The sequence below is a fragment of the Leptonotus elevatus genome, chromosome 15 (genome assembly GCF_054856555.1).
Source record: "Leptonotus elevatus isolate MCC_2025b chromosome 15, RoL_Lele_1.0, whole genome shotgun sequence".
Classification (NCBI taxonomy): Eukaryota; Metazoa; Chordata; class Actinopteri; order Syngnathiformes; family Syngnathidae; genus Leptonotus; species Leptonotus elevatus.
In genome coordinates, this window is record NC_141253.1 from 2,222,932 (window position 1) to 2,363,785 (window position 140,854).

The 140,854-nt window shown below is 42.2% G+C and overlaps 10 protein-coding genes and 1 long non-coding RNA gene across 19 annotated transcripts; 4 read left to right on the forward strand and 7 right to left on the reverse strand.

Annotated features, from left to right (window-relative positions):
• The first annotated feature begins 12,315 nt into the window (after positions 1-12,315).
• btf3 (basic transcription factor 3) lies at positions 12,316-48,829 on the forward strand. Of its 2 annotated transcripts, none has more exons than XM_086095963.1 (6): positions 12,316-12,382; positions 46,388-46,456; positions 46,599-46,712; positions 46,783-46,984; positions 47,408-47,470; positions 48,388-48,829. In XM_086095963.1, exons 2-6 carry the CDS (start codon positions 46,388-46,390, stop codon positions 48,432-48,434), a joined length of 495 nt encoding a protein of 164 aa, XP_085952089.1. In that variant the 5' UTR covers positions 12,316-12,382; the 3' UTR covers positions 48,435-48,829. The 2 variants fall into 2 exon arrangements, with proteins under 2 accessions (XP_085952089.1, XP_085952088.1); XM_086095962.1 differs by lacking the exon at positions 12,316-12,382 and adding an exon at positions 45,750-45,825.
• foxd1 (forkhead box D1) lies at positions 40,493-42,315 on the reverse strand. The gene has a single exon (XM_086096805.1). It carries the CDS (start codon positions 42,014-42,016, stop codon positions 41,009-41,011), a length of 1,008 nt encoding a protein of 335 aa, XP_085952931.1. The 5' UTR covers positions 42,017-42,315; the 3' UTR covers positions 40,493-41,008.
• Positions 48,830-48,831: 2 nt separating the features above from the next.
• On the reverse strand, positions 48,832-52,251 carry ankra2 (ankyrin repeat, family A (RFXANK-like), 2). Its single transcript, XM_086095960.1, has 8 exons — positions 51,682-52,251; positions 51,278-51,436; positions 51,129-51,194; positions 50,749-50,846; positions 50,537-50,662; positions 50,144-50,210; positions 49,899-49,979; positions 48,832-49,739 (listed from the first exon to the last, which is right to left on the reverse strand). The coding sequence occupies exons 1-8, from the start codon at positions 51,986-51,988 to the stop codon at positions 49,684-49,686; spliced, it is 960 nt and encodes a 319-aa protein (XP_085952086.1). The 5' UTR covers positions 51,989-52,251; the 3' UTR covers positions 48,832-49,683.
• Positions 52,252-52,858: 607 nt separating this feature from the next.
• tor1 (torsin family 1) lies at positions 52,859-57,567 on the forward strand. Of its 2 annotated transcripts, none has more exons than XM_086095958.1 (5): positions 52,859-53,158; positions 53,994-54,259; positions 54,616-54,791; positions 55,094-55,221; positions 56,635-57,567. In XM_086095958.1, the coding sequence occupies exons 1-5, from the start codon at positions 52,960-52,962 to the stop codon at positions 56,877-56,879; spliced, it is 1,014 nt and encodes a 337-aa protein (XP_085952084.1). In that variant the 5' UTR covers positions 52,859-52,959; the 3' UTR covers positions 56,880-57,567. The 2 variants fall into 2 exon arrangements, with proteins under 2 accessions (XP_085952084.1, XP_085952085.1); XM_086095959.1 differs by lacking the exon at positions 52,859-53,158 and adding an exon at positions 53,276-53,601.
• Positions 57,563-60,636, reverse strand: nsa2 (NSA2 ribosome biogenesis homolog (S. cerevisiae)). The gene is made up of 6 exons (XM_086095961.1): positions 60,489-60,636; positions 59,542-59,729; positions 59,236-59,386; positions 58,986-59,165; positions 58,676-58,868; positions 57,563-57,808 (listed from the first exon to the last, which is right to left on the reverse strand). Exons 1-6 carry the CDS (start codon positions 60,489-60,491, stop codon positions 57,741-57,743), a joined length of 783 nt encoding a protein of 260 aa, XP_085952087.1. The 5' UTR covers positions 60,492-60,636; the 3' UTR covers positions 57,563-57,740.
• A 232-nt stretch (positions 60,637-60,868) lies between these two features.
• On the forward strand, positions 60,869-67,448 carry gfm2 (GTP dependent ribosome recycling factor mitochondrial 2). Its single transcript, XM_086096718.1, has 20 exons — positions 60,869-61,076; positions 61,144-61,225; positions 61,344-61,389; positions 61,841-61,938; positions 62,040-62,165; positions 62,546-62,634; positions 62,716-62,804; positions 62,887-62,947; positions 63,282-63,464; positions 63,614-63,694; positions 63,994-64,142; positions 64,271-64,411; positions 64,802-64,901; positions 65,544-65,706; positions 65,782-65,858; positions 66,056-66,194; positions 66,262-66,444; positions 66,515-66,630; positions 66,733-66,915; positions 67,051-67,448. Exons 1-20 carry the CDS (start codon positions 61,068-61,070, stop codon positions 67,177-67,179), a joined length of 2,244 nt encoding a protein of 747 aa, XP_085952844.1. The 5' UTR covers positions 60,869-61,067; the 3' UTR covers positions 67,180-67,448.
• On the reverse strand, positions 67,386-75,034 carry hexb (hexosaminidase B (beta polypeptide)). Of its 3 annotated transcripts, XR_015097254.1 has the most exons (15): positions 74,699-75,034; positions 73,318-73,472; positions 72,935-73,000; positions 72,655-72,701; positions 72,403-72,513; positions 72,212-72,313; positions 71,526-71,658; positions 70,661-70,841; positions 70,494-70,580; positions 70,352-70,424; positions 68,980-69,160; positions 68,236-68,326; positions 67,738-67,842; positions 67,528-67,651; positions 67,386-67,404 (listed from the first exon to the last, which is right to left on the reverse strand). XR_015097254.1 is itself a non-coding variant. In XM_086096719.1 (14 exons), the coding sequence occupies exons 1-14, from the start codon at positions 74,953-74,955 to the stop codon at positions 67,588-67,590; spliced, it is 1,653 nt and encodes a 550-aa protein (XP_085952845.1). In that variant the 5' UTR covers positions 74,956-75,034; the 3' UTR covers positions 67,435-67,587. The 3 variants fall into 3 exon arrangements, 2 of the variants coding, with proteins under 2 accessions (XP_085952845.1, XP_085952846.1); XM_086096719.1 differs by lacking the exon at positions 67,386-67,404 and having other exon boundaries at positions 67,435-67,651; XM_086096720.1 differs by lacking the exons at positions 67,386-67,404; positions 68,980-69,160 and adding an exon at positions 69,748-69,925 and having other exon boundaries at positions 67,435-67,651.
• Positions 75,035-76,113: 1,079 nt separating this feature from the next.
• On the forward strand, positions 76,114-88,735 carry enc1 (ectodermal-neural cortex 1). Of its 2 annotated transcripts, none has more exons than XM_086097193.1 (3): positions 76,114-76,396; positions 80,177-81,985; positions 86,169-88,735. In XM_086097193.1, the coding sequence occupies exon 2, from the start codon at positions 80,183-80,185 to the stop codon at positions 81,956-81,958; it is 1,776 nt and encodes a 591-aa protein (XP_085953319.1). In that variant the 5' UTR covers positions 76,114-76,396; positions 80,177-80,182; the 3' UTR covers positions 81,959-81,985; positions 86,169-88,735. The 2 variants fall into 2 exon arrangements, with proteins under 2 accessions (XP_085953319.1, XP_085953318.1); XM_086097192.1 differs by having other exon boundaries at positions 76,256-76,396; positions 80,177-81,996.
• Positions 88,736-96,346: 7,611 nt separating this feature from the next.
• On the reverse strand, positions 96,347-100,883 carry LOC147161525 (uncharacterized). The gene is made up of 3 exons (XR_015097323.1): positions 100,661-100,883; positions 99,016-99,118; positions 96,347-96,893 (listed from the first exon to the last, which is right to left on the reverse strand). It is a non-coding gene; the product is annotated as an uncharacterized LOC147161525 (long non-coding RNA).
• Positions 100,884-109,718: 8,835 nt separating this feature from the next.
• Positions 109,719-133,728, reverse strand: arhgef28a (Rho guanine nucleotide exchange factor (GEF) 28a). Of its 4 annotated transcripts, none has more exons than XM_086097590.1 (31): positions 133,603-133,728; positions 132,060-132,132; positions 129,436-129,490; positions 127,937-127,989; positions 127,805-127,868; positions 125,335-125,557; positions 124,955-125,096; positions 124,766-124,865; positions 124,298-124,384; positions 123,958-123,994; positions 123,469-123,558; positions 122,888-123,011; positions 122,052-122,187; positions 121,925-121,980; positions 121,795-121,846; positions 121,568-121,661; positions 121,401-121,498; positions 120,258-120,371; positions 119,919-120,169; positions 119,539-119,664; positions 119,213-119,330; positions 118,897-119,145; positions 117,907-117,983; positions 117,640-117,788; positions 117,477-117,568; positions 117,152-117,322; positions 116,668-116,855; positions 116,244-116,291; positions 115,013-115,459; positions 111,177-111,381; positions 109,719-109,972 (listed from the first exon to the last, which is right to left on the reverse strand). In XM_086097590.1, the coding sequence occupies exons 2-31, from the start codon at positions 132,090-132,092 to the stop codon at positions 109,800-109,802; spliced, it is 3,852 nt and encodes a 1,283-aa protein (XP_085953716.1). In that variant the 5' UTR covers positions 132,093-132,132; positions 133,603-133,728; the 3' UTR covers positions 109,719-109,799. The 4 variants fall into 4 exon arrangements, with proteins under 4 accessions (XP_085953716.1, XP_085953715.1, XP_085953717.1 ...); XM_086097589.1 differs by having other exon boundaries at positions 117,640-117,818; XM_086097591.1 differs by lacking the exon at positions 123,469-123,558 and having other exon boundaries at positions 117,640-117,818.
• A 263-nt stretch (positions 133,729-133,991) lies between these two features.
• On the reverse strand, positions 133,992-139,001 carry LOC147161527 (uncharacterized). Its single transcript, XM_086096576.1, has 9 exons — positions 138,860-139,001; positions 137,779-138,168; positions 137,440-137,517; positions 136,746-136,807; positions 136,582-136,668; positions 136,362-136,515; positions 135,920-136,036; positions 135,789-135,840; positions 133,992-134,569 (listed from the first exon to the last, which is right to left on the reverse strand). The coding sequence occupies exons 2-9, from the start codon at positions 138,127-138,129 to the stop codon at positions 134,301-134,303; spliced, it is 1,170 nt and encodes a 389-aa protein (XP_085952702.1). The 5' UTR covers positions 138,130-138,168; positions 138,860-139,001; the 3' UTR covers positions 133,992-134,300.
• Positions 139,002-140,854: the final 1,853 nt, after the last annotated feature.

Here is a 140,854-nt window from a genome sequence, read left to right on the forward strand (position 1 = left end):
ACACACCACCCCAATGGAGAAAAATGTCGTGTTTGTTGAACATATGTAACAGATGGGTGGTCCCTTGATAATGCCAGACGTCTTCGGGATGTCTCCAAGTTGGCTTACTGCTGCACTTCATTTCAAATGATGGATTTGAACGCCTTGATTAAAAAAGAAAGAAAAGAAAATCAATATTATGTATATAACAAAAATAATTTCAATTAATTGTCTTGTCAAAAGCTCTTTTGAGGACAAATTACAAATCAGAAGAGCAGAAATGTATGATTAGCTTTGGGCTTAGCATTAGCATTCTTCTTCTCTTGATTTGTTTTGACAGTCGCCAACAGTTCCAAGGTGCGACTAACGACACGTTTGTCTTTCTTTCCACCAAAACATATTTTTGAGGCCAACATTTGAACAATTTCATTGTGCTTCATTAATTAGCCTACATAGCCTGAATGAGTTTTTAAATGAAATGATTTTTTTTTGCGTTCTGGCCCCCGTTTTTTTTCCCGCTGCACCACCAAAAGATGAGCCCGCTCCAATTTAAGCAAAGTTGCAGGTGTCAGGGGTGATAGGTCGTAGGTCCCGCTAGTGTGGGTGGCTCTGATGGAGCCCTGTTAGCGCTTAATGAGGCCTCCGCAGACACACTCGCGGAATCTTGTCACAGGGCTGGGGGGTGGCGTAGGTGGGGGGGGGGGGGGGCTAATCGGCCAATATTCCCCTTTGACAAGAGAGATTACATGGCGGCACAATGGAGATTTAGCTCGTAATGTCGCCGCTAAAGAGCCGGCGCACAAAAAGATGGCGCATCGGTCCGTCACTGAGGCCAATTAAGGTTGGCGGTGGGTGCGCGGGGGCTGGGACAACGTTGGGCTTGGGGTGGGGTGACGTGACACCAGTGAGGTGGGGATGAGAATTGGGGGGGGGGGGGGGGGGGTCACTGCTATAGTGCGCATTTTTTGTTTGTTGTTATTCCAGTATATTGCACAGGCAAGATCCAATTTGGTGTCCATAGTAACCCCCCCCCCCCCCCACCCACCCCACCCCTCACTCCCACAACCACCCCAAATTTGATGTCCTGCTACATTGCAGATTCGATTTATTTCGGTACTTATTACTCAATGTTGTTCCGTTTTTTTCTTTATTTTAGGTTTATTTCCACTGTCGACCACTAGATGGCGGCACTTTGCTTTGTTTGATACTGTGTTGACTAAAGAAGAAGAGTTAAAACAGGAAGTCTTACAGCAAGATTTTAGATTGTCACGCTTCAATCCTGCTTTTTACATCTACAAAAAGCGACGGGGGTAGGTTTATTCTATAATAAACAACTTTGTCATGATTATTGTTGTATCTTGTGAGATGATAAGATGTTTATATCCCTATTTTATAGTCTTGTATGTCAAGCGGTGACCGACGGACTGACGGGTTTCCTCACATTTGAAGTCGCTGTACAATTATGCAAAAGCTAACTAGTAGCCTCACATGCTAACTCACCGCTTGTTTACATAAACACCGACTGGTTGCTTAGATGTTAACTAAATTCTTGTTGACATAAATGCTGACTGACTGGTCGCCACTAACTGGTCACCTTCCATAAGCTGCCCGGTTGCCTCCCATGTTAACTAGCAGCTTGTTTCTACAAATGCTGACTGGTCACCTCACATGCTAACCCGCTGCTTGCTTGCACAAACACAGATTGGTCGCCTGACATGCTAACGTGCAGCAGGTGAGGTTTAGCATTTACATCTGTTGAAACATTTAGCGCAAACTGGAACTCAATGTGCTTCGTTTGTCGCTGTCGTGTAGCGCCCGCGATGCGTTCGGGCGCTTCCGTGCGGCCGACGTGAGAAGAAAGTCTTGCGAGGTTTGCCGTCTGGACGGGAACCGTGCCAAACCTCAGCGTGCATGTGCTACAAATGTGCATGACACGGACCACCGGGAGTCCCGCCACGCTATATGTATTTTTATTTTATTATACGTGTGTGTGTGTGTGTGTGTGTGTGTGTGTGTGTGTGTGTGTGTGTGTGTGTGTGTGTGTGTGTGTGTGTGTGTGTGTGTGTGTGTGTGTGCGTGCGGTGCGCGCACACACGTAGCGGCGCGCTAACCTTTGGAGTGTCGAGTCGTGCCTGTAAAAGTCATTGATGTGACTACAAACCGCTAATATGCTACATTATGAGCTTTCCATGTGCACCACCGTGGAGACTCGGGTCGTCTTTTATTTCTTGCCGTTGTTAGCATCTGGACAAGTGAATCCATTGGTCTGAAGTCCCGATGCTTCACGATGAAGTCATTTTCATTTGGTTTGTTTACTGTATCGCAGTTGGATGCTATCATTTTGAACAATTTGGATATATAATGGAGATTGGATACATCTAGAGAGAAAGGCTCTAGTCCCAAGAGAAGGTCCTCGTCCTGAGAGGTGGTCTCCAGTCCTGAGAAAAGGTTGTAGTCCAGAGGAAGGGTCCCAGTCCTGACAGAGGCTACTACTAAACCCAACGTTCTAATTTAGAGGGAAGGCTTTCGTCCTGAAGGAAGTCTCTTGTGCCAAGAAAAGTTTTTGCATCCAGAAAGAAGTTTTCTAGTTCCGAAAGAAGGTCCCGAGAGGTTTTAAGCAACAGAGAAGGTTCTGGTCCGGACGTTTGTACATGTTTTCTATTTAATCGGTGTCTATAATAACCTAAATGGAGATGTGACGTGCGCTAATAATGGTAGTAACTGGCGACATGGTCGTTTTCCGACTTCACGCTTGCATGTCAGGACATTGCAGCATGTGTGCGCGTGCGTGTGCGCGTGCACGCGTGCGTGCGCGGCACTCACCCGAGACCACCCGCGCAGCCTCCATATCGATGATGCTCATAAAAAGTTACAATGAGGCTAATTGTCGTCCTGTACTTCAGATCTGATTGCCAGCGTATGAAAGTCAATAAAATGTGGTATTTGTGGCCTACAGGGGTGGTGGGTTTGGGGGGCTACGGGTAAATCCACTTTAGCATGAACGATTCACCAGCCCCCCCCCCCCCCACGCTCTATTGACGTGATGTGTAAAAGTTCCTGTGGTGCGGCGTTCAGTGAGAGTCTCTCCAAGCCAGAACACGTGCCGCCGAGCGCCGACTGAGTAGTCCAATGTTCACTTTACTCAGTCATCGACTGCTAACAGGCTAATCGGCGCGTCCATTAGCATCCTCCGTCGGCTTGTCGAAGAGCTACAGTAACAATCGGAGGATTAATCATCCCAGCGTGTGCGCCTCGGATGCCTTGATGAAGCCCCTCGATTTGTCCTCGAATATCGTCCTGTGGTCCTTTACGACGCCCGTCTCGGTCCCCATCCTTGATCCGTCCGCTCGTACCCGATGCAACCCTGATTCTCCTGCAATGCCCCCGATAACGCCCTCAATGATTCGCCCTCAAACGCCAACATGATTAACTTGCGATGCCGCCTCGGTTATACCCCCCCCCACCCCCCGATGTCCGCCGATTTGCCCTCAATTCCACCCGTGATGTCCCCTTGTTGCCGCACTTCAAAATGGCGGCTTCCAGCCAGACTTGGTTTGTAACAGTTGCTTTTGATAAAAGTGTCACAACAACAACTATTGTGCTAAATAGACAAGTCTCGAGCTGTCAAAATGAATGGATTAATGGATTATCAAATTAATCCACAACCATTTTATAAACGAGTACGAAATAATCACCAATCACTGGTTAATCAACAAAATAATCCAAATCAAAATACAGTAAAGTATTTAGCGGAAAAAATGCTTTTGTAATACACTTCAATGCAAAATTAAATAATAATATTATAATAATATTTCATCATCCAACACCACCCCGATTCCCGTATGATGTCGCCCTGGTGACCCCCTCGTACCCCCCCCTCCCTCCACCATTTCCCTCCTGTTAGCACACCCGGCATCCTTCTGCTGTAAAAACGCCACACAATGCGAGCTGAGCGACGCAATCAGATGTGTTTGGGCACAAGCCGCAGTGCGAGGGGACCATGTGGGGGCGGACCACCCATGAGCGTCAACCCCCCCCCCCCCCCCACCCCCGACCGCTCTCCTCCCTCCACTCACCAAAAGCAGCCACCACCCATGTTCCCGGGGCTGCAGCTGGAAGTGGCGGCGTGGCGGAGCAAGGGAACAATATGCGAATGGTGGCCATGTTTTTTTTTTTTACGTTTCTGCTCTTTGGGGGCGGAGTCAAACAGGATGTTGTGAGATTTGTCAGCTAACGTGCGCTAGTGGTGTGCATAATTGAAACCAGCCAATGCTAGAGTCTGACGAGGTTTTAATACAAAACACTGTCGGGATGCTGAAAGCGATGTGCGAGGAAGTGTTTATTCTAAGAAGTACGAAACACTGCATCTACTCACCTACGGGGGGGTTGATTCATTTATTCATAAGAGGGGTGCGCCAACTATGTTATGAGGTTGAAGAGGGTGCAAGACATCAAAAACTTTGGGAAAGCCTTATTTGGACTTATTTTAAGGATGTGCGCATGGGATGGGGGGGTGCGCTAACTTTGTCGGGATGTTAAATGTGGTGCGCAGATTAAAGGCTGTGGTTTGACTTTGGGAAGAGGGGGGTGCTCCTACATTATGTCAATGTTGATGGGCATGTGTGAGAAAGGGGGGGGGGGGCGCACCAAATCAATTAAATCTATCGATGGTGCCAATAGCTGGAACGTTGAAGGGGGTGCGCTGATTTGAAAAGTTTCAGAAAGGCTTTATTTTGATGTTATTTTTAAGTGCGCATGAATGGAATCTTTGTTTCTACTTATATCTGGCAGGATGTCAAAGCGGGTAGGAGGTATGTTTTGACTTTTTTTTTCCAAGGGTGTGTACGAGAGCAAGGGGGTGCGCCAGCTCTATTAGGACATTTAATGATTTGTTTTGAAGTTTTTGACTTTGCATAGTGTAACGTTTTTGGGGAAATGTTGTTACAATTTTTTTTTAAGGGTGTGTGCTGTTGGTGAGGGGGTGCACCAACTTAAAAAAAACCAACACACGCTTGCATATGGACTTGCTAAGCATAAAAAGAAGCGCTGGCAAAGCGGCGTGCTGTTGTCTCTTAAAGCAGCGGCGCTGATCATGTGCCACGTTTAACCTCGCTCACCTCGCGGCTCAGCAAAGCAAACAAACGCTAAAAGCGTGCAAAATGTCTGCAATGAAAGCCAGGCTGAGTAAACCAAGCAGAGTTTACAAGATGGCGGCGCGGCCCGGGCGGCTAGCGTTAATGCGAAACAGCTGAGCGCACCCTTGGACCCTTGAGAAAGAAAAAAAAAATAGTTTGAAAAGCGTAGCGGGCCGAGGAAAAGGCGATTTAATCGACTTACAAATGCGGCGCGCACGTCAGTAAGCTCACTTTTAAGTGTTCATCAAAAGCGAGCCAGAGTTTATTTTATATTGCCGTAAACCATTAACGATGCGCTTAAATTTAGGGAAATAAAAACACTGTACTTAGATAATAAATAAATATATATATATATATTTAAAAAAAACAGTTGTTAAAGATTAAATGTAAATTAAATTTAATTGTTACCTGTATCGCACTTTTGGAGTCACCGCAAATTAAATTTTAAATCAACATCCGAAAACAGATTTTTTTTTTAAAGATAGCAAACGATTGTTTTTAAGTCAATTTTTTTAAAGTTGAGATTTCCAAGATTCTTTATTTAAGTTTTTCCAAATGTTAAAAAAAAAGTTCAATGAAAAATTTTCAATTTTTTAAAATTAAAGGTTGCACAGTATTTTTTGATATGACACTTTATTTTAAATAGTTTTGTTCAAATGTTAAAGGAAAAAAAAGACACGATTGATTTAGGGCTTTAATTTGTTCAGTGAACATGCTTGTAACTAAAAATACTCTGACGTCAAATCATCTTTGCCTATTAGGTTTAATTAATCCATTCCCAAAAAGCCCCACATAAAAACATAATGTAACGTAATATTTGTAAATATTTCTAATAGGAAAATTAGCATGTAAAGAATTGGGCAGTTATTTATTTATTCTTAAAGTTGTTTTTTTTAAATCAAAATGTTAGCGATTTGAAAAAAATTATGATTACTACAACGCTATGTTGATTTGAATTTGCTAAATCGTTCACTTTCCTCCATTTGTGATCTTCACTGTCGGCTCACTAAACACTTGACAGAGTCTTTAACGTAATCCGGGATCATCCCATTCTGAGTTATTGCACTCCGTCCAGGGAATAACCCTCCCCCTCCCTGACACCCCCCCCCACCCCACCCCCCGAAAAACAACACAAGACTTCTTTTTAACTTCTTCTTCTCCCAGATAAAAGCTGAACAAACACAGCCGCTTATTCGCAACAGTCCCGCAAGTTGTGAAAAAAAAAAAGGCTACAAAAAAAATCGCTTTCAACTCCCCCCCCAAAATTGGGGGTGGGCTTGTTCACTTTTATTGAAATAATAAGACACGGCAACCAAAAACTGCTCCTCTCTGCAGGCGCTTGCTGAGCTTGACTAGTTGTACTCGAGGAGGACATTTTCCCAAACTTTTTACACCGCGCACCACCTCAACACCCCCGACGGAGTTACTGCATCCAAAGGTCCCTTGTTTTCAAAAGCTTTTCTTAGACTTTTTCTAGCTGTGCACCCACTTCGACATCCTGACACAAATAGCGCACCACCCTTTCCACCCCACACATCCCAAAAAAACTTTTAAAAAGCCTTTCTTAAAAAATTTTAAACCAGGCACCCCCTTGCACATCCTGGTCGTGATCGGCCTTGGATTCATAAATAAGTGAAATCAAAGCCAGTCCCAAAAAGTTGCAAGCCGCACACCGATAGCGAAACCCCTAACACACCCTAAAAAAGTCTAAACAACGCCTATGCCAAAGTCGCCGCACCCATGCACAAATTATTTTGAAAAAAAAGACTATACCCAAAGTTTTTAAATCCAAGCACCTAAAAAAAAAAAGCCAGATCAAAGCTTCTTCCAAAAGTTGTGCACCACCTTCAACATCGTTACACAGATGGAGCACCCCCCTTCTCGCTCTACATGCCCTAAAAAGGTTAAATGAAGCATTTTCTAATTTTTTTTAGACATTTATCCTCTCCAACATTCTGACACAGATGGCGCACCCCCTCCTCCTCACACCACACCCTAAAAAAAGTCAAACAAAGCTTTCCCAAGCTTTAAAAAAATTAAATAAAATTGCCATGTAGCATCTGTAACATTCTGACAGAGCTGGCGCACCCCTTTTTCCCCACACACTTAATTAAGCTGTGCACCCCTTTCAACATCCCGACCAGTTAATGCAACCGCTCAGACCCATAGAAAATATTTTATGTATTAATTTTTTGCTGTGCACCCCCTTCAACATCCCGGCAGAGGTGGCGCACCCCCAATCTCATCCTGGGGGACATTAAATGCTCCTGATTGATTGCCTAAATACAAATTTTCCGCGTTATTATGTCGTTAGGCGCGCGCCCGCTGGCCTCCATGTAATCATTTCCTGGGGATATTTAAAACAAACACATTAAGCCCCGAGGAATCCACCAGGTGTCTGCGACCATAACGCCGGGCCCGTTTGATTGGCACGAGGCGCGGGGACGGCGCTCTGGCTTTCCAGTAACCGCCGGCGTTGCCCGGCTGCCGTTTAAATGACGGGATAATGGGGCGCAGGCGGCGGCGGCGGGGCCGTGTTTATCCAACGGGCCGCTTCACGCGCTTTCTTCCCGTGGGCTTCTGGCGAGCGGCGCGGTGGTCCCGCGATCCGGCTGACCCGCGCCATGTGTTTTCACTTTGGCCCTCTGATGTCAGCTGGCCCACCGGCGGGGAGACCAATACAAATTGAACGGTAAGCATTCGCAGGCGGCTCGGAACGCACCGCGCACCCCCCCCCCCCCAAAAAAGACGAGTAAAGGAAGGAAGGATGTGCCCTGCGTGCATCCTGTAATGTAATGTGAGAATCAAAATTGTTTTGTGAATCTGACCCATGCAAAATTTGAATGATTAATGTGGCATCTCAACAAAATACCGAGCGCCCCCAATTATCACCATATTGACCAACATAAATTCAGTGGCAAAGTCGGTCTAAGGTGTTCATGAAAATGATATTATTGCAAGTCACTGTAACATAATGCACAGCTTGAACAATAATACTGCAACTAAATATAGGAAAATTGTCCTCAAAAGATGAAAACAACGCAACCGTACTTGCGAAGTGATTCTTTCAAGTACCACTAGAGGGAGCTCCGAGAACCTCCAGTGTGCTACTAGTTTGCTACTCTTCAACAATCACTGCACTAGTTAACTCAACTCATTCCAACGAACGTATGTCAGAACCAGAGCAGCATTTCAATAAAATGAACTAAATTGTGAAATGAACTAACAACTGAATTTAACAATATTGAATGCCGGGCAAAATCTAAATCTAAAATGAAAAAAATCTTAATCTGCATTTTTTTTATTTATGTCTTGTTATAATTAAATAAGGGCATGATCTTTAATTGGTTTAATTGGATGAAATGAATAGTTTGTCCCACTTCATTTTTACGTATGCCTGCCAGGATTATAATATTTTTGGATTTGTGTAAAGACGTACAACAATACCGAAGTAAATACTTTTAAAATTAACCCCGAATGCTTATGTATGAAATTAATTGACAAAAAAAGGACATTGTCGCTATACTGTAATTCAGTTTAGTAGTTTAATTGTAGTTTTAGTTCGTTTTATAAATGTAAGTTTTCATTAAAAAAAAAAAAATCATTTTATTTTGTTAAGAAAAAAGTTTTGTTTTTTTCAGTTTTCGTTGACGTTTTTTTTAATGAGTTTTTGCTAACTATAATAACCTTAATGCCTACACAAAATAAGATGTTCAAGTTGCAACAATTTGTCACTTAAGTTTTTTTCCCATGCTGCAACAATAAGGCGCTCTAAAGCACTCCACCCTTATTCTTCTGCTTCTCCGTGACACGCGCACACTCATGGTCAACAACGAGGCACGCTGATGCGACCATGCCTGTGCGAAGTCCCTCTCCGCACACTGGCTGTTCAAGTCTGGCTTTTTTTCCCCTCCTTCTTCTTGCATTCTCTCCCGTGTCGTGCGCATACACGGCCAACAACGAGGCACTCTTAAGGGGCCATGCCAGCAGATTATCCAAAGGACAGATGCATTTTCTGTGTACAGGCATAGCTAGCTAGCTAACTGCGGCCGACTCCGGCTGCTGCCCAAGAACGTCACTGAACCTACATCTCCATAATTCATAATAAATCTCTGAATTCACTCTTTCACATGTTTTTCCGGGCGTGTGCAAGGGCGAGAGGGTGCGCCAACTGCCGGAATGTTGAAAAGGGGGGTCAGTTCCAGAGGTCACTAAAAGGCAACCGGTGTACAGAAAGTCAGCGGGTACTGTAGCGTACCGCGATTTGGGAGTGACTTAGTAGAGTCAACGTTGTGCCGCCGGGGGTGCGCGGGGAGGCGGCTTGGTGGGATCCACCCTGCCACCTCTCTGCAGTGTTTGCTTTGATGGGCCTTGGCGGAGATCGCGCAGGTCTGGCGCTTATTTGTCCTGCAGCTGGGAAAACACACGCAGCCCGACTGCATTAGAGCTCATTTTGAAACATTTAGGGACGACGGGCTCACTGTTTATGCAGCCCCTCGCACACGCATACACGCGCGCACGTGTGCTTAATATCGTTTGCTAGTACGAGATATTTGGACAGTTTCGCTGTAGCGCTGTACTTTATTTACTTATACACAGAGGTAGCTAGCGAGCGAGCTAGCAGGTAAACGAGCTCCATGGGAGCTAGCTAGGGAGCTCGCTAGCGAGCACCTGGGGCTAAAGCCTGTGGCGGGGTTTCTACTTTCTGGGCCTAGATTTGCCACCTCCGCTATAGCTAATCTATAAATAAAAAAATAAACTATGATCAGAGGTGGCAAATCAAGGTCCAGAAAGTAAAAACCCTGTGATAGTTTGATTTTAGCCCCAGGTGCTAGCTAGCTAGCTCACAAGCTCCGTCCCATGATGCTCGTTTACCTGCTAGGGAGCTAGCTAGTGTTAGAGTAGACAATATTTGTATTCTACTCTTTGCGTGTTCAATTAACTGAATGGTGAGATTCTGGTGAAGAAGTCCCTTTGCAAAGGTATCATTATAACAGAAGCTTCTGATCACACAAAATGAAGACACTCAAGCCGTGTTCCGTTCAGATTGTGTGTCCCTCCTTCTCCTGCACATCATTATTTATTGAAAAGTGGGTGAATACGAAAAGTCTCCTCTCCCCTCCCATTCACAAAAAGGCAGAAGTTCCCAGGAATACAAATCAGATTAGACTTAAAAAATAATAAATCAGCCTGTCCTTGGACTCTCTTCGACCGACTGAGACTGGTACAAACTCTACTCCCTCTTTCCCAGGCAAGAGAGACAGATAAGAATACAATAGACAATACTATTCATTGAGCTACACAGCTATAACTAAATCCAAAACGGCTAAAATATAAATTGAAACTGAAAAACAATGTTAATAATTCAACACTAGCTAGCATCAATGGCTAAAGCTAAACTGTGGCAAGGTTTTTACTTTCTGAACCTGGATTTGCCACCTCTGCTTATAAAGTACTCAACCAAGTTACTTGAAATGTTTATTTTTTGTAGTTCATGGCAATTCTTACTTCATTTTAGCATCGACATGAAAGGGGACACTAATGTGCTGTTCATGTCTTTCCGCCAGCTCCTGCCCGCGTGACAAACTTGGCCGCAAGCTATTTTCACATTTTTTATTTCTTTTTTTTTTAGTGGTCAACAAAAGCCTTTGTTGATCGTTTCCCTATGGCCATCTTTTTTTCTCCTCGGGACCACCATCTACGTGACAGCACCTTCTAACTGTGACTTACGGCCCCGTCAGCGCCGCGCTAACCAAGCGTCATCCGGCATGATCCCGCGCTCGGCGAAAACCATAATTGGCCACTGCCAAGAAAGGCGCATCCATCACCATCGGCGTGTCGAGCGCCTTCAAAAACAACCTCAAAAAGGGCTTAAAACACGAGAGGACATGTAATTTATTTCCTTCTGCAAAAGCCGCAAAGGGGCCTATCGATATCCGCTGTGATTTGTAGCATTGTATGACGCCATCCATTTTGTTTCCTTATTTTTAGCCGCATCTTCAAACGTTACCGCACGTACATGATGTCACCCCCCCCCCCCCCATTTGTTTATTGTGAAGCCACGTTCACTTCCCGACATGTTGAAATCATCCAGGTTTGTCCGACCAGTGCTAACATGTGTTTTTGGGGCTAGCTGTTAGCATTTGTGAGTCCATAGTCTTCAGTTTGATGCACTTTGACCTTGTCAGTTGAGATTTTGAAAGAACAAAACCACAAAAGATCAAAACAACAACAACAACGAAAAATAAAATGATCTTACACTAAATTATCCTCTTCAACTCCGCTTGGCCACAGTTTGTGTTGCTGAATGCAGCATAGCAGCCTTTGTTCCACCTGCATCCAAAAACGTTTTACAGCCATCCATAAATCAGCTTGGCGTATATTTTTATACATGAAATATAAATAAAGCGTGGGAAAGGTGCAGCACTGTTGGTGGCGGCCCTCTTGCCAAATTAGCTCCCATTAATATCTGCCGGCTTTGCACGCGCTGAGTGCGGCGGCGGCGGGGGGGAGAAACCACAACTTAAGACCACTTTCGGAGGGTGTAATTTCTCTAAATGGTTCTTGAACGCAGCGTAATGTTTAAATGCTTGTATAAACCAGGTTTGGCCTGCCTGGGGGGGGGGGGGGGGGGGGCGATATTTGACAAGAAGGAGCACAGAGTAAAGATGTAGGCTGCGACGTTAACTTCTCAATCTGGCCATTAGCTAGTTAGCACAGCTACATAAGTTTGTCATTTGTGATCAAGAGGCAGCATTTTGTGTAGCTGAGCTTAGGTTAAAACATTTATTGACTATTTTAAAACACTCGTAGCTCAGTTTATCTGAGTAGTTTAGCTTAGCTAAAAAAAACACTGGCTGTGTAGCCTAGCTTAGTTTGAAATGCTCATAGCATGGCTTAGTTTAAGAAAACACGTAGCAGTTTAAAACATTTGTAACATAGTTTAACTGAAAACATTGTCTTGCCAAGCCGAGTTCAGTTTAAAACACTCATAGTTTAGTTTATAACCGTCATAGCTTATCTTATTTTAAAATGCTCGCAGACTAGCGTAGCTCAAAACACCCGTAGCTAAAATTTGATTAAAACCCTTAAAATAGAGTTGAGCTAATTACTTTTTATTTATTTTAATTTATTTAATTATTTATCTATTTTTATGGTCATTGTTTTTCTTTTTCAGGTTCTTACTAAACAGACCTCAGACCCTAAGAGGCCTCGCACCCAAATTGCTGGACAGACGAGATAGCTTGCCAAGTATCCGACACCGAGAGGTAAGTGAGCAAAATAACGTGGCCAACAACCACGTTAGGCTAATATTTGCTTTGCTTGACTGCCAGACAATAAGTTGAAGTCATCTTTTTTTGGTATCTCCATTATTTTTATACGGTACATTTGACCAAATGGCTTTATACATAGAGGCTATAGGGATGTTGCTACATGCTAATTACTAGACACAACATGACAACTTTAATTGAGGTTTCTGACATTTCTGAATGCTCAGTTTTGCTAGCGGGTAATTTTTCTCCACGTCCCTTACTTAAAAAAAAACTTTTTTTTTTTTTTTAAGATTAGCTGTACTAATGCATATTTTCAACTTTAAACATATCAACATTATATTATTTACATAAAATTATTCCTTTTTGGCTAAAATGTGTGACTCAAAACTTGAAATCTTAAAGTTTTATTGGATGACATCATTTATCAATTTTCGGACAAGCGCTGTAATATACTTAGTTTTCCGAAAGCGGCGTTAATGGTTTACTGCGCTCCAACAGAGCAAATAACAAAAACAAGACAAAAAAAGTGCTTTTGAAGGAAAAACGATCATTTATTTACCGAATGAAGCGTTCCAAAGCAGTTCTTGGCTTTTCTTTTTTTTTTTCATGGCATTTGTCATTCACAGAATTCATTTTTTTCCCGATTGCGACATACACTTTGTCATTGTCATTCGTCACACGGCCAGGTTTGTAAATGACTGTAATGATCGTCAGATCTCTGTAGATGGCGATGTTGCACCAGTTTGGATTTGATATCAACGCAGCTTTTGAGTTGGAAACAAAGATTAGACGCTAAATCTCGGCTTGTCACATCCAGTTGCCAACGCGTTGGAAGTCGGACACTTTTTTTTTTGGCACCCGACACTCCAGCAGTGTACGCATCTGAAAACGCTCGTAGCGTAGTGCAGCGGCGCACCTCTTCATCCCAAATTCTCGCTTGGAATGCGTCTGGCTATTGTAATGCGAAACACACTGTGGAGGGAAAAGAGAGGGAAAAAAAAAAAAAAAAAAAAAAAAGCGAGCAAGCCCACTCGGAGCGAGCCCACCGCTTCCCCTCGGCGGCCGGCGTGAGACAATTAAGAGCACATTAGATCTTTTCAAGTGCTTGTAATTTCATAAGATGAGGGAGGGGAACGGAACGGGGGGGGCGGGGGGGTCTCGGGGCTTTTTGGAGAACAAGATGGGGAAAAAGCCGCAGTTCCTCAAGAGCCACTTGGGAAAGACGGAAAGCAGATATTAACCCTGAGAGGGACGCGCTCCTCTCTCCAAAGACCGCCGCCGCCGCCACCACTCTGAGACCACACACACACACACCTGCAATATGCCAAACACACTCCCCGTTTATTTACTCTTAAAGCTATAAGTTACACGCATGATTAAAACCCTGCCTCCACAATGAGAAGAAAGCGGCTTTTTTGGGCCCCCCCCGGTGATGTATCGTCCCAATTAGATGTCGAAATATGACTAATCCTCCCAGCATGCATCACTCCTCGGGTTTATTATTCCAGCGCGAGGTGCGGCTCTGTTTCACGGGGGCCCCCAATCACGCCGTCGTTAGCGTGTTGTCGCACCTGCGTCATCGGCGGCGTTTCACGTCGTCGTTTGATTCTGATGTCGGATTATACTGCGGTGGCGTGAGAATTTTCTGAAGAATTTTATCATTTGTCCATTTTTAAAAGATGCGTTCCTATACAAATCTGATGGCATTATAAACGATATAGAATTTGGTTATTAAATTCTCAACTTTGTAATTGCCCAATAAAAAAATTAAAAAGAAGCTGCCCAATAATAAGTGATGTAATCATTTGAATCAAATGTCAATTGGATGTGATCAACTTATATTAGCAAGAGAATTGCAGTTTATAAAGAACAACGAAAAATGTAATTGTTTGATTCCAATTCATGAACACAAACTCATTCCGATACAAAAACAGTCTACACATCCGTTTGTTCAAATAAGTCAAAATTTGAACTACAATACAATAAAACGTCAAACAAGCACAATCAAATGAGATCAGATGAAGATTCTGGACTTCCTTTCGCGCGAGCGTTTCACTTTGATCCGACACATTTGAGGCCTAATCACGCCGTCGTTAGCTCGTTGCCCCCCCCCCCCCCCCGAGAATCCGCCTGGCCTGGCGATGTCCATACATCATGGGCGGCGACGGGGGCGGCGGGACCCCCGCGGGGAATCGTGGGTGTCAAGAGGTTGCACTCGCTCGGCTTTGAGGTCCTGCGAGTGGCACGACAGTGAGTGATGGCCGCCATGTTAGCCGCGCCGTCCCGCCTTTAATCACGGCTAAGTGTGCAGAAGAAAAATGGTGGCCGTTTTTTTTCCCCTCCCCCTTACACACTTTCTTCTTTTAAAAAAAAGACACATTTTGCTCAGAAACCGTAGCACTGAAGGCATCTTCTTAGCTAGCTTCGACGGTTAGATAATCAATTAAAGGGAAAGCCAACCCCCCCCCGAAAATTCTTGACAATAACGTGTTCTATGCAGCCCCACGAGTCTAAATACGGTATTTTGGTTAATATCGCGTTAGTAATGCATATCAGAAGGCGGCCATTTTGCCACTTGCTGTCGACCGAAGATGACATCACAGTTGCTCAGGTCTCAAGTAACAACCAATCACAGCTCAGCTTCAGAAAACAGGAGAGCAACTGTGACGTCGTCTTCAGTCGACAGCAAGTGGCAAAATGGTTGCCACTTATTTATTATTTAAGAATTTAATCAATTTGCTTTAAGAACGTCCCCGTTAGCTTCATGCTAACACTTGCGCCAACCGGTGTTACAGCCCTTAGTGGCAAAAAGGGAGCAGCACAATGAACTGAAGCATGAAATTATGATGCACAAACTCTTTAATTCGTGTTATTACTGCATGTTTATTTAGTTAAAAGAACAAATTTCCATATTAAAAACACAAAAATCAATAAAAAAAAGTATTTCTTAGTCATCACTATCATATTCTCAGAAAGCTTTTCCCGTCACTTCATTTAAAGGCTCCCTTGCGTGAGTGGCGGCCCTGTCACCTTGACCTCTGTGGGCAAAAAAAAAAAAAAAGTGGGTCGCCATGGCAACAGCTGAGCCGAGACTCCTGACTGACGGCCCGGGAGCCCCCCCACCCCCCCCCCCCCCCCCCGCCCCCCAATCTCCTCTGTGTGTGTCTCTCTCTCGCTCACACCACCGCCACGGTAACCCTTGCGTGCAAGAGGCAGCACCGAGAGCGCCGCATTTCGGCCCCGCTACCTTCCGCATGAGTAGGCTTGGGAGGGGAGGGGCTGGCTGGGTGGCGGAGGAAAGGCGCGGGGGGGGGGGGGGTGAGGTGGCAGGACGGAAGGCTCCGGAAACACACACAGCAAGGTCAACTAGTGCCGTAAAATTGAAATTATAATGAGTGGGAAATAACATTTCTAAATAATTTAGCATTTTGGGAAAATGGGAATAATAAGTGAAAATAAATTTTGGGAATTGCACTTTTTTTTGAGTGTAATAATAACTATGCATGGAGTGCAATTTGTCATGAATGTTATGTTGCATAAAGTTTTAAATGCCCTATATGAGTAAAAAATATATATATTAGGGAATAGGGGTGTTAGAAAAAAATGGATTCAGCAATATATCGCGATATTACAGCGCGCAATTCTCGAATCGATTCGATATGCGGCCGAATCGATTTTTAAACATCAATTTTTTATGGGAATATTCAACAAAATGTCTTCCTTAGGGTTAGGATTCACACATTAAGCATGGAAGAATGTTATATGAATGGAACATTAAGCCTTAATATTTTATTTCAGCATTTAGCAAAACTGTTTGCTAAATGCAGTGGCTCAGTTAAAAGCCTGAATTTTCAGATAAATAAATACATTTTCTTACAAATCTTACATGCACAAGTTTACTGATTAGTATTTTACAAATTTGAGTTTTTAAAAAAAATCGCAATAATCAATTTATAGATTCGTATCGGGATTAATCGTGATAGGAATCGAATCGCCGGGTATTAGGAAATTCACACCCCTATTAGGGAATATATATTTGTTTTTTTTCTGAATTTTGTACTTGCTCACAGGGGTGGGGGGAGAGTGCAATTTTGAAAGAATTTTGCAAATGCACAATGAAAAAGACAATCATAACAACTAGGAAATAGAATTTCTCATGAACGCTGCAATGGCAAAATAAAAAAAATAAAAAATAAAGATAACAATGACCAGGAAATGCAGTTTATGCAGACAAAACAAACAAGCAACATATGCTTCCCCTCTCCTTACATACACAAAGGTACACAACAATACCAACACGCGTACACACTCAAACGCGTGCGTGCAGTGTACAAACACAACCTGCCAATTTGATGACATCGTCATCATCACATAACTGCAGAATGTAATTCACAATTGCATTTTGTTACCATAAATTACATTCGAACAAGTGCAGAAGTATTTGAAAACTGCACACTCGACAACACACGCTTCCTCTCTGCTCGTACCGAGCAGCAAACACACACACACACACACACACACACACATACACACTCAATCACTACAGAATGCAAAAAAATATTGAGAAATATTTTCGTTTTAGTAATTCAGCAGCGTTTTTCTTTCTGTGCATGTAGTTTGCAGGCGTGCATCCAATCAAAACTGACTGATATATTATTTAGTGTGTACACAAACAATCTCTGGGGTATTGCGCACGCACACACACACACACACACACACACACACACGCACACACAGTCACATAGCAGACGGGATGAGAGAAACGTCTGGCAAATTCTCCTCTCTTGAGATTTCCTCATAAAAATAACTAAAGAATGCAATGACAGAAGAATTTTTTTTTTTACAATTGCAACGATAATAAAATCTACCCTGTAATAAAATAAAAATATACACTGCCGTCCAAAAGTTTGGAGTCACTTAGAGATGTCCTTAGAAAATCACTTCTTTTTTTTTTTTTTTCAATGAATACAAATCCATCAGAAATACCGTCGAGACATTAATGTAGCATAAAATAGGACTTTCCAAAATCAGAGTAAAACTCTTTTCAAATCATCACAAAAACAAAAGAAAAGTTGTTTTGTTTTTCTGAAGTGTTTTCTGGCTCGGTTTACACAAAAGCGTGTTATCGGCAGCACGAAGAAGAACGCCACAATTACTCGGCCGCACATTTCTTAAGTTAGGAAATGGGCTTGAAAATTGGGCCCGGCCTGCACAGTGTTGTTCGGTCCCTGGTGTGTGCGTGTGTGTGCGTGCGTGCGTGCGTGTGCGTGCGTGCTGTCAGATGTCAGAGCATAACGTAAACCCATTTAAAGCAGCGTTCCTCTTTTAACCCTGTTAAATAACAATAACAAAGGGAAGGGGGTGAAAGAGAAAGTTTTGTTTTGAAAATGGCCTTGAAGCACTTTACAGACGGAGAATGAGCAGACGAAGAAGGTATCGCGCCGGCAATTACTTAAATGGGCTTTACGCTTGGGTTTTAGGGTTCGAGCTATCTTTGAGGACCTTTAAAGTGAAGTTCGCAATAACGTAAAGTAGGATGTTGTTTTGACAGTCACAAATGTTGCCATGTAAATCTGAGCATTTTCTTTATCCATAAAGAGTTTCGGTAAAGTTCTTTGAGTCCAAGTTTATCGTAAATAAAAAAAAAAGTCTAACGTAAGATTTGTTTTGCTTCCTAACACGAATGAAAACCGGATTTAATGCTAACTGCTACAAACCGCAATCATTTTATGTTGTACGTGTTTTTGTAATTGCATGTCAACATTTAGAACAGGAAGCTCAGTCATTTTTATATTTATTGTGAAAGCCAACGTCAGAAACATTATGATTTGTTCCCGTGACAGTAAACGCAGACGCAATACCGAGAAACACGAACACGACGACATCGTTTTTTTTATGTTCAAATGGATGAAAAGCCAAAAAGTGAGTTTTCTTTGTGGAGTCTTTCGAGCCAAAGTTCATCGTAAAAGGTCCGATTTGTTTTGTCATTCGTGTGCTTGTTTTTGCGGTGACACTTTTTCATTCCTGCTAATCACAAATAAAGAAAGAAACGCTTACAATTTTAAAAAAAAATTATCAAATTGATACTTTATTCCTTCAATAAAACTATTATTATGCAATTATTTTAGGTCCTCTTCCCATGTATTTTTCAACAAACGCTATCATTCTCATATCATATTATATGGAAATCAGGGGTGTCAAACTCAGATGAGCTCAGGGGCCGCATAAAGGAAAATATATTACCAAGTGGGCCGGATTGTTAAAACAATGGTATATAACTTAAAAACAATGGCCATCAATTTGACGCAAATTTTCACCATTTGTGGGCCTGCCCTAAATGACGGGGCTCAACTGTAATTATATTGTTGAAGAAAATCGCACGAATGCAAATGGAACGCGGCCTGTATGAGTTCCGTGTTAAATCGACCTGTTTTGCACATATATTGTTCCCAGAATGCATTGTGTGGCACAGGATATGAGGACGTTAATCCTCGTCATATGTGTTTATGTTACCAGTAATTGAATTTGTGTCGTATTTATGTCGGTCTATGATTTAACATTAAATATATATTTTTTAAACAAACCTTAACTTTAAGTTGTGTGTAAAATAATGACATCCAGAGCAATTCCGTGTACAAGTTGCATTTTTGAAATTACGGATTTATATGTTTTGATTGTGGCTGGCTGATTAATTGGTCTGGCATTACTTTTTTTCTTTTTTTTTTTACTTTACAAAATGGTCTTGCGGGCCGGATTAAACCCCTTTGTGGGCCTGATCCGGCCCGCGGGCCGTATGTTTGACACCCCAATGCAAATGTTCTCATAGGTTAATCTTATTAGTTATTTTTTCAGGCCAATAAGAAATAAAATAAAATAAAATGAATAATAATAATAAATAAAAACTTGTTTAATACCACAAGTGACCCCAAGAAGTGCATAAAAAAAAAGAGAGATACGTGTACAAAAACACACAACCCTAATGAGACGTCATCAAAAGAGTAACTCGAGAATGCGATTCCTGACCACTCATAAGTCATCGTCTAATGCATTTCTCCAAAGGCAACACCGGCGCAGCGTTTGTCAGTACACCCCGCGACGTGTTTGACGTTTGCGCATAAACAAGCGAGCCGACGCGTCTCTGCTTATTGTAGCGCGGCCTCCACTTGTTTACCATTCCCGGCCCGGCGGGATCACTTTCCGTTCAGAGAACAAATGCTAAGACGGGGGTGTGTGTGTGTGGGGGGGGGGGGGGGGGTGATGTCATAGAACGCAACACGCCGACGGCCCCTTCCACCCCTGAAAGTTATTTATTGACAAATCATCCCCAAAAAAAAAAAAAAAGAGGATTTCAACAATCTGCTTCTCTTTGAAAGTGTATGCGGTGCGCCGCCATGTATAGCGTGCCATCAATCCGTCCGCTGTGAACGACATGAAAGTACGTCATGGCGATGATATAGAACCGCCTTTGAGGCCTCTTTTGTGTGCGGGTACAAAGTCTGTAATTATGACATTATAAATAATGTTCTCGTGAAGATGATGCTGCTTTTCACCAAATAAAGCACAGGCCCACGTGGCTGTGGCTAAGCGCCGAGAACACAGGTGGAGATGTCGGGCAAAGCGGGCGCCTCGTCATTTTGGTGCCGGGTCTGCCGCGTTTGGGACCGCATTGCGCCCATATCAACTACGAATCCAACACCCTGTTTTGATATGGAACGAGTGGAGCCGCTTCAATTGGCAGGAAGTCGGCTGCATTCCAGAGCAAAACGCCGTATTCTATCTGCGCTCGTCAAGCAAAACACCAAAAGAAAGAAAACTCCACCACAGTTAGACTGCGCTTTGTGAAAATACTTAATAATAAAATAATAATGATCATAATTGTTTTCAATGAATTGACTTCTATAATGATTCCGAGGGACCGCCCCACTCCGTTGTCATACTTACGGAGGAAATATACGTTGACGTCCACCACAATCGTCGGCGGCGCCACAAGTTAGACCTGCCTTTTGCAAGTCTAAAATTGACCCATGACCGTGACATGAAAGTGGAATGGCGCCGAGAAAGGTAAGAACAGGGCGGGAATCATGGATGATGTCAGGACACACGCGGACAGCAAATAAGTAGCAGTCAAAACATCTGGCTAATGCCTAAATTCCTTTTTTTTCTCTCTCCCATTTTTTTTTAAAATATTTTTTCTCCGAGCATAAAAGAAGCGTTTGAAGTGGCAGCGGATGAAATGATCATGTGACGCTGTGGAATAATGAAGGCGCTGAATGAATGAGCGCTCCTCTGCTTTTGTCCCTCCTTTTAACTGCTAACTTTAAGACTGACGCACGCACGCGCACGCGCACGCACGCTCTTGTCGGTCACACACTCTTAAAGGCATTGTTCCTTTTTTGGGTGCTCGGAGCGTATTCATGAGTCTTATTATCCGCCAAAGTTTTTTAGCTTGTCCTTTTGATGTGTCGTTGTGTTTCTCAAGCCTTTTAGGTGGTTTTCCTCCTTTTTTTTTTTTTTTTTTTTTTTTCTCCCCGGCAACATTACATGAACACCCGCCGCCGCCGCACACTCATATACACACACAAAAGCCTTCTCCATCTCAAACAGCCACTTCGCCTCCACGAGCCCGGGTTCCACTGCTAATGATGTGAAAGAGAAGGAATGAAAAGGTAAAAAATAAAAAAATAAAAAATGTGAAAAAATGCTATCATCTTTGATGATGGATATTAAAAGCATTTTCAGAAAGCAAACATTTTTAAATAAGCGGGTATGTATCACACTCCGCTTTCAACTATTTGGTACAGTAGATTTGCAAAACTGCTGGAGTCGATCCACTGTTGCGATTTCTACCACAACTCATTTAGGCGGCAGATTAGTTAGGCTGAAACGAAACCGGCCTCCCTGCCTGGTTGCTGGTTCATTTTTCCCCAGCAACAAACCGATATATTGTCGTTTTGTTTATTTGTGTCATGTGCGCAGAACTTTAATACCATTTCCATGGCAGCCCATTTAGGCAGCAGACAATTTGGCAGAAATTAACATCGCTCTCTGCTGAGGTTTGCTCAAGTCTGGTTTGTCCATTTTCCTTTTATATTCATCTGAAAGAAAAGTTCTGTGGCAACCCGTTTAGGCAACAGGTGAGTTGAGCCTGAAAGAACTATGCCCTCTGCTGGTTGCTGGGTTGATTTTACACCTGTCTGTGCTGTAGATTTATTGTTCATGTTTTTGTATAAATCAATACATCAGTCTGTTGCAATTTACCCGGCAACCCATTTAGGGAGAAGATCAGATGGGCCTAAATGAAGTGTGCCCTCTGCTGCTTGCTGGTTGATTTTTCCACCAGTTTGTTTTTTTTGGACGCTTTAGTGTATTTTGGTTAAAAATGATCAGCGGAAGAAAAAAAAAGTGTTACAATTTGTATGATAACCCGTTAAGGCAGCAGACTCGTCGAGCTGAGCTAAATTGTGCCCTCTGTTGGTTGATGGTTAATTTTCCACCTGTCTGTGTAACCGATATATTGTAGTTTGTTCATTTTCATAGTAATTGTTTCACGCAAATGTTCTCTTTATGTAGCAGCCTGTTTAGGCAGAAGAGTAGATGGGCTTGAGTTATTTGCTGCTGGTTTTGTGGTTTTTTTGTTGTAAATTTTTGTGCACATCATTCCGCACAAAACTTGATTTAAACTGCAACCCGTTTAGGCATCAGACGAGTGTGACCTAAATAAAGTGCACCCTTTTTTGGTGGCGTGCTTTTGAGGTGCGTCGAAGTGCTTTATTTACAAACAAAGTTTGCTCGATTTTGCATTAGCGAGCACAAAAGTTAATTTCTGATTTTTATGGCAACACATTTAGGCAGAAGACTAGATGGGCCAAAATGAAGTGTGCCTTTTGCTGGTTTCTGCTTAAATTTCACATTTTCAGTCCGATTTTCTTGGTCACGTTCATATAAATCAATCATCACAAAACCTTTGTTGGCATTTATGCGGCAACCCGTTTAGGCAGCACTTTGGATTGACCGAAACCAACTTCAAATGTCATTTCTATTTCCCAGCGGCGTGACCAACCAGAGCCTTTGTTGTGGCGCTCAATGTCTCCGCTTCAAGACTCCTCGGAGGTCCGCGCATTCGAGTCCCACTTGGGCTTCCTCTTTATTGGCGGCGAAACGCTTTACGCCGCCGCCGCAATGAGCTCTCGTGACCAAAAAGAAGGACACTCGTGCTGAAGGGTCCACAAAGTCTCCTGAAGTGGCCGCCTCACCGCCGGTTTAATTAACGCGGCCGAGGTGTTGCGCCGGCAGCTGGCGCTTAGCGGGTGGGCGCCTTTGCCCGGCGCGGCGACCAGCCGCCACTTCTTGAACTCGGGCGGCCATTTGCAAATCAATGAGCGCAGGTGGAGGTTAAATAGGATGCCAAGATGGCTGACATCGTGTTTGGCAGCTTGTTTAGGGAGGTTAAAGCATCGCCGGCACAACAACGACTGGCCCGGAAATGGAACGGTCGTTCGGAAATCTCCCGCCAGTTGTGGTCATTTTGAAAAGAAATGTTTAGTCGTCAGTTGTGCTAGTTTTTGTATTGTATTGCTATTGTCTATGTCCTTAGTACTATTAGCATTAATGCTAATAGTAGTAGCAGTAATGTCAGTAGTACAAGTAGTAGTAGTAGAGTATTAGTAGTATCGTCACTAAGAGGCATGACAAAATGAGTGCGTTAATTTTGAGGTCATTTAAAGTTCCTTAAACGCCACCATTTATTTTAACGCACGATTAATGACTTTTACTTGGAAAGGCCGTAGTGGTTGGAATTCCAGTCGCAACGCAGCAGACACGTCCACGCTAAAATTTAGCAGTAATAAATGTAATAATACTGCATATATTTGTGGAGACTGGGGTCAAGTTGTATTTTACAATTTTAAAAAGGTGCAGAAGTGACTTCGTGTTACAGATTAGATAGCATTTAAACTGAAAAGAAAAATGCACTGAGCTGCTACCAACATCTCGCAAATGCAATTATGCCATCTCGTGGCAGAAAAATGACCTCGACGCAAATCAATATCACACAGTACATCTTTTTATTTTTAACAGAATTTTTTTGAATTATTATGAAATTACTGTATCAATGACTAAAAGATATCGCCATATTTCTATTATTTCAACATATTTTCCCCACCTTTATGTTAACAAAAGAGTATGGTACATTTTATTGTACATTTAGAACAGATATAACATTTGCCATGAATCGTGAGTTAACTACTGAAGTCATGCGATTAATTACGATTACAAATTTTCACCTGACACCCCGAATAGTCAGTAATACTATTAGTAGTTGTATTGTCAGTAGAAGCAGTAATACTAGTAGTACTAGTAGTATTAGTCTTTTAATGAGTGAGTATTGCCAACAGTAGTAGTATAATCAGTACTAGTTATAGTACTAGTAATATTGATGTTAGCAATAGCAGTAGCGGTATTAACTCTAATACAAGTAGTAGTAGTATTGCCCTAGTAATACTAGTTAGTCAGTAGTCAGTAGTACTCCTCATAGACACACCAATAAATATGTTAGAGTATTGCACACGTGATCGTCAATATTTGCAACTTTTACGGGCCTCCTCCTCTTCGTCCTCCCGGCGGTCCCCTCGGGGGAGTCCTGGCCCACTTTCCCGGGCCTCCCCACGGACCCTTGGCTGGGTGAACCTGACCAGTCAATTAGCCCAAGCGACCCAATGTAAACATCGCGTGCGTCCCAGCCGCCCCTGACATACATCGACACACACGCACACACACGCGCACACACGCACACACACGCATATGCTGTGTTAATTACATGAAATGCACGGAGCACTTTGTATGAATTAATACTCACACGCACGCACGCGCGCACGCACGCGCAGAGTGTACCAATTAAGTAAAAGCATCCTGTGTTTGTGTTGGCTTTCGCACGCCGCACTCACGAGACGTCGTTAATTCATTTCATTTCCATGCATACGATGTGACAAAAAAATGACACGTGAAATATTTGTTTGATCACATTATCATAATCCCCCTTGGAAGTGCAGTTGCATTCGTCTTTTAATAAGACTACTAGAAAGAATACTGAAAGATACTCTCACGTTGTATATTGAAACACGCGTTTCAGTAGCGTACATGAGAACTTCCTGTGAGAGTAAAAAAAGTGCATGTTTGCCTCTTTGCACCCAAGAACTAATTGCACACACAAGTGAAATTCTCTCATTTATTGTGAAGTCCTCTCATATATTGCGCACAGCGAAAAGTCTTCTCACACCTGCAAACGTATAACTGAAATCCTCTCATGCACTGAAATGCTCTCGTGAAACGCTCTTACACCTTACAGTTAAATGCTCTCACACATTACGCTGAACTGGTCTCATACATTGTTGAAATGCGTTCATATATATATATATATACTAGTTATAGTCATGTGTATGAGAGAATTGTTTGTTGAACACATTTGTAAATGTATTTTTATTTTTAAGTGTAGCATTTATTTTGGGTGGGGGGGGGGCACTTGCAAACAAAGCATTTGATTTTACAGCAGGAGAGAAATCCCCTTTAAAAAAAAAAACAAGCAGCTGCAGACCATCAATATTTAATATTTAGGGAGTGGCACAAGTGCTCACACACACACACACATACAAAATTGGGATTTAAAGCCACTTCATTAGGTACACCTGAAAATTCTCTCGACTGACATCCAATACAAAAGATGTGCATGCAAATTAGACGGGCAGGTCGATGCATTGTTGCTATTCTTTGTGCAATTTATACATATATATATAAAATACAATATAACATATTTATTTGATATATACATTTGATAAATATGTTTATTAGAGGGATTAGTGAAAAGGGTTTTTAGCAAAGCAAACAAGTGGCTGCATGTCAGAGAGCACTGTTGTGGTTTACTGTAGTGCGTGTGTGTGCGTGTGCGTGCGTGTGTGTGCGTGCGTGCGTCTGCGTGTGTGTGTGTGTATATATATAATCAGGCCACTTTGCAGAGTTTGGACTGGACGAGCTCCAGTCAGCAGGTTTTACCTCAAAGCTCCACACTACTTCACCTTTGAGACACGCACACGCACACGCACGCACACACGAAATATAAATGAATGTATACTCAAATTGTAGTTTGGGAATTTAAACCCCAAGGTTGTTTTTATCAGGAGAAACGTTATATAATTTATTTATATTTATAATCAATTTATTTAAAAACCAAAACAAATGTGTTTATAGAAAAAAAATATATGAAACTCATCAGACCATTGATTTGATTTTAAATCCATGTATATGAAAAAAAGTACAGTAGAGGGAAAAAAATTCAGACACTCACGTCTGCCCAATTATTTACAAAATAACATCTTTGATGTGTCCCAAATGTGCACAATGACCTCCCCCAAGGAGCAAAGCTGAGTTTTCAGGCCCTTTGCCTCAATGACCCTCGAACCCTGGACCAGCCTAGCCTCCTTAGGCCGCTTAATCCCGCTAACATGGATTTAAACAAACAGTGTAATCCATAACGCCTCTTTTTTTTTGGTTTCTGTTTTGGGGGCGGATTCCCACACTTGCACGACATCAGACAAGTGACGCGTCGACCAACTATTAGCATGTTAGCATCTCAGCAACACATTAGCACTTGGCCATTGAGGTTTCCAAATGAACGTTAGCTTACGGGTCCAAGCCGGTTATTAGCATGTTAGCTGTTAGTATTGTTGGAACTTCCATTTTGTTTGTTAGCATGCTAGCTTTTAGCATGCCTGTTACCGCTGTTGAAACATCAATTTTGTTGGAGCAAGAGTATGTCTATGTGGCATGCACTCTGTTAGCATCGTTGGACCATCTGTTTTTGGGGGGTAATATATTTATTTTTCTTTTAGCTGTTACCATCCTAGCTGTTAGCATGCTAGCTTTTAGCTTACCAGCTATTATCATTGTGGGGCCACATTTAGAATGTCTATTTTAGGCGGCCTCATGTAGAATAATTGACATGTAGAGTGTCTACGGCAGTTGTTAGGTTTCTAGCTGTTAGCATTATTGGAACTTCCATTTTGTTGGTTTACAATGTCCATTTCTGGGGGCCACATGTAAAATGTCCATGTGTACTGTTACCCTTCTAGCTGTTAGCATGCAAGCTGGAATTTAGAATGTCCATTTTGGGGGGGGGGGGGGGGGGCTACATGTAGAATTACTGACATACAAATTGTCTATACGGATTGTTAGCCTTCTAGCTGTCCACATTTGAGATGTTAGCTTTCAGCCTGTTAACATGCTAGCTGTTACAGATACCATTTCCTTCATTTTTATTGGAACTCCATGTAGATGGCGCTCCAAGATTTTAGCATCTAACCGTTAGCATTGTTACCGCCATGCAGCATGCTAGCCATTAGCTTTGTTTGAACTTTTGTTTTGGGGACGGCACATGTCGCGTTTCCACGTTAGCCTGCTGGCTGCCATGTTAGCAAAGAGGCATCAGGCCCATTCGTAGCCATGCAGGGAACGCAGGTGTGTGTTTTGGGAGGACTCAACATCCAACCCCCCACCCCCCCTCCCCCCTCCCTCCCTCCCGGCCTGCATCCAGCACCTCTGCGCTCCCTTGAAGCGGTTCATCAATATTTTGGTTGACCTTTGACTTGACCCGGCCGGTGGGACAATGGGATTTGGGGTACACTAAATGGGCCGGCTTAGCAGCGGAGGGCCGACTAATGAGAGGATGTCGTCTTGAGTTTGGAGTCGAGTCCAGAGGGCAGCCGAGCGGAAAAAGAATCCGACGTTCCGTTAAGCCGCCTCACGCAAACTTTCAAAGCCGCCCGGGACACTTTGGAATCGGCCTGCACCCTCCCCGGCACCCCCAAACAGCCCGTATATCGTTCGCCTCCAAACCTCCTCTTTACACCCAAAATGGCGTTCCGCTCGTACTCGCGTTTCTGCGTCGTTGTGCTGTGCGTCACAGGCAAAACAAACACTTTTGCGGTTTACCTCCGTGTGTGTGTGTGTGCGTGTGGTTGTGTGTGTGTGTGCGAGACAAAGGCAGCTTTTGTGTGTTTCACGTACTTTCCCCTCGCCGCCGTCGTCGTGGCTTTTTCAGGCCCTCAGCTGGAGTAACACAAAAAAAATCAACTGCAGAGGCGAGTGGTTTCTTTTTCTTACTTTAATTTTCTTATGCTACATTTTGCGCTACATGCTCATTTTTATGACTTGTGCGTATGTCACTGTGAAGCTAATAATGGACTTTTACTCACCACTGTTGCTTTTCTAAAAGTATTTTATACTACTTTGATCCAATTGAATATACTAGTAATTTTTTTTACTATTGACACTAAATTTATTTTCACTGGATTTTTTTTTGGAGGAGGGCAAAATTGTACATTTCCATAGATTGTGATAGTTTAACTGTTCATGTATAAATTAGAAGTGTAGTGGTTGTCAAATTCAGAACATATTCATTAATTTTTATTTTTATTTTTATTATTATTATTATTATTATTATTATTATTATTATTATTATTATTATTATATTCTCTTACATATTTTAGTGTGTATGTCAGTGTGAGCGATTAACTTCACCACTGCTGCTTTTTAAAATAAATTAATAGATCTCAGAAATAAATGTAATCCATCATATTTGGCAAAATCATATTACAAATATTACTGTATATATTATGTATTACATGCTTGTGTGTGTGTACGTGAAAGGCAACTAATCAACAAATAATAAGTTGTATTTTATTTATTTTGAATATGTTTGTAAAATAAAATGTGCATTTTCACATTTTCAGTTACCATTCTTAAAATAAAAGTAATGCTTATCGAATATATTTTTGTAAGTTAAGAACTGCTTCATAATATCAACTAAATATTTTAATAAAATTTATTTCATGCAGTGTGAGACCTTCACTCCCCTACTGCCGCTTTTTACAACTCTGTCATACTTGTAGTGATATTACAGGGCACATAGAAAATTAATTTAAAAAATAAAATAAAATAAACAGATGGATAAAAAATAAACCTGTATTTTGCAATGTGTAGTTACATTTTTTGTTTAGTAATAATACAAGTATTGTTTTTGTTTTTCTTATTATGTATTCATAATTTAATTTAAACCAAATGGAACAGATATTACAAAAATGTGATTGCATATTTTGTGCTATACCAATGCGGGGCAAATGATCGACTGTAGATTCACGACTGCTGCTTAAAAACTATTTATACTTGTACTGAGTAGATTATTTTGTAATCATATATTTTCACAAACGTAAGTTACCTGTGTGTGCTTCCTGTTCATCCTTCAAATAAAAATGCTAATTGTCCTGAAAAAAAAAGAACACAAATATTCATTGAGATGTGCAGCTTAAGTGTTTGAATATTCTTTAAATCTTATCCTAATTTAGTAGTACAGTTATGTTTGAAACAAAACTGTAAATGTACAAAAGCTGAACGTCGCTTAAAGACACAAAAAGGCTATGAATGAATCACCAAAATTCACACTCTCATTTTTGTGGGAGTAGAAAAAAAGGGGGGGGGGGGGGAAATAAAATGGCCGATGCTAACGGAAGTAATTAATATGGCCTACCTGCAGCACATTTCTTGTTTAAAAACTCAAAGTAATGCCAAACAGGAATATTACAGTGTAATACAAATAATAATTATAATCCTAATTATTCACATTCTCTCGTTATTAATTGTTGCCATGGCGACGACGTGGCCGTTTCCATGTAGACAGTGCGTCGTGATTTATTAGCTGGGGGTGCTAATGTTTACGTAGCGTAACGCTTCGGACTCCGTCACTGCTGTCATAATAGGAACATGTGAGCTCTTGCTCTTATTTATCTTCATGCCAGCAATATTATGATAACACACACACACACACACACACGCACACACGCACACTCCATCCCCATTGGCTGACTCTTTCGAGGAACCGCCTCCCTGAGTGACAGACTTCATCGCTTTCGCTCCAATAATCTCGCACAAATGCTGCTGCATGTGGCCGGAGCATCCCTGTGTGCCTTACGCATGCACGCACGCACGCACGGCGCGGTGGCGCAAGTGGATCGGACGGGGTTAGATGCCCCCCGTCGTGCATAGACCGACATCCGCCCCTCGGAAATTCTTGCGTGATCTCAACAACAGTATGCGTTAAGCAATGTCTTCCGAAGCCTGAAAACAAAAGCCAAATGTAAAAAAATGTTCAATGTGTTTACGGAAGCTGAAAATGTTACATGAAAACGTACAAAAATGGTAAGTTCACAAGCATTGGTGTTCATTTTGTTGTTTTCTGTGGGGGTTTTTTTTTTCAACAATTGGATGATTTTTGGAGCCTGAAAATGCAAAAATTCACAAGTGGTTCTCAAAATAGAAATGCTTTTGTTTGTCTAAACAAACCGAAAAAGTATGACATGAAAACGTACAAATAAATAAGGTTGATTTAGGTGACTAACAGAGTGGAATTAACTTTGTCGTTTTCACAACAACTTTGGAACAATATTTGGAGCCGGAAAATCAAAAGTTATAAAGTGGCTAAAGTGGATTTTTTTTCTCTCTCGCTACGTTTCCACAAACTGACATTTTCAACATGAAAAACGTAGTTTTGGTGTCTGAAAATTGGTTTACATTTTTCTATACCTTTACATAAGTTGAAAAAGTTCTAAAAATAAATAAAATAAAAAGAAGAAGTGGTGTTGACTTCATCCTTTGGTGGGAATTTGAATGTGACTTGTACTTGGCTGCTAATTAGCTTACTAGCTTCCTTAGCTCCCTTAGCTTTTTGGAGCTAAGCTTGCTAGCGCCAAGGATAACAACGAGACCTTGTGTTGGTAGCATAACCTTTGCGCTGTAGTTAATGAACAGAAAAGCTAGCTAGCTACGTGACACTCTGGGTGGTCTCGTACGCTGCGATGGGGCAGTCATATTTAGTTAGTTAGTTTTAGTTAGTGCCACGGCTTAGTTTGTTTTGTCGCATCCTTCTTTGACCTTCTCACCGTGATGTCACACGTTCAGGTTGCAAAAAGCTTGACCTTTCTCCCCTCTGTGGTGTGTCAGTCCAAAAAGAAGATGGCACTTCAAAAGGAAACAAAACACCAGACAAAAAATCTGTAACATTTCAATGAGACATCACATGGTTGGATATATTGTCTTGAGTTGCGAGCAAAAATTGTAATTCCGTTTATTACTCCGAGTCAAGTTCACTGTAAAATAAACATAAAACAAAAGAAAAATACATGTTATGTGTTTAAGCGAAACTCATTAACTTTTTCTTTCGAGAGTACGTTAGCTTAATGCTAACACACAATGCAAAATACCATAGACGGGCTAACAAAATTAGCATTAGCATTGCGACAATTATAACCCTTTAAACAGCTATTTTGTGGCATACCCTGCAGGTTTACAATTGAATTGCTTATGATTGGACAAGGTACATAAATGGTCCAAAGTAGCAAAAGGACCATATTTGTAGCTTTTTGTTTACATGTAAGGTTACAAACAAGTGCCAGGCCTCCAATATGTGAACGCCTTACCAAAGAGCCCACTGATGTGCTCAATAAACTTGAAATAAATAAACAGTAGTTATTCATCTAAGCCAGGTATGGACAACTTCATGCGCTGTATCCGCTTTCAACGAAGTGTCAACGGTTCTTGTCGTTGGTCTGTTGTTTTGCGTCCTTTTGTATTTTTCGCTCACTCTTCGGTTCCCAGGATGCATTGCGGCATGCAATGCTGAACTTTTCCCATCATAAGGTCATCATTATTATTGTTGAAGTGTTCATTCAAGCGTGCATTCTCGTAATCTTATCTGCACAGCTATTTACGACATCCGCTCGAATTATCCTCCTCACCCTCAGATTTACCCTTTTTTTTGTTTGTTATGGAAATAGAGAAAATAAAGTCAAACTTTTTTGTGGTACATCCGGCGGCGCAACCGCAAACACAACATGCGTCTGTGTGCTTGTGGCCAGTCGAGGAGATTCCGGCTGATTCGGATGATTCTGTGCTGCGGGGCGCCTTGCCAGAAGCGGCGGTCCGTTACAAGCGGATCGCTTTCAGCAGACTGACACCCAGACTTCAACCCACACACCTCACAGAGCTGAGCCCCCCCCCCCACCCCCTTGCATCACCCCCCCCCCCCCACCCCCACCCTCCCTCTCTCACTGCCACCGTCTCCGTGCCAACATGGCGAGAGCGAGAGGCCGCCTCTTGTTGTGGCCTCGCACCTCCGGCCTTTGGATTGACGGGATTTAATCCTCCTAATTGACTATGTTTAAAAGTTTAAAATTCAACATAAACATATTTTTTTTATGGGTTTGCAATTCAACTTTTAATTACACTGTCATTCACACACTACCGTTCAAAGTTTTGAGGGTCTTTAAGAAATGTACTGTCTGGGCATTTTCACGTTGGGGTGTAGTCACTTTTGTTGCCAGTGGTTGAGAGATGAATGGATGTGTGTTGGGTTATTTTGAGGGGACAGTCTGTACTCTAAACTGACAAATTGACATTGTAGCAAAGTGTCATTTCTTCTGCCAAACTGTTTCGCAACCACAAAATTAACACTTGAGTTTTTTTTATTTGACAGACAGAGATTTTTTTTCACGACTGTTAACGAAATCACAACCTTTTTGAGAGATTTCCGTGCGTGCTTATAAAGTGGGCCGTAAACTTCCTCCTCTGAAAGTTACTCTTACACGACTTTTTTTATGTAAGAGTGATCATAACATGAAATGGTCCAATTACACATTTCCAAAAATCGAAATATCCATTTTTATGTATTAAATGAGGACATTTATAAATGACCCAAAACTTTTGAACGGTAAACTGTATACATTTTTCAAAATGCAATTCTGAATCAAAATGTAATTCTTTTATGATGCTAAAAGCAAAAGAAAAAATTGCTGACGTGCCAAATAAGTTATTGTAAAGCTGTTCCAATACTTTTAAAGGAGAAACAAAAAGTTTATTTTTTTATGAGGAAAAAGTGTCAAATGAGAATTCAGGACTCGTGAATTACCACTTTTCAATTTTACTCATTTATAGTTCTGGACCCAAATATTCACATAAAAGAAATATATTTTTAAAAAAAAAACGTTAGTATATTTAATCCATTTGGAATCCGGCTGTGGAAAACCAATTTTGTATACTTACTTCACGTAACACTTGGAGACGTAACCAATATGTTAACCAGAGAGCGGCCTCTGGGTGCGAAATCCTTTTTTTTTCCGGTAGGGGAGGGGGGCGCTAAGCATCCTCACCTCTCTTATTAGCCGGCGGGCCTTCCTTAACCTTGGCGGCTGTTGAATGGAGGCCACGCTCGCCCACCCCTTTGCCAACTGCCTTCCCTTCCGCCTGGAATGGAATTAGAGTAAAATTACAGCATGAGGTCATGGCTCGCTGGCGACGAAGTCAACAAAACCTTTGAAGCTGCAGGTTCGGCGTCGGGATAACATATTGGCTTCAGTGAGACGGAACAGCGGGGAAGGAGGGGGCTCAAATTTTGGGGGAGAAGCCGGAACATTGGTCTAGGAATTAAAAACCGGTTATATATATATATATATATATATATATATATTAGAGGCACCCTCGTCGTGATGTCGACATGATGATGTCACAATCAAGTAGCAGCCGGCGAAGGTGGAAAAAAAGAGAGGAAATGAGTTTTTCCGATGAACGGTCGGACCACACGGGATCGTTTCGGAAGTCTTCAAACTCCCCTCAGGGATTGAAATGGAGAAGCCGCACACGACGGCCAAAACGCAGTCAGGCTGCTGTTGTCCCAGCAAAAAAAAAAAAGCCCAGCCGTGTTTTTTTCCCATCCTAATTTTCAAACAATCCTCCTTTCCAACCATCAGGAATGATTGTTAAAGCTTTTTTTTTTTATTATTATTATTATTATTGTTTTAGGCTCCCAATAATTTACAATTATCATTTATATTTCTTTTTTGAACCACAATTTTCCGGAAAATATATTTTTTTTGTTGGATGGAAGTGTTCTCTTCCAATTACACATTTTTAGTCAAGCCTCCTCAGATGTGAAGTTTTTGTTTTGTTTTTAGCTCCAGAAAGCACTTTATTAGTTGTAAAAGAAGATGACTTTGTTTCACAATGACACAACGAAAAGACAATGCATTTAAGGCATTATTAATTAATTAATAATAAATTGACAGAATTTTCAAAAAGCATTTTTTAAGCGTCATCTTTATGTGTAGAATGTTAAGGAAAACCTTGAATTTGATCCATTTTAGATTCTGGCTGTAACATCACAAAATGTGGGGACGACGAATGCGCCGTCTGAACGCACAACATTCTTTGAAAATTCAGCCCCGAGAGCCAGTTACAACTCGTCACCTGAAATTTGGGAGACGTGTCTGTGATGAGTAAACCCACAAAAACGTCTCAAGAAGCCATGCCCGAAAAGACACCACAAGTTGACCATGTTGGCCAAACACCTTCTCAATATTTTGTCCAATCGCTCCCAAATTTGGACCTGATGGATCCTAAATCGCAAAACATTTAATAAGTTGAAGAACTAATGGCACGTTGTTATTTTTGCGTGAAAACAGATGGAAGCTGCAGCAGTGAAACGGCACTTTTGAAGAGCGTGCGTGTGCACGTGCGTGCGCGCGTGCGTGCGTGCGGCGTGGGGGTGTAAAAGCCACTTTTGCAGCTGGTGGTTGTACGAGAGGGCAAATGGAAGCCGAAGTGGCGCTCGCTAAGCGCTGCCGGTGAAACTCGTCGCCATTGGTAAACAAGCAAAGGCGGCCCTCTTGAAAAGAGACAAGCGGTCACATCCAAATTGGAAAAAAGATTGATTTGATTTGATGTTTTTTTTTTTTTTGCTGTACAAGAATGAAGCGTAATTGCACATCCACTACAGTAGGTGGCAGTGGCGCTGCCATTGTCACAGAGCCGTATTTAGAGAGAATTTGGACAATTTCAGCAGGGTAACAAAATGGATGCCATCTCGAGTTGGCCAAACTCTCTCTATATACGGCTCTGCGTTGTCAGAGTGCGCAAGGAGCATGAATTTGCGAAATACTTTCTTCTTAGTTCTTTGTTTTCAAGTCATATTTTTGAGCACTTAACTAGTACGAGGAAAAAAAAGAGAATAGTTTATATGGCAGAACAATTGTGTTATTTTTCTGTTTCTAACAATATTTTATTTAATTTTTTTAAGTTTTATATAAAAAAAATAAAAATTCAAATAAAAGACTAAACAATAATAAAAGATGCAATTTTAAATTAAGATAAAAAATTCAAAATTATTTAAATAAAAAATACACATTCCATTTTCAAAAGTTAAACAGTGACAGACATAAGGTGAACATTTTTATTGAATGAAAAAATAAAATAGAAATGAAAATACAATTTCTAAGTGAAATAAAATGCAAGAATAAAGTAGAAATAAATGTATATAAAGTAAAATATATGAAATAAATGAAAATTATGTTTTAAAAGTACAAAAATGTAAATTAAATAGCTCATTTAACTTAACGTTTATGGCAATAAAGTTTTTACTCATAAAATCTGGGCATATCCTGTTGTGAGATGGCTAATTAATAATCCAAATAGACAAAAATAACCCTCAAAAAAACATAAAAGATCATGAAAGTCTATTCATCAGTTTGGTGATGTAAAAACGAAGTATCAGTATTGGTATCGCTTTGGGCAAAACAGCATTTGTATTTTTATTCCGTATCCGTGTACACCTGAAGGGAATTCATCTTTTTATTTTCAGTGCAAAAGAAAGACATCCCGCCACTAACTGGAAAATTTGTATCCGATTACTCCGCCGGTGCAGCGCAGTGGGCGGCGGGTGGGCTCGGCGGCGATGTCGTACTTTGATAGGAGGCCCGAGCGCATGTTGTGACGGGCAACAGGAAGTGCTCCTGCCTGGGGAGGAAGTATCAAATAAAGCTCCACCGAGACTCAACAGCACAATCCAGCTAACACAGTGCAGTAGCTTAAATAAGACCTCAACCAGTCATATGGACTGCTTCGTTGGTGCAATTGTTTTGTCTACAAATGTCAAGATAAAAAGTTGTCATTGAAATTGAAATTTTAATTTAAAAAATAAAATAAAAAACGCAACAAATTAGCTAAAATGGATTTCAGCTAACCTGCCCTCATGAGGAAAAATGCTCTTTGGATGGCTGGACGGTGAAAAGGAACTCCAGTGGTTGTGTGTGTGGAAGTCGGGGGGGGGGGGGGGGGGCTCTCAGGAGGGTCTCTGCCTTGCGTCAGCATTGCTGGTGTGTATTACCCGCCGCGTGGCAGCATGACGAAGGGTCCGTTGATGTGTTTATGAGCTGGAGGCGTTGTTGCGTGTAAGTGGGCAAGGCTGGCCTGCAGCTGACAATGCTAAATGCTAATAAACACTCTGACTTTTGGCGCCACGTGCTGCCAACTCGCACTGCAAAAAGAATACAATAATCAACTTGAACAAAAATAAAATATTGCAAATCAAAGAATGTTTCTTTTTCATTGAGAAAAGTTAAAAATCACATATGAACTATGAATGAGCTAACTAACTAGCTAATAGCTAGCTAGCTAACATGTGCTATTGAGTTATCTCACTCTTTATCTATCTGTCTGTAGGTAGCTCCTCATCTAGCATGCTAACCAGTTATCGTAATTACATAAGCAATGATGCAAGTGATTTATTTATTTATTTATTTATTTACTGTTAGTTAGTCAATGACTTGGTTTACTAAAGAAGAAGATGAGGGTAACTCGCGCCACATCGCGAAATGTGAGCTAACAAGCTGCGTGCGGTTTATTTAGCACCCTTCAGCTCTGTTGCTATGCGTCCTCCATTTTGGCCGTCTCACCCCGGCGTGAACTCGCAGATCCACCGGCCGCAGAATTATGTTGCTGCATTTTTCCACTTTTTTTTTTTCCCCTTCTATTTTTTTTTTCTAGCCTCCGCCGCGCAGCACGTGTTTGCTTTGGCGTGCTCGTCACGCAAAAACACGCCTGAACTGTAGCTTATCCATCACGCTGGTGCACAAACGCCACGATAAAATAACAGGCATTTGTTAGCGCCACCTTCATTACAAACTCCCACTCGGCCTACAACAATAAACGCAAGATGTACGCCGGCCGCTGGGAAAGTCCCCGCCGACTACTGCACGGCTCCTTTGCCTCCACTTACGCTCAACAATTCACATTCAGTACTGCTTATATCCCGTTTTATGACTGAGATTTACTTCAAATATCCTCATATCCCCTCTCACTGTGTTGACTTTTACAAGTCAAAAACATGGCACGGCCAAAATGGACAAAAAATAACTAGCTAGCCAGCTAGCGCAACATGAGAGATGACCTTTTATTTGCAGTCAGATTAGCTATATCTGGCAAGTTAGCTCGGTAGTTAGCTAAATAGCATCAGGTGAGCAGCTTTGATCAAATTTTACTTGGTAAGTAGGTAGTTGGCTTGATAATTACAACAATAATGGGTCCGGGTGGCGGAGTGGTTACCTTCGCTTGCCTTCCGTGCAGGTTGGCGCGAGTTTGCTTCCCGCTTGGGAGACCATATGAATGTGTGCGTGCACTCCAAAAAAAAGTTAGGACAACACAAAGTGAGCGTGGGCTAATTATTCCTTGTGCCATTGGGCTAGCTTCCTAACTAACACATTACCTAACTAAATTGACAACTAATTAACTAACCCGCTGACTAATGACATTCAAAGATTAGCACTATTGATTGAGCTAATTAGCTTGCTAGCTAACAAACTAACTTAATGGTTGGATAACTAAATTTAAAAAAATAGCATTTTATATGAGATAGCTAGCTAGCCAGGTGGCCGGTTAACTAACTAACTAACCACTTGTGCTGAAAACAATCACTTTGCTTTAAATCAAGCTTCTCATGGAACACATGAAAGGGAAGGCATGACACATGGAAGGAAGGACAATATATTAGGAATGTTATAAATAAATAAATAAATATATATATATATATATATATATATATATATATATAGCTAATATTTGTAATTTATTATAGTTAATTATAATTAAAACAAAACAAAAACAAAATAAGTTTTCCAAATGCTGAATGAGCAAACCTTGGCTTGTCTTCAGCTCTTTTAAGTGTTGCATGTTGTCAGCTCTCTTCGTGACCTTTGAACCCAGCAGGTTCAAATGCTCACCAATCCTCAATTGTGCTCATGTCCATGTAATCCATCAGAAAAAATAAAAATAAAATACAATTTTATGACATTTTCTTACAGGCTTAAATCTATTTTTTTGTTCACTTGGTTTTAAAACCGCAAATAAATGATCATGAGTAGGGTTTTGATTATTCCTTATGTTGTTATTGTTGTGGTTGGTCGAAAAGGTTTTAGGGAAAGGCCTGCATTAGACAGGTGCAGGTGTACCTAATGTTGTGGCCTGCCTGTGGCGTGTCCATAATGTGGGTCATTGCACTTTCATGCACTAAAACTCTCATGATTTGTGTGTCTGTCAGGAAGAAAGGCACGCACACGCGACTTCATGGAGCAACACTTGGTGAATGTGTGTGTGTGTGGAGTGGGGGTGGAGGGCCGTTATGAATGAGGTTTTAAAGCCTTCGTAATACCGTATTTCCTCAAAAGTGACCGTGACACAAATAGAAGCTGAAACGGAAGTATACTAAACTTGGACACAAAATCAAAGTAATCCTATTTTAATACCCACAACATAACAGGAGGATTTTAAAAATAAGGGTATCAATTATTGAGACACACCAGGTAGGTAAAGCTGCAAGATGAACATTAGATGAAAGCGCAAAAAAAAAGAAGAAAAAAAGATGGCCATTTCTTTTTGGCCAGCTGTCTAGGAAAAAGATTCCCAAGATTCAATGAGCCAAGGCACATATTTGACATCGTAAAACCTTCATGGCAAACACAAATTCAGTCACAGAACTGTTAGCATAATTAACAAAATTGTCCAAGTCATTTTTTTAAATTGCTGTAACAACCACAATAAAAAAAATACCAAAGTGCTTGTTAAAAGCACATTTTTTCATATTTTCTGAAAGCGTTCAAGTAAGACGTTGGCATGTGTTTTTACGATAAACTGAAATACTGATTCGCCTCAATTATCAATCATTTGCTGTTCAATTTCAGGCCTTTGAGATGTTTTTTTTTTGTTTTTTCATCCTGTCATAATAGACACGCCCACCAGTGAAATTGGTGACTGGGCCTAATTGTACGAACTGCCAATGAAACTAGTGCTGGGTGCTGGAGCTTCTTTATTTATTTATTTTTTTTGCGTGAATAACCTATATGACCGGTTCAATCCAAAATGGCCGACGTCCTGTTTGATTCCCATATTTAAAATATCTGTTCTTCTTCTTTTTTTCCTTTTTTTTTACAGCTCAATTTTTGACATGTTGAGATGCTAAATGGCCCTAAAAGGAGTGGTTTATTATTATGATTATTATTTTGATGAATGGATCATCATTTTGTGGGGCTTCTTTATTTCCCCAAAACGTAACCATTTTTTTTGCAAGTGCGAGTATCCTGGTGAAAATCTATTTAAGGAGTTCCCACGACAACCCCCACAAAGACACTCAGTCAAGCCCCCGGGAAGGTTGCCAAAAACAGCCCGAACACGAAGTTTTTGGAGTGAACAAGTCGATCGTAACAGGACGCATACAAAAAAAAAGTCTCAGGCCCCCGGATGTCCGGAATGGAACAGGAAGTCGACCATTTTGGTTTGAAGCAGCCATTTTAGGCAATTTGGACACATTTTGTATAAGAGAATTTGTCGGAGTCGGAAGTCTTTCGTCCGGAAACTTTCTCGCCTATGCCAACAAAATATGATCATTTAAAAGAGTTTTAGCTTGAATGATTAATAGCACTTTAACTACTTTTTACACTTCACACGCATAGTTTTTGGCCATAAATGAGTAATCATTTGCAAATGGAGTGCACCAGGTAGCAAAGTGATTTTCAAACTTTTTACACAAGTTCCATCATCATGACTGATATCAAATACAGTAGCAAGTAGACCTTATAGATCATCAAAAATTAAGCTCTACCCCCCCCCCTCCAAAAAAAGTACACCAAATGCTTTGCTTTAATAATTTGTGGCCACGATTTATGTTGGCTTATAACTTTCAAACAAAAATGCTAATTGATGTTCTATTTTGTGGCTATATTATTTCATAACGCACATCTGTACATTGTGGCCGCAGTTTAGCATTTTGTGTATATGACACGTCACATCTGGATACCCGATGTGTTTTGGTTGTATTTGTCGCTTCCTGTTCTGTTTATTTGTCAACACGCTGGCCTCCTCAATTCTCCCGCTTGCTCTCTCTACCTTCCCTCGCTCTCTCCGCCCCGCGTTGCGTGTTGCATCATCACGCAATGTCTGTCCTCTCGTGGCCCAGTGAACTCGCTGCGAGCGATGCACCGATTTAGCTGCTATACACTACGACACGCACGCGCCGTGCACGCCAGTCACGGAAGCGGCCGTACGCAGGCAACAAACTGGAGTGATTGCTCAAATGTAGAAATTGCGTTGCAGCGTGCGGGGGACTACATTTGGAAGGATGTTTTTTTTTTTTTTTTTTTAAATGGATCGCCAAAATGGTGCAGATGTTCAGAAAATGAGGGCACGGCGGGAAATATCGCGTGAGGGTGCAGGCTGCACCTTGTTGTCATGAGCGTGACGAGGGTCACGCGCCGCCTGCACTTGTGCGCATGCCCCGGAAAGGCTGGCATTAATGTACAAAAATATAGGTGGAAATATGAAATGAGCGAGCCTCGCAATGGATAGCAATTATTTGAAGATTGATGAAATTGTAAATATTGTGCATAAGTGTCAGGCCGCTATTGGATTTGTTTGTGTGAGCGTCACATGTGCAGGTGAGCAAATGACTGTATATATTAATAATGAAATTAGAAAATATTTTAAAAAGTAAATAAGTTATTGGTTCAAGTGGCAAACGTGTAAAATATTAATTGTAGCATTGACTTATACTGAAAAATACAAATCTTTTTGGTCATCTAAAAAAACAAACTCAAATTTGTGGCTATTAGAGATGAAAAAAAGTATTTCCTCTCACGTCTTATTTTCTTCAAAACAGAATTTATTCTCCTTGTAAAAACAAGTTGTGTAAAAATATCACACTTCATTTACATTTCGTCGTAGCCAAAAAATGTACATTATTTCTTTATTACTCAAATAAACACACACTGCATGTTATAAATGTATGACTTTTTTTTAAACTCTTTGTGTTTTTATTACAAAGTTTAAAATCAAAAAACCTGTTCAAATTGGCAGAACTATTAATATTAATAATAAAAAAAGAAACGTGTTTGACACATTAATACATTATTATTATTATACTTTTTTTTTTTTAAACAACAACATGTGATCATTTATAGCAATTCGTCCTGAGATTGTGGCTGGAGGAGACAAAAGTCCAAACATCCTGATTTTCAAGCTACCAAAAAAAAAAAGAAAAAAAAAGAAATATGAGCATTAAATATCTTCTCAAAACGCGTGAACGCGCACGCCAAATTCTCCACGCGCGCGCGCTGCAATAAACATACAAAAATAATCCTCCTACCTTTCACTGAGGGGCCGTTTTATTTTGTTCGTTTGTCTTTTGTTCGTTAGTTTGAGTCTGCTTTAACAGCCGCCGGCCGTGAAGTTCTCCAGCGGGTGCAAGACGGCCGAGTTCGGCCCCAGCCCCAGCGAGGCACCGGCCATCACCGGCACCACCGCCGGGGAAGTCCTGGAGGGGCTCGGCGAGCCGCCGCCGCCGCCGCCGCCGATGATGCTCTCAATGGAGAAGGGCGAGCGGTGCGCCGGCGAGGCCGACTTGTGCGAGCCCTGCAGTGACCCGGCGCCGAGCTGCGGGTAGAAGCGGCCCCGGGGTCGCTCCGCGGAGGGCAGCAGCGAGGCGGCGGGCTGCAGCGCGGTGCCGCCGTGCCGAGCCGACTGCTGCTGCTGTTGCTGCTGCTGCTGCTGCTGGAAGGCCAAGAGAGCCGAGTGCGTGTGGTACGACTGCAGCTGGAGCCCGTAGCCCCCGCACCCGTAGCCGGGCGCGTAGCCGTAGGCGGCGGCCGGCAGGAAGCCGCCGTGCTCCCGCAGCAAGTCCTGCGTCTGCTGCCGCTTGAAGCGCTTCCTCCGCCGCAGGAAGCTTCCGTTGTCGAACATGTCCGCCGACTCCGGGTCCAGCGTCCAGTAGTTGCCCTTGCCCGGGTTGCCGGGCTCCCGCGGGATCTTGACGAAGCAGTCGTTGAGCGACAAGTTGTGGCGGATGGAGTTCTGCCAGGCGGGGAACTTCTCGCGGTAGTACGGGAAGCGGTTGCTGATGAAGTCGCAGATCTCGCTGAGGGTCAGCCGCTTCTTGGGGCTCTGGAGGATGGCCATGGTGATTAAGGCAATGTACGAGTAAGGCGGCTTGACCAGGGGGTTCTTTCCGGCGGACGACGCCGGCTTGTAGGCGTCCCGCCCGGGCTCCGAGCCGGCGGCGGCGGCGGCGGCGGCGGCGTCGGACGGATGCGGATGAGGCTGCGGCTGCGTCGGAGGAGAGCCGCGTCCGTGCTCGGCCTCCTCCCCCTCGCCCACCACGTCGATGTCGGTCTCTTCCGAGAGGACGGAGGCGTCCGACATCTCGGAGCTCAGAGTCATGGCTCGCCTCTCACGCCCGGCCGCGTCCGCCGGGGCCAGATGAGGAAGCGCCGCCGTGCCCCCCTCCCTCGATGAAGCTCATGCGAGGGGGAGGAGGAGGAGGAGGAGGAGGAGGAGGAGGAGGAGGAGGAGGAGGGGGTGGGGGAGGAGGAGGAGGTGAGGAGGAGGTCGCAAGAGGGAGACGACTGCCACTTTTTTCCTGCCGCTATGTCCATACGCTTCCAGGCGGGTCGGCGTCCTGTTCCGTGCCGTGCCGGGTCGGCCCCGTGCAGTGAAGCCGCTAGAACGCCACGCGAGGGCCTCGGAGTGAATCCGGGAGGGGGCGGACCGTCCGCCACTAGTTATACCGGCTGGCCGTTCACGTGACTTGTACACGTCACACAGGCCGAGCAAAAGCGAGAGGGAAGTCTTAACTTATTTTAAATTCACTTTCTATTCATTAACGGGAACATTTAGTGTTTGTTTAGGAAAACAGTTTTTGAATTTTTTTTTATTTAATACTGCTTGAGCACCCCCCCCCCCCCAAAAAAATAAAATAATAATAATAATGCCAGAGAGGGGGATCATTATTTGAGCAAAAACTTTTCATATGAAACTTTACGATATCCCTGTCAATAAAATGTAAATATCTTTCTTAAAATAATAAAAGATGAATGAAAACATATGAGAAAAACAACCAAAAAGGTATTAATTAATTAATTTTTATTGAAGTGGTACAATTAGTGGTTAATTGTGGAGATTAATTATTATGATTATTATGATTATTATGATTATTATGATTATTGTAAGTAGTAGTAGTAGTAAAATACAGATCACAAAAAATGAACGAAAAAAATTAAATACCAAAAAGAAGAAATTTTAAAACATAAACAAGATAAATTCATTTAAAAAAACATAAGGAAATACATAAGTGAATTTAATGAAAACAACTAATATATAAGAAGTACAAAGAAAATAAAACATGCACAATACATTTAAAAAAAAAGAAACAAAAAGCTATATTTATAACCTATAAAAAGGGGAATTACTTGGAAAACTTAAAAAAAACTAAACATGAACATTCTCAGCTCAACTTTATTGACAAAAAACAACAACCATGAGCTGAAACTATGTTGAACATAAAATATTAGTAAAGTAGAAATAATGGCATAGCTAAAATAATAACAATGAACATCATATTCTTTTCAAGTAAACTATATTTCTTTCAAATAAAAAACAACAGCCTCGCAGCGCCCCATCTGTCTCTTGACAGCCCGCGCAATACAACAAAAATCATTTACATCAACATGCAACAAGAATGCTTTGGGAAAAAAAGTGCAATCAAAACATTTGTTTGATTTCCTCAATGAATAAGAACGAGTTAGCGCTGGCGGAACGTTGCGTGATTCGCTAGTTATCTCCATTATCCGCCAGCCATTTGCAATGGGAAAGAGTCAGCTGTTAACTCGCATCAGTCACGGGTCACGCAGAGCATGCGAGACCCCCCCCCCCCCCCCACACACACACACACGCACACACCACAGCTCCACGCACACATCATCGGCATGCAATAAAACAACAACATTTCTATGAATGACATTTAAATGTCAGCAGTAATAACACGCTCGTTGCTTTCACTAAATAAAGACGTGCAAGACCCCCCCCCCCCCCCACACACACACACACACACTCAAGCCTCCAGCTTGTAAAAGACGATTGACAGTGAAATGCATATAGGCCTAATATAACAATTGTCAAGATAAATACTTTTTTTAATCAATTAATATTTTTATTTTTTAAATCTATTTAAACCTTAATATGTTTAACGCTTTATTTGGAGAACAGACCAAATGATGTGCAGTAAAAAGTGAACTTGAAGACGATTTCTTCGAGCGACTCGTGCAGATGTTATCTTGAGTTCGGCGCCATCTAGAGGTGACTTTTAAACTTTTGCAACTAAGCCTCCAAAATGTCTCTGTAAAGTGTTTCTCTTGAATTTAAACACACTAAACTTAACTCTGAATGTAAATGTTAACGTACATACGTTCATGCCAGACCGTATATTTAAGCATAAAGGACTAAATATTATGTATTTGTGTTACTATTAAACAGTATCATTTAAGGCGGGCTTGACGCATTTTTATAACGTCTCGTTTAATATGGATGCGTTTTATAAATATATAATTTTGACCACAAGTACTGTAGTTGTACTGCAACATGGTGGTAAATAGATTCAAGTTGTATAGGTTTTTTTTGGGGGGGGGGTAATTCATTCATGAGTGGAGAAAATTGTAAAGCAAAAATGAAGAAACTTTTTCTGACATTTTTGAGCCGAAAATGTACGTTTTGATTTATTATTATTATTATTATTATTATTATTATTATTATTATTATTAGTTCGGGGGGAAAGTTGTACCCTAAAAAGTTAACGTTGTAGATAAGATTTTTTTTTTAAGCGTCTCTGGAAGAAGACATTTATTTTATTTTCCACATATGTAAAGAAAATAACCCGCTCGACACGTGTTGCTTTTATGACTGTGGCTTCAATTAAAAATACGGCTGTTCATGCCACTTTTCTCGTGTTTTTAATTTATACGTTTTGAAACGTGGCTATAGCTGCATTACTGTTAAACTATTTAAAAAATATATAGTAAAGTATATACAGCACACATTTACAATGTCAAAGTAGAATAAACTTTAACTTTAACAAAAATAATCCATCCACCATGTAGACAAGTAATACAAGCTGTATGTTTTTTTTCCAATTATGTTTTTGTGCGTCGAAAGCAGTAAAGGGGGGGGGGGCTGCAATTAACCCCCCCCCCCCACACACACACACACACACAGGAAAATTCATGCCAAAAAAGAAAATGCTGCATCGTACTAGCACACTGTTAGTTAATAAATAATAATATTTAGACATTCGAAAAGTGTTAATGTTATGATATGAGCACATACTGTATGCTACAGGTGGTCCTCGGTTTGTGTTCCCGACATACGACGTTTCCAGGTTACGCACGGTGCGTAATTATGAAATCGTTCTTTTCTTGGTGAAAAGTGACCGAGTCACTGTTTTTTTGTGCTTCAGCCAAAGCCCTAATATAAAAGTATTGCTTTGGAGCTATCTTGTGGCATCTATAAGCAATTATGAGAGTAGCTCAATATTAAACTCACGAATATTATATTATATTATATTATATTATATTATATTATATTATATTATATTATATTATATTATATTATATTATACAAAATAATATTAATGAAGGCAAATTCTTAGTTCTTAAATAAATGAATAAATGAGCCATTGAAAAGTTTGCTTCTGTGTGGGCAGGGTTAGTGAGGCGCGATGTGCGGTCATGTGACTGCCTCGCGTTGATTGGTCAAATAGAGTATTACTTTGCCAGTGGTGGATGTTGGAGCAGTGTAATGTGACACAAGTCTCTGACAAACCAAAATAAATAAATACATAGCGCAGCAAGTAGAATGTAGCTTATATAACGGAGTCAAAGTCGAGTTTGTTCTCAACAAAAAACACTCAAGTGAAAGTAAAAAGTGAAAAGTAGGTGCCATTAAAACTACTCAGATAAGTACATGTAAATGTAGCCTTCTTTGTAAAATGGTGTTTTACGCGCGTTACATCTAATTAGTAACCTTTTTCGCGTATATCATGAGCTGTGCACAAACCTGACAAACTAAACGTAGGGCAAAATTTAGCGCAGTTCAACTGACACACACGCGCATAACAACTTCCTTTTTCCTGACGTCACTTCCGCTTTCCTCTTTGGCGTCCATCTTGCTCCCCGCATGTGTTTGCTGTTAGCTTACAGGTGAGCGTGAAGCTTTTCAGTTACTTCAGTCGCCGCTCCGAGAGCGAACACGGCGTCCCCCAATTTGTCCGGATTTGCGGGATGCCCTCTGAGACGGGGGAGGGCGGACAGAGCAAGTTTGTAGGCGCCTGTTGCGCGTCGCTCGGCATGGGCGGCTGAAAGCTAACATGCGAGCTAACGTTAGCCGACGAGTTGCTGTTCAAAACACACAGCCGCACCTTTAAAAAATAAATGGATAAAGTGGACGATGGAGTTAACATCAATTCAACCATTAAGAAAGACAATTGTAAACTGTCTTGGTTTCTGCAAGTGGGTCTCTTTAGTTTCCAAGCTAGCTTTAAAACGCTAAGGCGAAACTAAAGGATGCATTGTCGTGTCAATAAAGTTGTCATATGTCAATGTCGCGTAAGGATATGTCGATAAAGTTGTATAAGTTTGACTGGCCTGACTTGCTAGCTCCTTGTAACGCTTCAGTCAGTGTTCCTAATTATTTGTTGAGTCCCGTTTGAGGTGTATACCCTCTTGCTGCCAACTTCATTTCTTGTTTGTTTTTACCTCACAGATGAAAGAAACAATAATGAATCAAGAGAAATTAGCTAAGCTGCAGGCGCAAGTCCGCATCGGAGGAAAGGTACGTCTCACACAAATAAATGCCGAAGAAAAAAAATCCACAATTGTTTGCATGCTAGGAAACAGTAGTGAAAACAAACAGGGGTGTGTAGACTTTTTCTATACAGCACATGTGCGTAAAGCGAATTTGTGCATTGTTTTAGGGCAGCGCTCGGCGAAAGAAGAAGGTGGTGCACAGGACGGCCACGGCGGACGACAAGAAGCTGCAGTTCTCCCTGAAGAAGCTCGGCGTCAACAACATCTCCGGCATCGAGGAGGTCCGAGCCTAAAGCCGGCGCGGTAACCCCCAAAAGCCCCACTGACCATCTTTTTGGTTTTTTTTGGCAGGTGAACATGTTCACCAACCAGGGCACAGTGATCCACTTTAACAACCCCAAGGTGCAGGCGTCGCTGGCAGCCAACACCTTCACCGTCACGGGCCACGCCGAGACCAAGCAGCTCACCGAGATGCTGCCCGGCATCCTCAACCAGCTCGGGGCCGACAGCCTCACCAGCCTCAGGAGGCTCGCCGAGGCCCTGCCCAAGCAAGGTCCTGTCGCCGCCCGCTGCTACCACCATTCCAAGTTTACAGGAAATATTTTATTTTCAAACGTGGACTGTACATTTTAGATTTTATTTTTTTTAAACCCTATTCAGATATTTGGCTAAATAAAATTCTGATAACCAATTGAAGCAAAAAAAAAGAAGAAGATGAAAATACATTTTCTTTGTTTCCTTCATACAAAGATATGAATTACAGTCAAAACAGACTGTTTTACAATATAGTACTTTCTAAGGCTGCAACTAGCAATTCTTTTAAATATAATCAATTAAGCATTCGATTCTTTAGTCGAATCAGATTTTTAAAACGTGTTAATTTTTTCCCTTTTATCGAAACCCCCCCCCCCCCCCCCCAGGACATTAAAAATGTCATTTTGTTTAATATCAAAACTGTTCCTTTCCTTTCCTGCAGCCACAGATGGCAAAGCGCCTATCGCCACCATTGAAGAAGAAGATGACGACGACGAAGTGCCAGGTCAGTTTTTTTTCTCTTTGAGTGGCGGAGAAGCACAAGAAACCAAAAATGTGGCCACAGCTGTATTTCAGCACAAAAGTGTCACTCAAGGAGATGGGGGGGGGGGGGGGGACTCATTGTTAGGCTAGGCTTTCAAAGAGAGAAACATTTATTATTATAAAATGTATTTTAATAATTTATTTAATATCTTTTTTTTTTTTTTTGACAACAAGTTAGCCTAACAGCATAATTGCCTACAATAAAAAATACAAACACACTTGCTTGAACAAATTCAGTTTTTCTGGAATTTGGGCATATGAGGCTGACTATTTTTTTATCATCAAGAAAAAAGTGCAATTAAGGAAAGCGCTTTTATTTTACAAGGACTTCTTGAGGGTGTGTGTGAGGGGAAAAAATGGAAGCTGTCAGATTGAAGCAAAAGTAAAAATATTTAGCTTCTCAAGAAAACTTTTCTGGGACAGTTCAAATTGTTTTTATTTATTTTTTAGGAAATTGCATTTTTATTTAGAAAAGGTAGTGTTTTTGAGATTGTTTTGCAAGATATTTGAGTTTTTGGTAAAAACATTTAGATTTTTTTTTTTTAATTTGAGAAAAGGGAGATGTTTGTCATGATTTTTAATAAGCAAAAGAGTATTTTGTGAGGAGAAAAATCTCTATTTGCAAAAAGAGATGCACGTTTTTGAGTATTTCATTTTCTTGAACAATTCATTTTGAAGAAAAAAATAATTTGAAGCAAAAATGTCCATGTTTTTGCATAATGTATGTTTTGAGAACAATTGTACGACGAGCAAGTCAAAATGTTTGTGTTGTCAGTCAAAAGCAGCTTGCCCATATTTGCTATTATTGTCCCAGCAATCCTGCCTGCATGGCAACGCGTTTTGTCAACTTTGCCATTATTCATTTCGGTTTGCTTTCAGATCTGGTGGAAAACTTTGACGAGGCGTCCAAGAACGAAGCAAACTAGAGGACCAAGTAGGGATGGAGTGTGGGGACCTCACGACTGGACTGTGGGGGAGGGCGTCCAAATCTGTGCGCTTTTCTTAGCTAACGTTTATTGCCCCCTTCCCCAAAGTTTAGTCCCGCCCAATGATTGTGTGTAAAATATTTTTGCTCCACGTTACTGAATCTTGTTTACGTGGCCTCGTTACAAAAAAAAATGTCTGCAGTAAAAAAAAAAAAAAAAAAAAGTGTAGCTACTGTCAATCAACATGCGCAACTTTATTTTTATTTTTTTTAAGCGACTCGTTCGAGCTTACGGTGAAGTTGAACTGTTTTAGCTTTCAGTCGGCTTGTTTCAATGATGTACTTTCAAGTGGAAAATGAGCTTGAGGAGAATAAAAAAAAAAAGGTGAGTGGAAATGTTTGTTTATGCGTTTTTTTTAATGAAAACGTCACAAAAGCAATCGTTTACTTGTAAACACATTCAAATGAACACAAATCCAAAAACTAGTGCAATAAATACAGGACTTGATGCCTCGAACATGCTCGGTTACGTTAAAAAATGTAATTGAATTTTTATTTTAATTACACATTGACACTTTGTAAACAGTATAGTTTAACATTTGGTTACCATATAACTAAAACTTAAATAATTTGACCATGTAAAGCGTATATATGAGAGTGTGTTTTTAGATATTTTATCAGGGAAACGCTTGACAAAAAAGTTTCTTTTTTTGTTAAATGTTATTTTCAAGGAAAGGTGAGGTTTGTGGGACTTCATGCTTCTGCTCAAACATGCGAGGTTGCGGTTTCACAAAAAAAAGTTTGTATTTAACTTTTACTTACAAAAAATGTAATTTGTATTTTAATGACATTTTCACTGAACTATTTAAAGTATGAATTAAACATTTAGAATTTCTATTTCAATTGTGTTATCTACAATATTGAAAAAGTTATACGCTAGGTCTAATTTTTTTTTTTATATATATATAATTGTAATCCCATTACATAAATAAATCTTACAATTTAAATGTATATTTAAATTAGTACAATTTAAATAATTACACAATTAAAGTAAAAATTCAATCACCTTTTTTTTTTTTTTTTTTTTACATTACAATAGTAATGAAATGTAAAACTACTGACGACGACACAAACGCGTGAAATAAATAAAAAATGTGACGACACGTCTGGAGCCCAAACGCGCTCAAAGCAGCACAAAGTCAACCACGTCCAGTACAGGATGCTCGCTGATGTCATGGACGTCGATGACATCACTCTCGGATGCCCATCAGCAACCTCAGCAGGTGCGCCTCCATCACCTGTTGAACTGCACGCACACACAATTAGCATTAGCCGCCACAAGAACCCTTGTGCCGATACTTCTTTCCCATCTGCTGTGGATGTTCACGTTCCTTTCTCGTCTGGGCAGGTTTTGCTTTTTCTTTGGCTTTTTTTGCCAAGCTCAATGTGCAACTTGCGTACGTACCGTTGCGATGTCCCATGGCAACGGCCATGTCCATGGCGTTGAAACCCGAGTCGGACTCCACGGTGGGATCGGCGCCGCTTTCTGCAAATGGAAATTTTTGTTCATTTCAAATTTAAACAACGGAATTGTAAGTAAGGCTTTATTTTGAATGGTCATTTGTGATTTTGGCGGTATTTCTTAATTTTCACTCCTCCTTACTAATGTTGTTCTCAACGGGAATCTGTGGCGGTTGTGTGTTTGTTTACCTAGCAGCAGCTCCACGCAGCGTATGTGATTGCCGTGGACGGCGTAGAGCAGCGGGGCTCCTCCGTTCTGAAAGCAGTGTGAGCAAATCGTTACTGTATTTTGTTTTGCATCTTTAGTTCATTGGGTTTGATTTTGTCATTTTATCTTGTTTTGTTTTTGTACTTACCAGTTTTTTTTTTAATGTATCTTGATTTTACTAAAAAACATTGTTTTTATGTAATTTAAATTTAATTACGGTTAGTGTTGTTACTAAATTTGTCACCCATCTCTATATAATTTAAAGTACGATAACGATTATAATTTTAAATTCTATTGTATTTTACAAAATACTGCTTTTTAAAAATATATTTTTTTTATATATCTCAGTGTCATTTAAAGTGCGTGGGACCGACCCAGTCGTACTCGTTGACGTCGACGCCGCAGTCGATGAGCATCTTGACGATGTCCGTGTATCCTTTGCTGCACGCCAGCGACAAAGCGCTCTCTCGTCCTTTGGCCAACAAATTCGGATCGACACCCTGCACATGCATCATTATTATTATTATTAAAAAAAGCACCCTATCTGATCATGTGCATTTGAATTTTTTTCTTTCTTGAATTTTACATTCTGGAGCAGAAACTCCACCACGGCAATCTGCCCGTGCGCCGCCGCCCACATGAGAGGCGTGAAGCCTTCCTCGTCTTGCGCGTTGATCACCGTCTCTTTAAGAAACAAACACAACAATGACATCATTTATGAATACAAGAACATGGCAGAAGGGTTGGGGAAAATAATAAACAAAACACGCAGAAACTTGACTTACGAGTGAAATCGTCATTTTTAGGTTTTCAAAATCCAAGCCATCAATTTCGCCTTTAGTTGCAAAGACTTCCAGAAGCCTGCTAGCTTAGTGCTAACACACAATGCAAATAGCCGTAGCTGGGCTAATGAAACTAGCATCAATGCTTTGTATTTTTGTTGTCATTTCCAGACCGCACATGTACCTTGCTCAATCCTGCTGGCCAGGAAGACCATCTCGCCTTGAGCCGCCAGCTGATGGATGGATAAAGCTGCCGAGACAAATACCAGAATATAATATCACATACACTTGATTGCCAAAGGAGCGGCGGAGGCGTGGCGGCAGCGGGCATACAGTGCACGAGGAGCGGCGTGGAGGAGACCTCGTTGCCGCGGTGTTTGTTGGTGAGGGTGGTGGATTGCTTGATGGGGGAGAAGTGCTTGGTGGTGGACGGCGTGTACACGTGGCGCACCTGGATGCCCGCCGACGGCGACGTCTGGATGTTGCACTCAGCTGAAAAACACAACGTGCAAACATTCACACATCACTGTGGTAATTATTCTCTGCGCACAGCTATATACTCTATTCGTAATTTCATGTCATGAGTGAAAATCCACGTTAATATATATAAAAAAAATTAAAAATAATGTTTTCATAGCATTTTAAAAAGGACTTATACACACTTTAAACCAATAAAAACAATAAACTACATTTTATCATTATCATCATCATTGTTGTTGTCATAGTGACGAGCAAACCTTTGAAGAGCACGGAAGCGACCTCCAGGTCGGAGTTGACCTGGTCTTGGATGTTCTTGCTCTCCTCCTCGTTGAGCGATTTGACGAACCGAGAGCAGACGTTCATGTCGAAGCGGTTGGGCAGAATGAACTTGATGCCCATGGCCACGTTGGGGTTGCCCGCCTCGTCCGCGCCGCTCACCGGCAGCCCCTGCTCCGTCTTGATGGCGCCCAGGTGGGGCAAGACGCCGCCGCCGCCCAGGCCCTCCATGTCGTCGGACATGGAACCGGGGGTCCCCGCGGACGCCGAACTCGAAGCGATGTCCATTTGTCGGTCACCGACTCCAGATTGCAACGTTGTCAACACAACAGAAGCTCGGTCATATCGTCGCTAAACAAACAAATAGTCGCTATGGTTGACGACCAATGTGTAAAATATTACCATAAAAATAGGAAATAAATATATATATATTTATATATATATTAAAAACACTTTCAAACAGCAAACACGTCTTATTAGTTTCAACACGAAAGACTGCAACAAAAGGCTACATTGACGGCGCCATCTTGTTTCTTTCTTTGGCTTCTTCATTTCCTGACAACACTTGCGCGTTCTTGAGCGCCCTCTTGAGAACAACAGGATGCACTACAGGAACAATTCGATTTATTATTGGCGAAACGTGGTTAAAACCACATTAATCTTGCGCCTTTCTCAGGTGTATTTTGATTTGGAGAAGCAATATTTTGTCTGGTTATTTGTGGTTGCATTTTTTTTACTTCTGGGTATATATTTTAAATGGTTTTGTGTACACACTTGTGTATATCACATCGAACAGTTTGTTGTATATAGCTATATTTATCTGTATTTGCTTTTATTCTTTTTATTTATTTTTGCATTGTTATGCTCTGCGGTGTGTCTGCTAGGTCAGCATTGTAAATGAAAATCTGTTAATTGCCTTACCTGGTCGAATAAATGATATGTAAAACATTGTCAACACAGTTAAGTTGTATTGTATTTAACTTCTAAATGTAATGTGTTTACATGTACAACTGCTTGTTCTCTAACATTTATCTGGGAACATTCTGTGGCTCAAATATTAAATATATTTTTAGAAGCAAAACTTGGTTCTTTTAGGCCTACAATGTTGAGGAGACACTTTAAAAAAGTTCGGTTCTGCATGTGACGTCACGCCAGCTACTTCCGGCAAACAGGGGCAAGACCTCCGGTGCGCAGAAAAGATTCTGCAGCCTATTAACCGCGATTGGATGTGGACTTGGAAAAAGTAGAAGTCGTCCGCGATGAGGCGCCAAGTCGTGCTGTTGGTGCCGCTGCTACTGCTGCTGTGCTCGGCTAGCTCGGCGGCCATCGAGCCCATCAGCACCAGCATCGCGGTTGGCATGGCGGCCGCTTTGACGGGCTTTTTAGCCAGCTACCAGAACATCTTCTACCACTTCCACGAGTGCTGCCGTCCCGAGTGGATCGCCTTCAACAGAACGGGTGACAGCAACACACCTTTCCAGCTGGTTTTAATCTATAAAAGTGTGTTTATGTCTTTGGATTTGACACGCGAATTATTGTCCTCAACATTTTCCAAAACACGGAGGAGCCCGTGGAGTTGGAGTCGCGACTTGATGACGTGTACGGAAGTGTCACGTTGGTTTGAGACAGAAAGCTAGCGAGCCTCCCTGCTTTTCTGTTTCGTTTTGGGCGCTATGTTTGTTTGTCGCGCACATCAAGTGTTGAAATTCGGCGTTCGACGATGAAAGCCACGCGCGTATGTTTATGGTTGCACATTTTGTCCATTGTTGCGATACTGGCCGGTGCTTTTGACCCAATTACAACCGCTGTGGTGCTCGGTATAGGCGCCGCGTTGAGCCGAACCATTTGTAACTATTTACACGAGAGCTGCGATTCAAAATGGATCGCCTTCAACGCCACAGGTGAGACTCACTTAAAAAAAATTTTTGTGTGTGCGCTAGTAACAGCGTACAACACTTTAAAAGTGTCGTCGGGCGCACCTGACACATAACGCCATCACACATGGAAAACACGACACGAATTTAAAGCAGTAATTTAAAAAATAAACAACCAAAAAAACCAAACATTTAATATAGAAAATACAAAAACGAATTTTTTTAAAACCAATAACACTGAACTCAACTGGGTAATCATTTATACCGTTTTACCACTTAAGACACAACACTGAACTCAACTGGGTAATCATTTATACCGTTTTACCACTTAACACACTAACACTAACCACTTACAACATAGTCGGGGCAGAGCGTTAATTCTTTAGCGTCGTGTGTTTAAATGAACATTGTGTGTGCAGGTTTGAAGGAGGACTTGGGCACCAAGCTGTTCGGGCAGCACTTGGCGTCGCACATCATCGTTAAGGCGGTGAGCGGCTTCATGAACAACCCCAATCCCAAGAAGCCGCTGGTGCTGTCTCTGCACGGCTGGACCGGCACGGGCAAGAACTTTGCCACCACGCTCATCGCCGAGAACATCTACAGGGAGGGCATGGACAGCAAATTTGTGCACGTCTTCACCGCCGAGCTCCACTTTCCGCACACCAGCCAGATGGACACCTACAAGGTATGGCGACTTTGTGTCTGGTGGCGTTCCGATTAAGGTTACAACATGTGGTCATTTTCTTCAAATGGGAACTTCTCATGGGAATAAATTGGGGAATTTTTTTTTTTTGAAGTTTGAAACAAATGAGCATCTGTGGAACTTAATAAGAAGTTACTATGTGATGATGACTTGACTGTGACTTACAATTATGTCCTTTTTATTATTCACTTAACGTCAGATAACAAAACAAAATGTTTATATTTATGCTTAATTCGACATGGACCAGTCCTAGATTCTGATGGTATTAATATTGAAGTACGTGAGATGTTCCAGCCCAGGTTGTGAAGTTGTCCTTGTTGTTGTTGTTGTTGTTGCAGACTCAACTGCAGCAGTGGATCAAAGGCAACGTGAGCAGCTGCGCTCATTCCATGTTCATCTTCGACGAGATGGACAAGATGCACCCGGGCCTGATTGACAGCATCAAGCCCTACTTGGACTACTACGACAAGGTGGACGGCGTCTCCTACCGAAAAGCCATCTTCATCTTTCTCAGGTGACAACCTCAAACCTTTCTTATTTTATTATAGTTTGAAAAGTGGTCATTTATGACCATAAGTTGAGATGAAAGTAAAAGTATCGCAGGAACATTTGAAATAAAAACTTAAAATGTATTACATCATTTTGCCATTAGTTTTTTTTTACCTGACTTTTTGTTCTCCTATTCTTGTAACATTTCCAAATATTTTTACCTCAATACATATATTTAAAAAAATAAATAAAAATAAAATCCAACTCATGGTGACTTTTTCTTCGTTAAAATGACTGTTCTGGTCAAATGTTTGTTTGGCGCCATAGCAACGCCGGCGGCGAGAGCATCGTGCAGACGACGTTAGATTTCTGGAACGCGGGCAGAAGCCGAGAGGAGATCGAACTCAAGGACGTGGAGACGTCGCTCGCTCTGTCCGTCTTCAACAACAAGAGAAGTGAGTTTGCAAATGTTCCCATTCTTTTTTTTATTATTATTTTAATATTTCTACTTTTAAGGGAAAAACAAACTCACAGTATTTGTTTTCATCATATATTTATTGCTTGTGAAATTGAGGGGAAAAAATTCATATAAAAAATCCCAGAAATGTAAAATAAAAATCTCATAGACAAAAGTTGAGTTTAGCTATAAATCTCCCAGAAATTATTTTTTCTTCTTGTGATTCTTTTAAAAATCTCATTTTATAAAGACCTCTGAAATCTTGTTCTAAAAATGTTTCCTCATAATGTTCAGTATTTTCCAATTCCCCGTCATATTGTGACCATTTTCTACCTAAACTGACAACCTGCATAATTAACAAACAAAAAAACATTTAACGTAACTATTTTTACTTTTACTTTTTATTTTAAAAGTTTGGCCGCACCTTCTCATTCAATACATGCTTTATTTTCATGACTACGTACATTGTCGATTGTCACTGAAGGCATCAAAACAATGACGACTACGACAACAAACACATCTGGAGTTATGTACTTCACAAAAAAAGGCGAAAATAATACAATAAATACATAAATAGCCACCCTTTTCGCGGATTACTTTTTTTTTGTGCACATTTTTGGCATTCTCTCGATGAGCTTCAAAAGGTGAAACCTGAAATGGTTTTCCAAGTCTTTAAGGAGTTCCTAGACGTAAGAAAGTCAAGAGTATGCAAAAACGTAAGGCTATTTCAAAGAATCTATCATATAAAGCATGTTTTCAGTTATTTCGCCTTTTTGTTGTTGTTGGGTACGTAACTCCACATTAGTTCATACATAGTTTTGATGCCTTCAGTGAGAATCTCCAAAGTAACCAGTCACGAGAATAAAGTAAATGCATTGAATAAGAAAGTGTGTGCAAACTTATGGCCTATACAATATCTCTCTATCTCTCTCTCTCTATATATATATATATATATATATATATATATATATATATATATATATATATATATAGATATAGATATATATATATATAGATATAGATAGATAGATATATATCTAGATAGATAGATATATCTAGATAGATCTAGATAGATAGATAGATCTAGATAGATAGATAGATCTATCTAGATAGATCTAGATAGATAGATAGATCTAGATAGATAGATATATCTATCTAGATAGATATATCTATCTAGATAGATAGATCTATCTAGATAGATAGATATATCTAGATAGATATATCTAGATAGATAGATAGATCTAGATAGATAGATCTATATATCTAGATATATATATAGATCTATCTCTATCTAGATCTATCTCTATATCTAGATAGATCTATATATATATATATATATATCTAGATAGATCTATATATATATAGAGAAACAAAAAGTTGTAAAAGTTTTGGTCACGTTCTCGTCTCCCAGGCGGCCTGTGGCACACGAGCCTGATCGACAAGAACCTGGTGGACTTCTTCGTGCCCTTCCTGCCTCTGGAGTACCAACACGTGGTTCAGTGCGCCGTGGCCTCCATGACGGCGCAGGGCCTGAGGGCCAACGCCGCCGTGGCCGCCGCCATGGCCAGGGACCTGCTGTACTTCCCCAAATCCGAGCGCGTCTTCTCCGTCAAGGGCTGCAAGACCATCGACAGCAAGTGGGAATATTACACATAGCGGGCGGACGGACGGACGGACGCCGCGTTTGTAACGTCGCTGCGCATTTTCCGACGAGCGGGAAAAACTGAAGCGCGTCGCCCACACTGAAGGAAAAAAAAGTGATTTGTGTTTTTTTTATTTCCTTTTTTTTTTTACAAAATAATTTTTCATTTTAGGAACACATGCCTTAATTTTGTCCCCCCCCCCCCTTTTCTATTTAAGGTTAAAGGGGGGGGGGGGGGGGAAGTCACGCCAAGAAAATGTTAATTCTGTTCCTACAGTTTCCTAGTTCAGGAGTCGTTAATTGTTCGTCGATACATTTTTGGACCTATTAATTGAAAGCGGATTATTCGGGCGCACTGGCGGGAATCGCTGATCTCTACTCGACATGCATTTTGAGATGAATATTGAACACTAATTGGAGGAAACTTGATGTATTGGTTGAGCAACATGATGGAAACGTTGGGCACTTCTCGTCACACTCTTTTACTTCCGTGAACCAATCTTATATTTTATTTTTTTGAATGTGGGAGGAAGATTCAAACCTCAGAACCGCGATAGCTCATATATCTCATAATCATTCTTGTCATTTTTGTACTCCGGAGCAGCTCAAATGGCATCCATTTTGAGAGAAAATTGCAGGTTCAATCTTTTAAGTGGTCACCATCACACAAAATAAAATCAGATGTTCCTCTTTGAAATTGTACTCGCGCGTGTGTAAACTTTATTGGTATCAAATGTTGACACGGGTGACACGTTAGCCTCCTCCGTGTGTGTTCTGGATCTACTTGGACCCCCCAAAAATATGTTGTGGCACAAGTCGTCACGTGCAGCACGTCTTTCACCGGACAGTCTTTAGGTTTGAATGAGTAAAGAGTCTTAAACCAGCAGGACCGCGTTAATGCAGCCGTCGTTCTCCGGGTTGTTCGTCACCTGTGCGTATTTACCTGCGAGGGCGAAAACATTTTAATTAGAAACATTTGACTTAAAAACCATCAACCTTCGAAGAGGGGACGAGTTGGCAAATCCACGTCCAGAAAGTAAAAACCCGGCCACATTTTGGTTTTAGCCCCTCGTGCTAAATAGCTAGCTCGTTAGCAGGCTAGCAGGCAAATGAGCACCCGGGGAGCTAGCTAGGAAGCTTGCTAGCTAGCACCTGGGGCTAAAGCCAAACTGTGGCAGGGTTTTTACTTTCTGGACATGGATTTGCCACCTCTGGCAGAGGGGACGAGTTATTTGAGTTTAGTTGTTCAAATGTGGTAGCAATCGGAATTAAAAAAAAATTGAATTAATTCCTACAAATTTCTTAAATGGCCCTAAAATGGTTCCGTCAGACAAAAATTGACTTCCTGTGCCTTTTCTGGCTATTTTATTATTATTATTTTTAGACTTTTTGTCACTTTTCATGATAGAAATGTTTATAAAATGTCTTACTGCTAAGAAGAACAAAATGGCTGACTCTTTTCTGACATGACTTCTTAATCTTGAGATATTTCTCCCGAGTCTGTTCATGACAGACATTCCTCCCAAATTTCAAAATCTTTTGAACAAGTTTGGTTTGGAAAGACTCCCGGAAATGACCTTAAAATGGCCCGGATATGTTCGCCTTCATGACCGCTTCAAAACAAAATGGCTGACTTGTATTTTCGGGATTTTTTTCTTGCGACCGTTTTTGCAGGTTTAGATCGACATTTCTACCAAATTTCATGTCGCCGGGTCAATTAGCGGTTCAAAACATGTCAGCAAAAACTCTCTAAAATGGCAGCTTCAACTCAAAATGGCTGACTCGGGCCATCTGAGCAGTCTGGCCTTACCCCAGACGACTTTGCCTCCCTGCGTGACCAGGCCCAGCTCGCTGACGTTGACTTCCACCACGGTTCCCTTGGTGATGACGCCCAGCGCGGTGTAGAGCGGCGACGACGGGTTCTTCTTCACGCCCAGGATGGGAAGGCAGAAGGTGGCTTTCAACTCGGGGTGCGTCACGTGCGCCTTCTTGAAGCGCAGACCCTGCAACGTCGACACCATCTCGCTCAGCCGCAACGTACGCGGATTGCCACTTTTGTCTTCTACCGTCGACTGCGATGATCACATGACCGAAGCCAGAAAGCGTTCGCGCCGACTCACCATCGGTCTGATGAAGCGCTCGTATTTGGGCGGTTTGCGCGTGAAGCCGTCGCCCACGAAGCAAACTTTGGTCACGAGTCTCTTCCAGGCCTTCTTCTGCCGCTTGCCCGTGCGGACGACTTTCAGCACCTCCGTCTCGCCCTGGGCTCGCACCTTGGGCAGCGGCACCTCCCATTTGCCCTGCAAGACCAGGTCGAGTCAAAAAAAAGGGAAAGAAAAGGACGACGGCGGCGATGCGAATGGGACTCACCGCCTTCTCTTTGCGCTTCTGCTTGATCATGTTGGAAAGCACTTTGGCTCGGGTTTGACCCTCGCGGTCCAGCAGGTAGGCGGGCACGGCGCCCTTGGGGGTCTTCTCGTCATCCTTTTGCTTGGTTTTCCTCTGCTCGTGCATTTTGAGGCTGCGCACAGATATTAAGTGTATTACTACTAAAAGTATGACATCTGACGTAAACACACATTAAATACATAAATTAATGAAGGGCCTTATTAGTCTTTGGCTTTTTGGCACTTTTTGATGGAAAAAGTCCAAACATTTGTGCATTTGCCAACTCACGTCTTCTTCATCTGGATCTTCTCGGCGTGCCGCTGCTTGTGATAAAGTTTGGCCTTGAGGCCGATCATCTTGCGGGCCTTGTGCGAGCGGCTGTGGGCCTCGCGGCTCTCCTTCTTGCGCTTGCGCTCGTGGTGGTCCAGGCGGTAGCCATGCCGCTTGCGGTGCAGCTCGATGTGCTCGTTCTGGGGCTGTAAAAAACAAACAAACAAAAAACGTAACTTTTAAAGAAAGCGTGTTCACAAGGTGATAACGAAAATGTGGCTGGTGAGAAATAAGTTGTATAATTGTTTTGTATTTTTAAGAGGGGAATAAAGCTGTATATTTTAATTGAAAAACATTCTCATGAGAAGGAAATAGAATAATTTCAGTGTGGAAAATTACATGCAAATACATTGTGAAAATATATATATTTTTTAATAAAAGTTTATAATGTTCAGGAACAGAAATTTGACATTTTCTGCAATAAAAGCATAATCTACGGAGAATTAAAAAATAGAATAAAGTCAAGCATTCAAGAAAATATACAATAAAATATGTTCTCTTTACAGGGAAGTTCTATATTTTTTCATGAAAAATGTGCCTGTTTGAGGGGGTAAAAAAAAGCCGTATACGATTTTGACAAATATTTTGTAAACTTTTTTTTTTTCAGGAAAACGTCAGTCTTTCAAAAGAAAGCTGCACATTTTTGATTGCGGTTACTTAATCATGTTTGGGTGACACTTTAGCAGAGTCGAGCCATTTATATTACGCTAACAACACTTATTTGAATCAACCGATTTGTTTAGATATGATCAGAAAAAAATCGCCATATGACAAACGAATGTTGTGTACACAATTCAAGCTGGCTAGTTTGAGACAGCCACATGGAGGCGAGCTAGCCTTAGCATCGGGTGTTGTTTATCATGGTAAATATCGAAATACGGCGCTTAACACATTCAGCTACTTACCATGTTGTTCTGCGAGTGTTACGATGTTCAGATACACTTTTGGTTTCTGGTGTAAACGTTTGTTCAAACGTCGACAAGATGATGTTTTTATCTTGAGGCTCGGGTTTAGATGTCGACGTACCCGAGCCGACTTTTAGAGGAAGTACGTCACGGTGTTTCTCTGCTAATGTTCGACTGTGAGCGTCGTTGTATTTCCGGGTAGAATCTAATATTCAAATGCATTTAATAAATAAAGATGCGTTACTGGTTGTAGCATAGTAAATATAATATAAGTGTAAAGGATTTTAAAAAAAAATCAAAACATGTCCATTTTACGGAGGTGGTTTTGACTTACGGAACATTCGCGTCGTCGAGGTTCCGAGGGGGACGTAAATTGGAACAGTACCCAAATTAAATGTGACTTCTGGAATGATGTGTTCAGTGTAAATATCTGCTATTTTCGTACAGAATATATTGTAAACGTAATTTTTTTCCCTATGGAAAAGTCATATCGCCCCAGGCTTAAGTGATCTCTCTCGGGAAGAATGACGAGAAGGTTAAACGGATATTAATATTTGGCCGTCATTGGACAATTAAAGGATGATTTGGGTAAGAGAGAAACCTTGCGGTCAAGTTACTTGCGCTCATGTTGTGAGACGTTCACTGTCCTTTGCAGGAAAAGTATTTCTTGGTACTGCAGTGCTGCAGATGGAGACCGAGCAGGTTTCTACAGAGGAGTTACAGCTTTCTTCCTGGTGGTAAGTCATGTCATAGATTATAGCCATTTTCACTTGGTATTATTACAACAAAAACAAGTGTAATACTGTAGTTTTTTTCTACGTATGAATGTATAATGCCATAATCACACTTTTACAGATGATGTGAAATCACTGCGGTCTGTGGTTAGCCCGGATGTGTCCAAGTAAGTGGTTAAGTAGTTTTACTTTGTGAGTCTCACACACATTTTTTTTTATCTTTACACTGGCCTGACCATAACATTTATTTATTTTTTTAAATCAAAGGCAGAGCAGTTTTACTTTATTTTAGTTGAATAGCAGTGCATACCTTGCTTCTTTTTTTTCCTTTTTTTTTTACACTTGTATAACCCCACAAATTAAAGTCTGAGTAATTTTTTTTTTTTACATTTTCATGACAACAGAAATACACTTTGCACTTATATATATTTTTTTACACCTGTAAAACACTAAAAACATATCTATGTCCACAAGAGCACTCATTTCACTTTATTGTACATGTATTTTGCACAGTGGTTAACTTGCAGGCTTAAAAATGCCGACCGAGTATTTTTACTTTATTCTAATAATGTCATAGTGTTTCTCTTACACTTGTATGACCTCCAAAACGTGTCTTAGAATCCGCAACATCGGCATCATGGCGCACATCGACGCGGGAAAGACGACGACCACGGAGAGGATGCTTTACTACTCGGGCTACACCAGAGCGCTGGGAGGTGAATTTGTGGGATGGGAGGAAGAAAAAAAACATTACAGATGACATCAAGCTGCCAATTTTTTTTAAATTTTTTTATTAATTGTGGTGATGCCCTTCAAGATGTGGACGATGGCGACACGGTGACGGACTTCATGGCTCAAGAGCGTGAGCGTGGCATCACCATCCAGTCGGCGGCGGTGACCTTTGACTGGAAAGGTCACAGGATCAACCTGATAGACACGCCAGGTTAGGCGATGCATCGGATTTTGGCAGGAACAAAAAAACAAATCTTGCTTTTGTTAAGCATTCCCGACTCAATTTTATAGATGTTTAGGAAGAATAAGAAAAAAAATGAATAGCCTTGGAAAACATTGCCACAAGATGGTGCCAAATCACAATCTAAATAAGAAAGAAGTACATTGAAAGTGATACCTCTCGTTTGTCTTTTGAGGAGCTAAGTTTAGCCTGTGTTGCTACAGAATCTCCCCTGTAAGACGATTACATTGAAGGTTAAGAGTTTAAAAAGTGTTCAAATCAAGCCTCTCTATATTTTTTCCTAATATTTTTGTCAGGAAAAAAAAAAGGACTGATTAAAATATTACTTTTGTGCGTATGCGTCATACCAGGTCACGTGGACTTCACTCTGGAGGTGGAGCGGGCTCTTCGTGTTCTGGACGGGGCCGTCGCAGTGTTTGATGCGTCTGCGGGTGTCGAGGTTTTCAAATTTCTGCTGAAAAAAACGTTTTTTCTCCCCCCTTTCCAAACTCGTTTCATCTGCTCCATGTGTATCCGTTAGGCCCAGACGGTGACCGTGTGGAGGCAGGCAGACAAGCATCACATCCCCTGTGTTTGCTTCTTGAACAAGATGGACAAGCCCACAGCCGAGTTTGGGAATAGTCCACTAAATATACATTTTTCTCTAATTATTCAAATAGTTACGTAAAGATTTTTTCCCCCTTCTGTTTAGTCTCAGTTTCTGTTTGGAAAGCATCAGGCAGAAGCTGAAAGCCAATCCGGTCCTGCTCCAGGTAACATTTAAAAAAAATTATTTAAATCTTTTGATTATTTAATATTATTTTTGAAATTTCCTAAGAAATCTGAAGTATCTTCTACTGGTATATTTTCTTATATAGTGGCTGTTCATCTATTCAATTGCTCAGTACGAAAGTAGTTTAATTGTAATTCATGACCAAGATCATAACTTTACTCATATGAAATCAGTTTTCCTTATCCCCAAATAATGAATGTATATTATTGTAATAAAGAAAATATTCTATAGTAAAAAGGCAGCAATTCATTGAGGTACGGACTCTATTAGATCTTAAACCACCATTTGAGGAAATTCGCTGTCCTGCTTTGTAGCTTCCTGTCGGCAGAGGAAGGAACTTCTCCGGCGTGGTCGACCTGTTGACCAATCAGAGGCTGATGTGGAAGCCGACGGACGACGGGCGCCTTTTTGACACCAGAGCCCTCAGTGGGTCCCGGGAGGAGGAGGCAGAGCTCGTGCGGCAAGTTCGCCAGGCCAGAACCGCGTTGATTGAGCAGGTGCAGTGTCGTCCGACTCAATTAATCGCGGTTAACGACTCACAAATTCACTGATTGGGAATATGTTGTTTTTTTTCTTCCTTAAAATCGAATCAACTTGTATTCATTCATTTTGAAGTGTAACGTTAATGTCGTATTCTCAATGACAGGTAGCAGATCTGGATGACGAGTTTGCCGAGCTGTTGCTGACCGACTTCAGTGACAATTTTGACGCCGTTCCTTGCGTAAAAGTGAGTTGTTGTGTGGCAGCATTTTCAAAATCGCCAGCTGCGCTGAGCGGGCGCCTGTTATTTGCGAGTTTTATGGCGAGTCATCAATGCAATGATGAACATTTAGTGTTCAATCGGACAAGATCTCTTGGACAAGTCCATCTTTGAAGGGCTGCTGGAAATCTCCAAAATGGCAGACTTTTTTGTGGGTTCACTCAAGATCGATGTTCTTGAGTGAAACTGGGCTCGGTGGTAGAATTTTCCAAATGTCCCATGGGGCGCTATTATCGCTCGCCCGCTGAACAAGGTTTTGTTTTCAGCTGCAAGAGGCGGTTCGACGGGTCACTCTGGCCCGTAAAGGCGTGCCGGTGCTCTGCGGAAGCTCTTTGCGCAACAAAGGCGTGCAACCTCTCCTGGACGCCATCACCGCCTTCCTGCCCTCCCCCGATGAAAAGCCCCACGACCTGCTGTGAGTCAAATATGCTTCCTCCTTTCACTTGACTTCAGGGAACGACATTTTGCTTGTTGATAAGACTTGAGACTTACTTCTGACTTGCACCCCTCTGGTGGGTGGGGGGGGGGGGGGGGTCTTAACAGGCGCTGGTACAAGGACGACTTGTGTGCTCTGGCCTTCAAGGTGCTCCACGACAAGCAGCGCGGCCCTCTGGTCTTCCTCCGGATCTACTCGGGAACATTGAGCGCGCAGACGGCGGTGCACAACATCAACAGGAACAACACGTGCGTCTCTACGAACGCTGTGCGAAAGTGTAATTGCACATTCGCTACAGTAGGTGGCAGTGGCGCGCTCATTTTCAGAGGAAGTACCATAGCTCCTCTGAGGAAGTGCACCTAAAACAATCTTGTAAACAAATGGTACATAAAATTTGTAGTCACGGTGGAGAGTTGTTGGGGGGGGGGGGATATTTTCTTCTTCTGGATGGGGGGGGGGGGCAGAACAAAAAATAATTGAGATATATATATATATATATATATATAAATATATTTGGATGAAAGTAAGGACTGGAATGTATAGATTTTTCTTATGCTCTAGGGAGTAAAAGTAAGAATTCATTTAAAAAATGCCTACATTACACATACTGTACCTAAAAACGTTACGTTGTGCTTCAGTGAGAGGATGAGCAGACTACTGGTGCCTTTTGCCGACCAACATGTGGAAATCTCCTCTATGACGGCGGGAAACATCGCCCTAACTGTCGGACTCAAGCAGGTGAACTTCTATGGAGGACCAAAATTGCCAACATTTAAAATTAATAAATGACTAAAAGTGAAAATAAAAATGGATATAAAAAATATAATACAAAAATACTAAAACAATAAATATATATATTATATATATATTATATCCCTAAATAAAAAATAAAAAAACAAGATTCAAAAAATAAATATCGAAATAAATACAAAAATAAATGTATAAATAGAATTAAACATCAATCAATAACTAAAAACGCTCTGCTCTCACATGTATTTATTTCATGCTGCAAGACGCTCTGTCAAGTCGAAAATGTTATTCAAATGAAGGGGCGGTCCTAAGCGTGTTATGGGTTGGGCTTGGCTGTTGCAAACTGCCCAGAGTGAGTGGGACGGCAAACAAGGAAGTCTCGCCGCCGTCGCTGGCTTGCATCCGGAGCGCCAGCAATGGACGACTGTCTTGTCCACTGTCACCGCGACTTGTAACTTTCTGGACAACAAGTTGCGGTGACAGTGGACAAGATAGTCGTCCATTGCTGGCGCTCCCCATGCAAGCTGACGAGACTTCCATTTATTTGGTCAGTTTTGCTCCTCCATAAACTTCGTCGCCGCCTCCTTTTCCGTCATGTCCTGCCGTCCATGTGCGTTCTCTCTCTCAAAGACAGTAACTGGCGACACCATCGTCTCCTCCAAAGCGTCGGCCACTGCCGCCGCCCGCCGAGCGCAGACTGAGGGACGGACGGGCGTGGTCCTGTCCGGGGTGGAGGTCCCTGACCCCGTCTTCTTCTGTACCATTGAACCCCCAACCATGGCCAAACAGGCTGGTGAGTTTGCGTGAGGCTTCTTCTTCGACAATGACTTGCTATTTTTTGGTGTGTGTGTTTTTTTTTACCACCCAGATCTTGAGAACGCGCTGCATAACCTCCAAAGAGAAGACCCCAGTCTCAAAGTCCGGACCGACCCAGATTCCGGACAGGTATGATCGTCTCAACCGCGACTCAGGCTTGCCAGGTTTTACCAAAGTTCCAAAGCACACCGCATTTAATTAAGGCTCCCACACATCATAGCGCCGTTGTATCAAGCTTTGCTCTGCTAAGTGCAGTGCGAATAGGGCTTAACCCAGTGTGAAAAGGGGCTGGCGACTGAATTTTCCATCGTGCCGCCCCCCCTCAGACAATTCTGTGCGGGATGGGAGAGCTGCACATCGAGATCATCCACGATCGAATACGAAGGGAGTACGGCATCGAGACCCACCTGGGCCCGCTGCAGGTGGCGTACCGGGAGACCATCCTCCACCAGGCTTCCGCCACAGGTACGCCGGATGGGTTTGCTGCCCCCGATTGGGCTGCCGTGAACCTCTCCCCTTTTGATCGCGGCAGACACGCTGGACCGCACAGTGGGCGAGAGGCGGCACGTGGTGACGGTGGAGCTGGCCGTCCGACCCGGCGGCGACCACGCCGTCGGCTCGTGTCAAGTGGCGTTCCTGGAGGAAGCCGCCGGGACCTTGTCGGGCAATATGAGGGAGGCGGTGGAGAATGGAGTGCACAGCTCGTACCTCCAAGGCGAGTAGGTCGTGAAAGTTGGGCTGAGTGTGTGAAATGCTGATATTCGTCGATGTCTTCCCTCATCCAGGTCCACTCCTGGGCTCCCCCCTTCAGCGCGTCTCGACACTGATCCAGCGCGTCAACATGGAGGCGGGAACATCTCCGGCCATGGTTTCTGCTTGCGTGTCCCGTTGCATGCTGAAGGTTTGGAAAATGATGCGCCACCTTTTTTTAAATGGCGAATTTGGACAATTTCAAAGTTCTGTGCTCGCCCCCCCCCCCCCACCCCCCCGTCCCCCCGTGCAGGCCCTGAGGCTGGCCGGGGGGCAGATCCTGGAGCCCGTCATGTCCATGGAGGTGATCGTGGATGAGGAACACCTGGGCGTCGTGTTAGGCGACCTGGCCCACAGGCGAGGGACGGTCCGGGAAATCCAGAGTCGCCATGAGGATAAAGTGCTGCTGGCCAGCGTGCCCCTGGCGGGAATCAAGGTTCGTCCCAAGATCTGTGCTTCCGTCTCGTCTCGCCTGTTTGTATTTCTTTTTTTTTTTCTGCGGAACTCAATCCCAATCTAATGCAAAAACTCAACTTATTTTTGGTTTTGTGCTCTTTCTACAACGCCAAAGGGCTATTCCACTGCCCTGCGAACTTTGACCTCGGGGAGGGCCACCTTCTCGTTGGAGCTGGACACTTACGAGGCCATGAGCGCACAGGAGCAGAACGTGCTGGTGAAGCGAATGGCCGGCTTGCTGTGATTGGCTGCTGATTTGGACCCAAGGCGCGGCGAGAACAACTTTCCACCACTCTGGACTTGGTTCGAATGCCGTTCGGTCCATCTGCACATTTTCAACGCCGCTCGTCCTCATTGGCGTCACGAGGGTGAGCCGGAGCCTATCCCAGCGGATCGCGGATTCGAACCTCCTACCTCAGAACGGTGAGGCGGATGTGCTAACCACTCAACCACAATGCTGTCTGAACAGCTGTCAATAATAATAAAAAGAAAGTGTATGTCAATTGATCAGCATTTGTATTCACAATCAGTTTTACAAACATTACATAAGAGTGCATTGATCAGCGTGTGTGCAAAAAAAAAAAAAAAGTGCCTTCATCATGCGCCGCCGCACTCGATTCTTCACATTTTTCCCCCGTCTTCCTGTTTCTCCTCAAATTCCCTTGAACTCGTGGGGGCAGTAGCTGGAGAACAACGGCTCGGCGGGGATCCCGCGCCTGCCACCGACACGGGAGAAAATCATTCACGCCCCTTTTCCGTTTTCTTCCAAGTCTAAGAAAAGGCAAGCGCGGCGGCTACTCACTCGACCATGCGACAGCGGTGCGAGGACAGCCGGTCGTACGCGTCGTTGACGTCTGTCACGTTCTTGGCGCTCCACAGACGCTCAGCCACGGCGCTGGCGCGAGGCCTGTCCCGAGCAATGGAGGAAATGAGTCATCATACGCAGATTCCCGGGTTCACCTTTTCGCAAATTCAGCGGATGGAGAGCTACGTTCATGTGAGTTCAGGAGTTATTTAAGGTTCAAACTATTAATGTAAGCAGTTACTGTATGTCAAAAATGAGTGGTGGGGGGGGCATCAAACACTTACCTTGATAAGTATTTGCGGGGGGTTACTATGTCACGGATTTAAGTTTTAATGCGAATGCCGAGCGGACACAATAGAAATGTGAGGAATGTAAAAAAAACAACAACTTTATAGTAACATTGCAAATGAGCCGAACAGTTTGACGTTGTAACGGTTGAAATAATTCATTTCAATAGATATCGCGTAGACATTTTCCACGGAGAAACGTCCGTACCAGAGTCGCGGCGTGAGGTTGGTGGCGTCCACGTACTCGCCCCACAAGCAGGCTTCTCCGCCGATCACCAGCTTCTTCTGCGCCTCAGTTCCTATTTGGGGAAAAAGATGGCGGAGAGAAGATTTAACTATGCTGAAGTGATGTGATTGTTAAAAAAAAATTTTTTTATTAGCTTTGGTTCATCCAACAGGCTTACACTCATTTTTTAATGAAACAATCATAGTTTTGGTGGGAAAGTCAATGTATTGGATCATGTATGTGTATTATTATTTTTTAGTTATTTTAGAATTTGTTTTTACTTTATTGTTTTTACATTGGTTAACTTTGTTTGACACCGTGTGAAAGATAGCAAATTAGCAATGTTGTTGCTGTAATTAAGTGTTTTCCTCCACTTAACATACTTTGCGTTAGTGTTTCTACAGTGGCTAACAACATTAGCATTTTGTGCACGTGTTATATCTAAATTGGGGGTTCTCCACTTTTTTTTTTAAACATTTGTACAAATGTTACAAATGTGTTGCCTAATAGTAACGTAACTGCCCGAGTCATCTTTGCGATAATAGAAATAAAATCAATAATAAAAATTCAAATATGACATGGGCAACGTCACTATTCAGCTAACCCTTGTCGTCAAAACAGTTTTCGAAACTTGAAAACATCTCAAGTCAGAAGAAGCATTGAGGAACGGATTGCGTTTTTTTTTTTCCACATTGAGCGTTGGCACTGCATTTTGGGGACACAAACCCTGGAAGTCCTGCGGGTCGGCCTTGTAATGGCCCTGCCAGTCCTGTCCGTAGGAGATACGGTTCAAGTACCAGGGGGTGGACAGCAGGGTTCGGTAACCCGCCGCGGTGACGTTGGCCATCTCATTCTGGTATTGCTGCCGGGTACCTTTCCACACGTGGATGAGTGTGTCTGCCTTCAGCTACACAACACACATAAGACAAGCCACCATGTCACAAAGTAGGGGCGTCCCAAGTTTGGCCTTTGCCGCTTGCCGTACATTTTTAAGTAGCCCTCCATTTGAACCGGCCCGGCAACGCAATGATGTGGTGTCGGAAAAGTGGCGGGTTAAAAAAAATAAAAAAAATAAATTTAAAATAAATTTAAAAAAATAAAAATAAATTAAAAAAAAAGGAAAAGTGGCGGGTCGCCACATCCTAAACTAAACTAAAATAGGGACAAAATTCCTCTGAAGGCATGTTTTTGCTCCACTTCAGCTCCGTGTCAAAGTCCGACTTGTGAACACGTCACATTATTGATCCGGCTTTAGAAATTGCTAGCGTACTACAGATTGCTCTTGTTTTGCTAGTGAATGTGGAGATCTGCTGCTGCTTCTGCTGCAAAAACTGGCCTTAAAAAAAAAAAAAGGCACAAAATGAGGAATATTACAATTACTGTCAAATCTGCCATTTGACAAGGAACATTTCACTTGGCAACGTCACAGCTGTGCGTTTTTTTTAAGCATAAGCCTGTTGACGAATCCAAAGCCTCTCGCACCCCCGCACTGACCGTTGAAGCCGAGCGGTTCCACCTTGTAGTACTTGAGCCAGTCCTGGGCGTAGCTAATGTAATCGAGGTACCAGGGCGCCGACAGGATGGCGGTGAATCCGGCCGCCGTCACGTTGCGCATTTCCTCGCCGGAGTCGGCGCCGCCCATCCAAACGTGCACTACAGTGTCCGGCTTGAGCTGCAACGTGCCCAAGCTTAGCGGCGCTTCACTTCACTGACTTTGACTCTGCTTTATTATTAGGCACAGCTCGAACTTACTGCAAGAATTTCACGATTGGTCTCATTATAAAACAAACGCTCAGCATGTTTGAGTGACTGTATATTGCTCAAAGTTTGCGCTGTCATTCTTGAGCCTTGGGGTATTTTTAACAAATGCGTGTCACATGTTATTAAGAGAACCATTAAAAAAAAAAAAAAAAAAAAAAAAAGAGCAATGATGATGACATTTCCGAATGAACAATACTGAGCTCTTAAAAAAAAAAAAAAAAAAAAAAAGAGAACCATTAAAATTAGCAACAAAAAAAAATAGCAACAAAAAAAAAAAAAAGCAACAAAAAATTTTTTTGCAAGATGCGTCTCCTTTAAGCGTCCATTCTGCATTTACCTTCACGCCATTGTCGAAGACCTCCTGCCAGATGATGTAGCCCTTCTTGGTGGCGGTCACGATGTCCAAAAGTCTACATCAAATCAGATATTGATATTCATTGTCAAGACATTGAGCCTAATGATACATTTTCCAACTCCACCTTTGGATATAAAAGGACTCCAGCTTGCTGTAATTTTTCCCAAAGCCTTGCTGCTCCATAAACGTCTGGATGTCAGGGTTGGACTTCCTGGAAAGGGGAGAAGACGTGGAGTGGATGAGTGTTGCAGGGGAGACACCTTGGCGTACGCGTTTGGACGCGAGGCCCACCAGCAGGTGAAGTCCACCTCGTCGCCCCCCAGGTGAACATAATCGTCTGGGAAGACGGCGGCCACCTCCCGGAAGAAGCGGCTCATGAAGCTGTAGGTGGTGTTGATGATGGGGTTGAGTGGGCCAAAGCTGCCTGACGGTTCGGAGCCGGCAAAGCACGGCGTCAGAAGATCTGCTTGTCCTGAGGAGAGGTGGATTTATTCATATTGGCATACTCCAATCTACTGACTAGTGTTTCCTAACCTTTATGGCATTAAGGCACATTTTTTTTTACATAAGACATATCTCTGTAATACATTAACAAACTATTTAATGAGATTAATGAACCAATTTCAAGAAGTAAACTCAATTTTAATTACCGGTGTATAGTTTCAATTCACAGAAGCCAATACTTGTGTTTAAATTATTATTATTTTTTTTTAAAGGACTGGGAAAAGTAATAATACTACTTGACATTACATTTTGTTATGGGCTGCAACATTGTATGCCCAAATATGGTCAGTGTCATGTTTATTTGTTGTTGTTGTTTTTACCTATCAATAATATCGGCACGTTCCTACGTTGTCTGTTTTTTTTATTTTTATATTTGCATATTAATTTTAAAAAAGTGTTGAAAATAGCTTGAGAACAAATTAATTTGCTCTCTTAACTGGTCGAATGGAGAAGTGTTGTAAAACTCACTAAGCGGGAGCCATGCGGTTATTACGTCGCCTCAAGATTGAAAGCCTTCATTTTTAGACAACAGGCCAAAATAGTTTCATTAGATAAATCCAAGCAAGCCTGTTTTGTTAAAGAATAGAGAGCTATAATGCTTTGGTGGTTTACTGTATTATGCCGAGTATGGTGGCTGACAAGGGACACCGACCTTTGCCCCAAGACTGCGTGTGGCCCGGAGTGTCAAATTCCGGGATGACGCGGATGCCTCGCAGGCGAGCGAATTCGATGATCATCTTCACGTCGGACGGCGTGTACACGTGAGTGTACGGGTGGTACGCCCCCTGCAGTGAAAAGACATGGTTCCCATGTTGTATAGCCACACCCGCCAAATCCAGACTGGCCAATCATAGCGCAGCAGACAACAAAGGTAAGCTCTGTAAGCAAAATGCCAACATTATACGACCGACATGAGGCCACGTTGATATCCTTGGCATGCAAGCGCTTTGCTAGCTAACCTAACAAGGCTAGCCACTTAGCTCGTTAACCAAAAGGATAACGTTAGGAAACTGGAATGAGGCCTGGCTTTTATCTGTAGCGCTTGAGTTTACCGTCGGCTCCCAACTAAGCTCGCTAGTGTCGTGGATAGCATTTAAGCTTCATGTCAGTATCTAAATATTTGTATTTTGGGTGAGTTACGTAGCTAGCCTTGTTAGCTTACTAGCCTCATTAGCTTAGCCAGGTAGCTTGACGGCAAGATAATCTACGTGTGGCATACATATTTGGGGTGTTAGTGAGCTAACAAGGCTAACAACTTAGCTTGTTACTCAAAATGCTTACATTCGGATAGCAGTATGAGGTGGTTCCTAACTAATTCACAGTTCATAGGTTACTGACCTTCTGGCTGAGGTCCGGGAATGTTCGGCTCAGGTACGGAAAAGATTGATCGTCGACAATGTGCCAGTGGAACACATTAAACTTGTTCATTGCCATTGTTTCCTGGAGTCATGAAAAAAAAAGACAACAAAATGCTTGAAAAAAAGTTAGCAACTTTGATTTTTTTACCAATCCCCCCCCCCCCAAAGTACCAGATTGGCCAGAATGACTTTGACAGGTAGGAAGTGTCGGGAGGTGTCCAACAAGATGCCACGATGTGCAAATCGGGGGAAGTCGCTAATTTCGGTCCAATTGACAGTTTTCTAGAAAGACCAACACAAAGCTTAATGACACGAAGAATAATTGTGAACAACTGGAAATATAAAGAACAAATGATGAACACAACTTGTGAACGTTCATGTAATCATTTTACGAGTATGACTTCAATGGCAAAGTCCACTTACAGCCCCAAATTCATCCTCATACACCAACTGACTGAATGTTTCCAGACCTAAAAACAGACAAAATAGACGTATTGACTGGATACAAATTGCAAGTTTGCATAACAATTATTTCATTTTTTTTTCTTCATGTTAACAATTTTGACGCTACGACTCCTTAAGTCATCTTTTTGGGTGACAAAATATCAAGATTCAGCCAGTTTGATTCAGGAAGAGAGAGAGTGACAGTGAGAGCAAGAGAGAGAAAAAAATAATTGAAAAATAAAAAAAAATGCTAGCATACCATGCAGGGCACCCCAAACTTTTGGCGCTTTCAGGATGGCAAAAGGCTGGTCCACCAACAGTTCATCTGAAGACATAAACACGTTTTGTTTTTAGTGGCGTCATCATGTGACATTGCGTAAGCACTTTGAATAGGTTTATATAGTACACTAAAGTGATTAGAAGGACGAAAAGGGTGTCAGTAATAGACCATACAACAGGAAATTGAGCCCATTACAACATAAACATAGCATGACTCTTGTCCCGTAAAGGCTTGCAGTACAAATATGGCTGTCGGGTCAACACACTGACAAAAAAATAATAATAATAATAACACAGAATGTAGGCAAAACTTGTCTTTCAGTGACGATAAAGTAACTGTAAGCCAATGATGGATGAACTTACATGACTCGTCCGATGTCACACTGGGGTACTGGTCACATTCGGGATCTGGGTCTGTGATCAAAACCTGCAGTCCCATCAGTGCAGGAATGTCAGTCCACTTGTCTTGTGTGCGCGGCCATTTGGTTTTAACTCCGCCAAAAATGTACTTGTAGTACCTATAAAAGGAAGACATTAAAAAAAAAAAAGACAAAGAAAAGTGGGTGAGAGTGTTTTACACTGTGTCATCTGTTTTGTGGTTTGTGGTGTGGCAATGTACATAAAAAAAAAAAAAAAGGCTAAGGATAAGCATTTATACATAGTTTAGGTATTTTTGTGTAGTTTTTTTCAACTATCTGTTGTTTTAGCTTTATGTTGTTTATGTATTTTGGTTACTTATTAGCTCCATTTGAGACATCTGGTATAAGATTGTCTTTTTATTGCATTTTGTTTTTATGTGTTGCTGACAAAAAAAAGTTACCGTACTTGAATCCTGTGTTTACGATTACGAGTAGTGGGAAGTAACTAAGTACAAATACTTTGTTGTTAATGGAGTAGATACCCGAAAGTCTACGAAGTATTATTTGTTTTTCATTACATGATTTTTCAGGTATCTTCCAACTTTGAAGCATTTGTTCTTTTAAATTGTGCTACTCAGGTTTTTTATGTAGTTTTTTTCAACTATCTGTTGTTTTAGCTTTATGTTGTTTATGTATTTTGGTTACTTATTAGCTCCATTTGAGACATCTGGTATAAGATTGTCTTTTTATTGCATTTTGTTTTTATGTGTTGCTGACAAAAAAAAGTTACCGTACTTGAATCCTGTGTTTACGATTACGAGTAGTGGGAAGTAACTAAGTACAAATACTTTGTTGTTAATGGAGTAGATACCCAAAAGTCTACGAGGTATTATTTGTTTTTCATTACATGATTTTTCAGGTATCTTCCAACTTTGAAGCATTTGTTCTTTTAAATTGTGCTACTCAGGTTTTTTATGTAGTTTTTTTCAACTATCTGTTGTTTTAGCTTTATGTTGTTTATGTATTTTGGTTACTTATTCGCTCCATTTGAGACATCTGGTATAAGATTGTCTTTTTATTGCATTTTGTTTTTATGTGTTGCTGACAAAAAAAAGTTACCGTACTTGAATCCTGTGTTTACGATTACGAGTAGTGGGAAGTAACTAAGTACAAATACTTTGTTGTTAATGGAGTAGATACCCAAAAGTCTACGAGGTATTATTTGTTTTTCATTACATGATTTTTCAGGTATCTTCCAACTTTGAAGCATTTGTTCTTTTAAATTGTGCTACTCAGGTTTTTCAGGTATCCTTTTCATTTACAACAAAGTACAACAACAAAAAGAAGTAAAACAACAATTTGGAAACAATTAAAGCCAATATCACCTCCGGTAGGCGTTCTGTAGGAGGTTACAGCTCGGCCCCGCCGACGACGCTTTGCCGTCGAAGATTTGAAAGCTGGCGGCGGCTAACTTGAAAGGCACGTCATAGATGTCCACTCGCTGGGGTAGCGGCCACAACGATCCCCATTTGGAGGGCTGCCGGAACCGGGCGAGCTCTTCGTCGAGCCGGGTGTCCTGCCGGCGCCCCCAGCAGGAGGACAAGACCGCCAGCAGGACGACAACGGTGAGGGAAGAAAACATGCTCCGCTGAAGTGACAGCAAAAGAGTCACGAGACACCGACCGCGAACAGCAGTAGGGTAATGTCCAATGGGCGGGGCCAAAATGGCGGAACCGGAAGGCAGATTTAAAGGAACACTCTTTATATTTTACGCTCCTCAAAGCTAACATTTTGTCCTTGTGTCATTCTTTGTTCTCACCGTCGACAAGAGCATTTTTTTGTGAAAAAACTAATAAACGTATTTTTGTGTGTCACTGGATTTCCTTTTACTGATGTTTTATGTGTTTCATTTATTCTCTGAAGACATTGTCCACTGGGTGTCCCTGTTGTTCCACATTTCTCCTGTTTGTTTGTTTTTATATCAAAGAAACTTAAATGGCTTTGCGGCAAATTATTTAGCGGTTGAGATGCATTCAATTTTGTTTTTGTTTATTTTTCGAACGAAGCCGAAGCTTATAAATTCTCGTTCCCGATGTGCTTATAAAAAAGACACGTTACATTCTTCACTGTGCAACTGTGTCCTGATTAGCCAATTAGTTAACCAAAGAATACAGCAAATACGCCATCCAAACTCAAACATAAATATACTTATACATTTCTGATATTCTAGTAGGATTTCTGTTTTTTTTCTTTTCTAGCCTGAAAGTTTTTTGCTGTCTGCTATTTCAGACTATTCCGTTCCACCTTTTCTAAGGCCACAGTTGCAGCTGCCGCCGTTATTTTTGTGATGTGAAGTTTTGTGTTTGTACCAATATTTGGAATTGTTTCCAAAAAAGTTCAATCTTGGTATTAATCGGACCGTTTCAATTGCGCTTGGTTGATTTTGTACAAATAAAATGCACATCATATGGGTATTGTTTCCAACAGGTTCCGCCCACGAAACATCATGAGCTCATCAGTTCCCAGCACAAAACCGAAAGTGATGGACTTATGAACACACGAATGTTACAACACGCTTGTAATCAAATCATGGAGACGAATGGCGTGTGCGTATGTGTGTGTATTAAAATTAAATTACCGCACGTTTTTGTTTTTTTGTTTTTTTGTTTTTGCATGCCAACACTTCTCCCCTCTCTCCCTCCCATTCCCACCCGATTGGCTCCACGGGGTAACAAAGCCCCGCCCCCTCACCACAACCCCGCCCAATCAGACCAGAGCACTGAGGCGAAGCACCAGCGAGCAGCGGAGCGCAGTCAGTCAGTTCCCAGCTGGACAACAAGAGAAGAATCTCCAAGCCGCCGCCGCACGCCACCATCTCGTCATCATCACCTCCAAAGATCCTGTTCTTCTCAAAGTCCGGAACTGACAAGTCACGTCGCGGAGGACTGGTCCGGGATTTGAGCTCGGTGGAGAAGAAGAAGCCGAGTGAGGCAAGAAGCCGCGGCCGCATCGTGGCTCTCTCACCGCGGGTATGTCCGAGGGTTTCCACGGGCGAGGTTGAACTCCTGCTTTCCCCCAAAGAGGTAAAGGATCAGAAAAACAATAAACATGTTGCTAACTCCATATAGCATTATTACCACCAGATAGCGCGCAAGCAGCAATATGCACACGATGCACTATATAATATGTAGTATAGAATGCAACAGGAACAAAGAGCAGCCATGAGAAGGAATTATTAAATATTTAGTCATGTAATAACACGCAGAAGATGTTAATATTCTGACCAAATTTTGATGGGCAATGCAGTAAGTAAGAGATAATAACACAGTATAGACCCAAGCATCATTCCCTTCAATTTATGAAGATGATTATCATATGTTGTTATTTATACTTTATGCACATTTCTAACGTTTGAATGGATATAATTTGTAAGATACTTGAGAGCGGCGCAAAAAGGTTGCGTTTCCTCCAAAAAAATATCAGTGACTAAATAATGAGGTGTTGAAATTGTAACAAGGATGAAAATGGAAGCATTTTATGCGCAACGTCTTTCGCTAAAAAATCATTCAACTCATATTTTGGGTTATTCAAAAATGATCCATATTGCATCCATCCATTGTCATATTGTGGTTGTGGTCTGAGCCGCAGGTTGAGTTGGAGTCTAACCCAGCTGACTTTGGGCGAGAGGCGGGGTACACCTCTGGACTGGTCACCACCCAAACAATCGCATTACGCACACGCAGTTACACTCGCATTCACACCAATGGACAATTTAGAGTCTTCAATGACGCCAACGTGCATTTTTTTTGGGATTGCGGGCGTACCCTGAAAAAAAAGATACGCAAGCACAAGGGAATGCATTCAAACTCAACACTTTTGAATTTTACAACTGCGATACAGATGTGCGAACCACTTGATCACCGTGCTGTCTGTCATGGTCAAAATTTTAAAAGTATACTTTTGAACTGCGGCAAAATGTATCCCTCTATGAGATTTTGAGCCAAAAGATTATACACGTGTGTTTTGATCAACGTAACTAAATTGAATCCAGATGTGATCCAGGTTGAGCGTTTAGGGCCAATGTGAACGCAACACATTCAGGTCTCTTTTCAACCCATTAAGATCAGTCTTTGACATGTTTATTCAGCCTTGGTGGAGGTCTGCCTGCGCTGTGTTGGATCCTTATTGTAACAGGATTTGTTTTGGTATCGCAAACGGTTCGACAATTCCTCCCTGTGCGCAGAAGCCATTAATTACGCTTGCGTTAGACCGCAGAAGGTACAATCGAAAATGAAACAATGAACCTTAATCGTCTCCACCTGTTGCCAGTCATGCAAGAGAACAATCGCTTTGTGTTCATCTCAATAGTCCCAAATTTCACAACGATGAAGTGATCAGATCATCGTTTCGATATATAACCCAAGTTATAAGTAATTTGAATGTCTCGATATATGAACTGCTTTTCTACGACGAGGACACAATCATCGCCTTTGGTATCGGTTCCGTCCTGGGAGAGAACGTGAGGTGGTGTTGATGGTTTTCCAAGACACAAAATGGCGACAACGGGTGTCGCCGGCGAGTCAATGAGGTTTTCCGGCTGACGCGTGTACAACGACAGCTGGCCCGAGACGCTAAATTAGATCCAGAGGAGTTTTGATGCTGATCAGCGGCCGCCGCCGCCGCCGCCTCGCTTTTTCCTTTTTGTCTCCTCCAAGTGGCCCATCTGATCCCCATGTTTACTCGTGAAGAAACTTCCCCCGCCCCCCCCCCCATCCCCTTCACATTCCCATCCCTCTTCCCGAGTCCGTGATTGTGGACACCTGGCAATGATTTCAAGTTTTTACATCCAGCCTGGCCTCAGATGGAGGCCAGAGGCTTTTTTTTTCACTGGGGCTCTCCCTGTGTTGTTTGTTGGCATTTGTGTCTTATTATTCGAGAAGGATGCCAAACATAAAAAAAAAAATAATAAAAATAAATAAATAAAAAAGCTCGTTACTCATATGTATTCCGCCATACACTCAGAGAAGTCGTGGTGGCGAAGCGGATGTTTGATGATTGTTAGGATGAGCTCACGGCTCCATTAGTCATGTCTGACGATGAGAAAACAAACCACGATTTAAGTAATTATTTACAGAATAGCCGTCCCACTCGTGACTTTGAACATCAAACCACAAAGAAACAAAAGAACCAAAAAAAAAAGAAAAGAAAAAGATCGGTTAGCAAAGAGTGTGGGAACAAGAGTTAGTTACAGATTGTTTTTTTTTTTTTGGGGGGGGGGGTTCTCTTTGAAAAAGCAGGAAATTATTGCCATCAATAAAGAGTAATGGCGGTTGTTTGAACTCGGTCACAAGCACTTGTGAAATATGAATTAATTAAGCAGCAAAATCCACCCGGTTTTTTTTTGCCACTTGCTGTCGACTGAAAATGACATCACAGTTGCTCAGGGCTCAGTTTGCGAATGTCACATGACCAAGTCCAGAAACCAGGTGAGCCGCGATTGGGTAGTGACCAATCATGACCTGAGCCCTTGGGCACTCTGATGTCATTTTCATTCAACTTCCCCTTTAAATGTTACTTACATCCACCAAAAGCACTGAATCCAGATCTGATCCAGATCTGAGCAACAGTGTAAATGCAACGCAAAAACCGCATTTCATGTGCTCGGTTCAGGGAATCCTTCAGCTCTTAAGACGGACAGCGCTTGTGGACGGGTGGTTCTTGAGACCGATTGTTGACTCTGGCCAAAGTATGTTCAGGTTCATTGACCCGAAATACAGTGCGAATTTGAAGTACGAGTGTTTGTTTGGCCCTGCGACCAGTCCGGGTTTTCTGAGGCTCAAGCTCATCTGCAAGCCGAGTTAAGGACAAGCGCAACAGAAAATGCAAACCAAGTTAAGAGTTCTGTGTTCTGTCGCTTTCTTACTCTGACTTGACGATTTTCTAAATGAATAATTTGGTTAATAATCGGTGCAGTCTGCGCGTGATTGTCGTCTGAGGCGAGCCAGAAGCCGCCAGGTGACGCGTCGTCGCCACTGGAATGCGACCGGTCCTGTCAGGCTGAAGGTTTTGCGCTTTGTTTGATATTTCCTCCCAAGCGCGGATTCTCACCGTGACATCTTCATCTGGAACTTGAAAGTCAGCTGGTGTATTGTGTGCGGGAATACAACGTTTTACCTCAAATTATTATTGCCGATTTGTTCATGTATTTTTTTTTCATTTGACTAAATGTCCCTCATCGGGGAAAATTTAATTCAAATTCAAAAAATCAATGATGTATCAATGACTGTCCTGACAGGATATCTGTTGATATTATAGTCTGTTCTACATTAAGAGTTTGAATTATTAAACTTTTAAACATTTACAAGGGTGTCATGTTTCGCTCTTTGCTGCAGCGCTCGTTCTCGACCTGCCGCAAATAACAGCCGATTACCATATTCAATCCATTGCATCCTGTCTCCACATGCTTGTTGCCATTAAAAGCGCTTATTAGCACCCCCCCCCCCTCCCCCTCCAAAGCTAACAAGCTAACACGTTACTGTGTGAACTTTTACTGCACGGCATACCTGGAATGCCAGTAAGTGAGAAAACCACTCATGCGACACGTCAACCCTAATCGTTGACTGACTTGTCATAGCTGGAATCCCGAGCATCTCTTTCATGCGTGTCGACCCCGTCGTCACCTCAAATTGTTTTGGTGCCTGGAATTCCCGGGAGACGACGCCATCCTCGCAGTTTTCCTGAGAAACGTTCACGCAACGACTGTGACCTTTAGGATTTTGAGGCAGACGAATTGCCTTCTGGAACGGAATTTGTTTGTATCATCTCTATCTGATTTTTTTGTCGTCCCTTGCTTTTATTTCCAGGATTCAATGAAAATGTCCGTGTGCGTCCATGAGAACCGCAAGTCCCGGGCCAGCACCGGCTCCATGAACATCTACCTGTTCCACAAGTCCTCGTACGCCGACAGCGTCCTCATGCACCTCAACGCCTTGCGGCAGCAGCGCCTGTTCACCGACGTGCTTCTCCACGCCGGCAGCCGCTCCTTCCCGTGCCACCGCGCCGTCCTCGCCGCATGCAGCCGCTACTTCGAGGCCATGTTCAGCGGCGGGCTGCGCGAGAGCCAGGCCAGCGAGGTGGACTTCCACGACTCGGTCCACCCGGAGGTGCTGGAGTTGCTGTTGGACTACGCGTACACGTCGCGGGTGGTCATCAATGAGGAGAACGCAGAGTCGCTGCTGGAGGCCGGCGACATGCTGGAGTTCCAAGACATCCGCGACGCCTGCGCCGAGTTCCTGGAGAGGAACCTTCACCCGTCCAACTGCCTGGGCATGCTCCTACTCTCCGACGCCCACCAGTGCACCAAGCTGTCGGAGCTCTCCCGGAGCATGTGCCTCAGCAACTTCCCCGCCATTTGCAAGACTGACGACTTCCTCCAGCTGCCCAAAGACATGGTGGTGCAGCTTTTGTCCCACGAAGAGCTCGAGACGGAGGACGAGCGGCTGGTGTATGAGGCCGCGCTGAACTGGATCAACTGCGACCTGGGGAGGCGCCACTGCGACCTCCCTGAACTCCTCGGCACGGTCCGCCTGGCCCTCCTGCCCGCCATCTTTCTGATGGAGAACGTCTCCACCGAGGAGCTGATCAACGCCCAAGCTGGGAGCAAAGAGCTGGTCGACGAGGCCATCCGGTGTAAGCTGAGGATCCTGCAGAACGACGGCGTCGTCAACAGCCAATGCGCCCGACCCCGGAAGACCAGCCACGCCCTCTTCCTCCTCGGAGGCCAGACCTTCATGTGCGACAAGTTGTACCTGGTGGACCAGAAGGCCAAGGAGATCATTCCCAAAGCGGACATTCCCAGCCCAAGGAAGGAATTCAGCGCCTGCGCCATCGGTTGTAAGGTGTACATCACGGGGGGGCGGGGCTCAGAGAACGGCGTCTCCAAAGACGTGTGGGTCTACGACACGGTCCACGAGGAATGGTCCAAAGCGGCACCCATGCTCATCGCCAGGTTCGGCCATGGCTCGGCAGAACTCAAACACTGCCTGTACGTGGTCGGCGGTCACACGGCGGCGACGGGCTGCCTCCCCGCCTCGCCGTCCGTATCGCTCAAACAAGTGGAGCAGTTCGACCCGGCGGCCAACAAGTGGACCATGGTGGCGCCCCTGAGGGAGGGTGTGAGCAACGCGGCGGTGGTCAGCGTCAAACTCAAGCTCTTCGCCTTCGGGGGGACCAGCGTCACCCACGACAAGCTGCCCAAAGTGCAGTGCTACGACCCCCAGGAAAACCGATGGACAGTGCCGGCGTCCTGCCCGCAGCCGTGGCGCTACACCGCCGCCGCCGTCCTGGGCAACCAGATCTTTGTCATGGGCGGCGACACCGAGTTCTCAGCGTGCTCGGCCTACAAGTTCAGCAGCGAGACCTACCAGTGGACTAAAGTGGGCGACGTGACGGCCAAGCGCATGAGCTGCCAGGCGGTGGCGTCGGGGAACAAACTGTATGTGGTGGGGGGCTACTTTGGCACGCAGCGCTGCAAAACCTTGGACTGCTATGACCCCACGCTGGACGCGTGGAACAGCATCACCACGGTGCCGTATTCCCTCATCCCCACTGCCTTTGTCAGCACCTGGAAGCATATGCCCGCCTGAAGACCGCCACTGCCGTCATTCCTGAAGGTGCGTCCAAGGTAGAAAGTTGTGTTGCCCTCTTTTACAAATTCCACAGTGCTCATAGTAGTCTTGTGGTTCTTGAGATCGGTCCTGGCCTCAAGACCACTTTTTAAGAATCTTGGTCTCGTCTCAGAATCAAAGGCATTTTTTACTCGGTCTTGTCTCTGTCAGGGCGGACTCTGGAATTTTGATCAAGAATGGTTGAGAGCAGGCCAAGTACTGCGCTGGGCAATTAAAAACACAGAATGCAGGTGCAGCAGTGCCTTCCAGTGCCTACTGGCGTGCCACAAACCGGTTTCATTGTCCTACTTCAGAAACTACATAACAGAATATTTTTTTGCGGCTAACATAATTATATATATTTTTTAAAGATACTTGTCATTTTGTTGGGTTTTTTTTTTGGTGTGATTTTTCTTTGATATATATACAGTCCTGGTCTCGCATCGGTCTTGACCTCCAAAAGTTTTGGTCTTGTCTCGGTCTTGACCTTCAAAAGTTTTGGTCTTGTCTCGGTCTTGACCTTCAAAAGTTTTGGTCTTGTCTCAGTTTTGACTCCCAAAAGTTTTGGTCTGCTCTCGGTCTCGACCTTCAAAAGTCTTGGTCTTGTCTCAAGCTGCAAAAGTCTTGGTCTTGTCTCGATCTCAATACTCTCTAGCCTCGATAATGTCTTGGTCTCGGTTGGTGTGGTCTTGACTACAACACTAGCTCATACTCTTAATTCCAAAATTAGGAAATACAGAAATCATTCCGCTTGCCAAACGAGCCAATCTAAGATTCAAAACTTGATCAGTTTTTTTTTCTGGGCAGTGCCTTCAAATTCAGACCAGAACTTTTACTATTGGTCTGTCATGGACACTTGAGATTAAGGACAGAACATTTACATTTGGGCTTAGTTTTGGGATTTAGGGATTTAGTTTCCCTGCGTTGTGTCCTGAAGCTCTTCTGTCCAAAGTCTCAGACAGAACTAGTTTCTAGGGCCTGATTCTGATAAATGTCACTCAGTTGAGTCCATTGGAATATATATATATATATTTTTTTAAATGAACCCTCCGCACTTTTACCAATTGACAAAAAAATTTGTGGGTGTCAATTATTACAGGTTTGAAGCATTTTGTGCGAGTTGTAGGGGTTGTTTATTTTATTTTTGTGTATTTCAAATGTTTTGTGTGTAGAACCCAAGCCCTTCAGAACTCAATCGCTATCTTCATTCCTTCTAATTGTGCTTCCGTCCCCTTGCGTACCGGAAGGCAGAGTCAGAAAACCCAAAAGATGTGCGGTGGGATACAATGCGGTCGCCAATGTTGGTACGACCGCGCATTACTAGAATTCTTTGTGTGGGAATTAGAGTTTAGCAATGTGGGAATATTGCAAGTCTCGATCCTCAAGATCTTCGAATTCAGGCCGGCTCTTCTTGGACTCTTTTGTCCAGCTTCTTTTGGACATACTGAGGAATGTCAGCTCTTAAGGCAGCCGAGTGGCGGGAGGTCCCGGGAGGTCCCGGGAGGTGGGGGCTGACCAAGGCGTTTGCATGCGTTAGTTAAGTGACTGCAGGGACGTGCCAGAGGACAGAGAGGGTAATTGAAGTAGAATAGGATACTTTTATTGCTCCTGTGGGGGAGGTTACTCCTAGCCGGTTGGCCAATTAGAAAGGGGGGTGGGGGGGGGGGGGCACACGCTAGCGGTCCGCAATGCCTGGACTGGGCTAATCCACTCTCTGTCGCCTCCCTTTGATGAGGTCACGCTCCCGGTGGCGGGCGAGGAGGAGGCCGCCCCGTTGGGAAGCATTCATCATGGCTAACCGCTGGACTTGCTGGGGTACAACGGTTTCATAAGGTTCACATTTTTGGGGGCCGTTTTCACGTCAAAGGGAGCGGGGGGCTTCTGCGGGGTACCTTAACTTACTTTGAATTTGTTCCATAAGTTCCTGCACAAGTGTGGACCAAGTGTCTCTTTCATCTTTTGCGTTTGGCAACGCACGATACTCATTCACAAGTGTAAAATTCAGTGGCTCTGTAATGAAGTGCTGCTTTCACCAGTGAAAAACAAGCACTTAATCACTCTTTTGTTCTATCTATAGTGTTTGCCCCAAACGCCACGTTACTTTAAGTTTCAGTCTGCCACTTGGGCGGAATGGCGGTAGCTACATAAACAGTGCCACATGTTAGCATACCATCATGAGTCAGGACGCGCGGCGTGTAATCCACACACTAAACCAAGAAGTTAAACATGACACAGTATATCATAACAGTTTTGAACCCTCCTTCCATCGTAATCTTATCTATCTTTTTTTTAACATATGACCCGTTTTGTTAGCATAGTAGGCGTTAGCAGTTAGCATGTGTGGTTCAAATGCTAGTTTAGACCTTTCGAGGTGGAGTTTATATGTAAAAAGTACCGAGCCATTTTTTTTATTATAAATTAAGGAATAGAAAGTATAGATCTGTTTTCAAATACAGGAAGTAAAAGTAAAATGTAAGGTCTGACCGAATAATTTCGCCGATATTAGCTCATTTAAAATCGGGGGTGGTGGGTTTTATTTTTTTGCCTGCTTTTTCTATTATTAGCACATTACAACATAAGACAAAGTCAGAAATGTTCAAATATGAACCCCCCCACCCCACCCCCCCCAAAAATCAAAACATTTCCTTTTTTTTTTGTGCTGACTTTTGAAGTTAAGTTAAACAAAGACTAAAAGAAAACATATTGTAAAACTGTCAAATGTTCTGCCTGTAATTTATATCTTAGTGTAAATGCGAAGGAACCCAAAAATACTATTTTAATCATTAAATATTTGTTTTAATTATCCTACCAATTAATCGGTTATCAAAATTTTATCCTGCCAATTATCAGAATCGACTACAAAAATTATTTTCTTGTCTGAAAAATAAATACTTAATTGGGTTTTTCCTGACACAAATTGTAGCGGTGACTACTCAGAGTTGCGTATCGGTCGGGAAAAAAAATGGTATCGAACATCCCTAATCCTGAAATTAACTCGCTTTCATTTTTTTTTTTACAGGCAACATATAATAATTCCATGTTTCAACAATAATATTATGGCTATTCTCATGTTAATTCATTCATGTATTATCAGTCACTGAGGCTGCAGATGGTGAGCAAATAAAGTAGAGGTGGCCGCCTCTGAATTTTGCACACAGGAAAAACCCTGATTAAAGTAGGGATAGGCAAGTAAACGTTACCAGGTATCGGCCCTTTTTAAAGGTACCAGGTACTCACGGAGGCTAAAGTAATTAAGAGCAAATCCTTCTTGGCAGAAGTTTGACACATAATACAGAAGGGTATTTATTGTGTACGTGAAATTGAAATTTGAATCTCGAATCTCATACTTGCATGTGTACGAAAACAAAAAGCGGTTTCGTACATCGCTAAATGAAAGTATAGCTAGAAAGCGAAGTGCGCTGCCCTGACCGTTCGTTCTTCTCAAGCGCCACGATGATGAGCGCCCTCGACGTAGGAGGCGCTACCGGTAGCCGACGCTCGCCCCGGGGCCCAGCGTGGGGGGCGGTCATGCGGCGGCGGCATCGGCGCGAACCCGTCGCCCCCACACGTGGCTGCCAGCTCTTGACAAGCAGGCGTGGGCGAGCATCCGTCGCGTACGTCCTCGTCGGATCAAGCCTGGGAAGCGGCTAATGGCGCGGGATTACTCCCTGGCTCAAAACAGTCTCCGAGGGCTTTAATCCTGCCACTTATTTAAACCTCAGCTGGCCTTTTTGTGCGCGCCACGGTTCAGGCTGACAGCTTGCTCGCCGGGTAAAGGCAAGTTGCAAAAAGGCGGGGGGGGGGGGGGGGGGGGGAGATTGCAAAAAAAAAAAAAAAAAAGCCCCCCCCACCCCGAACCCTTCGCCAGTGATATCATTTAGATTTTTAATGGAGCTACTCGTTGGCTTGACCAAGCCAGTTGAAGCTTGTTAAAAGTTTATTGTGAATTCATATTGCACATATTCGTATCATTTCAAGAAAACACCAAGATACAAAAAAAAAAAAACACAACACAACATGTCGGCTAATTTATGGGGGAAAAAGACATTGAATTGATATCGGGTTATGAAAAGGAAAATAGATTCCATTCAATTTTTTTTTAAGCCCCGCCCTTGACAGGATCTCATCCTTGATTTCTGCTTGTGTTTTTTGACATATTTTTAAAAATCCTCTTTCTGTTCTCTTCCAGATGTTTTTTTTTTTTTCCATCATCTACTGAACTCCCGACTGTGACGAGGCGCTCCAAGAGAAGACCTCTGAGACGGACGCTCAACCAAAAACAAACCAAAAAACAGAGGGGGGGGGCACATTTCCACTGCATTTTGATGTTTTTTTTGTTTTTTTTCTGTCTGGACGACAGCAGAGGCTGCAGTGTCCAGCATGTGTTTGGACTGAATGCACACAAAGCTCTTCATCCGCTAATAAGCTCCTTCCTTTGACCCCCCAACCCCGCTTATGATGATGCATGGAGAGCTGAGGGCCGGGGGTGAGGGGGGGGGGGGGGGATGATTGCCGCCTTGTTTTGGGGATGCCGCTTTCTGCCGATGATGCTGCTTTTTCACACTGCGGGTGATGACTTGACACAGTGAGTTTTATGATGTGTTCAACTTGCCCCTTTTCATTGAAGAAAATATTTTTGGTTGATTTTTTTTTATGTGAATGTTATGACAAAATGAGCAAAAATCTGTCCAATTTTTGCTGATTTTTAAAACATATTTTAACATTATAACAATTGAGAGAGAAAATAGCAAAAATAAGCCAATTTTTTGTTGATTTAAAAAAAAAAATCTTAAAAAGAGGGAAAATTTGGCAATTTTTAAAAAACTTTTTGGCAATAAAATTTTTTTGAATGTTACTATCTTAACAGAGAAAATAATTTTTGGGGCTGATTTAAAAAAAAAAATCAATCTCATCTGAACAACAGAGAAAACAATTGGCAAAAGTTGGCAGATGTTTGTCTTATGTTGTAATGTATGTGGGAGGGGTGGGGGGTGGGGGGGGGGTCAATATCGACCGATTAAATTGGATGGTCGATTAATCGGTCGGGACCTCGTAATAATGTTAGCCAGGATGCAGCTATATTATGTAGACTGGGAAAGCAGCTCACAGTAGCCGAAATTTCGGGAGATTCTGGAACAGCCGGTCCATTCCGCACGTCTTTTGCGTGCGGCGCATGTAAATGACAGATGAGCTCGTGTCACATAAATGTAAACATTTGAATGGTCCTCATTTGGAATGATTTGAATGGGAAAGTGTGCACATAAACCCGGCTCATGCTACACCATGTGAGGAAGGGGTGCAAAAAGGACAAGAAGAAACAAACAAAAAGAATTCCAACTCAGCTTTGCGAAAACTGCCTTAAATCAGCCGCCCCCGCGCACCCCCCCCCCCCGCGCACCCCCCCCCCTCCCCCGCGAACTCCCCGAAAAAAGTGCCACAATTAGCCGTGGCGTCACGTGATGACCAGTGCTGACTCACGGCCAAGAATGCGGCCGTTCTCGCAGCTGTCGGAGGGACGAATAGGCGGGGGTGCGCAAAGGGGGGGGTTGGGGGCGGGGGGCTTCCTGGTTAACTGCAGTGGTAAAAGCCCTCCAAACCCATTTTGAAACAAACTTGACACTTTTGTTCAGAAAGCTCAACATCCTTACGTTAGTTTTCCACGAGCTTCAGGAGATCGTATGAAAGGCAAGACGGGAAACTTTGATGTTGTTCAACATGTAACGGGACAATTCACGACACTCGGGCTGGGAATCTTTGTCTCGCGATTCGATTCAATTGCGATTTTTGATTCAAAATGATTCGATTCAATTGCGATTTTTGATTCAAAATGATTCGATTCAATTGCGATTTTTGATTCAAAATGATTCGATTGGCGACGATTTCTGCTTCAATTTATCGTCACAATTTACTCCGGTCTGACTCGCTAATGCTAACTAGCGCGCTACTCGCGGCACTTTTACCACTCAAAAGAACGGCTATTCATACAAAACGCTTCAGGGATGTTTACAGAGAAGCATCTTAACATTACTCACCGGCATTAGCGCTTCCTACGCTGCAAAAAAAAAAAACTTTTATTAGCATAACTTGATCGTGGCTTTTTCCTTCTACTCTCTAATGTGGCTACAACTTAGTGTAACAGAACGTGCGGAACCACACTGCCCCTAAGTGGCCAAATCGTGTACAACATGAACAGCGCTCCCAATAAAGGCGCACACAAACAAGGGCAAGACGGCATAAAATAATGTAAATAAAATCAATTTGGGGACATTTAAAATCGATTCTGAATCGTACTAAATGAGAATTGTGATTCTTATGAGAATCGATTTTTTGGCAACGCCCCTAGCAACGGCGACAATTACTTGTAAATACAAAACTGCCCCGCCTGACGGTAAAAACACCTTCCTGTTCCCTCTCCAGTCAATTTCCGAGTGCTCTCACGTTGTTTTAGTCGGCTTCCAAGATCATCGTTGACGTTTTTCTGTTAGATTGAAGCCCGACGATGGCGTTTGCCCGCTATGATACGATTTTTGCTTTTATCCCGATGAATATTTATATACGCGGATGTTCCTGAAGACCAAAAAATGTGAGAATGAGGCCACGTTGCTCACCGAGCCTTGTTTTGTTGTCTTGGATGTCATAACTCATGCAATTTCTATGGCATTATTTTGTACATTTCCTTTTTCTTTTTTTTTCACAATGTGAAATCCATGGCTGAATAAACATTGAGAGTTTTTTTCCCTCTTGGTTGCACAGAAATTGTGTGTGTGTCATTGCATTATCGGGTGAAAACTTAATTTAAGGATTTTTTTTTTTTTTTTTGAAGGCGGTATAAAACGGCAAAATCTGTTGCTGGCTTCTCTTCGCGCGCGAGAAGCGCCGCATACTTTCCCTTTCTCTGGCGAGTCACCTTGACAACCATTATCTGCAAACTGTGGGGGCTGGAGGAGAACATGAAATCTTAAAAAGCACCCCCCCCCCGCTTCCTCCTCCTCCCCCTTTCTCACTTCCCTCCTTTCTCACACTTCTCATCATTTTTTTTTAAATCGTTATCGCTACGTCGCAAAAAAATCGTCCAATCGTCGCTTGCTCGCTTGTTTACATTCCTAAACCTGACACCGGTTTGAGAAACACCAGTTTGACTGGATCCTGACCCTCATGAACCCATAAAAGGTCGCGGGAGGGGGGGAGGGGGGGGGTGGTCCTTTGAGGGTTTTGGCGCTAAAGAAATAAACAATCTCAGTGTGGAGATGTTGCAACGAGCCACTAAAATGATCTTTTCTCCGAGCGTGTGTGCGTGTGTGGCCCGCAAACAAAGGCTGCCATTTAAGTTGAAATGTGGGGGGCGCTGTGTGTGGGAGCCCCACTTTTCAACCCCCCCCCCCGCCAGAGCCGTCACATCAATCACGACAGGAAGTTGAATTTCCTGTCCGGCAGGAAGCTTGACTTGTTCCCACACAGGGAGGCCACGCTGGCGCCCTCTGACACAATACAAATAAAAAAATGCCAATAAGGATGCACGTTTGCCGTCTCGTGGTGAATTTGTTCTTCCAACTGGAGACTCTCCTTGAAGCACGTGAGGAAATGGCCAAAATGGTCACTTCAAACCAACATGGCCGACTTCCTGTCTTTATTTTGGGATGGATTCTTGAGGCTTTTTTTTTTGTGGGTGTACTCATAACAGACAAGTTTCCAAAATGACATGTTGCTACGTTAACACTGCATCCAGGAATTGATAATAAAAAATAAAAATATCTGGCGCACAAGTTAGCTTCTGAAGAGAAATGAGCCAAAATGAGCCAAAATGAGCCAAAATGAGCCAAAATGGCCACTTGAACTCAAAATGGCAGACTTCCTGTGACCTTTAGGGCATGGCTTCTAGAGGCTTTTTGGTGGGTCTACTCATGATTGACAAATTATGAGGCCCAAATTTTACAAAAAGTTTAGCTCTTGAATTTGCCTCAAATATTTGTCAGGCAAATAAAAGTACAAAGATGACGATGACATTGAATTATCTCGTGACTCTTGACTTTTCTGTGACTCTCTTCTGACATGACTTTTTGTTTCTTTTTTTTTTTTAAATAAAATGTTTTTTTTAACACAATTTTTACTGTTACATTTTTATTTTTATTTTGATCATGTACTTTTTTCTCAAAACTGTAGAACTTTTTTTTCTCTCTAAAAAACGTGATTAAAAAATTATCATTATTTTTTTAAATATCCAACTTTTACTTGTGGATATTATATATATACATAATTATTTTTTTTTTATATATATATATTTTTTTTTTACCGCAAACATGAACAATATTACTTTTACTTTTAGTTGAAAACAAAATACTGTAAAATATACATTATGCCCACCCTCGACCCCTCGCCTCAGAAATATCCCCCCAAAAAAATATTTTTTCAAAATCTCTATAGAATATCCCGCTTGTTACCACATAAATTATCCACCTTCCTTTCCTTCAAAATATCTACAATGTCAATATTTTTCTTGAAATCTTTTTTTTTCCCCGCGAAAATATGCAACGTTTTCTTTCTTAAACGCATTTGCGAAAGCTAATTGCCGAGCAGGGTGGGGGGGGGGGGGTCTCGGGTACGGAAAGCAGCCAACATGCAGCAAAAACGTAGTCGTCGGCCTCACAAAAGTGAATGCATCCCAAACCCATTTGTAATTCGGACAGTCTCACTTCGGGGTGCAGTCACTTTTGTTGTCAGCGGTTTAGACATCAAGTTATTTTGACACTTTACGTTGTAGCAAAACAAGATGAAATCCAATATTTCCAAAAATGTACCCAATTTTATTCCTTGGAAACACTTTTTGCTCTAATCCAGTTGAAAACATCTGCGCCACGTCCAGGCAAAATTTGACGTGTCCGTGGGTGGGGGGGGGGGGGTGGGGGGGGGGGCGGTTGTTACTAACGTGTGATTAAATTCCACTGACTTCTCATCACACACTGGCCGCTTCCAAAAGTTTTTGCAGCGCATCGTCGAGCCAGCGTTTAAGTGCTTGCGGCTAACCGAGTGTGCGTCTGTGGCCGTTTGGATGTGTGCGCGTGTGCGCGTGCACGCGTGCGTGCGTGCGACCACACGCACACGCGCAGACGCTCATCAGCGACGTTTCATCTGGCTTCACGCTCGCCGACAACCCCAATGGGGACCACATGTGCCGGTTGCGGACGTCCTTTTGCGCGAGTAACGTCATCAAAGTGGAAGGGGGGGTTCCCTGCTGTCAGGGGGCCGCGATGACGTAACGCCAAATTGTGCTTTCATAAAAACACATCCTTTCTTGTAAACGTACTTTTTTTTTTTTTTTTGCGATACTGCCAGAAACATTTAAGTTCAACATCATGTAACGTGAACCCCCGACTGTCATGACAAGTTTGTTCTAGATTATTTATGTGGTTGAGATTCATTCTTCAAAAATCATGTCCAGTTTCATACAATTTGTAAAAACTTTATTTGGAACGTACGCCGCCATCGCTGTTTACGTATTCAGTACGCAGCGACGTCGAATGGCGGCCGAGCAATGCGAAACGCATATAAAGAAAGCAAGGTAAGCCTGGTAGCGTTCCTAAAGGGACCATCAAAAGTGTTGAATGACGAGAGCACGGCGTGGGGTGGGGGTGGGGGGGGCGACTCCCCCGATCGCATGTTATTTCTTTAGGAACGCTACGAGACTTAACTTGCTTTCTTGATATCCGTTTCACATTGCTCGGCCGCCAATCTACGTCAGTACGCACGGAATGCGTTAAATAACAATGCCGGCCAAATAAAGTTTCTAAATGGAAATGATTTTTGAAAAATGAATATCATAGCTATGTTAGTAACGACCAAATAAATAATATAGATCAAAACTTGCCATTTAAGTGAGATGTTACGACGCGATATGTTACAAAGTGATACATTATATCGTTACATACTTTTTTTTTCTTTTTTTGTTACGTTATACATGAAATGTGATCACATTGTAACATGAAATTGCTGAGGCTTAACGTGAAAATTATAACGAGATAAATGTCACGTTCTAACGTGACGAGTGAGATGTTACGACGCGATATGTTACAAAGTGATGCGTTACACGTTCTCATGTTATGATGTCAAATCTGATCACGTTAAAACGTTATTTATAACATTAAAAAGGTAATGCTATAATTAGATACATTCCACGTTTTTAATGTTACAATGTGATACGTTTTATAGTTACCCGTTTTCACATTATACGTTAAATCTGATCACTTTATAACATGAATTTTTTTACGTTAAATGTACGAAATATATATATATTTTTTTAATCCTGGTTTTCCCTTAAAAAAAATTTTTTTTTTAATTACGCAATATAGCTTTCTTACGGTCAAAAGATGACTTTCTCACTGAAATAGATTTTTTTTCATAATATGACACTTTGAACTGACATTTAACAGCTTTTCAGGGAATAGCAGGATTTCTAGTAAAAAAAAAGTCAAAAACTAAAGACTTTCTGTGAACTTTTTTGTGTGTGATTTATACAAAAACATTTAGGGGGTCCCCCGTTCTCTCCAGGGGTGCCAAGATGTAACTTAAGCTCCCATCAGGGGGTGGAGGGGAGCCAATCACAGGCGCTGATAACAACCTGGGGGGTGAAGGGGGGGGGGGCTAGCGACTTGATGGGGTGCGCTAAAATCCCATCCAGCTGTCAGACATCCTGCATTTCTCTGCTAATTACAAACTCAAAGGCTTCCTGGTAGGCCACAAGTACCCCCCCAGCCCCAAAGCCCCCCTCCCCTCCCCGACACTACCCTACCCATCACCGCAGGCAGGGGGCGGAGCTTCAAGTGGTCATGAAGTCAGCTATACCTTACGTCAGCGCACAAAAATTCTACGCGCGTTCTGCCTCAAAATAGATGACTTTAACTTTGGAAATAGCAACTTTTGAAATAAAGTCAATTAAAAAAAAATACTATTTAAAAAAAAAAAAAAAACTTGAGTCTAGACTTTAGACCAGAGGTGGCAGTCGTGCGTAAAAAGTTACAAACTTGATTAAAGCAGCTTTAAAATAATCGACTTTTCTGAAGAAAAAAAACCGAATTCTTCCCCTAAAATCTAAATTTTTTTTCTGAAAAACATAAACCAAGTTCTCAATTAAAAACAAATAAATGACATATATAACGACAAACGCCCCCCCCCCCCCCCCGCCTCTAATCGTTCCCACCACCACAAACCTGCTGAGCGCAGGCGGTGGATGCTCGCACCTCACGTCAACGCAGAAGCATCCGACGCAGATGTGTTTCCATTTCAGCATTTTGTTTGGAAGCGCCGCCCGCCGCCGCCGCCGCCGCCCGCCGCCCGCCGCCCGCCGCCCGCCGCCCGCCGCCGCCGCCGCCTCGAGCGCACATGACCTTTTATCTGACAGCTGAGTTCGGGCCGCAGCTGAGTCACGACAACATCCATCCAGAAAAAAAAAAGAAAACATTTCTCGGAGAAGATAAAAGGCTAGCTAGGGACGAGGCGACCCGTCGAGGGAGTCGAGATAGGAAATGGCAACATTGATACCGTTTAGGGCGGGTTCGGCCTTCAAATAGTCAGAAATTCCTTCTTTTTTTTTTTTAATAGACACATCTCCTAAATTTCATGTTGTTAAGTGAAATACGCCGCGGATGCTAAATTTTGGACAAATAATTGGCTATAGTCACTTTAAATAGCCCCTTTAAAGCAAAATGGCTGACTTCCTGTGTGGCCCCTTGAGGCTTTTTTTGTTGGTCGACTCAAGATTGATTTGGGGGCAGAATTTCCAACCTCAACTTATGAGAATAATGAGTTTTATAGTGAGTCGCCAAACTTAGCTGACTTGCTACGCTCACGCGCAGTGAAAAAAAAATATGCTAATGTTGACATCATTTACATTTGGGAGCCGACAGACAAAATCTCCACGACAAGTTTGGATTGAAGCCAACTTGCTTTGAGGGGGGGCTGAATTTTTCAACTCCCATCTTGAAGGAACCCTTGGAACTGGCCCAAAATGGCAGCTTTGGCCCAAAATGGCCGACTCTGTGTTTAACGGCCGTGGCTTTGTGAGATTTTTTTTTGTAGGTCTACTCATGACAGACAAGACAACCACATTTTGTGGCTTTAGGGGGCAGATTTTTTTTTTAAGTTCCTCTTTGAAGGACCCCTTGGAAATGGCTGGTTCGAACCAAAATGGCTGACTTCCTGACCATGGCTTCTTGGGACGTTCTACGATCTACGAAATGTCATGATGCGAAGTCAAACAGCCAAGTGAGGCTGAATTTTCAAACTGATTTGAATTTCAGCCCAAACGGCGATTGACTCTGCTTTAGAAAAACAAGTCGAAAGAAAGGAAGCACTTTGAAGAGGAGGAAGGCTGGCGGGCATAAAATGATGTTTGGACAGTAAAGGTCACAGCTGACACGCATCTCGTCTCTTTGAAAAGTTCACGGCAAAAAATGGAAGAGAAGACAAAGCAAGCATTCAGGAGCGCTTCGTCCCTTTTAATTACGAGGCGCAATTTAAAAAGGATTGTTTTGGCTTTGCCGGTCACATCAAAGCAGGACTGATGGAAAATAGCAATTTTCTAACATTTGAAGAAGAAATTAGGCCAGCTATGGAAAAGGAAACTTTATAGGCAGTCAACCCAGAATCATTTTGGAAACTTTATATATCTTTTAGAGTGAATTAAGCCAACAAACTGTCTTACTGTTACTGCTAAAGAATTAAAGAAAAATTTATATATATATATAGATATATAGTGGAAATCTTTAAATGTCTCACGATTCGATTTTTGGGGCCTGCGATTCGATTCAGAATCGATTTTCGATTAAGACCGATTTTTTATTTAAAACTATTTGATTGACAACGATTTTTGCTTCAATCTATAAATGTGCAAGGAATCGTAATGATCTACTCAAGTCTGACTCGCTAATGCTAATTAGCGCGCTACTCGCGGCACTTTTATCACTCATAAGAATGGCTCCACGTTGAAAAAAAAACTTTCACTGGAATAACTTGATCGTGGCTTTTTCCTTCTACTCTCTAATGTACAACTTAACAGTGTATCAGAACCACACTGCCCCTCAGTGGCCAATTCATGTACAACACGAACAGTGCTCCCAATAAAAAGGCACACACAAACAAGGGCAAGACGGTATAAAATTATTGAAATAAAAATCGATTTTGGGACATTTTACATCGATTCTGAATCGTACTAAATGAGAATCGATTTTTTTGGGGCACACCCCGAATATATTGTAGAGTTATACGGCATAAAAGTGCACTTTTGTATTTGCTTACTGCACAGGAAGACTCCTTTCCTTCTTCTGTGCTTCTTTAATTGTTCCCGTTGCAAAAATATTGTGCTACTATCCTCCCTTATTGGACCCGGCCGGCAGCATGAGCTAAATAAGCAAGCACGGGGGAAATCTCAACACAAAAACGTCCGCTTAGTGGATTAGCCTCAGTGCATTATTATTATATTTCTATATAGCTTTGAAAAAGGTTTGGCCAGTAATTATAATTGGCCTCGGATGGCTTCTCCTCACACGTTGTCATTTTTAATCTTTGGCTAATCCTCCTTTGTGTCTCCAGAAATGACTGGCTGGCTCAATCTAGGTCAATCCATGCAGGACACTCCAGCGTGTGTGTGTGTGTGTGCGTAACATTGGAATTGCAAGTTAAAAGCGGATGAGGAGGAGGAAGAGGAGGAGGAGGAAGAGGATGGAGCAGAGGTGGCGGCTGTATTGGCCAAACACCTTTAATGGGCACTTTAATTGGAGATTAGCAAGCAGATTAAAGGAGGTCCTGAAATACACCTGGAAATGTGTTTACACAGAAAATAAAATCAATTTGAAAGAACACTTGAGGAGAAGATTTTTCCCCCTCCGCGAATTTTCATTTACTGCCTGTTTATTCCCAAAGCAGTTTAAACAAAAGAAACAAAAATAGGATTTAATCAGGCAAATTTTTAATGAGAATTTTATTCCACTCTCGTCGAGAGGAGTGATACTCTCCAAGGTGGAGTTCACACATGGGTGGGGGGGGGGGGGGGGGTTGCATGGGGGGTCTAGATAAATGGGGGAAAAGTCAACATTGCAAGAAGTTCTAATATCTTTTACAAGCGTCTATTCTAAGTAAAACGCGATTATCGCATATAATAAATCGGCAAATTTTGATTAATCGAGAGGAAAAAAGTGGTGACATTCCAAATGCATGTAAACAATTTTTAATGGGAAAAATATCAAAACTACGAGTACTTTTTACATTAAAAAAAAAAGTCTACACACCCCCTGTTCAAACACCACATTTTTGCGATTTATTCAAACTTTTCAAAACATTTTCCAACATTGATGTGACCTCTAACCTGTGCAACTCAATCAAAATATTTTGGGAAAAGGAAAGTAAAAATGAACTGAGGTGATGTGGTTGCACAAGTGTGCACACCCTCTTACAACTGGGATGTTCAGAATTACCCGATCGCATTCAAAATCATGTTAAACGCAAGTCATTCAAAGTGCCTCTGATTAACCCCAATTCAAGTTCAGATGTTCTAGTAGGCTTTCTACCACAATCTTGAAGGTTTGAGCCAACACCGACTGCTATTTGGAACCATTTGTAATTTTCCATTTTCATGATACAATTTCTCCTGATCTGACTGGCAGTGCAAACGACCTTAACCCTGTCTAGTATCCAGCCCAGGCCTGGACGACGGCAGCAATTGCAGAAGTAGGACGACAAGAACACGAGGAGCACCCGCTCCGACCCACTTTTCAACTTTCAACTCTGCGTGACTCTTGCTTCCATCTATCAGATCACATGCAGGGAGGACGTGAAGACCTCCCAGCAACGTCCTCGTCTTCCTCCCTCATGAGTGATCACCATCTTTGGCCCACTCCCAGCCCTTGGAAGTGACTCACGGAATGACCTGAAAGCATCGGAATTGATCTGAGGACCCGACAGAAGCCAAGCACGCTGGCAAGCTAATGATCTTAGCGAGAAGCTAACGTAGCGGGTCAACATTTTCACCAAGGTTATTTTTAGTTAACGAAAAAGAAAACTAAAATTAAAAAAACAATTCAGTTTGATTATCTGCCTGGCAGATAATCGGCGCCGATATTCAGCATTTTATGAATATCGGCAACTCTTTTTTCGTTTTGATGGCCGATTAATTAAGCTATTATTTTTGCTCCGATGGGCGCTTTCTCCTCCGTCTGCTCTGAGTCAGCGGCTGTTGACTCCCTGCATCATTGGCCCGCCCACATCACCATCTGATTGGTTGCTCGTGCAGTGCTAACAGCCAATAAGCAGCAATTAGCAACGATTAGCCCACGAGCTAACAGTTAGCTCGCGAATTAGCATCTATTTGGGAGTTAGCGTACGGGTGAATGGTTAGCCCGCGAGCTAACCGTTAGCTCGCGAATTAGCAGCTATTAGCCCGCGAGCTAACCGGCTAGCTCGCGAATTAAAGGCTATTAGGTGAGCCTGTGAGCTAATGGTTAGCTCGCGGGCTCACCTAATAGCCGTTTTTTTAGCGGCTCTTTGGGAGTTATTCCGGGGTTAGCGTGTGGGTGAATGGTTAGCCCGCAAGCTAACAGTTAGCCCGCAAATTAGTGGCTATTTGGGAGTTGGCATTATTGTTTGAAGGCATTTAAGAAGTCAAGTGCTGGAGTTTTTATTATTAAAATTTTTGAAACCAACTTTTTTTTTTTTCAATGCAAATGTATATCGGTTTCAAATATCGGTTATTGGCATCCCTGAAAAAAAGCATATCGGTCTATCTCTAATTTAAATGTTCTATATTGAGGTGTTTACTTATTGCTGGGGTGGTCTGGAACCTCAACCCCTGATCAACGGGGAATTACTTTAATTAATTGAAAAATATATATATATATTTCAGAGAGGAGAAGAAAAATAAGCAACTGCAATTGTAATTTGTTTTAAAAACTGACGAATGCCATAAATTGGGTGTATTTTTCATCTGGGTCAAAAGGGGAGGTGCTTAAGCGCACCACATAAGGTCCATGTGCGCTCGTGCCTGCTTAAACACCATAACACTCTTCTCTCACTGAGAATTAAGCCGAGCACAACGGCCGATGAAGGAATGTCGCCGCACGCCGCCGCCCCACATATTGCCGAGCGCCTATGTGCGCACACACACCCACGCACACACACACACACACACCTTTTGATGCGCTTCAGGCCTCCAGCATGTGCTGCAGATGCAAATGTAGCACGCCCCAGGCAGCGCGAGGTTAGGATTTAACCTCTTGGCTCGTTAAAGCAGTCAGGCAGCGAGAGTCTAAACTCCCCCACACCCAAAAAAAAAAAAAAAAAAAAAAAAAAAAATAGCAGCAGCACATTCCCACACTGGGAAGGAGCCTCTTTGCCATGCAGGAGAAGACGCCTGGCGTGCCCTCGAGCCAACACGATTCCCGTAATGAGATTTCCAGCGCGTTTCCCTGAGCTGAACGTGTGCGCGCTCACAAAAGAAAAACTAACACGGCAGCTCCCCGAGAAAGAAGAAAAAAAAAAAAGTTTTCGCACTGCTAATAAAGATGAAGTACTTTTTGTGAATAACTCTCTTGCTCGCCCAGTGGTGGGGAGTGAGAGAGAACAAATAAGTTTGGATTTGGATGAAACTCGGTGTACTGGTTGGTAGTGATGGCGCGACACTAAATCGCAAATTTGAGGTCAATCGGGGCAGGATTTTGGGAGTTACGGCCCGCCAAATTTGGACATTTTGGTCAAAAAGGGGCGTGGCTGCCATCGTTTAAACCCAAACTACTGGGACAACCTTCACAAAACGGGTATTGTTGGAATTCCAAATCTTTTAGAAGATTACTGCATATTTTATTCACTTGACATTTGACCTTGTGGAATAACAAAAGATGTCATGAAATGCAATCTCTCCCATTTTCTCCAAAACAATCTCAGAGATGTAAAATATTTTGTTTCCAAGAATACAAACCAAATATTTTTTTTGCAACCTGTGAGCATCAACAATAATAAGAAGTCATTTGCATTTTCATTAAGTCTCTTTCTCTCACCGAGGCCTTCGGGATGAGTCATTTCGTCCGTCTGTTGCGGAGAAGTGCATTATGGGACGACGTGACTCACGGGGGGCTTTGTGGGCAAGCGTCATTGTCATTCCTGGCAGGTTGAATACATAAATGCAATTAAAAAATTAAAAAACATCCCGCTCGCTCATCAGTCGGCACACACACGGAGAGACAAAATAGATGGAATGACGAATCGGAAGACGAGTGCTTAAAAGGCTCGCCCGTCACGCTCGTGTCGACGGGGCGGAAAGAACGGGAAATCAATAACGGCAGGAAAAGGGAATGTATGAAAAGATGAATGAGGATATTATTCCTCCGAAATCAAGATAAGTTTGGCTTTTGCTGAAAAATGGCAGCGGCGGCCTCGTTTGTTTTGCACTGGAAAGAAAGAAAATTCAGGGCAGATTTACAAACTCATTTTTCTCCATTAAAAAGCCCAAACGCCGCATCTTCTCACACATCATATATTATTAACTCCATAACACAATGTATAGTTTTTTTTGAAACTCCATAGCCTCTTCTTAAAAGAAGTTCCATAACATAACATATGCTTCTTAATTTCCAAAACATAATCTTCTCATACTCCATAACACAATTGACACTCTTCTCGGACTCTGTATCACTTTTTTTTTTTTTTAAACCACCAATTGAATCGCAATGTGAACCAAATCTGAACGAGAACCTAAAGCGCTATTCTTTATTTATGCGTTTACTTCTGCATTCCTTGCTTTTTCCCTTTTGTCCACGTCTACAAAGAGTTGGAATGCGGCGAGGGCCCGTTGCGCACACGCACCAGCGCAGGCCTTTGTTCCTTCATTAGGTTCCGTTTTAACCCATTGTCTCGCCCATCCGCCACGGCCCGAAAACAGTCACGCGGCTAAAAGGACGTTAGTCGGAAAAAAGTTTGAATTATTCACCGTTACCGGAGCAGCGCTGACAACTGCTCGCCATCGTTAATATTTCATGGCTCGACCTCCCGATTGTCTGATGTTGCTCGTCTGGCTTGTGTTGCGCTTCCTGACTTTACTGAGCCAGGGGATATATTTTACATCAGGAAAATCTTAAGATACACAAATAAAAAAAAAAGTCACAAAAAGTATTCCTACTAAATTCATGTTAATCACGTTTCAATTTACACACAAACAGGCTTGGTGTCAAATCTGAGCCCGTTCAGTTGACGCTAAGATTCTGTTGTGTGAATGGCAACAGGTTAACAGTTCTGCCATCTAGTGGAAGAGCACTGAATTGTTCTGCCTGTCACTAAACCGCAGAGAGAAAAAATAAATAATACAAAGCAAACACGAGCTTGTCGAGCATCGGGTGACGGTCGCGTCTGCTGTCATTTCACCCATTTTAGTTCTCCGCGGGTGAGGAGAATTGTCAACAAATGTGCCTTTTCAATGTTCAAACATCTTTGGGAAAAGCCTCACCCTCCATTTGGGCGTTTAGCATAATTGGCTTCATTATTCTCACATGTGAGTACAAGCTAGCGTACATTTATTTGACTGAATGTCTGACGTTGAGCCTGCACGTACACGAAGGAGCTTTTAACAAAATCAGGTGGCACGAGGTCACATTCTTCGCGCCATTATGTATGTTCCCACGAAGGCGGCCATGCGAGAAGTTTCCTTACCTGGGAATGAATCATGCTGTGTTAAAGCCATTGATAATTTAGTCAGGCACCTTGCTAGACGACCAGGGGTCCTCATATGGATAAGTGGGGTCAGCGAGCTTGGAAATTTATTTAGCTGGGAATGTTTCTGGAATGAAGTGTTCCAACCTGAGGCACGTCCAACTAAAAGTTTTATGAGATTTTGGAAAATAAAATAAAAAAATAAATAAAAATTCGTGGCCATCAGAGGCTGTAAACGACGCTGATGTGAGAAACCCGGAAGTCCATGGCGCGCGTTGGGGGGCGGGTGGTGGTGGGAGGGGGGTTTGGAACGCGGCCGTCATTGGCTGTAAACGACGCTGATGTGAGAAACCCGGAAGTCGGAAGTCCGTGACGTCCATCTACCCCATTGGAAATGTTTTAGTTTCTGGAATAAAGCATTCCAACCACAAACTAACAAAAACAGTTTCATTAGACTTTTTTTTTTTGTCTTTAGTATGTAGAATATATAACCTGTCATTGTTCTGTGTCAAATCCCTTTTAATTTATATTCAATGTCCATTCATGTTTTATAAAATACGATACAAAGTGAAATGCTGTGAATACTACAGTATACTGCATGACTGCTCGTTTGTGTGTGTAGGATGACGCGCTCCCCCCCGCGAGGGCGCAGATGGGAGGACTCCAAGCTGTGTTAATTACAGGTGTGATAGCAGCGTGCAAAGTGTAGAATGTGTGAGAAGGAGAATGTTTGACAGGTTTCTCAAAGGAGGCCACAACAAAAAAGAAGAAGAAGACGAAGAAGAAGAAGAAGAAGAAGAAGAAGCCGACGTGTCCTGTCAGTGGCAGTTGTAGCGAGACGGGTCCAAAACCTTTCAATATTCACGTCATACTTGTGGTCCACGGACAACGGCTGAAAAGCTCACACGCTCAAATGCTTTAATGTCATTTTGTATTTCTTCTACACATTCACCCCCCCACCATTCCTGCTTCTTTATCTTGTTCCCTGCGATGCATTCACTGTACAGGAATTTCCTCCGAAACTTTCAAGGTAGGTCAGGCATTTCGTTAGCTGCTATGATGGGAATTTTGATGTCACTTGCTTTTCACACCTCACCAACATTCATTCATTCATTGAGTGACAACGAGGAGGAGGAGGAGGAAGAAGAAAAAGAGGCACGGCAGCTATTTTCCCAGTACATCTGCCAAAAATAATATCTCGCGCCAATGCGTGAACGCCGCTATTGAAGTGTTTCGTTGCCTAAAAAGAAGCTTGACTTTTGACTCCCACGGGACGAGTTAGCAGCAGTAAAAAAAATGAAAAATTATTCTCGGAACAAAAAATAAAAATAAGAAAGGAAAATGTGAAATAAAAGAAAGCAACTGACACTATGATAAGGCAATGATCTGGCGAAAGTTTTTATTTATTTATTAATAAACACCACTTAGAAGCTTCAAAAATTGAGATTTGTGGTCATGTAAGAGCCGTCCTTAAAACCATGTTTTTGTAAACAAGAGAACATTTGGAGCCTTTGACAAACACGGCACAAGTATTTGTAAATACACAAACCATTTGGAGCCTTTGGGGAATTTAGCGGATGTTTTCAGTGATTTTTTGAATCAAGAAATAAATCAATTTCATGGCTTTAGCATATTGTAGCATTGTAAACATAATACTAACAAATGTGTGTTGTACTGTAACAGGAAGTAGGCGGACTTTTTAGCCAAGCTCTTGCCTGGTTAATGACGACTCCCTGGCAAGGTAGCCATGAATCAAATTTAATTGCGCAGGACCACACCGCCATTGTGCGCGGCGGGATTGCCGCCCTTGCTCGAGAAACATGGACGAGGTCAGAGGTTTCACGGAGGGCCTTCAACCATACACACACACCCACAAATGTATATCAATGTGTGTGTGTGTGTGTGTGTGTGTGTGTGGTGATACTTACTGTCAGTAGGATATAAATTAGCCACGGGGGGCAGGAGAGAGTGCAGGCAATAAAGTGGATTTGCTTAACGGCGACGTGTCCGCAAACTCAATTAAAGTAGCCGTTGTCATTATTTAGTCATGCGAAGGAGGGATGGAGTGTTGGGGGGTGTCCGCGGGGGTGCGTCCTATTGGCCACTTCTGCTGAGTGGGCTTCTTTGCAACAGGAAAGTGGAAAATGATGTCAACAAACAACATTCAGATTAATAATGCTCTAATCCGATTGGAACATTTCGATTTAATTTTGTGGGATTATTATTTTTATTCATTCGTATTTTTAGCAGATTTTATTTTCATATATTTTTTTAATGAATTAGCACTTTTTAGTAGTCTATATATTTTTTTATTATATGCGTCTTTATTTTTTGTATATTTTTTTAAAAGTAATGTTATTTTATCAATTTGGAAATTTTGTAGATATTTGTATTTTATTTTAAATTGATTGTATTTTTAGTTGATAGTTATTTGTATTATTATTATTATTATTATTTTTATGAATTTGTACTTTTGGTAACCATTATTTGTCCCGAAAAAATATTTGTATTTTATTAGAAAATTTCAACAACAGAAATATATATATATATATATATATATATATATATATATATATATATATATTAAATACAGCTGGCTCCTCTCATTCAAATTCTAACAAACAACTGGTACTGTTTCTGACCACCTGAAATGTTGCCAAGATAGAAGAAAAAAAAAGACTCTCCCTCTGACTCTTACCTAACAACATAAAGTGTAAGTTATGATGAAATGCAGCAGAAGTGGTCATATAATAATTCATACAGCTCCAAAAAGCTTGTGATGCCTCGCAAAGCATCAATTCAGGCCGTTTTCCCGGCTGAATGGGCGATTTATCAAGTCGCAGCGAGGATGAACAGTGACATCATTCACTCAAGGTTGTCCACTAAACAAGCCCAGCAGGCATGTCCAATCGATAGCAGATTGAAAGCGTCCAGGAGACTGACCATCATCAGGTGTTTTTTTTGTGTGTGTGTGGTCACCTTAGTTGCCACGGTAACAAAGGAGAACGCGATCATAAGGTGGTGAAGGGTAAACAAATCAGTGGGTCAGTAAGGGTCACGGGCGATGTGTGTGAAGATCTTGTGGTTCATTTCCTGTTACAACGGTGAGTGTGTTAGTCCATTGTTGCCATGGCGACATGGGCCCAAATCACCTGATGAGTCACTCTGCGGTGCCGTTCGGACGCTTTGATTAGATTTTTTTGGACATGTGCTGATAATCACTTTGTCGTGAGGTGTTGACAGTGTTGAGCCGTTGCCATTTTAGCACAGAAGACACGCGTGTCCCCTGACCACACTTGTTCCAGTGAGTCACAGTGAGTCATGAGTGCGGCAGGATGGTGATGATGATGATGATGATGGTGATGGTGATGAGCGCACAGCTATTCTACTGTACTGAGCAAGGAACACGTCATTGTTGTTATGCTGAGGTGAGGAGCTTGAGAAAGTTGACGATGCCTTTAGGCTTCGGCCGATTAAACAGACAAAGTTAGCGCTTTAAAAAAAATCGGCAACATTTGTATGACTTTTGACAAACCAGCCAGTCAACAAACTAGCTAACCAATGGACAGAATCAATCCAGTCAACTAACATACCAATCCAAACAAGGGTCCCACCAACTAACCAACCAATTCACTACACAACTGACAAACCTAATAATAATCAACCGACTTATTAACCAACCCGCAAAGCAAACAAGTCAACTCACTAAACAAACCAACTGCCTAACATAGCAACTAACTGACTAACCAACCAACATACTAATCAACTCAGCAACCCAACCAACCAACTCACTAAACCAATTTCCTACCAACCAAGTCACTTACTCAATGACCAACAAACTGACTAAACAACCAACCAATTAAGTCAACCAACTAACCAACCATCTAATTAATCTACACTATTCACTAAAAACCTACGATCAACAACCACCTAAGATATCAGCTAACCAACCCGTTAACTCAATGACCAACAAACTAACCAACCAACAAACTAAGCAACATACTAATCAACTCAACCAACCGACAACTACTTAGCCTACCAAGCTCGCTAACTCCACCCAACCATCAGCTAACTAACCAACACTACTCACTAGAAATCCTCTGACCAAACAACCATTTAAGCCAACTAACAAATTAACTCAGTGACCATCAAACCAACCAACACGACTCACTAAAAACCCACCAACTGTCCAAGATAACAACTAACTAACTCATTAACTCAATGACCAACAAATTGAGTAACCAACCAAAAATCAACCAATCATGCAAGCAACTCACTAACCATACAGAAACAACCAAGGAATAAACCACTCGCAGCTAACGAACCAACCAACCAACTGACCGACCACCCAAACAACTAGCAACCAAATAACTAACCAAACAGGTAGTTACTAACTAGGAACTAGCGTCAGCATAAGCTGTCCTGGTTTGCTGCATTGCCTGCAGGAGGTACACTTGCAGTTGATGTCGGTGTGTTGCAATCCAAAGCAAATATTTCATTACTCTTCTTCTTTGCTGGCAAGTCGCTGGAGGCCTTTTTTTCTTTTCTTGCCTCCCGCAGCGGCGCTTCTGCTCCCTTCTTCCCCGCATCCTCGCTTTAATTCAAACAAGTTGATGGTGTCAAGCGGATCCCCGCAGGCGGCAAATTATGAGCAGGGCGGAGAGAGAGCCGAGGAGGTGGCAATTACCGCAAACAAGCGCAGAGGAGCCTCCACCAAGGAAAGGACAGCAACACCGCACGCCGCGAGCGTCTTGCAGAGCAAAACGTCATACAATGAAATGCGCCCTCACGCTTTGATTGCCGGTAACTGCGCGTGCGTTTGTGTGCCTTGGAGGCAAAACTCTTCCCAACAGACTTTGCAGTCTTCTTGTTTTGTGCTCATTTACAATTTGGTGTTTTTTTGCCAAAATGGTGCTGGACAAAGGTGAAGGATACGCTAATTATGACAAATAACTAACCAATGACTTACTAACTCATCATCCAATAACCAATAACTAGCCAGCTCTGCCAGTTCCTTTCTGTCTTGTTGATGCAAAACGCGTTTGGCTGCAAAAAGTAGGGATGAGGTGTCAAAACCGACACTTCTGGAACATTCCTGCAGGGGGTGTGTGTGTGTGCGTGTTCCATGTTCTTGTTGTGTGAGGTGTCGACGACCAGGTTGCTAAAGGACCCAAACCCCTCAAGAATTCCCAAGGTCGGGCGCCTTCAACTGTGCCCGTTTCTAGCGTTTTGCAAAAAAAAAAAGAAGAGAAAAAAGTTCACAGATCGGCGTGGTGTTTACGTAGTGTTGGCGGGATCGTAAGCGGCAGCGCCCAAGCTCCAGGAATTCGGACCCCCGGTGTGAGATTTGTGAAGGAAGTGAAGGAAGCAGCACCCACCGGCGATTCCCGTAAACGAGAGTTGACGCTGGTTCGCGGCAGCGCATCAAAGTCAACTACAAGGTCATGTTCACCGGCTCACTCGACAACAAACATCACAATTCAATTATAAGCACTTTGTGATAAACAATTTGCAAAAGCGTATGTCAATATTTTGAAAATACATTCAAATATTTTTTTATAAACATTTAAAATAAATCATTTTCAAACACTTAAACAATACTTAAAATTACTTGAAAAATGTTGGTGGGTATTTTCTCGTTTTTAATGTTTAAATATTTTCAAACATTTTTAAAGAAAAATTTCATTAACATTTTTTGAAAATTTTGAAAAACTTTTTTAAACACCTTATATCATCATTCATATATGTTTTTGTTTACAACTTTATAACTACGACACATTTTGAAACATTTTACAAATGTTCTTTATGGCTGACAAAAAAAAATGGAGCTATACTGTACTTTTATTTTTTTTAAAGCATGTTTTTTTGTGATTTTGTCTGACATGGAAGAAAAATAGCATTTAAGAATCACGTTGCTCCATTTGTGAGTTCACAGCAGTCAAAACTGCCAATGACCGGTTGCCGCCGGCAAAAGGTCGTTTGGTTGTCTGCTGTCAAATCAAGTGGGCGTGCGGGATCTTTGGCTGTCACGTGTTCACGTGACCTTTTTCCGCTTTCGCCTCGAGGGAACGGCCAACCAATCATCGTCAATTTACGCCTGCCAAAACGCTAAATGTGGAAACGTGACGCCCACGTGTCATCATCAAAGTCCCGCTGACGGTGAGCTCCGTGGGCTAATTAGTTAGCCTCATTAGCGTAGCCACAGGCTAGTAGTCAAGCGTCACGAAAGTTGAACCATACTCTCATTTGTGATCAAACATCGGGAAGTCACTGCCAGCTTCGACAGCCAATTTAGTTAATTAATTGAGTCAACTCCCAACCGCGGCAACGCGATTCGCAAATGCTAATCTTTTGGCTAATACCGTACACGATCACGTCATCCCTCCAACCCCTAATGTTAGCAACTTTCTGCAACTATCCGAACAGAAGAAAGTCTGACAAAGCAGCAACATAATAGAAAATATAAAAACAGCCCCAAAATCGTCCTCATGTGGTTGCGGCCGTCGCCGCCGAGTGTATTGCCAGTCTTGCAATCCCACCCAAGAGAAATATACAGTACGCAGTATGTGCTGTATATTGTTGGGGCTCGCCATAAAAGCCTTATTACGGCCGTTCTTCACATTGATTTGGCCACAGAAGTTGTCACACTCAGCAAAATAACACCCTTTCCTCTCTCTCAACGTAAACGGGAACTCGCGTGGCCGCTAACGTGGAAATAATTTTATTCTTGCAATATTACGCCTTTATTCTCCCCTCAAAAAATTGGACAGTATTCTTTAAAACAAAGCGAACTTTTTAGTTCCAGAAAAATTCATGCATGGATGTCATATTTACAATGGATATAAAAAGTCTACACCCCCCTGTTCAAATGCTGGGTTGTTGTGAAACCACAATGAATTATTTCAAAACGTTTATCACCAATCGCATTAAAACTCAAGTTAAATGGGAGTCTGTGTATTCTTGTCACTATTTAGAATGCCTCTGATCACCCCCCCCCAAAGTTCAGCTGTTCTAGTAGGCTTTTCCTGCCATTTGACCGGGTATTTGTGGCTGTGTTCAGAACTAACCAATCACATTCAAACTCAGTATATACCTGCTGCCATTTAGAATGCATATAATGCCTTGGGGGGAGGGGGGGGGGGATAAACCAGCTGTTCTTGTAGGCCTTTTCTGACATTTTTTTTCTTTCAAATGAGTTGTACAGGTTCTCTGTTACATTAATGGTGTAAAAAGTTTTTACATCTCAAAAACACGACATTCGAACAGGCGTTTTATATCCATGCTGTACGCTGCTTTGAAACTGATACAACACTATTTTTTTTTGTGGGCCCCTAAACTACATCTAGCGCGACCTTGGGGGTCAAATAGAGCCGCAGCAATAGAGCCGCCGCCATTCAGTCAATCTAAGCATCCAGTAGTCGGAAACAAATCAAAAGGTGAAAGCTGGTAAAAGAGGTGCCGCCGTGCCGTAAAATGGCGACCCGCCGGAGCGGAGTCTTCAAAATTGATGAGGTGATGTGATGAGATTCGCTCGGGGCCTCCGGCGGAAGAAGTCGTCGCGGCAATCTGAATTTTAACGGCGACAGAGGGGATAAACATGACGGATGGCGATCGGGGCGAGGGCGGGACTGTTTTAGTGTGACGGCAGTAATCCTCCGCATACACCGAGTTCGCAAGTCATCGGCTCTATCCATTGCTGTTTGTTAAAAATGAATCCTGGTGCCAAGGAACTATGTTAAGGTGAGTTGAGGAGCTTCATGTAGTGCTTTGGCGCCATCTTCTGGAATCTTGGTGCCAAGGAACAATGTTGAAGTGAGTTGAGGAGCTTCATGTAGTGCTTTTGGCATCTAATTTCCAAGGAGTTTTATTGAAGCGAGTTGAGGAGCTCCACGTAGTGCTTTGGCGCCATCTTCTGGAATTTTGGTGCCAAGGAACTATGTTGAAGTGAATCGAGGAGCTTCATGTAGTGCTTTGCCGCCATCTTTTGGCTTCTAATTTACAAGGAATTATGTTGAAGTGAGTTGAGGAGCTTCATGTAGTGCTTTGGCGCCATCTTTGTTGCATCTTAGTTCCAAGGAACAATGTTGAAGTGAATCGAGGAGCTTCATGTAGTGCTTTGGCGCCATCTTGCAGTACCTTGGTTTTAAGAAACTTTCTTCGAGCTGAGGAGCTTTCATGTAGTGCTTTGGCGCCATATGTTGAAGTGAGTTGAGGAGCTTCATGTAGTGCTTTGCCGCCATCTTTTGGCTTCTAATTTACAAGGAATTATGTTGAAGTGAGTTGAGGAGCTTCATGTAGTGCTTTGGCGGCATCTTGCAGTACCTTGGTTTTAAGAAACTTTCTTCGAGCTGAGGAGCTTTCATGTAGTGCTTTGGCGCCATATGTTGAAGTGAGTTGAGGAGCTTCATGTAGTGCTTTGGCGCCATCTTTTGGCTTCTAATTTACAAGGAATTATGTTGAAGTGAGCTGAGGAGGCTCCATGTAGTGCTTTGGCGCCACATTATGCCATGTATACAACTATAAACCTTTTTTCTTCTTCTTATTATTTTTATACCGGCGACCTGTACAACAGCTCGGATCGCTGAAATGTTACGTCGGGTCGGGAGGCGTTGGTTGTCGGACAGGAAGTCTTTGGTATGCGCGCACCTGCTGCTCCGCTACCTGTCGCCGCTGGCAACCGCACGTCCAGCGTACGCGGACTGAAAATGTCTCTGTCGTCCAACAGGAGTCACAAGTTATTCATGGGGACCATTTTATGTTTGATTTACTTAACAGGCAAGTTGGAATAAAAATGGATTGATTCTGATACTGATATATTATTTGTACCTCTTTCAATAAACTGTAATTAATTAATTAAGCACCTACTTATGTAAATGTAGATATCTGTAATTTGTTGTTGTTTTTTTACATTATTTTATTATTTACAACAATTACAAAACATTGACTAATATTTGTTCACATTTTATTTACAATAAATAAATTGATCTTTAAAATGAATAAATACATTTAAATGAACCAAATTCATGGGGGAAAAAAACAGCAAAACTAAAGCAACAAATATGACATGACACTTGATAATGTATTCATTTGTACACAATTAACTGTACATTGTACTCACAGCTCCCACATTCAAAAGCGCTCAGAGGTACACGACCGCTTCCTCTTCGCCCCGCTCGCCGCCACTCTCCGTCTCCATGGAAACCGGCCGTGCGAGGTCAGGGGTTAGCGACGGCGGCGGCGGCGTGCGCGACGGGCAGGACGCATCATCCCCGCTCGCCGGCGACGACCGCGCTTCCGCCGCGCAGTGCTGATCTGAGGCCGAGTCACAAACAAGGAACGGGACGTCACGCAATTAGAACAACACGGAATGCGTGACCTTCATACAAAAACCCTTTTGAGTGTTCAAAAAGGCTGCTTCAGTTGATTTCCAGCTGCTCGCCAAATTCCTCCTGGCGATCAATAACGCCGTTTTAAGGACTTTTGGAGGTGGAGTGTGCGCGTACAGGGCCAGGTGCGCTGTCATGGTAACAGATGGCGTGAACTATAAATTGCCTGATTGTGTCCCCGAAGGGGAGTGTGTGTGCGCGCGCAACGATATTAAGTGTACATTAGAGAAGCGGCGTGAGTGTGAAAAGAGGAGACGTCAGCGTGCAGCCAGCGAGCCTTCGCGCGTGCTCTTTAGCAGCCACGGCGTCGAAAGAGCCGCTTCATCTGCTGTTGCTATGGCGACATCCCACTTTTTTTTTCTTCCCTTTTTCTTTTTTTAAGCATTCTTCACAAAATGTTTCTTCAATTTTTGTTTTGAGTTATTTCATTCGTCAACTTTGGGTCACATGACAACACTCACGTCACACCAAAGAACAAAACAAACAACGAATGAGATTGCGTTACAACTTGCAAGTCATGTTATGGCTCACTAGCTTTAAAAAAAAAAAAAAGATAAAATGTTTAAAGATGCATTGTGCCGTTTAAGAAGGTCATATTAAAGCTTTTTCTACGTCATGCGTGCTCCACCAATGTCCAGATGAGTACGACGAGCCCTGTCTCTTTTATCTTCCCTTTATAGTGGAGTGTGCAGGGTCCACAGTTTCCTTGGGGAGGGGCGGAGTTTTTCTTACCTCAAGACGTCGCGAGTACAAACAGTGACAAACTGCGCAAAAGCTTTACTTTTTTTTCTTCTTTTTTTTGTCGGGAAAAAAATATGACATTACTTCCTGTCTCTCTCACATTTTTCTGTTACATTATAGTGTACAAATCAATGCTGAAGCCTGCTGGCCCCATCCAGTGCATAGAGGAGCCATTGATTGGGTGATTGGCGATGGGGGGGGGGGGGGGGGGGGTGTTGTCTTTGTCAGGTGACACTGATTAGCTGTAAGGTCAGAGCGGATGCCGGCCTTGAGAACATCGTGTGTGCAAACTGCTTTGTTGACCTTCTCACAGGTTCTCATGTGTACCGATAGCAAAGACGAGAGCACTTTTGGCGATTTTCCCATGCAGCTAAAACGTCAGCGCTTACCAAGCAACGTCAACCCTCCGTCCGGGTCGGGGCGGAGGGCCGAGCTGACGCCGTCGAGTGGTTTCCTGCCGTTGGACCGGGCCAGCGGCGCGTTGAGGCCGTTGCGCGAGCCGGCGTCGCTGTTGTTGACGACGACGACGACGAGGCCTCCGCTGGACGGCGACGCCCCGTTTACAAATGCGCAGTCGCTCGCCGCACTTGCATTCTGGAAATGATGGACAAAACATTCTGTTAAAGGATTTAAAGTTAGCGGGAGGAAAGTGGCAGTTAGCATCACATGCTAAAATTGCATGAATACGTATATTTTTCTGGACACAATAAGCAGCAGTTTGGCTAATAGTAAGTCTCATAGCTTTGCGCTAACATACAATGCAAAATACCATAGCCACTAATCGATTCTCGTAAAAGAATCGCGTTTCTCATTTAGTATGATTCAGAATCGATTTTAAATGTCTCAAAATCGATTTTATTTCAATAATTTTATACTGGCTGGCCCTTGTTTGCGTGTGCCTTTATTGGGAGCACTGTTCATGTTGTACACGATTTGGCCACTTAGGGGCAGTGTGGTTCCGCTCGTTCTCATTCACTGTTAACTTGTAGCCACATGATCAAGTTATTCCAATAAAAGTTTTTTTTTTTTTTTTGCAGTGTAGAATGTTAAGATGATTCTTTGTATACATTCCTTAAGCGTTTTGTATGAATAGTCGATCTTTTGAGTAGCGTGCTAATTAGCATTAGCGAGTCAGACTGGAGGAGATCATGACGATTCTTTGCACATCTATAAATTGTAGCAGAAATCCTTGTCAATCAATTAAAAAAAATAAATCTAAAATCGTTCTGAATCGAATCGCAGGCCCAAAAATTGGAATCGAGTCGTGAGACAAAGTCAAAGATTTCCAGCCCTAATAGACACGCTAACAAAATTAGCATTTATGTTGCGGTAGTTATATGTTGGAACACATGACGCAGCCACACATGTAAACATAGCATATAACAATATTTAGAGGTGTATCTTCTTCTTTATCCTCCGCCAAAAACAACTAATAGTGTAAGTTTATCGAGCCAGAAATCATGATTAATTAAAAAAAAAAAAAAGTCTTACATACAAAGAAAACAAGAAAAAAATAAAATAAAATAATGATGGATTAAGAGGTGGAAATAATAAAAATTATTTAATAAATAACTATTTTCTGCATTTAGGCAGATAAACCCTTGTTGTCATGAATAAATAAAAACGCACATCTAAAAATGTCTTCCCAAAAGTCATCCGGAGGTCATGACAATTTGTACAAATGACGTCGCTTGGGATTGGCTAAAAGGCCCATGTGGCTGCCATTTCTACAGAGCGGCGGCGACAGGGGGTAACAATGTGCCAGCGTTTTCGCCTCCCCGCGCTCAGACGAGCTTGTCACATTGACATGACTTGCAGCCAATTAGAGCAGGCCTGAGAGTTCACCCCGTGACCTGTTGCCTCGGGCTCGGCGAGCAGCCCGTCAACGCCAGCGTTGCCTAGCAACTAGAAAGGACCTAAATAAGCAAGTGAAGCAAAAAAAAAAGGAACCAGGTGAGCCTTCGTCCAGTCTGTGTGGACTGAATGACTTGTAAAAAAAAAATTAATAATAATAATAAAAAAAAATGCAGCTGGCGCTATTGGCTAAGCTAATGGGGGAGCAATGTATGGCCCTGCAAGTATTTTCTGCTACGCACATACGAAGGAGACAAACTTAGCAAACGTATTAATCGGTCACTCTGAAGCACCGTTCGCGCTTTCAACTTAGGTCATTGCATTCTATTAGTTCACCACTAGATGGCAAAAAAAATGTCTACACACTGTCACTTTAATTAAACCATTGGTTTACTGATTTATTCCTAATAATAATGTGAAAATATATTGATAAAATAGAAACTGTACAAACAGTAAGACTTTCAACTTTTTTTTTTTATATCTTAAGTCTACACACCCCTTCAAGGTGGAGGAAATTGTTTACAGGGCAGTGTTAGTACAAATCCTGCAGGCTTCTGTGCAAAAAAATAAATAAAAATGTTGGAACGTGATTGGTTAATTCTGAAGTAATAACCAAGGTTATTCTAGTAAAAGAAAACTAACAAAATAACTTCAATTAAAATGGAAACATTTAAATAAACTAAATAAATAAATAAATAACTGTGTTTAGAAAATATTATAATTATAGTAAAATTGTCTTCTGTTTTCATCTTTGTCAGTTAATATTATACACGAGCCTGGGGTTTATTTTAAATGTGTTTATTTTCATTACTTTTCGGTGAAAACTAAACCTTATTTAAAACCATTAAAAACATCAAAATTAATCAAAACTAAGAAACCTGCTCTAAAAACTAATCAAAACTAACAGGATTTCTGAAACAAGTCAAAACTAAATAAAAATGATAATGAAAACTACAAAACCATTATAACTCTGGTTACAAATATTTTTTTTTTTTTTTAATGACTGGTTTCTGTTCTTCATTTTTACTTCCCCTCTCAAAAACATACCAAAAATATTGTATTTATCATCGCATCATATCGTCACATTAATGGTTAAATGTGGTCCTTGACTACAAGTTAGCTCAGCCCGAGCCTAGCTTGAAGCCCCGCAGGGAACAGTGCGCCCTTTTTATCCCCCACTGCTTTTCGGACACAGAAGCAATCATTGTGGAACCTTTCAGGCCCCGGCGCTTTTAATTATTGCAGCGGGCCTTTTTATTTGCTGCACTTTAATTACCATCCATCACCCCGATGTTTATTGGCGCGCGGCGGCGGGGACAAATGGAGCTGAAATGGCGCTCATTATCGCAGCTCGTACATCAAGAGCTGCAGAAGGCGCCGCGCTTGCCGGACCGTTCCGGAGCAGCTCCATTAAACCTCGGGGGACACCTTAAGACTGCCGGTTCTTAAAATGGAGTCCGTGGTTGCATTTCATCGAGCTTACAATGTGAAAATGATTCCACTCATGCAGTCTGAGCACGAGTTAAAGTGTCTTGTTATTTTTTTATTTTATTTTTTTAATAGTTGAGAAAGGGATCGAATGACTAAAATATCCCGTAACAAAGATGAAATATCTTAAATCAAGGCCAAATATGCTCGCTTATTAAATGTATTAACGCGTACAAATCGCGACAGATGTAGCTTGCTTTGATGAACCAATCAGAAGACAGACAAATATTGACGATGTCAGTTAGCTTGCTGACTATTTGAAATCGAATTGGCTAAAGAAACGGTACCACTGTTAACATAGTTAACATTCAACTAGAGCTGTCAAAATTGATTGATTAATCGACGAGAAATCGATTAGCAAATGAATCGACAACTATTCTAATAATCGAGTAATCGTTTAAATTTAAAACTGTCCAAATGCTAAGATTTTCAGCATATCAACAGCAGATGTTCACTGATTTCTGTAGTCCTTAATGAAAGAAGACGTATTATCTTCTGTTTAATCAAAATAAGACATTTGCAAACCCGTTTGTAATTTTACCTTTTTTTTAAAATCACTATACAAATACAAAGTAGGAAATAACCACCAATCACAGGTTAATAAATAGTAATCGGGGGGGAAAAATGCTTCTGTATTACATTTTAATGCAAAATTAAAATTCATATTAATCGATTAATCGATTGAATAATCAATCGATTAATCGATTCTAAAAGTATTCGATAGTGACAGCACTAACATTTCTAATTTCTTTAGATTTTCCCCTCATGATTAATACTCTATTCAAGTATCGTAGATACTCTCGTCATCACGTTTAGATGGACGATCAGCCAATATATGGAGGCATGACAACTAGCAAAAATCATTGACGTTGGCCACGCCCACCTGCTTGCCATCCAGCGGGACGATGGCGTCGGGCAGGCTCCTCTGCCGGCTGTGTCTCCACGTGTGGAGGATCTTCTTGTGGTTCTCCAGACGCTCTCGCTCCTTCTCCACGCTCCTCCGGCCCTGCCGGAGCCTCTCCAGGTAGTGCCGGTACTCCTCCTGCTGCCGGTCCAGCTCCTCCCGCTCGCGGCGCAGCCCCTCCGCCAGCAGGTGGCACCGGCGCTCCCGCTCCTCCACAACGCTCTCCTTCTCACCCAGCTGGGTCTCCCGGGCCTGGCGCTCCCGCTCCCAGCGCTCGCGGTTTCTCGCCGCGTCCTCCTTGCGCTTCTCCAGGTGGTGCCGCGTGTCCCGCTGCTCGACGCTCGCCGGGCGCCGGGGAGGGAGGCCGGCTTCGCGGAGGAGGAACCTCTGGAGCTCGTAGCAGCTGTCCTGGATGCTCACCGCGGCCTGGTGCGCCGATAAAACAAGCGCATTTGAATGCGGCGGCTCACCTGAGCTGCACGGGTGAAACGTGGATGCTTTGAATATGCAAATGATATCAAAGAGCGCCCGTGAGCACCTGCACTTAAAAGCGGGAGCGTCCAAACTTGTGTCCAGAAAAATGGACGGCTGCAATGGGGCACGCACAACTTAAAAAAAATTGTCTTTTATATTTTTCTATGTAAACCCCCTGGTATCAAATTCTCTACAGCAGTGGTTCTCAGCCCAAAAAAAAAAAATTTAATTTAATTATAAATAATGATTTATCAACATAAAGTGTCATCTTTTGGGATTATACTATAGTAAAGCGCTGTTCTCAAAAATAAATAATTACCTGAATTTTAAATAAAGTTTTCAAGTGATTGATGGGTGATCCTAGGTGGCATATAACAAGTTGGGTCAAACCATTCTGGTACGGGGGAAATGCTGGGAAGTTCAATTGCCTGCTGAATATAAAAGTCATTTTATGAACTTCTATTTTTCTAGAAATATCTACATATACTTTTTAAATATATTTTAAAATCTCACGTTACCCCCATTTGAGAACCACCGCTCTACAGTACTGCTGTACTTACTGTATTGGAACATATAATAACACACATTTACAGTAATCATGACTTCATCGTGACTGCATTTACTGATTTATGAACAAATTTAGGCCGCTCCGTCCGAATGGAACCAAACTGAACAGAATGGTGATTTAGTGAGTAATTTCCGACTAATAAAATGAGCAGAAACGGACAAAAGTCACCTGAAGACTGTAGAGCAGCTGCGTGAGGCTCTGCACACTTTGAGCAATCTGTCAAAAAAAACAGCAAGACACGAGTTGAGGTTGAACAAAGAACTGCTTCTTGCCATGGCGCAGCTGAGGTGAATTTGCATCTGTGAGACACGTGCGCCCCCTGGCGGCTACGCAAAGTCCTACTGCCATTTTGTGCGCTTCCGTGTTGTGTCCGTTTGGCCGGCAACTTTCCAAATCGTTCCTTGTTGCACTTTGGCAGCCATTAAAACAATACACTTACTTTTGAACGTGTCTTAACATGTTTTTTGGGGGGGGGGGGGTTCATGTTAGTAAATAATATGTTAAGTTTGCTTGATAGTCACAGTATTTTAATTCTAGAAACAAACCCAACACTTATTTTTCCCGCTCAGAATTTGTGCTCACTGCTCTGTACCTTGCAGTCTTCACTTTGCAGACGAGTCAGTGATCGAAGCCGAACGGTCTCGGGGGCCGCAGGCGAAACCGACCCCGTTTCGGAAAACCGTTCCGACGGCGTGGCGGGACTTTCGGCCAACGCGGAGTCTCCGCCTGAGTCCGAGCCGTGTCCAGGACTGGACGCGAGCGTGGACTTCAGGTTCTCAGCTGTCGAGGGCACAACAAAATAGGAAGTTTTTTTTTTTTTCAACCTATCCCGTATTTGTTATTTTTTGTGGTAAGGCCAAAGACATGTCTGCCATAAAAGTATTGCTTTGGCGCCATCTTAGGAACTTCATTTGGTCTTGGAACCTTTTCTGACATAAAATACCAAATATCTTTGCTTTGTGATAGTAACCACAAGGATTTTTTTTTTTTTTGAAAATAAAAAATAAATACAAAATTCTGGTTCTGTACCAGCTGTATGAAGAAAATCCTATTGACTGATGTGCATAAGCGCGAACCTTCCTGCAGCGCAGCAGCCAGCAGCACGCTGGGCTGCGGCAGCTCTTCCGGGCGCGGCCAGACGAGCAGCCGCGGCTCGCTGGGCGCCGACTCCGTCCAGAGCGCCGCGTACATCTGCAACTTCTCCTCCAGGCTGGAGCAGATCTGCTGGTCCCGGCTCGTCAGGCTCTCTGGCGGGAAAGAGAAACCAATCAATGGAGTCTTATAGTCGCAGTTGATTATTTATGTCATCAATACATGACAAAGCTCGGGGTTGGTGTCGATTTATAGCGGCCGCCACATTCCTGGCTATGTCCCGATACTTTTGCCTAAATGCCGTCATACCTTGAAACTTCTGGACCTTATGAAAGCGAGCCTCGGCAACACGCTTTTCCTCTTCCGACTCGCTGGTGTATTCTTCCTCTTCCTCGGGACAGCTGAGGAACATCAAAATAAAACCACATTGAGAAAAGAGTAGACGAGGAGAGAAATGACATTTTAAGCTCACCTCTCCACGGCCTCGCGGACGAGTCGCATCCAGGCGTCCCGCTCCTCTTTGGACGCGGCGCGGACCTCGTACATCTCGGGCCCGGCGGTCGAGGCGCTGATCAGGAACATGCCGCGCTCCTCGTTGGCCACCTCCCGCACGATCAGCTTCTGCAATGCGATAATCGGAGGCTTCTGGTCCTGCGGGCACATCCGAGTCCTGAGTCGCCAGTCAACGGGAAGTGAGCAACAGACAACGTTCGGGGGGAGCTTCGGTGCGGGGACGTACCACGGTGGCAAAAGTGTATTTCTGGTCTTTCTCTTGCAGGAAGACCAGCGAGTCGGTGAGCAGGAGAGCCAGGACGTCTGTTGAATTACCAAAGCAGCCCCAGGCAGGGAGCAAGATTAAGAGCGTTGGGGTTCTTCCCAAGACTGACAGTTTTGTTGCTGTTGTAGTATAATAATCTTAAATTAAACTATAAATAAACTTTTTTTTATTATTATTATTAAAATAATAATAATGAAACATTAAAACTACATGACACATTTTAAAACTAGTAAAATAAAATGAAAATAAAACTAGTATGACATCTTATAAATAACAAAAAATAAATAATTTTCAAAACAAATTTAAAAAAATCAAATTATGTATTAAAATGTCATAACTAGTTTAATCAATCACAGAACAATAAGTTAAAACTAGTACAATATTTTTTTGCAAATAAATTAAAACATTAAAAGTGGTATATTTAAAACTTAATTAGAAGGAAAACTAGTAAAATACAAAATGAATAAAAATTTAAACTAGCATGATAAATAAAAAAAAGAAAAAAAAAAAAGAAGGAAAACTAATATAAAATTAAAACTGATCAATCAAAACATAGAAATATAACTAGTATGATACATTTAAAAAGTTACTTAATAATACAAAATATTTAAATGCAAAATAAGGAAAATATTAGAACCAGTATAATTATAAAATAAATGAAAACTTGTAAACTATGTTAAATTAAAAAACAAAATCATCAAAAACCAGTAAAAGCACACATATAAAAAATATAATATAAAAATATGACATAAATAATGTAATAAAAAAAAGAAAACTAGTCTGATGAATTAAAACATACAGTACTTAAAACACGAAAAGTAGTATTAAAAAAAGTATCTAAATTTTAACTAGTATGATTAAAAAAAAAATAACACAAAGAAAACCTTCAAAAAAATTATATACTGTATAAGTACATGAATAAAGACAACATCCATGCTTTCCAGGCCAAACCTTTGAGTCGCCCTGTGGCCGTCTTCCACAGGAGGGCGCCCTGGTGCTTGAGCGTCTGGCCCATCATGTCCTGCTTGCGCAGGGTGCGTCCGTTCTTGAGCTTGGCCGTGCTGCGGCTCTCCGTGCGGCTCCACACGTCCTGCAGCCGCCGCCGCCGCTCGTACTCGCTCACCCGCAGGTCCACGGCGGCGATCAGCTCGCGCATGTGCGCCAGCGTGGCCGTCAGCTCGCCGCGCTCCGCCGTGTCCTCTGAGATGTGACGAGAAGTTGGGAGTTTAGCGGCTTGTGCGAGAGTGCTAACAATCCGGCAGCAGACCTTGCGTGTACTGGAGGATCCTCTCCAATAGAACGGGGTACTTGGTGATCCTTTGGGTGACCAGCAAGATGCATTCTGGGATCTCCCGCCGTCGCACCAGAGAGTTACCACCTTGTTGCTTCAATGCAAAATTGAAAAAGACAGTTAAAGTGAAAAGCCATCTCGTTACAATTTTTTGGTGCTCTTTCTGTAACATGAAGATCCTCCCAAAACTAATGGAAAAGCAGCATCTGGTCCAATGGAAATACCTGGACTTACTGTTTCCTTGTTAAAATTCATTCAAGCGATGCCAGTACAGTTAAAAAAAAATGTGACTGAGGACGTACCTTGACAAAGTTCTGAAACCTCTTGTTGTTCTGCAGGAGCTCCTTGAACAGGCCCACGGCTTCACTGTGCCGGCTGCAGAATTCGCCGTAGATGTATCGCATCTTCTCGCCGTTCTCGTCTGAAAACTGACATGGGAGGAACACCCGGCGGTCTTTCTGGCTTTGTGATTTTTTTTTTCTTCATGTTTATACTTTTTTTGTACCGTTTATACTCATGCTAGGCATGCCTTGCAAATCTCATGTTTTCAAACTCAAATTATTACAGTTTAGCGTTTAACACATCAAGCTTTTGCTACCTGAAAACGTGAATATAACCTTTTTTCATCTATTTTCAAAGCGAAACTGGCTCCGGGGTCCGAACTGCGCAGGTTCCAGCTCACCTGTCGCAGCAGCACATCACCGATGCGCTGGATGATGTAGTTCCTGTGTTGCCGCGGCTGTGCTGAAATCTGCCGCCGATCCTTCAAGGCGGCAAAGAAAGCGCTGTGGAGCAGGAGCAGCTGGTCCAGACAGGGGAAGAGGCGCTCCACAGCCTCGCCGTCCAGCTGCACCTCGTCCCGCAGGCCTCGGCGGAACACCGCCGCCATGATGTGCAGCGTCTGGAGGTGGTGAAGCTCCGTCTGCATCAGCTCTGTTTTAACCAGGGTGCGAGACTCGGCGACTTGACTCGGGTCGGAATGAAGTCGCCAGTTTTAGGACCTGGGACTTGCTCGGCTCACCGTAGATGACGTCCTGCCTCTTGACAATGCGTCTGTCCTGCTTCTTGCAGAAGTTGTGCTCCACCGCCAAACTCCACGACTCGGCCTCGTAATCGCCGGCCAAGTCACTGTAGTCTGTTGAGAGACGATGGAAGGAAATTTTTTCAAACATATAGGCAACTATTTATGTGAAATAATTTAAGTTTAAGTATTATTAATTTTTTATTTTTTATTTTTAAGAGCTCAGTATTGTTCATTCGGAAATGTCATCATCATTGCTCTTTTATTTTTTTTATTTTTATATATATATATATATATATATATATATATATATTTATTTATTTATTTATTTTTTTGTGTGTGTGTGTGTGGGTGAGTATGTGTATGTGCGTGCGTGCGTGCGTGCGTGTATTTGTTAGCTCACCAGAAAACCTATTAGAAAAAATCTCATACCGTTCACCTAAAAGTTTAAGTATTTTTAACATTTTGACTTGACTTCTGCTTTAACTAAAAAGTAATTCATGCTTGTTTTTTTTATTGAGGTTCTATCCAACCAATTATTCAAATATTTCATTTTCTTAACTTAAAATTGCATCAAAATTGATTAATCTATTATGTGATCATTTATGATTAAGCAATTCAGCAATTACTTTTACAAAAATGTATATGTAAAATTGTTTATTTTACCAATTGTTTGTTTTCCTGTATTATTTACAATAAAACTATTTGACAGGTACCAGGCTGGCCCGCATTATTTATTGATAAATTATCTCCCAAAATGATGGAAAACAAAGCAAAATAAATAAAAACAAATATTTAAAAAAACGAACATATTTTTTAAATCTGCAAATAGATACATCTGCGTGTGCAGAGCCACAAATATGCGGGGGTCAACCGTATTTGTATTTAATTTGATCATTTATGATAAAGCAATTAACCAATTACTTAACAAAATAAGAATCAAAAATATATATGTAAAATTATTTATTTTACCAATCATTTACAATAAAACAATGTAAAAAATATTTAAAGGGATAAATGAATACAAAAATTGTCAAATACATTTGAATACATTTTAGGAAAGAAGGGCTAAATGAATGCAACAAATTTAATGCTAACATGCTAGTCGCTTTTATGCTAACTTCCGTGTTTAAGTGGCCCTACCTTCCCCTGGCACACAATCAGCAGAGGACTGGAGTTCTTCTGAGAGACAGCTCGCTTTCCCGGCGTCCATCTCTGACTCGGAGCCCTCGCTGAGACGACTGCAACGCACGTCAACATTCTCAAGTTTTTACGACGCATGGATTCATGTACGTATGGGCTCTCGTTACCCGTCATTTCCAGCAAGAGAACCAGAGGGCGACGGCTCCTTGGAGGTAGACGGGGGCATCGCACATTGAGGGGGGTTCTCTCTCACGGTGAAATCTGAGGCAAAAAACAATGTGTTGGTACGGTATATGAATACAGTTTTATTGATATAAAGTGGACTCCCACCGCGTGAGCAACCTGCTGCACGCCATTAAATGATATCCATTGGATGTTTTAGTCTCTCACTCACTCTGCGGGAGGGATGCTGTCCTGCTCTTCCCCATGACAAGCGCATTCTTCTCCTGCAGTTTCAACGGCCACAAAATGCAGAAGCTAAGATGCTACGTCACACGCTAGCCGATGACTAGCGCAACGCTCACCTTAAAACACGGTGGGACAGACTCTTTGCAACCTTTATGGACGGTGGCAGTGCAGGCTGAGAGACAAAAGACGTTGTGTAATAACTAAGTTGGAGTATGACAGGAATCTGCCGGGAATGAGGCCTACCAGGACAATGCAGAAGGTCTTTTCCAAACGCCGGCTTGTCGCACACCACGCATATGGCGGGGGACAAACAGGAGTTGGCGGAAAAGTGGTGCGCGCTGGCTTGTCTGTCCTTGCTGTCTCGGTCCTTCCCTTTGGCCTAAAAAAAAACATGCAAAAGCATTACAAAAGGATTAAGTCATATTTTAATTTTTATTCTAGTACCCAGGCAAGCCTATTTTCATTTATGGACAAAACACTAACTGCGGATATAAAAGCTTTTAGCTGACTGGCTAACGTGAAGGTTAACTACAGGTAGTCATGCAAAATAGAGGTGTGCTGCAGTTGTGTTTGTTAGCTGGTTAAAGCTAAAGCTAAAGCTAATGGTGCAAGTGATTCATACATGCGCTGTGTAATGCCTGTTGTCTGGTTAAGCTAACTGCGTATGGTATCTAGCTGTACTTATTAGCTAGCCAAAGCTAATGCTAATTGTGTATGTAAAAAAAGAGATACCTGTAGTCATGTTAGCTGACTGAAGCTAAGGCTAACTTTTTATGTAAAATAGTGGTGTGTTGTGGTCATTTTTGAGAAGCGGCTAAAGCTAAGGCTAACTGTTTTAGGTGTAAGAGAGGTCCACTGTGGTCATGGCTGTTAGCTGGCTAAAGCTAAGCCTAACAATGTATATAAAAGAGAAGCATATTGTCGTTCAATTAGCTGGTCAAACCTTAAGTCAACTGTCTTAGATTGCTAATGCTAACAACTGACTGTTAAACAGAAAGCATGTGATCATGTTAGCTTGCTAAAAGTAAGGCTGTTTATGCCGAAGTTGTGGGCGTGGCCGAGCGGCGCACAAAACCTACTTTGGTCTTGTTGCGCGTGTTGGACATCCTGCTCTTGAGGAAACTGAAAGTGCGGATGACTTTGTACTTTTCCGACTCGGCCTTGGCTGGCACGTTGGACGCGCACAGCTGCTCCTCTTCGATCCTGTCCACCAACAAACGCTAGTCGTTAGCATAAACAAATACATAGACGAAGCCCCTCGCCGACGTTAGTCATGATGGTCTTTCTGAAGAGAAAGTTAGTCCACAGACCAAAGGGCTAACCCAGCATTTCCCAACCTTTAATGAACTGAGGCGCATATTTTACATTAGTGACAGTACACCACCAATTCACCTGCTTGCCTTTTATTTTGAACTTATCCTCTGTTATCAACCATTTAATTGCTCACTGACATGATGACATGTGACTGGAAAAGTACTTGTAATTTTCAGACCAATTAATTAAGTTAAATCGGATTGTTTACCACCGCACACCTCACCTGGGTGGGAATCACTCGGTTAAGCAATGAGAAAGTTGAATGAAGATTAGTATTAGAACACACAACCAAAAAGTTAGTTTCTTTTTTCTGTGCTGTGTTTCACGCTTGGAAAAACACACATACTCTTTGAGGAACTCAGACAGAGTGAGATGTTGCAGGGGTTCCACTGCTGCCGCACCACCCTCGCCGTCGTCATGACAGGAGTTAAACTCCCTGTGAACAACACCACGTGAGTGCCAAAGCCACCAGCAGGGGGAGCTGCTGAGGTGGAATGTGAAAGACAAAAGGAGGAAGGGCCAAAGAATTTTTTTTTCCAAAAACTGCATCCACCAATAATCAGAGGTGGCAAATCCAGGGCAGGAAAACAAAAACCCTGCCACAGTTTCGCTCCCGGGGAGCATGTGACTATGTTAGCCAATGAGAAGCCAGAAGAAAAACATTTGTGGAAAAGGCACTTTTCCTATATGAAATAACAAGACGCGTGCCTCGTGTGAGTCGTTTTCCTTTGACTTATAGTTTAAATATGCAGTGGTACGTGTAGGCCTATGGTTATATTATTTTTGCACATTTTGACACAGTTGCAAACTAATATAATAATAATAAAAATATTACCTTTTCTCATGTGACTGTGACTCTGGAGTTCTTTGCTCTGTGGAGACACAAAACCCCCACAAATGATGTCTCAGGAAGAAATGAAGACGTAGTGCAGGTCTGGCAAAGCGCAAAGACACGATTACGCCGTGACGACAAACTTGCTGTGGCATAAAATCGGAACAGTGCGATGCTAAATTAAATACTGCGGCACAGCCAAGCATCTTGCCACGCAATAGTCAATACCATGCAAGCAATACAATTAATTAATTTTTTAATATGTACGCTTAATTTGAGCAAGCAGACGCTAACGGCATGTAGCCATTTTCAAGGGGCTGGGCCTGGTCTTGCTTCTACTTACTAGCCGGGTGGAGCAAGGAGAGCGATTTAGACAGAGAGAGCGCCTGAAGAAGAGATCGGCTATGGCTGATGCTGTGGGGCGGGGCATCTACAGGACACAAGCAAACGGGTCGCACACTCTGGTATATGTTTGGCACGAATGGAAGACACCTCATATAGACCTCAATTGTACCTTACCGACATAATATCTAGTGTCTATAGTCAAATCAAATCATCTTTATTTGTAATGTACCGTATTTACATATTTACAGTACCTACACCTCTGATGGACCATTTTTACATCACATTTAATGTTATACTCACTCATATTTCATGTGTACCGCATTTTTACATTTTATGTCTTGTCTATACAATATCTCATTTGCGACATTTACATCTTATTTTATGACTGTACCTCAAATGTACCTTATTTTCATCATATTCAATGACATCATATTTCATTTAAAGTAGAAAACTGACTGGTGCTGACCACGGCTGCAGGCGTCCCGACCAAAGCGTGAGGAACGCGATGGGATTTTGGCAGACGAGTAGGAATAGGACCGCAGTCGTATCGCCGACTCACTCCGATTCTGCAAAGCAACAGCGACACAATCAGCCTCTAAAATGCCTTTTTTGGTGTCACAATTATTATTATTTTTTTAAAATCTTTATACAGTACTTTTGAGTCCGGTTCCCAAGACGAGGAGGCGGAAAGGCTGCGAGCAGAATTGCCGGCAATCCCATTTGTTTCAACGGCGGACGAGGGCGGCGTCATCTCCGTGTCATTGTCCTCGTCCACCTCCAGAGACACATGGCTGAGACTGTGTTTTTAAAGTAGCCCAGATATAGGTCATGCATCCTCTAATTACACTGTCATGTTTTTTTTTTTTACTTTTTCCAAATGTTTTAAGTTTCTCTATGGGATTGTATAAAATCTAGCAAAAAACCTTCTCTGCTTGTGAATATTGATGCACCCCAATTTAGAATATCGTCGTCATATTTACTGTCCTGTTCAGCTCTGCACTCATGACACACTAGCACAGGGACATACGGACAGACCTGAGGCCGCAGGTGTCCATGGCGAGGGCGCCGGGTGCCAACATGGCCGCGGGGGGCTCTTCAGGAGACGGAGGCGGCGTGTCCGTGGCGGCCAGTAGATGATCCGAAAAGGTGCTGTCGGTGTCAGTGCTGTCACTCGTCACGCCGCTGATGATGTTCCCGATATGGCCTGTTGCGTGCTGGGAGAAGCGCACACCCCTGGAGTGCATGGCGAGTCCGTGTTCTAAAAAAAAAATTAAAGAAAAAAAGGAGAATCGCTAGCATAGTAGGCTATGCGATAAAGAAAAAGGCAGCCCACAAGAGGAAGCCTCAGCTAGCCGCTAGTTAGCTTAGCACTTTCAACTCACCAGACTGCATTTTATTTGAGTGTTTTATTAACCCTAACCCTATTAATGTATTATTTTAATTGTCTTATGTTTAGCTGTTTGATATATTTGACTTCATTTACAGCTCTTTGCGCGAAGCTATGTTTCTTAAGTTGAGTTAGCATGCGATTAACAATGGAAAGAGACAGGTTTCAACACAAGGTAACACATCCAGTCTTCAATATGAAACCTCAGCTAGTAGCCTGTTAGCTTAGCATGGCATAAACAGAAGAGACTGCTTGGCCTTGTTGCAAGGTATCATACTCACACCACGGCTGGCAACTCGTTAGCTTAACAAGCAATGAACGCTAGGAAAAAAAAAAAAAAAAAAACCTTGGACAATTTGAAACCCTCAGCTGGTTGATACTTAGCTTAGCATGTCATAAACAAACCAAAAACATCATATGATGTTTTGACATAAGGAAGAAAGAGAGCAGAGTGCAAAAAAAAACGTCCTTGATGAGATTTTCCGTGCACATTCATCCCCCGGATTTCAATGTCTAGTAGGGCTGAGGCTGCTTTTTATTGAGGGGAAATCCTGGGCATCGCAGAGGCATTTCCTTTTTCTCGTGCTAGCGTTAAAGTCTGTTCCTGAATGCAGAGTTGCATGTTTCAGGTTGACAGGTTGGGGTGGAGGAGAAGAACAACAAAAACGCACTTGACTTTGCACCAAGGCACAGAGCAATTCATATACCGGCGCGAGTAATATGCCTAGAACAAATAAACATGAAGGCTCAATTAGCATTAGCAAAAAAATAAAAATAAAAATAGCATTAGCATGCCAAGTGGGGGCAGTGGAGTTGACGCTAACCAAGATAACAGCCTAAATATGCCTCTGAATGTTACAAGCACCTTTTTGAAGACTTGACGTAAAAACTAAATGTCAACGTTTTTGTAAGCCAACAATAAGAAAGCTTGATAAATGTACACCCACGCCCCAAATTAATTTTTTTTAAAGGTAACTAAGGACAGTTTAGAATGGTTCATTCCTGTCATAGGGAACACGTTTGACGTCATTCCTATACAGATTCCTGCCAGAGAGAGACGAGCTGCGCTTCCCCGGGCAAGATATGTTTTGTGTCGTTTGTGTCGAATCCGGCCGGATGTATAGCCTTACATCAACCATGCCTAACGGCAAATGTATGGACGTCTAATTTGCAAAGCGACAAGAAGCCTGTTAGCTTAGCAGCTCATCAACATCATCATGGAGGGTATTGACTTGACCACGGTTAGTTCTTAAATATGAAGCTTCAGCTCGCTTAGCAAGTCGTGAACACGAGAAAAAGCTTGGCTTTGACCCAAAAGTGACACATCCATGCCAAATATAACATGTCAACTCGCAGTTTGTAAACTTAGCATATAATAATAGACGATAGAAACAGCTAGAGTTTGACCAAATATATCGCAACCACCCAAAATATGACACCTGACATGTCCATCTGTTGGCTTCCTTAGCATAACATAAACATTGGAACCAGACAGGTTTTGACCAAACATAGCACAACCACGCTAAATATGGTGCCTCAACTAACACAAAGTAAACTTAGCATTTGAAAACAATAGGAAATGGAAAGACTTTAACAAAAGTTATCACAATCACACACAAAAAATAATCCACTACTCGCATCTAGTTATCATAGCACGTCATTAAAAAAAACAGAAATCTGAAGACTTTGACCTACTACAACATGACCGCGCTAATTATGAGACCCCAGCTAGCAACTCCTTAGCTTAGCATTTGAACAACACAGAAACATGCCAGGTATGTATATATACTAATTGTATCATAACCATACAAAAATATAGCACCTTAGGTAGCTTAGCTAGTCATAAAAGCGAAACAACACCTAAGCCTCAGCTAGCAACCAATTAGCAAGGCCTGCTAAACAATGCTTTACTACAATAAATATAAATCAAAAAGCCCAACTGAGACAGAGAAGTGATAAATTAATATATTTTTTTAAACTAAACGAAAATATCTTATAGCATTTTGCCAACCCAATAAAAAGTGACACATTTTGGGTCCCCGCCCCTCAGTTTGAGAACCCTGTGCTATTGTATCAATCCAACATTCCTCCATTTAATCAAGAAGAACATAAAGTTACCACGTGAAGAAGATGGACCGTTCTCATCGTCGCGCACAGACAGGAAAAGCTGCTCTTCAAAAACCTTACAGAATTGAAAAACAATTTTGTTAGTCGTGGCTTTAAAAGAACAAGAAAGAAAAAAAGGTCAACCTGTGAAGCGCCAACCAGCCTGCCGTCTTCTACTCGCAGCTCCTCTTTAACTCCTGGGGCGAAAAACAACAACAAAACATTTCACCTGAGAACACTCAAACACGCACGCGCACACCCTTTTCCTCCTCCCACTGGCTTCTGTAGGGGGACGGGACCCGAGGAAAGAACAAGCCCCCCCCCACCAGTAATAGAGTAATGGACGTTTGCTGAAGTCCAGACAGCTTGAAGGTCAATACCGAGGCGCACTTCCTGATTGGACTTCACAGGTCAATACGGCCATCTGCCATTGCCAAGGTAACCGATGATAAGAAACAGCTCCAGGTGGGGGCAGACATGCGGCGGCGTCCATGTTTAGATGTACACTTGGCTTTATTGACACATTTTGGCTTTATTGTCATAAATCATGACCCAGATACAACGTTGTACGACAGCCACAATGGACAGAACAAAATTCAGATTTTTTTTTTCAAGAAAGGACATATTTTCAAAAAATACATTTGTAAAAGAAAGTATTTTTTTCTCCTAAGAAGTACAGTAAATTAGAAAAAAAAAATCCCGGAAAATTTTGTATTTTCAAGTTTTACATTTTCAGGATTCTGGGGGGGTTGAAGTAAGAAATTGTAATTTTCTACAGAAAAAAAAATATTTTTCAAGAAGTCAAGATTACTATTTTGAAAATTATTAGTATTATTTTTTATGTGGATAAGGTAGAGATTTTGTTTTTAAATGAAGAAAAAAAATGGAAAAGTCTTGTTTCACGAAAAATGTTGCAGTTTATTTTTTGGATAGTATTTTACTTTTTATTTAAAAAAATTTTTTTATGTAAATAAAAAAAAAGTGGTTGAACTGTAAAAGCTGTTTTCCACTGTGGCAAATTGTTTCTGATTCTGGTATTTTCAGAGGGAAAAAATGTCATGTATATACTGTATTAGAAAAAGTCATAATAAAAGTTTAAAACAGCTGAGTTAACAAAAAAGAAAGAAAGAAAATAAACTTCTTATTACAAAACAATTTTTTTAATCATGTTTTTATTTTTGAGATTCATTTGTGGTTGGATATATATATATATATATATATTTTTTTTATGTGACAATTTTAGGTAGGGGTAGTAAGAAAAACAGTGTAAAAATATGCCGAGTGATCATACACACTCTCTTAAAAGTAAATATTAAAGACGTAACTCAGACTTATGAAATATTTTTCTTCTTGTTGTTTTGACAATAAATTTGTTCTTGCATGATAAAAGTCAAAACAGTGCATAGAAGTTTTATGATTATGTCCATCATTTCTTTTTGGGAACAAATTGTTCCCCAAACCAAGCTAATCTTGCAATGGATGTCCTGTACTAGGGTTTTGTGCTGAGGATGTGTTACGCAGCCGGCGTGTGCACGTGACGCCGGGACCAACAAATGAGGGAACAAACAGCGCATAGAACATGACGTGTAAGTAAACACGCTCTCAAAAACAAACTTGGCGAGGAGCCCCGATTAACTCCTCACCTTTGTTGCGAGGCAAGTGTTCAATGTCGACTCCCTCGGCTCTCAACAACTGGATCTGGAACAAGAGATCAAGAGAACAGAATCGACATAATAATCGACCCCCCCCCAATATTGCTATTGGTCCTGCTACCAGTCTTACATTCTACGTCAATCTTATTCCAAGGGTCTTTTCCAAGCCTTAACTATTTTTTTTTGACTGAAGCAACCCCCTTCGCTCCCGGCTGTTTTACTGGATTTTGACTGGTTTTGCAAGGCCCACAGAAAATTGTGTTCTATTGCCATACAAACATGGAACCTACCAAAAGAAAGATTAGAGTCACTTCTTTCATCAGGAAAAAAAAAGAAGTACATTTGTATCTGTTGCAGTTTTGCAGCAATTAGCATTAGAATAGAGCTAAGTTTCATCATCACAAATTTATTGAAAACACTGGGGAAAAGAGCTTTTTTGCAACATGGCCCTGTTTGATCTCTTATACTCTGCTGCCACCTGCTGGCCATTTTTTTCCTAATAACTACCATTGCTTTAAGCGACTTATTCAGGTCCGAGGCTGCACCAAAGCCTTGTATATGCTCTAGCATAAAAAATATATATATAAATATGTTTTTTGGGACCATGGCAATATTTAAAATAGAAAGTTTTTACATGTTTTGGGGAGAAAATTAGTTAATATGGTCCTATTACTGAACTACATGTATGACGCAATATATGGCGTTCCACAGGGTTCAATTCTGAGGGCTATGCTGTTTTTATTGTATTTGCTGAGGGTTTGGTGAATGTGCATAAGAAACCGGTGGGGTTCAGTACCTCTAACGCGGAACAACTAGTTTTGATTAGTTTTTTTTTTTTAATGTAACATAAAAAAAGTTAGCTTAGTTTTTTGTCGGGGTTAAAACTTTGGAGACACGTGGTTTTCAATGTTGTCATTTCAACCTTAATGGAACAATCCACTTGTAAAACTGAAACGTCCGTCCATTTGTAACGTGCATCCCTCTCCATCAACTTCACACGGCAATCACAATTTTAACCCTAACTGGATCAGTGTTGCCCTGGGGGAGGTCGGCCGACGGGCTGATTTGATCCCTGGCTTTACTGCACAACCTGATCCTGTAGCAATGAAATATTCAGCAACTTACGCTTGTCTCCCATATGCTCGCCGTCATGTCGGACAGCATGAGTGAATAATAAAGCTTTGACAACTCGCAGCCTTGCGCGGATGTGACAGATTGTTGTTCGACAATACGGCGACTCCAGCACCTTCGTGTGCAACAAAACAAGCGCGCACGTGCCGCCCGCGGTCGCTACGGAGACCGGCAACCGGCAGCTATTGAGCTGCCCGTGACGTCAGCGTCGAAAAAAAAAAGCAAAGAAACAAACAAAACCCACCATTGCTAGCCATTATTACTGCCGTCGCAGTCTCATAACCGGTATTACTGTTGTCGTTACAAGGAGCATTACTACGGGTCTTACTAGTAGTCTTACTAGCTTTGTGTTCAGAATCTGTTCAGCTACATGACCTTCCAGGGTGGAGACGCCATTTCCTCTGTGTGTGTGTGTAGGCCGGTAATGATTCACATGTCTGGTTCTCGCGCTCTCCACCAAAGTGGTGACAGCCAAAATAAGCAGACACATCAGCTATGCCCACAATCTGGCAACGGTCTGCTCAAGCAGCCCACCCACGCGACCAAACGAGACCGCTGTCGCGGGTTTGCTTATCGTGGCCCCCTTGGGACGACTAGAACCTTCTGGTTTGGATTTCACAAGCTGCAAGCACCAGCCAGTCAACCCCCACAAGTGCAAAAGCTGGAAAAAAAAAAGCTAGGCTAATGCTAATGCTAATATTTTCAGGGTTTTGGCCAAGCTCGGAAGTCAATTTACTCATGCAGCCTCCAAAAAGCACCATCATTTTTTTTTTAAATAACGAAAAACTGCATTATATTGAAAAAATAAACTATTTTACCGCCAAATAACGTTTATGACGTATACTAAAATCCAAATGAATGCCGCCAAAAACGTTCATTGCCGTTAACTATGTTTTTTTTATTCTCAATGGGCAGTGCAACGTCTTGTGCGGCGCTGGTTTGTGAATGGGGTTTGTGAAATCCAAAAACACTCACTAACGATGGCCAGCAGATGGCAGCATTCTATCTCTTTTCAATGAGCTCCCGTGTATCAAATGACATGAAAACATGGACGGATCTTAGGACGTTTTCAAGGATGACGTGAATGATCAAAGCGTTTGTCACATTAAATCTAATTCACAGAGCGTCACTAAACAAAAAAAAATATTAGTGTCAAAGTCACTGTTGTGCAGAAAATGTATTTTTTTACAAACAGCTTGTTTTCTCCTGATTTTTTTCTATTTTCGCTTGATGTCACTCAAATGACCTATTTTCAAAGAACGAAAAAGGTAGCAACATACTTTTTTTCTGATGAAAGAATGGAATCCAATCTTTCACCATGCTTATGTAGTCATAGCACACAATATTCTGTTTGCCTTAAAAAATGAGTGAAAATGCTCGAAATCGGCTGCCACTGTCACATTTGGCAGTAAAAGAGTTCAACTCCTAAGTCAAGGCACCACAATAAGAACTACTAACGTGTAGAAAAACAGTAAGGCACTTACATGTAAAGGCACCTTGCTTCCAGTCTCCTCCATTATATTCCAGAAACCAGGAAGGAAGATACTCGAACGTCCACTATGACAAAAACGAAAAAGATCACTTCAAATAAGTTCCATTGAAGAGGAAGTTGCTATTGTCATGACACATTACGTGCACTGACCCCAATGACTCTTTTCTTCTAAAGATACACCGGGGGTGTCGTCGAGGGATCGTCGTCACAGCTGGGATTTTTATCCCCTGTAATTAGACTTCCTTCTAAAATGTTCTCTTCTTCTCTTGTGTTGTACGTCAACTTGGATTACAGGAAGTGAGAGTGCACTGTAAAGTTTCAATGCATAAATGCCATCACACAAACCACTTCTTGTGACTGAATGTTAATTATGAGGTCTTTTAAGTGTTCATTTGTGAGTTTTCTTAACTTTTTGTTTTTCATTTTTGGATCAATGCATGAGTGGATATTGACCAAAAAAGTTATAGATACGTAAAGTCCTCACTAAGGCCTTTAATATGAGGTATGAGTCAATGAGGTTTGCTGCACTTTTAGTTTTCTTCAACTGCAATGACTTTATACCAAAAAGAGGAGCGACATCTGTTGTAAAGAAGCATTCTGGGTAAAAGTGGCGCAAATGCTAACAATCCACGATTTTTACCAGTAGATGGAAAGTATGATAGCTTTTGACATTATGGAAATCTAATTGAACTTTACAATTTCACAATAATAATGTGCATTTTATATCATCAGAAATATAGAAATATAGTTATCATAGAATTGAATTGAATTGAAATGAAATTTGAGGTCGTATTACGCACACCTAATCTGCACAAAGTCTTCCTTAGTTGGCCCATATAGTTTTATTGAAATAGGCCTTTTTTTAAATTAACAACCAAACAAGCAAACAAACTCCTAACTTAGCCACCTAGCTAACTAACAAACAAATGAGCGACCAAACTCCAAGTTAATTTAGTAACACAACACAAAAAATAGAGAGATTAATAATTTTTTGACAGGTATTTGTGTTGAAAAATCCAAACGGGGATTTTTTTTTTTTTTACTTGGCTAGCAAAGTAACCAACTAGTGAGCTAACAAACTAACTCCTAGCTAACTAAGCTCGGTAACATACTAGCGTTATACATTTTAGCAGGATATTTGTTTTGAAAACTGTCAACAAAAAATGCCACATTTACATTACATTACATTTACACATATATTGTATAAATATAACGAACACCAATAGTGCAGGTTTGAAATACATTCCAGCTAAATCAAAATATTAGGAACAGGAAGCGGTTTGAAGCAGTTTTTGTCCACCAATTCAAACACAATGGATTATGCAGATAACCTGTTAACGTGACTTTACATGGGCTACTGCGATAAATGGACGACAGTAAGGTAAAGTGACGCTTGACGTCACGTGTGTTTGTAGGCAAAATAATAAAAACAACTTTCGCTTTAGCTTTCCAACAGCGAACACCAACACCACAACTGTATCCAACGCCACGAACATCAACGAGTACTTAAACGCACCACGACGTTCATCGTTTACCTGCTTCAGCTATGTTGTTAGTTCCGCGCATGCACTGGCGTGTTTGGCCACTTTAATTCCACTTTTTGGGGAAGTTTTTTTTGGTACAACGTCGACTCTCTCTCTTGGCTCCATCCATGTTGTCAGCTGTTTGGTTTTTTTTTTTTGCAGGTGAGAGTGGCTCCTCCTCGTCCCCCACTCCGTTATGTAAACATCAGTACTCAGGGTAGCAGGAGAGGGCCTGTCATAATTCGGTGACCGGCAGATGGCGCTGCCTCATCATTATTATGTGTGAGACAAAATTAGCTAATCCACTAATGCAAGTACAGTATTTGAATTCCACAAAACGTCAAATAAATGTCAACTTTTAAATTTATATAGCTTAAAAAATGACACGACAAAAATTATATACATATATATATATATATATTATATACATTGTGTCACAGATACAACATGCACACAAACAGTATTTGTAGTCACAATTTCACAATAGTTCCTTGGTTCCAATATGCCACAAGATGTGCCAAAGTAATGTTTTTATTGCTCTAGCAACAGTGAATAAAGTGCCAACCATAGATATAGGCATAGATTGCAACCAAAAGAAGAACCAAATTGGAGGACGAGTAAAAAAGAAAAAAAAAGAAAAGACAATTACATATGTCTATACACTATTTACATATACTTTATAATATACAAAAATAAAACCACCAACAAAACTAACAGCATCCAAGCAGGTGCAGCAGCTTGGCGTCCATGCCCTCGATGTCGGACTCGTCGCCCGAGTCGGGACACTTGTTGGGGGCGGGCAAGGCGGGCGGGGCGGCACGCGGCGCGGCGGGAGACTCGGCGCCTTCGGTGGTGACGGCGGCCTCCAGCCACGAGGAGATCGATGAGGACGAGGACGAGGAGGACGACGCGATGGAAGAGCAGGAGGAGGCGGGCCTGTCGTCACCGGTGTTCCAGGCGACGGCGCCGTGACGCGATGCTGCGGAAACCATGAGTCAGGAAGCGCGTTAGACGTCCGACCAACAAGGCGTCGCGATCTTCACACAATCTGTGTGTGTGTCCGAGAGTTTGAAAATAAGTTAGTGGCGGGTGAGATTAGCGGTTAGCCTGGCTAGCCTTGGCTATTCCCATCGCCGCTAAATTCATACCATTGTAACGTGTATACAGTGACGTCAGTGTCGCAAAGCGCCACAAGCGTTGTATTACGCAACTTTTATGATGAATAAAGTTCTTATTAGCACACCGTTGTTGTTAACATTTCGGGGATAAAGATTGAGTTTCACTTTTCCTCCTCTGCCCTCGTTCCCTTGTTTTTTTCTGGTGTGAATCTTTTAAGATCGGAGGCGATCAGGAGCTCGGTTTGCACCGTCGGTCCCCCGCGGACATGCGAGAAACGTGCGCAAGACTCCGATGACGACAATAACGATAATGGTGAGTTGCATCTTTAGTCACTTGTTTTTATTTGTTTATTTGTCTGTCTGTCAAAATATGCCTTGCGAAAAAATGCTAGTGGGATGAAAAAGATCAATAGTCGTTCATTAATTGACTTTAAAAAAAAATCATATGTTGGTCAAGCCCTAAAAGGAAGAGGTCAATATGCAAAATAGTTCTTAATTTAGGAATTTTGTAGTCGAAAAACAAATAATATGTCAACCTTTCTTGACAATAGTATGTTATATGTGACCTCGCTCGTCTAAACATGACATTCTGATTATGTTACATTTGTGGAATATGAGTGATGCAGCAAAACCCAGTCATTTTTATCCATCTCAGGGGGGCGGCCATTTTGTCCCTTGCCGTCAACTGAAGATGACATCACAGTTGCTCAGGGCTCAGGCAACGGCCAATCGCAGTTCACCTGTTTTCCGAAGTTGAGCTGTGATTGGTTCTTACCCGAGACCTGAGCAACATCGATCGACAGCAAGTGGCAAAATGGCCACCTTCTGATATTGATAAAAACGGCTGGATTTTGCTTCTTAACTTATATTCCAATAATGCAATATCAACCAGAATATCATATTTAGGCTAGTGGGGCTGCATAGAACACATTATTGCCCCCCCCCCCCATTTTTTTTTTTTTTTAACATTTTGAAATTGTAAAGGTTTTTGTTTTGTTGTTACTGAACAACATCAGCCATCAGCATCCACACAACAATACAGACACCGTTTCATGTCCATTTAACAAACAAACGTCTTACCAGCGTGGCCGGTGGGCGTGGCGCCGCAGTGGCGCCTCCTCTTCTTGGAGCCCTGAACGCACACAAAGAAAACACGTTTAGACGTCTGAGCCGTCAAGTCGGGCGTCGCGTTCTCGACGGCAGCTTCGCACGTCGTCGTCGTCGTTGCTGCTGCTGGAGCCGTCGGAAGACATTTGCTCGTGCAGCTTCTTCTCCACGTAGGCCTGCTGGTAGTATTTCGCCTGCTGCTCCTTGCTCAGCGACGTCCACTGTGGACACAAAAGTCAAGTCTTCCCAGTAAGCTGCGGTAATATTAGTCGTCTATGCAGAGGATAAAGAATGTTACGCCGTTGCTCGAATATCCGTTGCTTAAAGGGTAATGCATGCTATTTGTTAGCTCATCAATGTAATTTAGTAGTGTTAGCATTAAGCTAAAAGAAAATTCCTAAAGCAAAGCTCAAAGGTTGTTTTAAAGACACGAGGCTAAATAATTTGGAAAATAAGAGTTGTTTATGCGATTTGAAAATGACATTTCTACTGCATTGCGATGTCGATTTGAATTTGACGAATTGCGCAGCCCAACAACAGACTCACCAGCTGTGCCAGAAACTTGTTGACAGCGACGCTGTCCTTATGCTCCAATTGGCTCTTCAACGTCGGGCGCCGCTCTCTCAGGAAGCACATGAAGGCGTTGGGTGGCTTTTTGACACCGGCCGGCTTGCGGCGCCGCTTGCCCTTCCGTTTGTGACTGAGGCACCAAAAAGAATGCGTGAAATGTACGCAGAGTGTCTTATTGGGATCGAGAATGTCTTACCTGGGGGAGCAGGTGGTCGTCGCGGGAGGAAGTGGAGGAGGTGCGGCTTGAGAGGCGTCCACCGCCGCATACAACACTTCCCCATTCCTATGATGCAAACAGGAAGTGAACATCTACAAGTGGTGGTCTAAGTGTGTGCGTGTGTTTGCGTGTGCGCAACTCACAGCATCCCAACGGCGTGCAGCGTGGCGCCTTCAGGCAGCGGCACCACTGGCAGACTTTTTTTCTGGAGACAAAAAAAAAAGATGCAGTGACCTCACAAGTCCACTAGAGGTCAGCGTGTGCCTTTTAAAGGCCTTCATGCGGCATCTGACTTAAGCCGTGTCAAAAATGTTCATTACTATCATATGGAAGGCTGACTTTTGTTGTCGTTGACAGCAACACCTGAAATTGAGGGCAAATTTTCCACATTTCAAACACTTCCCAAGTCTTTTTAGTTATATACGGTATGTCGGATAAGATCGACCCGATTGATGTGCTGGCAAGTAAATTTTAATACAAACATTCAACCCTTTAAAAGTCTCATATTGCCGATGGATGGAACTGTGTGCGACTTATTTTCTAGACGACATATTCAGTTTGTTAAAAAGAAGGTCTAAGAATTAAATGTTCAAACGAAGGAAACAAAATTAAATGGTTTTCATGTAACAATCACTTGAGTTGCGTTCTACTTTTTGGAGAATCATCAACATGCATTAGTCAGCGGGTACTCATGAGTTTTTAAGGGTACATAAGAAAAATAAAAAATAAAAGACAAAGTTGGAAACCACTGCTGTAAGAAACACAAAAGATGGGGCACTGTGTGTGTGTGTGTGTGTGTGTGTGTGTGTGTGTGTGTGTGTGTGTGTGTGTGTGTACCGGCTGCGGTGGGGCCGGTGGGAAGCTAAAGGATGGCTGGCTGTGGACGACCTGCGGCGTCATCTGGCATGGCAAGTACTGCAGAGAGAGGGAAAGCGTGTCCATGAACAATAACAAATGCAAAGACAACACACAATCTCATACCAAATCAAATTTACAGTCAATGCGGGGAAATCAGTCAAAGTGTGCGATGTCACCAAATTGGGAGGTACAAGTTTACATTTATCAAATCAGAACACATTGTGTTTCTGCTGCACGTGGTCACAAGTTTAACCCATCGGCTGCTTCACAAATCCTATTATTGGCATTTCTGATCCTAACTCCCTGTCATCCACTTACCTGGAGACGGAAAGGAGCCCCCGCCTGGCGGCTGAGGTGAAAGGGGTGCATGAGGTACGGGTTGAACTGCGGCCCGTATCTCATACTGGGGATTGGCACTAACTGGGCGTGCGGGACAAACGGCAAGCGCAGAGGGAAGCGGGCCGGCTGAGGGCGGGCGTTGAATGACATCCCGGCGTACACGGGAGACGGAGGGGGGTTCGAGGGCAGGTGGTGGTTGGGGGGGTGATGAGGGTGAGTGTTCGTGGGGTCACACATGATGTTGGAGCACAACTCTTGCAGGGTGTCGGCAACATCCTGCCACTCGAGCTCGCCTACGATCTGCTCAAACTCTTCCCTGAGCTTCTCCATCAGCGCCCTGAGGATCTAGCTGGCCCTAATTCTGGCTTCCTGCTTTCACACACAAACAAATTAGATAGATAGAACATCCATGTTGTGGATGAAACTGTATTCAATATGCACATTAAAATTATATATATATATATATATATATTTCTTTATAGACCACCGGCGTAACTCATTGTGGTTAATTTTGGAGGGACTTCACAGTACAGCACTGACTCATATAAGTACAAAAAGCAGAACATGATGCAACGAGTAGGGAACAATTCCATTGGAAATGTGGAGACGAAAGCGTGACGTCACATAGACAAGACACCGGTGGTAGGTTATGCATACAAATCCATACATTCATTTACTTTATTTAATAATCACCGCGAGGGAAATGAAGGAACAATATGCTCAAAACAAGACAAGACTCACGCTAAATTTAGAGCGGACATTTTGCACTCGCCTCCATTTTGTGAACGAAACAAAAATCGCCGTACCTGCCTCAAAAATGAGGATATTTTACAAAATTGGGGAGTTTTGCATTTTTTCGATACATGGACGCTAATGTACATAATTTCCTCCTCCACCCCAAAAAAGATTTGTGTTAAAACTTGACCTTTTTAGGAAACAAGTGACACTTTTGGAGGAGGTGTTCAGCTAGGAGTTAGCTAAAACGCCAAAGTTGTACGCACGGTAGGCCATTCGGTTTTTGATATATATTTTTATTTTTGTTTTATAGACAGAAGCTTACCGACTGTAGTTGGTCCACTAAATCTGTTTGGGTGTTTATTAGTCGGTCTGACGTGTTGGCAATTCTGCAAAACTTGGCAACTTGTTACAGATATTTGTGCAGTTTGCGGTAAAGTGCACTCGTACTGGAGTTGAGTGGAAGCTCCGCCCCCACCTTTCGGAAGCGGGTCGCCATGGTAACCCAGGCTGCGTCACCAGCTCACGTGAGTCATCGTATATTAAAAAATAATCTGCCTAAATATTCTTTTGACTGATATTTTACACTCGTTATTTTTCTTCTTCATTTTATTAGGCCTACATTCATACAGTTTTTCTTGGGATCTTGTCTTTTGTGACCATGTTGGCCTTTTTCCCTTTGAGTTTCTTGTCATTCTTGCATTCTTCTTTCAGTCCTTCTTTGGTTAAAGCCTTACTTTTGCCCTCACCCTCTTTTTTTTTATTTATACACATCTCATTCCTTTGCTTAAAACTGAAAAAGTAAGTCAGGAATTGCATATTGTTATCTACTTTTGGTCCTCCCTGTATATAAATATATATACTCTCTATATATATGTATATAAAATCAAGACTTTATGTAACCCATTATTTGTATTCTTAAAGGAGAAGCTGTTTTATCATATGGAGCAGGTTTGAGACCAGAGTCCCCTTTTCAAGGACGGCTCTTGACAAAGTGATTTACAATGGTAATAAAAGTAAACTATACTGCTATCAATAATAATAATAAGGCTGATAAGTGGACATCTGGGAAAATGTAATCTCATATACAAGGACAGGGTTTGAATAGTTTTTACACATTGTGACTTTCTGATTGATCCTTCATAAAGCAGCCTCGGGGGACCACCTGTTTATTTGTCCAGGTCACAGGTCACACGTTCGGATGGAGACTGTCATATGTACAAGCTCATGTCTTTAGTAATCTTTTAAAATGTATCATGTTTGCCTTTTTTTTTTCTTCTTTTTTTAAATCCAAATAATATTACTTCCTCATAGCAGAGCCATTATTTGAGGAAATGCGATAAAACATTATATAGTGCAATTAAAGTCATTACTCTCCACAGACAATGGGTAGCCCACCTGTTTACATTTTCTAAGAATGAAAAGGAGGCATCTATTTTGGGTGAGGCGATTATTTATATATTTATATATATATATTTTATATATGCGCATGGGACTTTGCTGTTATTGTTTTCAATCAAGCCAGCCTAAAAGAAAACGCATCCAAGTTGCTATTGCTGCGAGCCATTTGATGTTTTCCTTCTGCAAATCAGGCTCATGCATTTAAGCACAAAAGCACATTTTATGGTTTCCAAATGTTTGCTGGGACTCAGCGGGAGTGCGACGGCCTTTAAGGACGTCGGCCAGTGGCCACGTAGTCAAACCCAAAACAGGTGGATGCACGGATCATGACATTTTACAGGCTCATTATACTTGTTTTTTTTTTTTAATCCACACCAAGAGAGGCCAAATTGTTTCGATGGGCTCAGTTCATACTTGCTCATTACATTTATTTATATGATTGTATCTATAGGTGCATTTACTTAATATTAATTATGATTTTTTTTTTAAATAAAAAATAAAATAATAGTAATTGTTATACATGCAGACTGTAGGTACACATTAAGATAAAAAAATAAAATAAAGCCCAAAAAAATAATAATCATTGTTATCAGTACATGTATACAATAGTAATGTATGTCATTTAAAAACAAAGAAAAAAATAAAGAAAAAACGAATATAAAATAGTACTTTGCAAACCAACAAAATAAAGACAATACAAATTAAAAGGAAGAACTTCAGAATCCAAAATAGACTTCTTAAGCATGGGGAAAAAATGTGTAAAAACTACAAAATTAACATATATCCGCATTACATTATTAATTTATTATTTGAACAGCATAGAATCCAATTTAAGAGAATGTTAAAATGTATAGCCTAAGACCAACATTTTTTTTGTTAAGAGCTAACTAATTAGCTGTTAGCTGAAGTTGTTTTTTGA

Coding starts and splice junctions, on each gene's coding strand:
- foxd1 (XM_086096805.1), bottom strand. CDS start 42,016: ATGACTCTGAGCTCCGAGATGTCGGACGCCTCCGTCCTCTCGGAAGAG.
- btf3 (XM_086095963.1), top strand. CDS start 46,388: ATGAAAGAAACAATAATGAATCAAGAGAAATTAGCTAAGCTGCAGGCG. Junction 46,457..46,598: donor AAGTCCGCATCGGAGGAAAG/GTACGTCTCACA, acceptor GCATTGTTTTAG/GGCAGCGCTCGGCGAAAGAA. Junction 46,985..47,407: donor CGAGGCCCTGCCCAAGCAAG/GTCCTGTCGCCG, acceptor CCTTTCCTGCAG/CCACAGATGGCAAAGCGCCT.
- ankra2 (XM_086095960.1), bottom strand. CDS start 51,988: ATGGACATCGCTTCGAGTTCGGCGTCCGCGGGGACCCCCGGTTCCATG. Junction 50,663..50,748: donor TGGAGTTTCTGCTCCAGAAT/GTAAAATTCAAG, acceptor ATGCATGTGCAG/GGTGTCGATCCGAATTTGTT. Junction 49,980..50,143: donor CTGCGTGGAGCTGCTGCTAG/GTAAACAAACAC, acceptor TTCCATTTGCAG/AAAGCGGCGCCGATCCCACC.
- tor1 (XM_086095958.1), top strand. CDS start 52,960: ATGAGGCGCCAAGTCGTGCTGTTGGTGCCGCTGCTACTGCTGCTGTGC. Junction 54,260..54,615: donor GCCAGATGGACACCTACAAG/GTATGGCGACTT, acceptor TTGTTGTTGCAG/ACTCAACTGCAGCAGTGGAT. Junction 55,222..56,634: donor CGTCTTCAACAACAAGAGAA/GTGAGTTTGCAA, acceptor CTCGTCTCCCAG/GCGGCCTGTGGCACACGAGC.
- nsa2 (XM_086095961.1), bottom strand. Junction 59,387..59,541: donor AAGATCCAGATGAAGAAGAC/GTGAGTTGGCAA, acceptor ATCTGTGCGCAG/CCTCAAAATGCACGAGCAGA. Junction 59,166..59,235: donor AGAAGCGCAAAGAGAAGGCG/GTGAGTCCCATT, acceptor CTGGTCTTGCAG/GGCAAATGGGAGGTGCCGCT.
- gfm2 (XM_086096718.1), top strand. Junction 62,635..62,715: donor ATGCGTCTGCGGGTGTCGAG/GTTTTCAAATTT, acceptor TGTATCCGTTAG/GCCCAGACGGTGACCGTGTG. Junction 64,902..65,543: donor TAACTGTCGGACTCAAGCAG/GTGAACTTCTAT, acceptor TCTCTCTCAAAG/ACAGTAACTGGCGACACCAT.
- hexb (XM_086096719.1), bottom strand. CDS start 74,955: ATGTTTTCTTCCCTCACCGTTGTCGTCCTGCTGGCGGTCTTGTCCTCC. Junction 73,001..73,317: donor TGTGACATCGGACGAGTCAT/GTAAGTTCATCC, acceptor TTATGTCTTCAG/ATGAACTGTTGGTGGACCAG. Junction 68,327..68,979: donor CGACCCGCAGGACTTCCAGG/GTTTGTGTCCCC, acceptor TTCCCCAAATAG/GAACTGAGGCGCAGAAGAAG.
- enc1 (XM_086097193.1), top strand. CDS start 80,183: ATGAAAATGTCCGTGTGCGTCCATGAGAACCGCAAGTCCCGGGCCAGC.
- arhgef28a (XM_086097589.1), bottom strand. CDS start 132,092: ATGGAGGAGACTGGAAGCAAGGTGCCTTTACAT. Junction 119,146..119,212: donor GATCCTCCAGTACACGCAAG/GTCTGCTGCCGG, acceptor GTCACATCTCAG/AGGACACGGCGGAGCGCGGC. Junction 116,856..117,151: donor GGCTGCTGCGCTGCAGGAAG/GTTCGCGCTTAT, acceptor TGCCCTCGACAG/CTGAGAACCTGAAGTCCACG.
- LOC147161527 (XM_086096576.1), bottom strand. CDS start 138,129: ATGGAGAAGCTCAGGGAAGAGTTTGAGCAGATCGTAGGCGAGCTCGAG. Junction 136,669..136,745: donor CTGCACGCCGTTGGGATGCT/GTGAGTTGCGCA, acceptor TTTGCATCATAG/GAATGGGGAAGTGTTGTATG. Junction 135,841..135,919: donor GCAGCAACGACGACGACGAC/GTGCGAAGCTGC, acceptor GTGTGCGTTCAG/GGCTCCAAGAAGAGGAGGCG.